The sequence below is a fragment of the Prionailurus viverrinus genome, chromosome A2 (genome assembly GCF_022837055.1).
Source record: "Prionailurus viverrinus isolate Anna chromosome A2, UM_Priviv_1.0, whole genome shotgun sequence".
NCBI classification, from domain to species: Eukaryota; Metazoa; Chordata; class Mammalia; order Carnivora; family Felidae; genus Prionailurus; species Prionailurus viverrinus.
Genome location: NC_062562.1, coordinates 13639146 through 13761041, shown reverse-complemented (window position 1 = coordinate 13761041; position 121896 = coordinate 13639146). Strand labels below are relative to the sequence as shown.

Below are 121896 nucleotides of genomic sequence, written 5' to 3'. Positions count from 1 at the left end.
CCAGGCACAGGGACGGAGCATGCTGACACCCACAGACAACGTAGGCAGGTGTCCACAGTGGCACCTGCCAGTCCTGCCTGTGCTCTTCCTCTGGGGCTGTCCTGTGGACTTGCTGACATGTGCCGGGCCCGAACTGGGACATTCCTGGCTGATGCCGGGCTGCTGAGCGGAGCAGCCGCAGGGAGAGTGCCCCTGGCATGGGGACAGGTGGGAGCAAGCGCAGAATGTTCCAGGATCATTCAGGGAGGAGGCTGGACAATATCCAGGTGGGAGATGTGACTGTGACTTGGGGACGGGCGGTGGAGATGGCCAGAAATGGGTGGAGTGACAGGCAGGATGTCTGAGGACCGGGGTGTGTGTGGAAGGACAACTAGTGACCCCCTACCCTGGCCACTCAGTGCTTGGGCCAGCTGCCCTTGCCATCCGCTGGCCTCTGTGAGGCCCACTCCCGTCCTCCCCCTCCTCCCGTGACCGCTTCCTGGGTGTGTCGGTCATCCACGTCCCAAGTGTGTCCTTCACCCCCGCAGAACTTCTCCACACCGTGTCCATTTGTGCTGACCAGTTTTGCTGACGGGAGCCCACCTGGCTTTACCTGAGAGGTTCCCCCCAAATCTAGGACTCCAGCAGCCATTCTTTGTTCATCGTTATCTGGCAATTTGGGGAAAATTCTCTGGGAAGTGGTTTATTCAACCAGGGCGTTGTGCTGCAGCCCCCAGATGAGCCTACTTCCCGTGAAACAGTGGCCATCTCGGGACCGGCTTGCTAGTCGCCTGTGATTCACTCCCAGCTGGTGGCCACGTGTCTGCTGGCGGGTAGTTTTGTCACCTGGTGGATTTGTGGCTGTGCTCTGGTTGGGTGGGCTCAGGTTGTGATTCCTGCAGAGAGGCTGGGAGGCTCAAGGTGGAAAAAAACGACGTCCAAGCCAACGATAGGGCAGGCAGAGTCCACCCCAAGTGACAAAGCCATTTATGGCTGGGTTGTTGGGGATGGAGCAGAGGGGGGCAGGCGTCAACAATGGGGGGGGTGGGGCCACCATGCTGCAGTGGGGAGTTCTTCCTGGCAGGGCTGTGTGGAGTCACTGACACACCTAGTGGCCCGTGGTCCTGCCTTGGGACCATGGCCCAAAAGAAAGCTCAGACATGCTCCTAGGAGCGAGCAGTTGAGACCACCTTGGTGTTACTGGGGGGCATAGTGATGAGACCAACACGAGGGCCTTGACACAGTGTGGGTGGCAGGCAGGCACCATCCCTGCATGTTAAGAACAAGACACGACCCAAGAAAATCAAAAACACATGTTGAAACAAAAATGTGTAGGGGACATCCACAACAGCAGCACTCCTCAAGAGCCACAAGGAAGAAGCAACCCAAACACCTATCGACGGACGGATGGATAAACAAACCGGTCCATCCATACAGTGGAATATTATTCAGCTTTAAGGAATGAAATTCTGGCTCATGCTACAATGTGGACGAACCTTGAAGATACGTTGGGTGGAAGAAGCCAGACACAAAAGGCCACGTGTATGATCCCATTTATATGAAATGTCCAGAACAGGCAAATCCAGAGACAGAAAGCAGATTAGTGGCTGCCAGGGGTTGGGGGAGGGGGAATGGGATTGAGAGTTAATGGGGACAGTATTTCCTTTTGAGGGGATAAAAACGTTCTTGAACTAGACAAGTGTTGGTTGTACAACACCGTGAATGTACTTAGTGCCATTGAATTGTACACATTAAATGGCTAATTTTATGTGACTTTCATGTCAAAAAAGAGAAGAAAAATTGAAAAACAAAGAACAATCCCAAACCCTGTGTTTTCTAAGAACACAGGAAATAGGACACTAGGTGAATAAGCAAGTGCGTCTGTGGTAAGAGCCAGGGAGGCACAGGCAGCGCTGTGGACCAAATGTTTGATGTCTATGGGGTCCCCTCTCCTCCAGGTGGGGCTGTTCTGGAGGAACATCATCGGTAGAAGAGAAGACTCAGGTTTCCACTAGGTCCTCCAGTCCAGGGGATGGGGCTTTGCATCCTCACACCTGTTGGTTAGCAGAACTCCCCGATGCCCACTCGTCTAGTGGCCCTGCTAGCCCGGCCAGAGGGTGAGAGCCCATCTCTGGAGTAGTGCACACAAGGGACAGATAACACGACAAAGACAAAGCAAGTGATGGCTCCTGCAAATTATTTTACTTTGAATATATAGGAAAAGAAATCCAAAAACGGGAAGCTATGTTCTATGGTTACGTCTTTTAAACAATGTTTTGTATTTACAAAAACTTTTTTCCTGATTAAAAGCACCAGCTGAAGTTACAGGCTGCTAAAACCAGAAGATATTACAAACCCATTAAAAGACATTATGCCAAACATACTTCTTAAAAACCCTTAACAGAACAGAGACAATGCAATCAACAAATGCGACCCACTGCACCAGGCAGCCCTTATCTGATTTCCTTGCCAGTGTTCCCAATAAGTGGGGTGGAGTTCTTACCCCAGGGAGAGGACCCTCGCTTCACCCATGGGTGACTGCAAAGACCCAGCAGTGGGGAGGCAGCAGCGTGTGTACCTGGAACCCAGCATCTCCTGGACCAGCCCCCAGACCCTGAGGACCACAGGAGGGAGTGGAAGGGGCACACAAGAGTCTGGCCAGCTTTCAGTAATTTACCTGCCAACAGGAATCTTTCTGCTGCTCCCTCCCTTGCACCGCTGTGCACGGAAAGGCTTGGGACTTTTCACTTATCTATTTTTTCTGAATACTTAGCTATGAGTGTGTAAGGTCTCCCTGGGTGATCACTTGCTGCCTGTCTTAAATTCTTATGATTGAGTGAAAAACTGAGAGGCACTCAATTCGGATTCACAAGAAAGTACTATGACAGCTTTATGTAACCAAAAGATGCTACAGCAAAGGGAAAGTTCAAAGCTTGCACGCGCATAAATGCAGGTACACGCAGTCTGGCTTCCATAAAGCTAGAGTGGAATATTAAACATGGAGTACTGAATTCTTAGCTGTAAACATAAAAACTTATCCTTAACTTTACATGAACATAGATAACAGGGTGGTCATTAAACATACTTTAACATCAGAACAGATGTTAAGTTTTGAGGTTCTTATTTCAACTGCTCTACATAAAAAAATGCCCTAGAAGCAAAGAAAGGCTTAAATAAATATGAAGAGACAAACATGTACAGTGTGATTGAAGAAGTAATGAGGGTCTGGAGAGGTCATACAGTGCGGGGTCCAGGCCAACAGGGGCAGCTCATGGTAAGAGGGGGCTCTGTCCCTTGGGTGGAGGGGAGGGCCTAGAGGGTACCCTTGAGGGGGGAGGAAGACAGGACAGGACAACTTGTGGCCACATGTCATACCCTCTTTTGTAGGCCTCATGGGCCCGGGAGGGTCAGCCAAAAAGGGGGCCCTGAGCAGCATGGGACAGTGCTAGGCTCTCCTGAGTGATCCAGGATGCCACAGAGATGGTGGGTCCTTATAGGACAAGTCCCGGCCAGCCCATGCCTCCAATCAGCAGTTCACTTTGCATGCCTGTCACTGGCTTCCCACGTGGGCAGCAAGGGCCTGATGCTGGCCTGGTAAGGGCAGTGGCCCAGCGCAGGGAGGTCTGCTGACAGCCCTGCTTGTGGCTAAGGCACACCCAGGCCTCAGGGCCTGAGCAGCTGACCTGAGTGATCCCAGTGTTCCTTCTGTCAGACACTGAGGCTTCGAGAAGCAGCCCTCACAGTGCAAGGGTAACAAGATGCGAACTAACAAGCCACCCTGACTAGCAAGACCACTCACCATTCCTCTGGGGAGACGCTTCGAGGCACCGCTTCCAGGCACCGGAAGCTGGAGGAGGTGGCTACCTCGACTGCCCCCAATGCCACCATCACCGCTGGGGTACCTCCTCGACTATCCAAGAGGAGCACAGAACTGAGCACGGTTGTCTGAGCCTGGCAGAGCCTCCTGGGGTCCAGCTCAGGAAGAGGTTTCAATGCTGTCCCAAGACCCAAGGCAGGCAGGTCACCTCATCCTCCCTCCTGAGAGCAGGGCGAGGGACCAGGGGAACCGCTGTCTGCTCGCCAGCTGAGCTCCAGGCGTCTGCGGACACCACAGAGCTGCCAGGAAGCAAGGCCCTTCATCCTTCGGGCACCCTGAGGTGGGCTAAGGAGGGTCCCCTCCCTTCTCCTCTGCTTCCTGCCCAGCAGCATGGATGCTGACGGGGGAAGGTAGCTGATGCACACATTAAGAGTCTCAGCCCCCAGCTCCAGCTCTGTGAATCACCACACACGCACACACACACACACACACACGCACACCCGTGTCTACAAGAATGTGCTCCTCCATGGCTGGACACTGAATCCAGTCAAGGTACAGATGTTTGGAAGCCGAGCTCCTGGGTCCCCCAGGGTTCCCGATCAGAGGCCCTGGCTGTCAGATGGGGGCGGAGAGGACACTGGACAGAAAGGCAAGCTGGGAAAAGTGTCATGGTGGGATGTGCATTTTTGTCCCTGACACATGCCATTACTTCTTCCCTCCAATTTTGGGGCAGAAACTGGCGTTTTGCCTCTGGGCTCTGGAAGTTGCTGTGAGCAGAGGAAACACTCCAGCCAGGCACGGAGGCCCAGGCGATGGAAGTCATGTGGCAATGCACCAGTGGTACCACCCACCCTGGCAACTGGCACCCCAGTCCCCTGCCCAGACACGTTCCCTTAAAGGCGTGACTCAGACGTGGAAGCAGAACTGGCAATTCAAGTCCACTTTAAAAGATGGCTCTGGAAAGTTGGCTCCAATATCCCACCTGCAAGCCTCAGCACTGGGGGTCTTGTTACACGGTGGGAATGGCTGGCCAGCCCTTCCTGGGAGGGCGGAATCAGCACCGCACACTCCATAGGGACTTGGAAGCTCTGGAGACAGTCAGGAAGGAAGCCTGGGGACACACACTCCAGCACACCTCCAAGGAAAGCTCAAGTGCCATCTGGAAGGAAGTAGGGGACACACTGGACCCCACAGAGTCCCCGAGAAGCTGGGTGGCTCCCTTCAGGAGCCTCACAGGAGGCTGGCCAGGCTCGTATTGGGTCCATTCTGAGCTTGGAACTGCACGGGAGGTGGGCCATCCGTCCACTGCAGAGAGGAGAGAACACACGGGCGAGGAGCAGGGGTGTAATGGGCTGCGTGTCTGCCCTGGACTGCTGCCCTCTTTGGGCTGGTCGCCCAGCCAGGGCCCTCTGTCCTCCACACGTGAGTCAGCGGAGCCCCTGGGAAGCACCCTACATCACCCACTTGGGTGACTGGTGCTGTCTTTCTGATCTGAGGGGGCTCCTGAGGTGAGGCTGAGTTAGGGATTATTGGGAGACGTGCAAGGAGATGGCAGCCAAGCGTGTACGTCCCTCCTCAGGGAACAAGCCCCCTGGGTGCTTCAGGCCGGGTAAGTAGGACCCGAGGAGCCAACCAGCACCCCCATCTTGCCTCCCCAAACCCAGTGCCTATACCGTGATGAGGTTGTGTTCAGGGAGACTGCAGGCCTCAATGTGGTCTTGGAGCAGCTGCTGCGAGAAGTTCTGATGCATCTGGGCTGCTTCATGGGCGTCTATGGCATTCCCACAGGCCTTGTTCAGGTCTAAGGGTGGGACACACACACAGGGTAGATTCATCTTGCCCTGTCACCACCCCCATGTCCTCCCTTTGGGTGTGGGTAGAGCCCTAAGGTCGAACCAGTAGGTTCCTATGTACCTGGCAGGTCACCTGCCCTGAGCCCTGTCTCGGGATCCGCAAGCCCACCTGCCAACAGTCTTCACACATGCCCTTCTGAGTTCCTGAGTCATGTTCTTGGAGGTGGGTGAGCAGTGTGGCCCACATGGACAGACACAAGGGCTGGTTGGGCAGTGAAAGCTCTTAGGGCTCCCTGTGGATATTGGGCCTCCCGGGGAGGGCGTGGCCAACCCTCAGGCACACAGGAACTCACTAGAGCAGGGAACCCAACACCCACTTCTGAGGCAGGAGGACTGAATAGGCCCACAGAGCCCACTGCAGACAGGAGCAGCTCGTCATCTGTCTCTTCCAGGGGGCCCTGGGTGAGTCTCTGGACTTTAATAGCACAATCTGTAAACAGGGGAGCAGCAGTAACAACGCTGATGGCTGCTGAGAGCCCACTGGGCACCCAGAGCACCCTGGCCAGTACTGTCTGACGGACGACTGACACAGCCATTCAGGGGGAAGGAAACCAAGAATGAGGGGTAGGGCTTACAGCCCGATTCTTCACCCAGACTCCAAGAAACGGCTTTATGGAGAGACTGAACCGATCCTGTGTTGAGCCCAGTGCCTGCTGCCCCCAAACAGGATCTCCTGTGGAGCCTGAGTATATGCTGGAATTGGGGCTGTGCCCTGTAGAGACCCAGTCTAAGCAGAAGCTAAACAGGGCTTACCCGGTATCTTCTAGGCTTGGGCTCTCCCCAGTGGCCCTGATCTCTGGGAAGGGCTGGCTGTTGTACTCACCTCTCAGCAGGGCTGATGACCACAGCTGCACGGACATGTCTGGGATCTTGCTAGCCAGCTGCATGGCAGGCACCACCATGTTGTTACTCTCCTGTTGATCAAGAGCAACCAGGGAAGGGAGTGGGGGCTGGGGCCAGCAGCAAGGACAGTCTAGGACCCACCCATCACCCCCAGCCCAGGCTGTTCCCTCTTCCTGCTGACTGGCAAGCAAGCTCCTACTCCTACTTCAGGGCCCATTTCAAGTGACCTCTGAAGTACTCTTCTTCTTCTTCTTCTTCTTTTTTTTTTTTTTTTTTTTTTTTTCAGAGAGAGAGAGAAAGGGAAGAAGGGCAGAGGGGCAATCTCAAGCAGGTGCCATGCTCAGCGCATAGTCCAAGGCAGGGCTCAATCCCACAACCCTGGGATCACGACCTGAGTCACAATCAAGAGTTGGACACTCAACTAACCAAGAATGAAGTACTCTTCAACACCTCAGGAAAAAATAAACTGCCCTCACTCTTCAACTCTGCATCTACTTCCTCACTGGGGCACTGTTGACTATGGACAAATCTACATGCTTTTGTCTTTCTCACTAGAACAAAAGGCACTGGCAGCAGTCAGCTCTGGACCCAGATCAGGAGCCAACTAGAAATGCACATTCAGAGGTCCCAGGGCATGGGAGGAGGAAGCAGTCTGCTCTGGTGGGAGTGATGAGGACCAAAAGGATAAAGGAGGAAGGGAGGTTTCTCTGCTACATACAAGTCCACTCTTGTGGGAGGCTACCTGACACGCGGGGCTGTGGGACACCAGGGTATGTTAACTCTCCAACTCTGACCGAGTGGCTGTACGACGCCACCCCCGCCCCCCTCAATGCCCAGCATGTGCTGAGAGTGGACAGGGGGCCATAAACACCCATACCTGACCCCAGGGTGACTGGTACCACTGCTCTGACCCCCCTCAGCCTAGGGACCACAAGCTCTGCTGGCCCGAATGCTGGATTCAAGGTGACATGGGAGAACTCCCTACCTAACAGCTGCTGACAGACAGTTGCCATATAGCCAAGAGACCTACAAATCATCAAAAGCAACTCCTGAAGCCTAGCTTCAGCACAGACACGATCGGGTGAGACACGCCTCCTTACAGACACAAAAGCCCAATGACTTCACACTGTCCCATGGTTGGTACCTCAAAGATGAAGTTCAGGTGGGTCTCAAAGCTTTTCAAAACTGAATGAAGTCCTTCTAAGACCTCAGAATGCACAACAGAAGACAAAAAAACTACTGTATTCCTTTAGGCCTGGGGTTGGGCCTCTGTTTGGAAGCTGCCAGAAGGAGAGTACCCGTTGGCTCTCCTGGGCAAGCTCCCCCATGTCAGCTTGTGGCCCCACAGAATCTGGTATGAAAATGTGTGATTCTGACAGGTACTCTGTGTGAAGCTGCTCATGAACTCATGATGCCTGTGGACACTCTAGGCTGGCAGGCCCAGGTAGAGTTGGCTGTGTCTGGGTGTGTCTCCTTCAGACCTGGAACCACTTGAAGCCAGGCTTGGGTCTAAGGGTCCTTGGGGGTCCCATGTCACTTCACATAGGCCCAGACACACAGGGAGCAGCGGAGGCTCCTAAAAAAGTTCTATAAGATGCCCCAGGATTGCCCCAAACATGAACCAGAGCTGCAGCTGAAAAGCTGCTTTGCTTACCCTGCCCCATTCAAGGTGGCTTCTGGAGACTTCTAGACAAATGAGAGCCAGTGAGGTCTGGTTCTAAGCCTGGGTCTGCAGTTTGGGACTGTGTGACCTTAATCTCCCCATCTGGAAAACGGGGTAATCACACACCGGGGTAATCACCACACTGAGACGTGAGGTGGGCAGCCCACACTCAGCAGTGCCTCATGTTGAACTTGTTCCTCACGTGGCCCCCAAACACACACCAAGCCACTGTTCTGTGTGCTCAGAGGCTGAGGAATAGGCGGACAGGGTATTCAAGATGGAGCAGAGTTGCACTCTGAAGGGAGAACCCAAAGCTTGTCCTCTTCCTTTGGAGGTGGTGACGTCCCCAGTGTTCAGGCCATGGCCACCAGGACCTGAGCTGCAGGGCCACAGCAAGTGCTTGTCATACGATTGTGGGGAGTGGGATGGGCCAAGGTTGTTAAAAATGCTCATTCTTAGGGAGCTCTAGGGTTTGATCAGAGGAACCCCTATGGGCCAAGACACATACCCTGTGTTAGCTAAAGTGAGGCTAACTAAACTACGAAGCAGATGCTGCTTCAAAATTCTTGTGGCCGTGAAGAAAACTCTCACCCAATGGTACAGAAAAAGACAAGATATCAAATTATGAAACAGCCTAAAAAACAAAACATATGCGTAGGCAGAGGCAGCTGGAAACAGCTAGAAGACAGAAGACATGCAATCACTTCCTTCTTTGCTTCTCAGACTTTCTATCACGAACAGGTCGCGTTAGATGACATGAACAAATACTATCTTAAAAAAACTAATCGCCTCATGAGGTCTACAGGTAAGAGGAAGTGACGATGTACACCCCAGATACTCCATCTGACTCAGACACTTAGAGTTGGCTGATCCCACTGGGGACCAGTCCCCAGGAGGCCATTCTAGGTAAGAATGAAAACATGGGGTGCCCTAGGCAAAACGGAGCCTAAGGTATCTGGCTGAGATGTCCACCCCCAGGTATTACCATAGAGAAGGGAAACGTGCCCTCAGCCCTGCCAGCTCTGGACAGCCCATAGGGCTCTGACTAACCACTGCCTCTGCTTAACCACTGCCTGCATATGGCACTGGGCACATCTGTCTCACAGACCCACCTTTCAGGGATCCAAAGCTCCCCCAGCCCTGCTTCCCATGGTGCCAAGGTGCCCCTTCCTTCACAGAGCCTCGTGGAGCAGTGGGGAGTGGGCGGGTTACTGAGATAAAATCATGGAGGAGCACAGGATGCAAAGTGCTGCTGGGTGGTAGTCCGTAAGCACCGTGCCGGCCCCCAGCCTCTTGGCCCAGCCCCGGACACTCACTCTGTGGTTCCCCAACACATAGAAGATGTGGCCCAGAAGCACCAGGGAGCAGGCTGTGAGCCGGTTCAGGTCCTCTGCGTTGGACATCTTCAGAGTTTCTCGAAGAAATCGCCTATGCAAAAACAGATGCTAAAGCCCCATGGGGATGCCTCATCGGTAGGAAAAGGCAGCAGCAGCCCCAAGGCCCTGAGCAGAGCCCACCTTTCTTAGGGACAGAGGGCCTTGGGCACATACTGTCAGGGAGCAACACAGAAGGGCGTGGGGCAACCGGTCCTCTCCCGGTACTCACTTGGCCTCATTGTAGCGTCCCTGGAAGAAGGAGAAGAGCCCTCGCACATAGAAAGCTGCTGCTCGGAGGCAGTGTGAGCTGATGGGAGAGAGCAGGTGACACTTCGGTGGGATTTTTGTGAGTGCAGCAGGTTTACGAAGGGGAGTGGGAAGAGGGTGGGGAGAGAGGTACAGATACACAGGGCAGTTGGGTCCCCCCCAGCACTGGCACCACTTCAAGAGCAGAGAAAATATAAGACAATATGTCAATGGGCACTCAGCACTGGGCCTTCCTACCTGACAGGGAAGCTATGGTCCGGATTGATCCTCTCCAACAAACTGTACAGCTGTGGTGGAAACGTCAGTTAGAATCATCTTGCATAAACATGAGAAAATTCAGCCTCAAACATCCACTAAATTGACTAGGGCTGCTTGCATCTTCCCAACCCAAACTTCACCCCAAATCCCATGCCTGAGTGAGGGGAGGGGTCAGGACCTACAAGGACAGATGAGGGCACCGTAGGAGACTGTACAGAGCTGTCTACTTCCTCACCCCCCTACCCGACAGGAATCATGGCCTCCAGTGTGAAGGACTGGGGTCCTCACACCCTCAACCTGCCCTGTGTCAGATGAAGGGGACGGGGGGGGGGGGGGCGGCGGGGGAGTCAGGGCAGCTGCTTAGTCTCAGCCTCTGTATGGTCAGAGGGGCCCTGCGTGGAGGAGCGAGGTGGTAATATCAGCCCACATGGGTCTTGTGGGTTGGGGGTAGGCTTTATCTGGAGATGCAGGGATCCTGGGAGGCTCTGATAGGCAGCCATGTGAATGACTTCTTAGGTCCTCTCTGGCTGCTGAGAGGACAAGGGTCAAAGTGGGCTGAAGCTGCTCCCAGTGTCCCCATAGCACCTCCAAGAGGCAGACACTGAGAGGTCAAAGACCCTCCATGGGTCACCAAGTGTGACCCATGGAGGCCACTCCTGGCCCTATGATGACCCTGCCCTTTGCTTCCTCACTGCTGGAGTGAGAAGTCTGGGCTTTCTCTGCTCCCTGCAGCCCAAAGCATCCAAACTAACCCAGAAGCTGGGAGGTCAGCTAAACTTTTTATAAACAAGAGATAAAATGAAAACCATGAAGGTAGAAAAGTAACTAAATCTGAGATACTCTGGAGGCAGGATGCCAGAGCTAGGAGGGGAGGCAGTGACCCTAGGGCTGAGGGGGGAATCCCAGGGCTAAGGGTTGCAGGGGGAACCTGGTGAGGGCACCTCTCCTGTGAGGACAAGCCCTGGGATCCTCTACCCCTCAGAGGCTGGGTCATTAGGATAACCTCGGAGCACAGTGCAGAGGACTGCCTGCCTGAGCTACTGCTCCTCGGAAGTAGGCCATGAGGCCTCACTGACATTCTAGAACAGACAGCTCAGGTAGAATAAACTGGTTTTCTTCTGTGGGGCTCAATAAAGTTTGGCTCATTAAAAAAAATTTTTTTAACATTTATTCATTTTTGAGAGACAGAGTATGTGTAGGGGAGGGGCAGAGAAGGAGACACAGAGTCCAAAGCAGGCTCCAGGCTCTGAGCTATCAGCACGGAGCCTGATGCGGGGCTCAAACCCACCAACTGTGAGATCATGACCTGAGCCGAAGTCAGACGCTCAACCAACTGAGCCACTCAGGGACCTCAAATTTGGCTCATTTTTAACACGGAGAAGTGTTATTTACCTAGGAAACATTCCTGTCCTAGACCTGGCCTGCCCCAGCCACACTTGCAACTCTGTGGGGGACACAAGTGTGATGCTTGCTGAAGAGTGAAAACGCTGCGGTTGCTGAGATCTGCTGGTGCCCAGGACAACCTCAACCCCACCACCCCCGGATAAGAGCTGAAAAGATACCAAACATGAAGCATGTCACCTACTACCTCTTGGTGTCTATTTCCTTCCCGTATATACACACTCGCCAGATTGGTCACGATGAAGGCCCACAGCTCCTGGTGGTTGGTGAGCTAGGACAGGACACATAGGCATTAGAGGGCCAGGCTGGGCAAAGCCACATCACACGAGGGCCACTCAGTGGCACAGGAGCCACCCAAGTGCTCCACAGCAACTAATCTAGAATCACTTTATTCCTTTCATTTTAGGCTTACCCCCCCTTGCCTGCCTCCTAAACCCCAGGAGCATATAGCTGTTAGTTCTTTTCACTATCAAACTGTCATCCACATTATAAGAAATTCAGGAAGCAAAGGAAAATCAGCCACCCCTGATCCTGCCCTGAGAACACACTGCACTTTAGTCCATTTTCTGCTTGTTTCTTAGGTCTGAGACCTGGACAACCCCTCCTTCCACACTACAGCCAGTGACCCCTGGGACTCCAGTGTGGGCTGACACAGCAGAAGCACTTGCTGGTCCTGGGGAGGACATGCCAGGAAGGTAGCTGAGACTGTCAGAGACCAGAGATGCTGCTGATGGCTGGTAGTAGATGACCGTTGATCCCAGCTCTTCTTGGGAAATAAAAATGGTCAAAAGAGGGATCAATCTGAGCGACCCGAGTGTTACCTAGATCCTGGTTCCCAGCGGGGCTGAGAAAGCACAGCTGTGCAAGAGGCTGAGGATGCCTGGGAAATGCAGATCCCACCTACAGGACCCCAGCATGTGCCAAGGAGGCCCAGAAGGTCTTCTGATATGAGCAAAGACGCTCTGGTTTGTTTGTTGTAGGACCACAGGAAGAGCACGTGTCTGGGGCCAGGGGGTTTGAGCGTGTATCCTGGCTGCACCACTTCCCACGTGGCCTGTAGGAGAGCCACGCGGACTCCCTGAGGCACAAACTATCAAAGCAGCAGCAGCCACTTGTGGGAAGTAAGATGGGGAGGGAGAGGTGGAGAGAACTTCATGGGGCCGTGGGATAACTGCAGGCAACACAGGGCGCTGTGTGGCGGTGTCTTGGTACCGCAGCACAAGCTGACCAGGGCCCAGAGGAGTGGGCATAGATGGAAAGGCCCAGGAGGCCTTGGGAGTGGACACCACATCTACTCTCACACTCTGGCATGCAGCCAGAGGCTCCTAAACATCGCTAAGACAAGCAGTGGGGGTGGCAGCATCCACAGCCACATGGAGCATCTCAGAGGAGCAGCAATGCCGCCAAGCCCAACCCCAGGAGCAAAGAGACTGGCACAAGGGACAGAGCAGAGCTCCCCATCTGACAGGGCGCACGCAGCACCCCCAGCAACTTTACCCGAGTCACACAGCCACCCCCACATCCCAACATCTCTGCTTGGGGCTTCCTCGGTCCCCTGGGAGGAAGGTGTTGCTAGCCTCCTTTTCCTGTGAGGACATAGAGGCCAAGGTGGGGATATGCTTATCTGGTCCTGGAATAAGGCAGGCAGACTGGGGCCTGGCACTGTGCTATCAACTCCCGGACCTGGGGGTTGGCAGGGGGCTGTCTCTGAAGGAGGACGTGGCACCAGCTGTTTCCCAGGGCACAGCGGGACCTGTCAGAGGCGAGAACATCGCCCCAGCGGAGCTTCCTTGTGACCTGCAGCACGACGTATCCTCTGCCCCCAGTGCAACCAGGCTGTTGTAGGGTGAGGGCAGACCCAGCTTTGTGTCCCGGGACTGCTGTTGGGGTGGCTCCAGGGATCCCCTGAACCCTGCCAAGTGACTCTGCATTTTCAGCTGTGACAGGAGCCAACACCAACCTGGCAGGATATCAGGAAGGCTGGGAATCAGGAGTGAAAGAGGCTGCACAGGCCACGGTACCAGTGGGCTCTGGGCTCTCCCTGGTGGTTGCCCTCCAGGTTAGTTGGGGAAGCCCCACCCAAGGCTAGCCAGAAGCCTCCTTGCCCACAGTTATCTCCTGTCATACTGTGCTGCCAGTGCCGGCCCTGATCCATCTGAGTAGCACAGATCCTGCCACGGAAAGCCCCGGCCCGTCACTGTCACGACCCGCATCAAGCTGCATGCTGTAGAGTGGCCCACTGGGCACAGTTTCATGCAGAGGATGTCCTCATCACCGACCACACCCGACTCCTCACTGAGAAGCACCGCCCGCCCCATGGAGTGAGGGCCGGCACCTTACCCGCAGGGCTGTGGTGAACTGGGCTTCTGCATTGTCCATGCAGTTGACAGAGACACAGTACAGGCCCTGGAAGAAGAAGGCATTGAGGCCCTGAAGCCACAGTTTCCCCAGGGCTGCACAACTAAACCCACAGGAGCCTGGTAAGTGACGACTGAGCCAGCTACATCTGAGCTTTATTCCAGCAAAGAGGCAGAAAGATGGCATGCTCAATTATTCCCTCCTCCCAGGACCTAGGTCAACTCAGACTTAAGATGCTGGTCAGAAAGAAGCCCACTGGAAATATTCTGGATGCTGTGTGGGGCGGCAGTCACGGGATCACCAACTGGAATGGGGCTGGGGGCAGGCAGCCTGGTGCACTCACCAGCAGCGTGTGCAGCTGTGCGGCGTGGTTGGAGAAGAGCCGGGGGGACTGCTGACACAGCTGGCAGACCTGGGAGATCTGTCGGGAAAGAGCATGCTCGACATCACATGGCCTGTAACACAGGACCTGGTGTCCCAGCAGCATTTGGGAGACCCTCGAAGCCGACAGGTGTGCCCACATCCTACCTTCTCTAATCTGGGCACAAAGTCCCAGCAAAGGTGTCTGTTGTGAGGGCCAAGTGCAGGCCCAACCTCCTCGAGAATGGTGACCCTTGTCCATCACCACCACCTCTTCCTCTTTCTGCCATGTGTCTCAGCCATATAGCACCCTTACCTACTCAGGGCACCTGCTTCCTCTCAGGAAGATGAGCATCAGAGATTATGGATCAGGGCAGGGGGAGTGTTAGGATCACCGTCAGGGGACCCCAAATTCTCAGACCCCGTGTTCCCTGGGCATGCCTGCTTTTAGAGAAAGGACTAGTGATTTCTCTTTCTCTTTTTAAAACATTTTCTTGTTTATTTCTGAGAGAGAGTGGGAGAGAGTAGGGGAGGGGCAGAGAGAGAGGGAGACACAGAATCTGGAGCAAGTTCCAGGCTCTGTGCTGTCAGCACAGAGCCCAACACAGGGCTCGAACTCACAAACTGCAAGATTGTGACCTGAGCCGAAGTCGGACCCTTAACTAACTGAGCCACAACCCAGGCGCCCCCCTCTCTAAGTAGGCTTCATGCCCAGCGCGGAGCCCAGTGTGAGGCTTGAACTCACATCCCTGAGCTGAGATCAAGAGTCTGACAGCTCAACCAGCTGAGCTACCCAGGTACCCAGAACCTTTGACTTCTGTATCATATTCTCTGATTAGTTGTGTCCATCAGGGTCATGAACTAACAAATTATAGTGAAACAAGCCTGGATATTCTGTTGACACACATTGGGCAAATTTACATTCTCCCATGTGACGACTTATGAGACGTGGCAAACTCCCAGTAATTTTCCCACCCGTGTGCGTGGCCTCTGGTGGCATTACCTCCTGCAGTGCAGTAGCCTTGTGTCCCGTGACAAGCCTGCACATGATGATGTGCTCGAGCAGGATCACTTGGAAGGAGGACAGGATAGGGCTGCAGTCAAGCACTGGGGGTGAGAAGTGAGGGTGAGCACTCAAGGTACAGCTAGAGAAGAGACCCCAGGAGACTGACACAGAGCCTCCTGGGGACTTCACACCCTCCACCTCGCACCACACTGGCCCTGTGGCAACCCAGGTCTGAGCCCATCTGCTCTGCTGGGCACCAGCTCAGCACCAGCTCTGTCACCTCACTTGGTGCCCACTGCACCCTAAGAGCAAGGGGGCTCATCTCCTTCTCCAGGTGGGGAGACAGGCTCAGAGCCAGGTTTTAGTGATCAGAGTGTTCTAAGAATAAGAAATCCTAAGAGACTGGTCTTCCATCCTCACTCTACTCTGACCTAGGGGAGTGCTCAAGAGCACTCTGGACACAATGGTTCTAGAAATGTTGTAGCCCAGGAGATTGAAAGTGTGCAAAAAGGCCTCAGGCAGCAGTGAGGGAACCCAGCAATTGGCTTCCTTGAGAGGCTGCCCTCATACTGGAACCAGACAGCACCCACAGCCCTTTGCCAACTCATCTGGAGGGAAAGAACTGCCATTTTTGTGGGTTTTGATTCTACAGTCTTGAAGGCTCCTCCCCCAGTGGCACTTATGAGGGCACAGGAAGCAAATGAACAGATTAATAGGGGTGCTGAGCCAGCCATGGACACATGCAGCTCTCAGATTCTACTAGTCACAGGACCCTGGGTCCCATGAGATGGATTAGTTGAGCATCCAGGCAGAACCCAAGACCTCTAGAGGGCCTGCTATTGGTCAGTGAGATTGAAGCTCCCATCCCAGTCTCACCAAGTATGATCCTCAGTCACAACACTGAGCACAGATAACAAAAGCAGCCGCCGACTCCTAACAGGCTCTGATGGGGACCCACTAACCCTCACACTCATCTTAAGCAGTGGGGGGATAGGACAGAGATAGTACAAGACCCCTCCTGGCCACAGAATAAGGATCAAGCCCAGGATTGGCCTGCTCTGCCCCTATCCCAGACTGCCCCCATCTTCCTACTGGGTTAACAAGACCCATGGGGCAGGGACTCATGGTGACTGCTCAGCACTGCTGTCATTCTGGATTCTTCAGGGCAGCATAAGAGGTGGCACTCGTGCCACCCACCAGGGGGCGCTATGGCTATGCAACCTGCCAATGGAACACAGCCCCACTGAGACTTACTCTTGAGCTTCTCCAGTTGCATGAGAGCTTTGTCTGTGTATTTCTGTGCCTTCTCCAGGTAGCCGGCCTGCATGGAGTGCATCACGGTCACCTGGCAACAAGACCAGACAGCAGCGGTCACTGTGACCCTCTCCTCACCGCCCCCCAGCCACCCTGGCCCCAGGCCTCTAGAGACTCACCAGGTAGACGAGCACACACATGTGCTCCTTGGGCAGCCAGTGGAAGAGGTCAGCAGGGTTGCTAGGCAGGATCTCATCGTCGTGCAGCGTGGAGATGGTCTGGATGCACTGCTGCAGCTGCTTCAGGCACGGCTTCACACTCTTCACCTGGAGCAGGCGAGTGGCACCACATGCCTGAGTGCCTGCCCGCTCCCACCAGGTGCCAGGCCCCTCAGGACGCAAGGCTCCCACAGTGGCGGCTAACCAGGTCTTGCCTGTCCAGCAACTTTTTAGCCCCCTCCTTCTAGGAGCCCCTGCTTTGCTCACTACTTGCAGGAAGCCCACCCCCAGATTGGTCAGCCAGCTCTCAGGGAGCATGGTAGGACCAGGTAGGTCATCTATGGGACTAAGGCTTGGCCACCACCTGGTGCTGGGCCCAATACCAAGTCCTGCGAGAAGTCTGTCCAAAGACCCTGTTCAAATCACGTTTCTTCTTTCCTGTAGTAACCCCAGGAGAGAAGGACAGGGCTGGGGCAGCTGGTTATCCCAGGGGGTGGGAAGTGGCTACCTGGGAGTCCTGCAGATGCCATGGTTTGTACAGACTGGCCTCTCTGCCCAGGGAAGCCCTGTCCCAAGGCCCCCACAGGCCATTTACACAGCCATCAACACCCCCTGAGTGTCTGCTCTGTGTTTCTATGTGTTGAGTGTGGTGCTCGGCTCAACAGGCACAGCTGGGTGCAAGAGGGAGAACAAAGGAAGCCCTTCACCAATGAGACACCTACTCGGCACTTTCTGGGGCCTTCACAGCCACTAGGCTCCACCTGCGGCCTCCCAGGACACCAGAGAGGTCCTGCCTGTGGTTGGTCACTAGGACAGGGTGGGGAAGATGGAGTAGCACCCCCAAAAGGCTGAGACGTTCACCCATGCACAGATGCAGCTGCTCCTCGACCACACGAGAATTACAGCTGATCCTGTCAGTCCCTACTTGAACGGCATAAAGCCGTCACCAGCTGGGGCAGGGGGTAGGGTGTGGACAGACACTGCTTGAGCACCCGCTGTGTGCCAGGCACCATGCCAGAATCCTCAGTTTATTCTCATGGATTCCCAAACTGCCCTTAGATGCCTTCGACTGTCCACGCACTGAGTGGACGTGTGCGCCACAAATACTCTTGCCATTATGCTGGGAACAGGAGACTCCCATTCTCGGAGTGCCCTCTGCTCACAGGGACAAAGCACTTGTGCCAGACCATGACAAGGTGTGGAGCAGAAGCTGAGCTCTCAATGACAGCCATGTTGTGTGGCTAGTGACAGGATGCAACCACAGAGGTGACATCTTGGCAGGAAGCCTACTCACAGCCTGCTCAATCCCCATCAGCCCTCACACGGGAGGCACTACGTACCTGCCCAGCATCCAAATAGTGGGTCACCTGGAGCACTAGGAAGAAGACACGCAGAGACTCCTTCTGGATGGGGTTCCCCTGCCAGTTCTCAACTATCTGTCCACAGAGGGTCAGCAGCGGGTGGACTTCCTGCAACTTGCGCTCCATCAGCAGCAGCTGGGGAGGGAGACGCAGGTGGTGGGAGCACCCCTTGGTGCACAGGGCTGCCCCCCTCCAGGGGACCACCAGCACCACAAAGAGGGCACAAAACAAACCCAGGTTGCCCCTTCCTTAGCACAAATCCCACAACCTGGAATCTGAGTTTCACTTCTGAACCCAGCAGGGGCGCCAGGGCCTCGGCCTTGCTGCAGCCCGCTGTACATGAGGGTCTGGGCCCCCAAGGGGGGCTGCACCATGGCAAGTGAGCAGGGCCTGGCTTCATGTCCTCCAACCAGCCCCACTCCACCCAGCCTTGACTTACCATCCCTTTGCTGAGCAGGAACAATGCCCTGGAAAAGAGAGGGTGAGTCAGTCTGTGGGGCCCTGGCATCTCCTGGGACGACTGTGACACCCCAATGTTCATGGGGACCTAATGTGCCACTTCTGGGGATAATTAAGTGGGTGACAGCAGTCCCTGGTGGTCTCCAGCCCCAGTGAGATGTGTTTTATTTACAACTGTTCTATTTTACTCTATTTGATCTTTCTTTACTATTTTTGCCTGGTTTAGATGTTCATGAGGCTCCAAAGCCCAGAAGGCAGGCATAAACAGGTGCTCAGAAAGTGTGGAGGAGCAGAGTATGGAATGGCAAGTCTGCCATAATTTCACCCTGGCTGACAGTGTAGACAGGGCTTCTGTGTCAGTGGATGGCACTGGGCAGGGGGCAAGCACACAGGCTCAGGTGCCTGAACTCAAATCCACGCCTCTACTTCCTCTTCTGAACCCTTCAGATTCTCCTGAGGGTTAAAGAGATAAACTCAGGAAGCCCCAGGCAAATCAGCAGCCTCACCACCCTGTCTCAACCCTCAGGGGGCAATGAGGCCAGGAGATTTCTATAGCCAACACTGAAACCTTTTTGTAACTTTCTAAATGTGTGTGTACCGCTATCATAAGCATAAAAATTATAAAATGAGCACGTTAAGAAATTTATTATTTTTGGGGCGCCTGTGTGGCTCAGTTGGTTAGGTGTCTGACCCTTGGTTTCGACTCAGGTCATGATCTCATGGCTTCGTGTGTTCGAGTCCCATGTTGGGCTCTGTGCTGGCAGCGTGGAACCTGCTTGGGATTCTCTCTCTCCCTCTCTCGCTGCCCCTCCCCACTCATGCTGTGTCTGTCTCTCTCTCTCAAGATAAATAAAAAATTTTTAAAAAATATTTATTATTTTTAAAGGTTTTATTTTTAAGTAATCTCTCTATCCAATGTGGGGCTCGAACTCACAACCCCAAGATCAAGAGTTGCATGCTCTTCTCACTGAGCTAATCAGGTACTCCAAGCTGTTAAAAAGTTGAGAACAGCCAAAATAACAGGGGAAGGAGCCGGGCCAGCCTGGCCTCAAACTCAGCTCCAAGGTGCCTCAGCATGCTAGTGTGGGGCAGGGGCTGCTGCTTTCAGGAATCCCTGTGGTCGTACAGGCCCCCAGGCCCCCAGTTTGTTCAATATCAAAGTCTCCTTCCTGACAGTCTTGGCAGAATCCCTGTGTGTTCCAACTGACACCCCATCAAGTAGGTGCCATTCCTCCCATTTTCTGGGTGAGGAGATTGAGGTGGGGAGGTCACAATCACATAGCACAACAGATGCCGATGCTCCAGGCCACCACACCATTCCTTGTTGTTACTTCATGGCAGGTAGACTGTACGGTCTACACCCAGGTCGCCCACCCAGGCCGCCTGTCCACAGTGGCACAGAAGCCTGTAAGAAGACACTCTAGAGAGAACATGTAGAGTGTTCAGCTGTCCCCATGCCCTGTAGGGCCTGTCACCATGAACCTAGTGATAGCTACAGCACAAGGGGGGCAGGGAAGGCCAGGAGTGTGGGGCCAGGGTATGTGACAGCCACCATCTCAAGGCAGGGTAGCCAAGAGTCCAAGACAGCCTAGGGGGAACTGAGTGGCTCCTCTCAGGCACTTTCAAGTCTAGAGCTCAAAGAATAGAGTTGGGAACAGTTGTTTCCCAACAATTCCATGGGGTAAGATCAGCCTTGTGAAACTTAACTTTCCAGAACCCCAATGCATACAACAGAATAAGAGCACTGTTGTCTGTGCCTGTCTACTGCAGAGGGCTCTTCTCTTCAACAGGAAAAGAGGCAGACAATTTGGACACCTTCATGGAGGGTACACAATGAAGCACCAGTGCCCTCTGACCCCTGATCCCAAGGCACCAGTCTCCAGACCTTGGTCTAAGCAGTTCTGTGGGTAACATGAACCTACGTCCCCTCTTTTACACGAACGTCCACTCATTCTGTCTCCTGTTGTACATCTAAAAGCTGGGACACTCGGGCTGCCCACAGGCACTGCCAAGCACATCACCTTCTGGGAGCACTGCTCTTGCATCTGTGCCAGAAAGGGGCCAGCCCAGCACATCATACGAACGCTTTTTATTTTAAGAGACACTACGTTCTTGCAAGCACTGAGAATGCGGGCTGCTCTCCCCTTGTCAGTAGCTTCTCCCCTCCAACTTCATAAATCGATGGGGCAAGAGATGTCTGGTGCTGCTTTAATCGCCACATTTTTTTACTATGCACCAAAGTGATCCCTCTTTCGAGCCAGAATGCCAATTCTCTTTGTTGTCCAGGACAAGATAGCCAGCTGTTTCCAAGGGGGAGAGGAGTATGGATAGAGGGTGCCTACCGTGTATACTCAGATCCCACAACTCGGGCATACTCAGCCCCCACGCCCAGGAGGTCGCAGGCTGACACCAGGTCCTTCTCAAGCGTGTGCAGTTGCTAAAAACGAGAGAGAGCAATGACGCTTACTTTATAGCACCTACTACCTGACCTCAGTGCTCTGTTGGTGACTTAAAACTGAACCTCCCCACACCCCAACAAAATTGTCTTAATGTCAGTTATGAGTAAATCAACCAAATTATCTCATCACATTAATTGTTTTGGGTACAGAACTCCACTTCACCTACAGTGTACCTCATTTAAGCTTAACGGCTCACAGAGCCAGCAGTTAATACTTATGGGCATAGACCCCTAAGACTTTGTGAATGTGTCTGTGTGCTTTGCAGATTGCCTTTGGGGGCAGTCACTAGGGAGGTGGCCAGAGGAGCCCCAAGCAAGGAGGGACTCCCTCAGGCATTAAGTGCCTATAGATGTTTCAAACAGAGAGGCTTTAACAGGTTCAAAGGAAGGTACACTTGCAGGGCCTTGGTCAAGAGCTTGGGTTCCTACATGCATGTGGTGCCCAATGACTCAGGTGACTCACAGTCCGGCTGTACAGGCAGGTGACAGGGCTGTGTCATGAAGGGTAGGTGAGAGCAGCCTGGTGGGCAGGGAGGTTCTGAGACAGGAGAGACTGGAATCCAGCCAATGAGGGGGAGGTATAGGCAGAGCCCACCACAAAAGAGGTGTCCCTCACAGTAGAGCCTACTGTCTTTCATCTTGATCCCCAGCCGGCAGGCCCCTCCACTGCAGCCAGGAAGGCCCAGCCTAGAAAGCCCCCCAACCAATTGAGTGTCTCAGAATACAGGGACGACCTATATCTGGGGAGATGAAGGGAGGACCTACACGGAGCCCAGGCTTGACTCAGGCATTCATTGCCCAATAGGTAAGTGGCAATCTCAGCTCAGTCCTTACAAAACACAGTGGGCTACTGGCAAGAAATGCTCCCCAAACAAATTTATTTTTATTTAAAAAACTTTAAAGTTTACTTATTTATTTTAATGTTTTTATTTATTTTTGAGACAGAGAGAGACAGAGCATGAACAGGGGAGGAACAGAGAGAGAGGGAGACACAGAATCTGAAGCAGGCTCCAGGCTCTGAGCTGTCAGCACAGAGCCCAACGCGGGGCTCGAACTCATGGAGTGTGAGATCATGACCTGAGCTGAAGTTGGATGCTTAACCGACTGAGCCACCCAGACGCCCCAAGTTTATTTATTTTTGAGAAAGACAGAGACAGTGTGAGTGGAGTAAGGACAGAGAGAGAGGGAGAGACAGAAGCCCAAGCAGGCTCCACGCCACCAGCACAGAGCCTAATGAGGGGCTCCAACTCATGAATCCGTGAGATTATGACCTGAGCCAAAACCAAGAGTCGGATGCCTAACCGACTGAGCCATCCAGGCGCCCCTCCCCATATTTAAATGAACACAGGCCAAATGAAGCACCAGGAGAGAGGGGAACATGAAGACAAGGCCCTGTGTCAGCCCCCAGGGGGATGGACACTCCCACCATCACCTTAGGTGCTGGCTGTTTGGGGGTGGGGGTACTGCCAAGGACGGAGGCTGGTTAGCAGGTAAAAGAAATGTCCCTGTGTCCCCACCCATGCAGTGCAGCAGCTTGAGGAGGGTCTGTGTGTCCTGGAGTTTGTTATTTGTACTTGGGGCACACCTGCCCCAAGGTCACAGCCCCTGCTGGGCCCCCATGCTTCTTGGCTGGGTCCATGGTACTCACAGCAAGTTGGAAGAGCAGGCGGCAGTGCCAGTATGGAGTCTGCTGTGAGATCTGGATCGCTTTCCGCAACAGTGGCTTTGCTGTGTCTACAGAATTCTGAAAGGAAACAGTCAAGTTTGGGAAGGAAAAAACAAGCCGGCAAGCAAGCTGGATTCCTTATGCAGCAGCTGTGGCGCCAGAAGGCCACTCCTGTTCACGCTCACCAAAGGATCTGTGGGTTGCCAATTTACTTTATTAAAAGAAGAAAAGATTTTATTGGACTCACTGGCTGGGAAGTTTTTGCATTCCTCTTAAAATAACTCCTCATTCAACTAACTTTAGTCCAAAATCCCGAACAGTCAAATTAGACGACAAATTACCATCTTTCCTGTTCTACAACCAGAGAGAGGGGCCAGGCATGTGAAGTATGTAGTCCCTGCTGCCCAGGGAGCCTCCCACGTGACTGCTCAAAGTGAGAAAAGGTGATTTTCAGCTATGCCTGAGATCACAACCAGGTTAAGAAGGCATATGGACTTGTTAGGAACTAATCACCTTAAACCTAGGAACAAGGCTGTTTTCCAACAGTCTTTGGTAAAAAGATTTTGCTGGCTTTTGTTAGCAGGTGACGACTCATGGATGCTCTGTGCCAGGGCACCGGAGGTAGAAAAGTAATGGGAAGTATTAAAAGCCAGCAGAGAGGCCACTCCTGAGAGCCACAGTTTGTCATTGTGCCTTTACTACAGGGAAAGTGACTTTGCTTTCAGAAACCTTGTTCTTACCTCTTGACAGTACAGCTCGGACAAAAGACTTGCTGCTTCAAACTTAACATCTTCAAACTGCTGGATCTAATAACATCCAGTTAAGGAAGGAGAGACACTGCAAAGTGGTCAGTTTACAAGGGCCACAACTTGGGGTTCTTATGTTACAGCGGCTGATGGGAGAGAAACATCCTTGCCTGTTCTGAAACCTCAAGTTCACGTTCTCCTCCAGCAGTCCCTAGTTTTGGTGCCACCTGGGTGCAGAGCTAGCTGAGAGGACATACAGAGGAGCATGGCACCCAGGCATGCCATGCTGGTCCATAAGGGTGGCCACATCGAAGAAGGGATTCTTTAGGTGGGGCAAAGCCTAAAACTCTGGGGTGCTTTATGGGGGGGGGGGGCGTTCAAGTTTGCAATACAATCTTTATTATTATTATTTTTTTCAAATGGAGCTTTCCTTAAAGGGAACAGTACCAACAGGAAAAGGATACTTGCTGCGATATCAACCACTGAAAAGAAAAAGAAAAAAGAATTAATTCTCAAACACTTGATGCCTGCTTACTGGCTCCACTTCAGGGTTTACACAGGTCGTCCTGTCACCAAAATCTCCAGGTGCTCAGTTAAGGGGGAAGGTGACCTGCTCGGCCTGAAAGGATGGGAAAATGAGCACCTGCTCCTCCTTCGGACAGCAGTTTTCTGTCCTGCCAGCCTCCAGAGTCAGATTTGGAGCCCCCTCCCACCAAAGCAGAGATGCTTCAGGAGTATAGACAGCCCCGCTGTACCACTCACTGCAGTACACTGACAGCTGGCAGACAGTGACACAAGAAATCAGTTACAACTGGAGAGTGGGTCTGCAGGTGTCAGTCCTTCCTGAAGCAGCGACACTTACAAGATGCTTATGGGGGCGCCTGGGTGGCTCAGTCAGTTAAGCGTCCAACTTCGGCTCAGGTCATGATCTCGCGGTCCGTGAGTTCAAGTCCCGTGTCAGGGTCTGTGCTGACAGCTCAGAGCCTGGAGCCTGTTTCGGATTCTGTGTCTCCCTCTCTCTCTGGCCCTCCCCTGTTGATGCTCTGTCTCTCTCAAAAATAAATAAATGTTAAAAAAAAAAAAAAAGATGCCATGGACATCTGAGTGCCTTGGTCAGTTGAGTGTCTGACTCTTGATGTTGGCTCAGGTCATTATGTAGTGGTCATGAGATTGATCCCTCTCCTTCACTCTCTGCCCCTCCTCTGCTTGTGCACACACACGTGCTCTCTCAAAACAAATGAATGGACATTAAAAAAAATCTTCCACTTTATTTTTTTTTTATTTTTTAATGTTTATTTATTTTTGAGAGAGGGAGAGACAGAGCATGAGTGGAGGAGGGGTAGAGAGAAAGAGGGAGGCACAGAATCTGAAGCAGGCTCCAGGCTCTGAGCTGTCAGCTCAGAGCCCGATGTGAGGCTCGAACCCATGAACCATGAGATCATGACCTGAGCCAAAGTCGGACGCTTAACCGACTGAGCCACCATGGTGCACCAAAAATCTTCCACTTTAAAAGATGCTTGGAAATGAGCAAAGCTAGCCTCAGAGTGGACACAGGAGAGCTCCAAGAAGGAGTGGTGTGGGCAAAATCCAGCCAGAGGATTGTGGGGACAGTTCTAAGACCTGACCTCACTGTTCTTCTCTGCTGGCACACACACCAGCACAGGGTTCAGATGACATGCTCCCACTTGGAGACTGCTGTGCCCTGCAGTTCCACGTTCCAACAGGAGGCACTGGTGAGGGTGTGCATGGGCCAGTCCACCACATGAACTACACCAACCACACTCTGTCAGACCACCTAGGACCCAAGCATGCAACTGACACTGTCCTTGCCGACCCACTCATCCTACATTCAGTCTTGGCAACTGCTGGCGGGAGGATCCAGCGCCGAACAGAAGACCTTGACTCACTATGCTCTGTGGGAGAACAGTGTGTGCGTGGATGACAGCCTGGGTTGGGCCTTGAGGGTGATGGTGTAGAAAGTGAGGGGGAGGTGTCCCCAGGCAAAGCGGGAGTGGGAGATGCCCCAGGCAGAGGAGAACCCATGAAAAAGACGGAAGGCAGGAAGGTGAGGCTGGAAGGCCCAATGGATCTCTGTACCATTAATGTGGCAGCCCTGCCTATGGATCAAAATGCCCCAATATCATTCCTGGAGCCTATCTCAGTCAGAGTCATAAAACAGAAGCACCTAATCAGATCTGGGTTTAAGAGCACCTAGAGACAGCAAAGAGAATGCGAAGGGAGGAAGAGGGGCCCAAGGGGCCGCTGGTCTTAGGAACAGAGATGCCTCTGGGCCTAGGGTGAATGGTGGTTAGGAAATTGCAGAGCAGGGAAAGACTTGGAACTGCCTCTGACACCAGCTGCCTGCAAAATATAGGTGGGCCAGAAGGAGGCACTGTGGGAGCAGGTGAAAGGAATGGAGACCAAAAAAAGCCCCAGCACTACTGACAGGGGTCCTTCCTGACACACATGCACGTACACACATGTAGAGCCCAGGCAAAATGCTTCCTGCAGCCAGCTTGCGTGTCCCCTCCCAAGGCCCCCCTGCAGCAGGGACAGAAGGGGCTCAGGGTTCCCATAGAGGCCAGGCCCATTTCAGTCAAACGGGTGACGTCAATGGAGCCAATAAATACAGAAGTCGGGGTGTGCTTTCTATAGAACCACTTCCTCCCCACGGGGAAGGTCAGCGTAGCAAGAGAGGCTCCTGAAGGCCACCAGTTAGTTGGAAGGAGAGGGCAAACCAGTGGAGGAACCTATCTGACTGGAGACATGGTTGGGCTGGGAGAGCTACAAGACTGGCCCTTGTCGGGGCAACTCAGTCACTTTCCCCGGACTGTCAGTCAAACAACTGTCAAGGAACAAATGGCTTCACTTTTGTGTCTTTGTAACACTTGACTAGATTCACAAACCAGAAATATGTAGACTTCAGAAAACATACCTCACAATTGAAGTACAGAGGATACCTTATCTAAGGCTCCTATTTTATACAAAGTTGCTACCCCGTCTATATTTTATGGCGTAATGCTAAAAAATAGCTTTATATCTCCTGCCTCATGACAGGAAAGAAGCCAAAGTCAGAGCCTCTCACTGCTGGGCAGCCTGCAGGTGCCGGACAGGGATATAAACTAACATATTAGAAATTCCTGAGGTCACCTTGGGGCTCTCAGGGTAAGTGAGGGGCACCACAGAATCAGTACAAGCTACGAGGGGTGGAAGAGCTTGAATGAGCATCTCTCTCTCATGCCTGAAGATTCCATCCAGGGCTGAGAGAGTGTCAAGGCTTCTTGTACCTCAAAATACAGATAAATTTTTTAAATCAGGTTTTTAAGCCACAAAAATGTACAGAAATAGTTATCGACTGCAACTCCTTTGGGATGGAAGCTCAGCACTTAGAAGCCAGCCTGCCTCTTTCTGCTGTGTGACCCTGACTAGGAGAAACCCCTTCAGCAATGTCACTGACAAGTTGGAAGTGGTCCCTACCTCATGGGTTTGCTGAGGATCCAATGAGACAGTGTCCCCAAGAAGACCACATGCAGAGCCTGGCATGTAGAAGGTGGCAACAATACCTCAGTGATTCCCAAGCAGGAAGAGGAAGAATCAGGGGTTGGAGGGGAGGCAGGGGGACGAGTTGGTGGAACCGTGAAGGGATGGTTCCTAGACAGATTTCACATCCTGAATTCAGAGGAGACAGAGAGTGAGAGTGAAGAAAATAGAAATGAAAACAGGAGGAAGCACAGACCACACTCTTCCATGAAAATGCTTAACGCCAAGCTCTGCAAATACACTTTCTGCACAAGGTTTTGCTCCCAGCGATGGGGCATGGAATTTGGCAGGACATGATGCTGAAGGATGAAAGATCTGCTCCAGCCATGCCTGCTGATGAAAGGCCCAGAACTAAGTCTTTTCGGGCCTTAGGGAAGCATTTAATCACTTGCTGAGAAGGTAAACCAGAGATTCTCAGGTTAAACCTGGAAGTGGGGGAGCCTGGGTGGTTGAGTCGGTTAAGTGTCTGACTCTTGGTTTTGGCTCAGGTCGTGATCTCATGGTTTGTAGGGTGGAGCCCTGTGTTGGGCTCTGTGCTGACAGCATGGAACCTGCTTGGTATTCTCTGTCTCTCTGTCTGCCTTTCCCCACTCGTGCTTGCTCTCTCTCTCTCTCTCTCACAAAATAAATTAAAAACAACAATGATAACAACAACAAAACAAACCTGGAAGTGGAATTAACAGGCATCTGGATGACACAGTTTGGAGCTACTTTCTAAGTCAGGTAAGTGAAACCACCACTGAAAAGCAGCTCCACTCCAAACTCAAAGAGTAAGCAAATATGGCATGGATGTGGGATACCACAGTCAAAACAAATCACTGTATAATGAATGACTACCTAGATTATAGAAAATAATGCACAATTCATTCCAGAGAAGCCGCATTTATTCCTCCATGGCATTCGAATCAGCAAAGTCTAAGGATGCTGCTGCATTTCTTGACCAAAGAATAAAGAGGAAATGTGATCAAAAGCTTAGTTAAGGGGGTATAGATCTACATCTAAGTACAGACACAAAGATTCTCCTGACTCCGCAGAGGATGTGCAAATGACTGAAATGGGACTGTTTGCTGGAACAACGGTGTAAAAATTAGGCCAGCGGAGACTGAAAATATACCCAAGAATAGGTGTTCAGCAAGAGGAAATCCCAGGTGAAAATGAAATGACAAGGAATACAGTATGAAAGAACCTGCAGAAGACAACTTCACACATTCTCTAGCCAAGAGATTTCTCAGGAAAGAGACATCTCTTATAATCATGAACTGGGACCAGGAGTCCCAGAGCAGCCCAAAATTCTGGTAACACACACACACATCACTGCCAAAACCATAATCTAAAAGGGGAGACTCTCAGGTGAAGTGTCCAGTCATGCACCATAAGAGCTACAGGAGTTGTTGAGCAGACCCAGGGAGTGAAGAAGCCAGCAGGGGCTCCAAGGGCCCATAGAGGCAGGAACCAATGAGAGACCAACAGCTGTGACCTTAAAGAAAGCTGCTGAGGGGCGCCTGGCAGGCTCATTTGGAAGAGCACGCAACTCTTGATCTTGGGGTTGTGAGTTCAAGTGCCACGCTGGGTGTAGAGATTACTTAAAAATAAAATCTTAAGGAAAAAAAAAGCAAGCAAGCTGCTGAGCAAAGGGAGAAACAGCCTCCATACCTTTGATAGAAACACTTAATGGAGGATTCTTCCAAAGTTGGTCAATTGATGAAGCCAATGGGGATGTTATAGGTTTTCTACACAGGTTACAAATGCAGTTGAGGCAGTTTAGATGCTGACAATAAGCAAACAGAGGATAAATAACCTAACTTTGTATTAAAAAAAAAAGTGATTACCAGGGAGATTGGGGATTTCTCAGAGAGAAAGCAAAAGATGTGAAAATAACAGGGAAGCTGAATGCGGTACTAAGTTTAGGTGGGATTGTCTCTCTCTCCCTCTCTCTGCTCCTCCCCTGCTCTCTCTCTCTCTCTCTCAAAACAAATAAATAAACACTTAAAAAAAAAAGTTTTACCTAAAGCACTCATAAGTTAGAGAAAACGTGTTCAGAAAATAACAGCAAGAGGAATGACCAAGGAGAAAATAGTCAAAAAATACTGCAGTCATTTATGTTAAGATAAAAAAAAAAAAAAGGTTTTGGGGCACTTGGCTGGCTCAGTCGGTGGAGCATGCAACTCTATATCTCAGGTTTGTGAGTTCAAGCCCCATGTTAGGGGTAGAATTTACTTTTAAAAAAAAAAAAAAAAAAAAAGCTTTTTGATACTCTGTGTTGGCTCCCTGAAAAGAAACTGGAACTTCTTTGGCCATTTGCTCTTCAGAACTAGAAACAAACCACTTCTAAAAGAAGAATATATTCCGATTTTTTTATTGAGTGAGTCTGGGTAAGAACGAGTAAAAGTTGATAGCACCCTGATTTGGGGGAAATCACAGGACCAATAAAGAGTGAAGATAAAGAAAGCATGCTTATGTTGCAGCACAATAGGAGATAACATACAATTGCAGAAAGAAAACAGCATGGAGAACAGCACTTTAACTGAAATCTGGACAAATTCCCAGCTGGGGATACACCCAACAGAAAGGAAGGGATTTCCAAGTATAATGTCAGTGTGAGCTACAGAGGCGACCTTGTGGCTCTGTGGAAAACCCCACAAGATTCAGGGTTCTGTCAAATCAAGGGAAGGTGCTTCACAAGCATAAGGGTTTAAATCATGGGTCCAAAAGCCCAGTGGCTACAAGGAAGTAATCCGAGGCATGGCTGCTTCCCCTGCACAGCACTGGGTGGGCAAAATGCGACCACATACACAGCAACTATGAACCACTGCGAGAAAAAGAGTGAATGACCCTTGAGCAAGGAAGGTGGCAGAATTTGTTGTTAATCCAGAGAAGAGACCTTCAGAACCTCAATTCACTGAAGGCACTGGGCCACCAGGCCTAAGCAGTCAGTCTCCAGCACCCCCACACCTAAGGAAGTCTGGGGCTTCATCTAATCTCAGCCTCATCACTGCCTAGGAGAGACCTTACACTAACCAGTCACAGGATCGAGCTGACATCCTGAGTTGTTCTCCAGGTTTGCTTTCCCCATCCCATTCAGGCCTTTGCTCAAATGTCACGCCTACAAATAGACTTTCCCACTACCTCTGCCAAAAAAAGCTCCCCATCAACTCCATCTCTTCACCCTGGACCATATTTTCCATGGTTCTTCTACCAGTGCCTAACCTTTTACTACATATTCAATGTTTGTCTTCTTTACTAAAACATAAGCTCACGTTGACAGGGACTATTTTAGTCATCCCTGATCCATAGCCCTTAGAATAGAGCTTGGCACCTGATGTGAGCTGAATATCTGCTGAATGAATAAAAGGGGGAAAAAAAAAAAAAACAAAAAACTAGGGGCGTCTGGGTGGCTCAGTCAGTTAGGAGTCCGACTCTTAGTTTCTGCTCAGGTCATGATCTCACAGTTTGTGGGTTCGAGCCCCACATCAGGCTCTGCACTGACAGTGTGGAGCTTGCTTGGGATTCCCTCTCTCCCCCTCTCTCTATGCCACACCCCTACTCGTGCTCTCTCTCAAAATAAACGCCAAAAAATAATAATAAAGGAAAAGAAAAAGAAAAAGAAACTTCATAGAAACAATAATGACTTATTGTCTTGGCACTGAAGTTGGTGACCTTGAGCCCAGGTTTGAGCCAGTTTTGTTAATAACTTGCTGTGTAGCTTTGGGCAAATCACTTCATCTCTCTGAACCCATACTGCCTCACTCCTAAAACAAGGGAGATGATCAAGGAAGGACTAAAGTCCCCTTCCAACTCTCTACAGTTTGCAAAGATCTGATACCTTCCCAAAGGCAATTCATTACTAGCCACAGGTGGGCCCGGATTTACCGCAGATCAGTAAGTTCTAAACATTTAATTTGATTCTTGGGGCGCCTGCATGGCTCAGTCGGTTAAGCATCCAACTGCTGATGTCAGTTCAGGTCTTGATCTCACGGTCTGAGATCGAGCTCTGCATTGTGCTCTGCACTGTCAACGCAGATTGGGATTCTTTCTCTTTCCTCTCTCTCTGCCCCTCCCCCACTCGTGCTCGCTCTCTTTCTCTCAAAATAAATAAATAAACTTAAAAAAAAATAAAGAGGCGCCTGGGTGGGTCAGTCAGTTAAGCTTCCAACTTTGGCTCAAGTCATGATCTCACGGTTCGTGGGTTCGAGCCCTGCGTTGGACTCTGTGCCGGGAGCCTGGAGCCTGCTTCGGAGTCTGTGTCTCCCCCTCTCTCTCTGCCCCTTCCCTGCTTGCCCTCCATCTCTCTCTCTCAAAAAAGGAAAAATAAACATTAAAAGAAATTAAAAATAAATAAATAAATAACTTAAGTTGATTCTTCTCAAGGAATCTCTAAGCAGAATAAAGCTGGGTAAGTGGCAAATGGAGGCCCGGTCTGACAGGAGCACAGTGTTCCCACGATAAGAAACAACGCCAAGGCCGGAAGAGGCACAATGAAGGCCACTGTCCCACATTCTTTGAAGCACCGAGATCCCACAAGTCAAGATGGGGGGATGGGGTCTTTCTTCTGAAGGGGACAGACTAAACAGATGGTGGGAGGAAGAGAAGTCACCATGGATACAGAAAAAGCAGAAGCTTAGACATCCCCCACCCCACTCCACCAAATGGTCCTGGAATGTAGGCCCCCCGAGTTCTGCCTCCTTACAGGATCTTAACCTCTTCTCTCTGAGCCTCTGCCTCCCATCTACGCCTCCTGCATCAGTGATAGGGGCTTAATACCCTCCAGATACTTCTATCAGAGTTCCGGGTCTAGGGAGAGGATGCCTTCTTAGGTTTCCTGAAGAGACCAAACTTCAGGCTCCCAAGGGATGCCTGAACTGTCTGAACTGTCACCTTGACCCTCCCCTATCCTGAGTCACTTCTGGAAGGAACGGTCATGATGATGCCCCCGGGGCTGAGCCCTGGAGAGCTGGAAGCTGCAGGACCCACTGGCAGATCTGGTGGCGTTCCCATGGGCGCCAACAAGATGATATCCTCCCGAAATCCTGAAGAATCTGGGGACCCTATTGCTCCTGATGAGACAACTCTCGAGTACCCTGAGCGGGGTCCTGGGGCCCTGCGTGTCACCAAAGACGTTAAGTAAGGTACAGAGAAAGGCCCTCGGGTGCCCTGAGAGGCTGGCGGCTTCGGGGTCCTGCTGCTCGTGCTGAAGTCGCGCCCCAGGTCCCCGAAGACGGGCCAGGAGGCCCCTGCCCGCCGGGGTCGCAGTCCGTCAGCCCAGGCCCCGAAAAGAGCCCGCGCCTCCTCCCTCGCGGCCGGGTCCGCGCTCACCGCCTTCTCCAGGTGGCTGCGCGCCTGCTCGCTGTTCTTGGTGTGGTGGTAGAGCACGGAACCGAGCTGCAAGTGCGTGCGGGCCTCGATGCGCTGAGGCGGCTTGAAGGGGAACACGGCCTGCAGGCAGTGCACACACAGGCGGATCTTGGGCGGGCTGGAAGTGCGGAAGTGCTCGGCGAAGCCCAGAAGCGCCAGGTACCACGACTCGGCCGCCTCCGCCTGCGCTGCCTGGGCCGCCGCCGCCTGAGCCGCCGCCGCTGCTTGAGCCGCCATTTCGGCCTCCACAACAACAAGCCGCCGCCACAGGGAGGCGGAAGCAGGAGCTCGGGGCGGGGCGGGGCTCTTCTCACGTCTCTCGCGAGAGCTGCCGCATAAAGCATTCTGGAACATGTAGTTTGTCTTTGGAGTGGCTGAGGCTCCGGGAAGGTGTGAGAAAAGGCGATGCCCTTTGGTCCGCGGGACTGAGACCAGAAATTGCCAATAGGCTGAGGTTTGCTTTCCTTGGGGAAAGGCTCCAGGTATCCACGGAGTGGCCGGGCTTGGTTGGCCGACACAGACTACATCTCCCGTCAGGCCATGCGCACTATAACTAGTCTTCTCAAGTGGAACCGGAGCATTGTGGGATTGGATGAGTCTCAAGATGGACAACCGGGATGTTGCAGGTAACAGCTCCCGCCTCCCCTCAAGCGTCCGCCTGGGTCCTCGGGGCTACGCGTCGCCGTTTCGTCGTCCCGTTGGGTTTACCCCGACCTATTAGCCCCTCGCCTCAGCCCCCAGGGCGTCCCGAAGCGGCGGCTTCTGCATCTTCCCGGTCTCTCGAGACCCCAGACCCAGTTGCTGCCCCCACCGCCTGGTTTGCTGAGGGCGCGGGTATTCCGTAAAGGTCGCCACTGGGGCAGTCCTGCGCTCTCTTTCCGAAATAATCGCCTCAGAGCTGCTCAGAGCTCTGCTCCCCGAAACAGCGGCAACCTGGGGCTGTCCTGCGCCCCTTTCTTCGAGGAGCCGCCGTCTGGCCTGTGTCCGCTTTCTGGAAAAGCTGCTTTTCCGAACTACTCTAGGACTCCTTGTACACACTTACCTGGGTCTTTCGAGCCCCCACTTGAACACAAGGCTTGCCTTTCCCTCTCTCCCAGACTAGCCGCGCCCCCCCCCCCCCCAACCTCCGACTGGGGTGCATCCACCCATTCAGCAAATACTGTGTGCCAGGCACAGTGCTAGGCGCTGGGGTTGCAGTGGTAACCAAAAAGGGCCCTGCCTTCCTGAAGATTACTTTCTACTGGGGCGTCAGACAGTGCACCAAGAGGAAATATTTACAGAGGTTATAATGACGTGAGAGAATGGAGGTGGAGGCTGCTGATACTAGGTAGTCAAGGAAGGTCTTTTAAGCAGAAACCATTTGAGATGAGAGGTTGCCAGCTATGGGAGTGCCTGGAGGGAAGCTTGTAGTTTTGAAGAATATCAAGAATGAAGTGGGGGGCACCTGGGTGGCTCAGTTGGTTGAGCGTCTGACTTCAGCTCAGGTCATGATCTCATGGTTCATGAGTTCAAGCCCCACATCGGGCTCTGCGCTGACAGTGCAGAGCCTGCTTGGGATTCTCTCTCTCTCTCCCTCTCTCCCTCTCTCCCTCTCCCCCCCCCCCCACCTGCTCTCTCTCTCTCTGTCTTTCTCTCAAAATAAAGTTAAAAAAAGAATGAAGTGGAAGTGAGGAGGGGAGTCATTTCTGAAAGTCAACTTTCAGAGTTTGGATTTTATTCTGAGTCCCATGGGACGCTTTTGAAGTGTCTTGTTCATTTCTACACTTAACACGGTCATCTGAAGACACCATTATCTTTTACTTGGAGCCAGTACACCTCCTTATTGGTCTCTTGCTGCCACCATGTACTCTCTCCAAGTAGTAGCCGTAATGACCTTAAAAATACTGTTTGTCAGCATAATACTCCCTTGTCACTTCCCAAAGCCCTTTAAGTAAAACCTGGACTCCTACATTGGCCTCCCACCCCCATTCCTGTAACAGTCCACTCTGGCCACACTGGGCCCTTGCCGGTCCTTGATTATACCAGGCTTCTTTTTGCCTTAGGCTTTTGCAACTTCTTATTCTGCCAAGATAGTTCCCCATGTGGCTTTTCAGGAGGCTGGCTCTATCTTTCTGGTTTTAGCTTAAGAGGTCTTCTTTGCTAACAGTTATTTTCTGGCTGCTCTAGCTGTATAGGATGCTCTTCTATTATTCTTCCCTCTTTTTTTTTTTTTTTTTTTGTTTCTATCAGAGAGCTCTTAGGATTTTGTGGGTACTTTTTCGTTGTAAGTCTATTGTCTTTTTACCCCAAGGTGAGATCCGCATGGGCAGAGACCCCTTCCCTAGTTGAGCAGAGCACCTGGTACATAACTCAGTAAACATTCATGGAGTAAATAAAGAAATGGACGCTTAAATGTCTGTTGATGCAGGCAGCAGCAACTGGGCCATTCCTGTAGCAGCTGCTGAACATGTTTGTGGAGCAATGATGATTTTTTTTTTTTATGTTTATTCATTTTTGAAAGACAGAGACAGAGCACAAGCAGGGGTGGGGCGGGGGGTGGGGGGGTGGGGACACAGAATCCGAAGCAGGCTCCAGGCTCCAAGCTGTCAACACAGAGCCCCATGCGGGGCTCGAACTCACGAACCGTGAGATCATGACCTGAGCCGAAGTCGGATGCTCAACCAACTGAACCACCCAAGTGCCCCCTGCAATGATGATTTCTGATATGCTTCTGTCTCCCCAGGGAAAGCTAACCGGTGGTTTGGGGTTGCACCTCCCAAGTCTGGAAAAATGAACATGAACATACTTCACCAGGAAGAGCTCATTGCTCAGAAGAAACGTGAAATTGAAGCCAAAATGGAGCAGAAAGCCAAGCAGAATCAGGTGGTCATCAGCCCTCAGCCCCCACATCCTGGCGAGTAAGTGCCCCTTGTGGCTGGATTGGGGTCTTAGAGGGTCACTGGCAGAAGTTTTTGTGTTCAAGATCAGTCAGGTTATACCTGGACCTGGCCACAGCCTGATGATGCAAGGAGTGACACAGATGCTCTTTCAGGAGGTTCAGGTGGCAAGAGAGAAATGAGGGGTATGTGGGAGCTCAGAGATGGCCTGCCTGTATTCACCAGTTATTTAGTGCTGAGCAGCTGTGGCCTTGGGGCCAGAGATGTAGCACAGAGCAAAGACCCAAACTCCATCTCTATCCTTATGGGACTCATGGTCTACTAATAAAAGGAGTGCCAGTTCTACCCCCAGAGCTGCCAGTGGCTAACATGAGGTAGTGTGTTCCCTGGTGCAGCGGCCACCGTAGGGGCCCAGAAGAGGCTCTTCTGTGTTCTCAGAGCCAGCCTGTTGAGGAAGTAGGGAAAGGCCTGTCTGGCAGAAGGCAGGAAGGGAAGAGAGCCCTTGTGTGTCAGGTGGCTAAGCTGTTGCACCAAAGGAATTGTTTCAGAGCCAAGCAGGGGGTAGATCAGGCAACGTTCCCTCCTGCCTTTCCTGAGAAATGTTGAGGGCTCCCAAGAGTTTTGAGCAGGGGTGATGTGATCAGGATGACAGGATCTAAGAATTTCAGTCTGGAGATCGATAATCAGAGAGGCAGGCCCCTTCCTCTGGGGTGTGAAGCATGGAACATATTAAACCCTCTCCAGAGCTAGCCCAGCTCCCCTCCCACCTTTTCTAAGCATTTGTGGCATCTCCTTGAGGGCAGAACTTAGACCTTATTGTTTCTTTTTTTAAGTTGATTTATTTATTTTGAGAGAGCATCTGTGTGCATGAGCAGGGAGGGGCAGAGAGGGAGAGAGAGAATCCCATGCAGGCTCCGCGCTGCCAGCACAGAGCCCAACATGGGGCTCCATCTCACAATCTGTGAGACCATGATCTGAGCCGAAACCAAGAGTTAGATGCTTAACCACCTGAGCCACCTATGCACCCCTAGACCATATTCTTATGGGAACCCAGAGCCTGGGGTCTCTGAGGAACTCATGAATGTGGAGACTAGATATGGAGTGATTTGTAAGTCAGTGGGCTTGTGGGCTCTTGCCCTAGAGTTATGGAAGGACTTGTACCAGGATGGGAAAGACCTGTAGGAATGCTTTCAAGAGATCCCAGAATCAGCTGGATCCTAACACCAGGATCAGACAGCTGAAGGGGAGCATCACGTGGGTGGGTGCATAATACAGGTAGCTTTGGAAATAAAGTTAATTTCTTTGTTGTAAAAGCATAGAACAACAAGTTTTAGAATTTCTCACTGAAGGGGTGCCTGGGTGGCTCAGTCGATTTAGCATCCAACTCTTGATTTCGGCTCAGATCGTGATCTCATGTTTTGTGAGTTTGAGCCCCGTGTCAGGCTCCACACTGACAGTGCGGAGCCTGCTTGGGATTTTCCCTCTCTCTCTGCCCCTCCCCTGCTTGCTGTCTATATTGCACTCTCTCTCAAAATAAATAAATAAACGTTTAAAAAACAATAGAATTTCTCACTGGAGAAATAAGAAATATTCAAGTTGCTTCAAGACATCTACTTTGCTATAGTCCCCTCCCATGTCTTTGCTTTGTTTCACAAAGTTGTGATCAATTTTATTTGCCACTTCCCCCTCACCTTTTTTTTTTTTTTTAATATTTTTTAACGTTTATTTATTTTTGAGACAGGGAGAGACAGAGCATGAACAGGGGAGGGTCAGAGAGAGGGAGACACAGAATATGAAGCAGGCTCCAGGCTCTGAGCTGTCAGCACAGAGCCCAACGCGGGGCTCGAACTCACAGACGGTGAGATCGTGACCTGAGCCGAAGTCGGACACTTAACCGACTGAGCCACCCAGGCGCACCCCCCCAACTTTTTAAAAGAAAAGCTTTTCCTTGCATTACAACTCTTTAGAACCATCGTAGTTTTTAAGGTTTATTCTTGAGATGTAATTAGTATGCCATAAAATTGATCTTTGAAATTGTACAATTTAGTGATTCTTTAGTATATTCACAGCATCATGCAGTCATCACTACTCTCTAGTTCTGGAACATTTGTATCACCCCAAAAGGAAATGCAGTGCCCCTTTGCAGTTACTCCTTATTTCCCCAGCTCTTAATTTACTGTCTTTGTGGATTAAGCTATTGTAGACATTTCATATAACATTTGGTGTTTTGTGTTGGCTTCTTTCATTGGACATAATGCTGTCAAGGTTCATCACTTTTTAGTATGCGTCAGGACGTCATTGCTTTTTATGGCCAAATAATATTCTGTTGTATGGATGGAACATGTTTTGTTTATCTGTTCTTTAAGAGCCAGCATTAAAAAAAATTTTTTAATGTTCATTTTTGAAAGACAGAGACAGCACGAGCAGGGGTGGGGCAGAGAGAGGGGGTACACAGAATCTGAAGCAGGCTTCAGGATCTGAGCTGTCAGCACAGAGCCCGATGCGGGGCTTGAGCCCACGAACCACAAGATCATGACCTGAGTCGAAGTTGGATGCTTAACCAACTGAGCCACCCAGGCACCCGTAAGAGCCAGCATTTTTAACGGCATAATATCCCTTACCATCTGTTAATAAGTGGGATTCATTTGCTGTCTTGCTGCTGCCCTGAGGTGTTTTCTTGTCTTTCTTTGTCCCCACTTTCTTTCCCTCCCTCTTGAGGGAGGTAACAGTATGAGCACAAGGGCTGCCAAAGGCTCTGCTTGTTTAATGCTAAAGCTAGTTATCTGCAGATCCTCCTTTGTGTTTAAAAAAAAAAAAAAAATTATGCAGGGTAGATATTCTGGAAAATAAAGGAGAGGAAAACAAGGCAAAACCAAAATCAGTCATAACCCTGCAACCCACAGACAGTGCTGGTTGCATTTTGATGGATTTTTCTAATAATTTTTAACTCAAATACTTATGTTTTTAAATTCAAATATTTTTTTATATAAATAGGGCCATACAATAGTTGTTTCATATCCTTCTTTTTTTGTTTTTCACTTAATGTGCTTTATTGCTTTGTTTCTGAAATTTTAGCTTTTCAGGGCTCCTTCATCTGCAGCCCTATGGAAGTCTTATAATGTATTTAACCAGTGCTTTTTGTGATGAGGGTGTTTCCATTTTTAGTTTGTTATAACATTTCTAGAAGAATAAAACTTAATTTTAAAGGAAAAAGGCTAGATCTATGGGCTCAATAAGCTTTTACCAATTATTGGATGGAGTAAGGTGGGACCTTGACAGCAGTATATACAAGGAATTTCTGAGATTTGGGCAAGATTGTATGTTACAGCAGAAAATGGAAGAATAGGATATATACTATGATTGTAGCCTTATTTCCTTCTATTTCAAAGAAAAATACCGAAGAGTTAGCAGTGGCTGTTCTGAGGGGAAAAACTTTCAGATTTTTCCCTTTGATTTCTATTTCTATATGTTCCTGATTGCTCCATAATAAACATCTATTGCTTTTATCAGGGAAAATGGATTTGAATTTAAATATTTTTTTTTTATTTAACTTTTTTTTTTTTTTTTTTTGAGACAGAGAGAGACAGCATGAACAGGGGAGGGTCAGAGAGAGGGAGACACAGAATCTGAAACAGGCTCCAGGCTCCGAGCTGTCAGCACAGAGCCCGACGCGGGGCTCGAACTCATGGACCGCGAGATCATGACCTGAGCCGAAGTCGGATGCTTAACTGACCGAGCCACCCAGGCGCCCCTTAAATATTTTTTTGAGGGAGGGAGAGAGAGAGAGAGAGGGAGGGGGAGAGGGAGGGGGAGAGGGAGAGGGAGGGAGAGAGACACGGAATCTGAAGCAGGCTCCAGGCTCTGAGCTGTCAGCACAGAGCCCGACGTGGGGCTCAAACTCACGGACTGTAAGATCATGACCCGAGCTGAAGTTGGAAGCTTAACCAACTGAGCCACCCACCCAGGCGCCCCAAGATTTGAATTAAACATTTGGGTCCCTGGGTTTGCTTTAGTGCTGACTTGTTGAAAATACATGTTTAAATATACTTTTTGCAAACAAAAAAGAGTGTAAAAATAATAAGAGTATAATATTCCCCTTTAGTTCTTCCACCAAGAGATTGCTTTGGGTGTTGTGCTGTGCACCTGTGATACCCACAGAAGCGCTGGCTGGCCCAGGCCCAGAACTGCAGTCACACATGGACGCAGACACACAGGCCCTGCCTTAGAAATCTCTGTTGTCTGGCAGGAGAGACAGACGTAGGAGCCAATAAGCAGCCCAGCTAATTAGTTGCCAAGTACGACAGGTGCTGTGCAGGAGGATCAGGTGCTTTTAAGCTGTTTTGTTGGAGATACCGTTTGAACCTGTAGGGTCAATATTGCAGGTAGAGATAACATCGATATAGGTAGTATTGCCTTGACCAGAATAAGAGTGTTCCATCTTACAATGAAGGCTGCTCTCAGTAGTTCCCAGACATTTTTGGGAGCAGGTTTTGGGTCCCATTAGGTGAGAATGCTGGGGGGAACGGGCGAGGCAGGCCCCTGCCTTTCCTCTTGTGGCTCACTTTCTTTGTCCTCTGTCTCGGGTCTAGAATTGCGAATGCACACAACTCTTCTGTTTCCAACAAGTTTGCTAATGATGGCAGCTTCCTGCAGCAGTTTCTGAAGTTGCAGAAGGCACAAACTAGCACAGGTGAGTGCGGTCTCCCCCAGCCTGTGTCTCCCCCTGTTGGGGCTCACTCTGCCAGCTCTTTCCCCTTGGAGGTCTCTGGGCGTCTCAGAAACAGCAGGTCCCACCTCAGACTTCTTCCTCTCATCCCGCATTCATTGAGGACTTTCATTCTCGTTCTTATAGTAAATGCCCAGGGGAGAGCATAGACCCAGCCTTCAAAGTGCTTGCCCCATAGGAGCAGAGACAAATAAGCCAGGTTTCAGTCGGTGGGGGTGGGGGACCCTGACTAAACATGGCCCAGGTGTTGGGGAATGTCATTGAAAAGATGTGCCTGTGAGCTGGATCCTGGCACTCCAGAGGCTTCTCAGTCTCTCCCCTATACTTGAAATGTGGGGCTTCCTTGTCTTCCCCGCTCCCAGAGGCTACTCTAAGCACATAGCCTTGAGATAGGATGTGGTATTTTTTTTTTTTTTTTTTTTTTAATTTTTTTTTTTTCAACGTTTATTTATTTTTGGGACAGAGAGAGACAGAGCATGAACGGGGGAGGGGCAGAGAGAGAGGGAGACACAGAATCCGAAACAGGCTCCAGGCTCTGAGCCATCAGCCCAGAGCCTGACGCGGGGCTCGAACTCACGGACCGTGAGATTGTGACCTGGCTGAAGTCGGATGCTTAACCGACTGTGCCACCCAGGCGCCCCTAGGATGTGGTATTGAGAACACCTGCATGGTATATGTGACTGAACCCATTTAAGGCCTTTTTTTTTTTTTTAATACAAACTTTCAAGATTTGGTGGGTGGGTGTGGGGATCCATTCATTTTGCTGCCACCTAAGACAAGCCTCATGTAAGTTTCTGTTGCTTATTACAGTTGTTACCCACCAACCTGGAGTGGCCTGCCTCTTTCTTTGGTCTTTCCTTGCCCTCTGAGTTCAAGGACCAATTTCAGATTATACCAGGGAAGCTCCCTGGAGGGTTATAAACCCAACACCAGGACTGTGGGGCCACAGTGTGGTTTAGAGCAGCAGCTCAGATGTGAGGGATGGGACCCTTATCCATTGGGGGAGGGGGGGAACCTGGCCCACAGGAGCTCCATGAGACACGTGAGGTATGAGTATCCCTTGCTGTAGGGAGCCCACCCATGTCTGTGGTTGTGCGATTTACTGATCAGCTTACTTTTAATGTAAGAACGTTTCTGACCAAACAAAACACCATCAATCTTTGTCAGGTTTTCTAGGAGACAGCTGAGAAAATTAACCTAAAGTCAAATTCACCCACAGAGAGGGAGGAAAGACTGTATCAGTCCTTCACCGCAGGCCCTCAGGCCAGGAGTTGTGTTTGAAAAGCCCTGAATAGGCTGTCATCAGCTTGCCACTGACAATGAGAGGGAGTGGTTATAAGCCAGGTGTGGGGATTCAGGTCTTATCCAGAAGAGCTGGCACATCCCTGGGCTTTGAGTGCAGGTGTTAGGGAGGCTTCTGCCAGAGCTGCTGCCTGCAGAGCCCAGCCTATCTTCTTCAGGCTGGGTGACCGTGACAAGTCGTTCCTCTCTGAGCCTTAGTGTCCTCTTATATAAAATGAAGATGGCATCCTCAATGAGCTCCCACCCCCTACCAGTTGCCATGCTGGAAGCCAAGGACCCAGCCCCATTTAATGCATTTGTGGCATACGTTTAGGTGGGAAGACAGGGAATTGTGTACCACAGACCTTGAGCATGAGTATCTTTCCTTCCATCCCAAGATGCCCCACCCAGCACGCCCAGTGCCCCCACTCGAGTACTCCCGCGCCCCGGCAAGAGGCCTCCTCTCATCAGCAGCCCACCAGGCCAGGTGAAGAACTACGTGCATGCCAAGCAGCTACCTGTGGCCAGCCGCCCAAGCGTCTTCCAGTCTCCTGATGAGGATGAGGAGGAAGACTACGAGCAGTGGCTAGAGATCAAAGGTGAGGTGCAGGGGCTGCCACCTTCCTTCCAGTACTGCTCCTCCAGCTCCGTGGGTGCGACCCACAGCCAGCGAAGAAAGTGTGGCTGGGGGTGGGGGGCCTCCAGGCTGAGCTGAGGGCCAGAGTGGGGCCCTCCATGGTTAGGGGGAATGAAGAAAGAACGTGGGAAGAAGTGAGAGGGAAGTGTGGAGGTGCTCTAGACTGTGGACTTTGTCTTGGGAGCCATAGGAACCATCCTCCGCTCATGTAGGCTGGTCTCCAACCAGGGCAGGGACATTCTCCGAGGAGCGCTTGCTTGTGTCTGTCCTTGTCCAACATGAGAGGAGGAGCTTCCATGGCTCCCTAGCCTGGGTGCACACTTTCTGAGCCCTCTTAGAACCAGAGGTGCCTCTTCCCATTGTGGATTATTGTGCTTACCAGTTTGGGCCAGAGGTACAGGCCCACGTGTTGGAGGGCATGCTCTCCTGCCCTGGGGAAGGATGATCATTTTTCTTGGAAAGCCAGTCCACGCCCTGTTGTGTAGGAGGGTGGAAGGTGGTGGCAGCAGAGCTCCTACTGTGTCTAACTCCATCTACATTCAGAATAAGGTCTCAGTGCCATCTGAGCCATGAGGATGCCTGCACCACCTCTGCCCCAGACTGGTTGGTGCAGTCATATCACCCTGACAGTGAGGACAGATTGAAGTAACTATATAGTTATGCTGTGATAGCCTTTAGACTTGTTACCCTGGATGAGGGTGCTGGCTTCTGGCCATGCATCTGAGTAGGTCAGTGGCCAACCTCGCACCGTAGAGTATCTCTCAGGATGGAGCCAGGGAGGGTGCTTTTCCTGAGGCATCCTAGCGGCTCTGAGAGTGCTCTGATGGGAAGTGCTGCTTCACAAGAGGCAGTGTCTCAAGGTCCTTGAGGCCTATTGTGGCCTGCTGTTGATGCGGCCCCAGAAAAGCACCTTTGCCTATAAATGGCAAGCAGGTCATCACCAGGCACTCAGGAAGAGGGTAAGGCTGGGGGAAAGGTGGGTACAGAATGTCCCTGTGACCTCTTAAGGATCCTCCTCAAGCCACAGGTCCCTGACCCCTATCCCTCAGTTTCTTGGCAGCTGAAGCAACAAAGGGAATAAGATTGGCTGCAGGTTCAGTGTCTAGCCCTCTTGCCAAGAGCAGGGAACATTGCTAGGCACTGGCAGTGAGAGATTTCTCCTGGGAGTTCTCATAAAAGGGACGTGAGCATAAATGGGCTGACAGATGCCTCATGAACAGGCCAGCAATGAGATACAAAAGCAAGTTCCACGTGGATCAAAGGCGGGGAGGCTAATACAAATATTAAGAAATATTTTTATAGCTCTGTTCACTGAAAAGGCCCTGAGGTAATGATTAAGCCTGTTGCAGTGAGCGCCTCTGGCACCCAGATGGTGGTCTGGAAACACACTTTCTCCCTCGTGGAAACCAGGACTTCTTGGAGAAATGGCTGGTTCTAGGTTTGGTCAGGAAGTGTATGAGATGATCCTGGAGCACCCTATCCCAGCAGATAGCGAGAAGGCCGTCAGAGACTCCTGGGGTCAGGCCCAAAGACCTCAGGAGCCAGCTTGAAGAGGCTCTACCAGCCAAGAGGGGACAGTTGAGCTTCTGCGATGACATTAATTGCAATGGATTGAAACCCACCTGATACATTTAAATCAATGGATTGAAACTCTTGATGTGTTTAAGTCAGAGTTTGTAACGATACTTTAAAAAGGAATTTGTCATCTTTGAATGGTGACAGGAAACAAATTTGTTAAACTGAACACTGGTCAATAAAAGAATTGAGCATTTCAGAAAAAAGGGGGAGACTGGCTATGTTTTCTGATGTCTCCCTCCCAGTTTGGGGATCTGCTTGGTCTCTGGGAGGCTCACACCCTTCTCTCCCACCCAGTGTCTTTCACAAAGATTGTTTAGACTGACACCCCCCTCATCACAGTGCTATGTGCTTGGACCCAGGACACCCGACAACCTCCCGCATTTCACCCTCTTCTCCCCCACCCCTCTGTCGTTGTGGTCCATAGAGAGAGTGTGCCTGTTGACTGTGAGGTGTGTGAGTTGAACCCCAGTACTGACAGCCTCCTTAAAGTTTCACCCCCAGAGGGAGCCGAGACTCGGAAAGTGATAGAGAAATTGGCCCGCTTTGTGGCAGAAGGAGGCCCCGAGTTAGAAAAAGTAGCTATGGAGAACTACAAGGATAACCCGGCGTTTTCGTAAGTATTTCTGGGAGGGGAAGGCCACCGCTACTTAATGTTCTTGTCACACAGTAATGTGTATTCTTGTAAAACCCTACTGGTTACTAAGGCTGGTCGGGGCCGGGTGCTTGCTCGCACGGGCCAGATGCTGTTCCGAGTTTCTGAGTGCTAACTCATGTCGGAGGTTGCAGGGGCTCCGGTGTGGTGCGGAGACTTAGTCTTGGGCCCCATCAAGGTGTCTCTGCTCACCAGCTTGCTTTGCACAACATTCTTCAGAAGCTACTTGGGTCACCCCATCCCCACTGCTCATCTTCCTCTCTGTTTTGCAAAACTTCTCTCCAGGTTTTTGCATGATAAGAATAGCAGGGAATTCCTCTACTACAGAAAGAAGGTGGCTGAGATAAGAAAGGAAGCGCAGAAGTTGCAGGCAGCCTTTCAGAAAGGTAAGTGGGTGGAGGATGTGGGAGGTTCTGGGGAGGTGTGTGGACAAAGCACACCCCATGTGGAATCGGGGTTCCTGGAGGCTTGCCGTACATGGGGTGGTGCCAATGGCCCAGTTCTGTGCCCTCTCAGGTGGCCAGGGCATTGCCTTCCCCACCAGTGGTCTGAGGTGGGAAAGAGTCTGAGGGCCAAGGGCAAGGTCATTATTATGTTTTGGAGCTCAGCTCTGTGTTTTTAAAGGGGGTAGGAGGGAGGAGTGCTTGCTTGTTGGTTCTTGGTCATTTAAGTATAAATGAGCTCCTGCCTGTCTGGCACGGAGGACCTAGAGATAAATGTAGTGCCTGACACTTGGGGAGGGAGGCAGTGAGCTCCTGGTGGAATGAGTATCGGGGAGGGGGAGATGCTAGCTGGTCTCCAGCTGTCAAGAAGTAAAAGCCCCGTCAGATTATGGTAAGTGGCAGGGGCATCGATGTTTAGGCCAAACACAGGCCACAGAGGTAGGTACGGTGTGTTTTTTTGTCACCTAAGGCCCTCTGCCCTGACCTCCCCAGGAAAGGAAGGCCAGGCCCACTCCCTTGTGAGACCTGGATGGGCAACCCCTGGGAGAAAGACTGAGGTGGGGCTCCCATATCCCCTCTGGCCTGGATCCAGACCTTCACTCACATTCTGTTCTGTGATCTGTGGGGCGGGAAGGGGCAGGGTGCGGGGTGGGATGTTGTAATATTAACTCTGGTATTTGGTCCCAGTGTAGTAATCTGATTCCCATTTGCCTGTTTTTCTTTGCATTGTTCCTAAAATAAACCCCTCTTGTTGCCCATGGGGTTCTTAGCAGAAATTAGGCTGTTGGGTGTGGTGAGTTGAGCTCAGTACTGACAGCCTGCTTAAAGTTTCACCCCCAGAGGATGAAGAGGCCAAGAACCTTGCAGAAAAGTTGGCCAGGTTCATAGCAGACGGGGGTCCAGAAGTGGAAACCATCGCTCTCCAGAACAACCGCGAGAACCAGGCATTCAGGTAAGGGGGGTACTAAATAGGGAGGTGACCCATCCATACACGTTGATCACAGCACCCCCTCCACCCCCCAACCCCCATGGGCTCAACGTGCCAGAGTCCCACGGTCAGAAGGTGGCAGGGTTGGGTCCAACTCTGACCCTTGAACCCAGCTCTGCCACCCCATGGTCAACTACTTGTCAGAGCTCAAATCATCTCTGAGGCAGGCGTGCAGGGCCTTTGGGGTCTTGTGTTTTCCACATGCCTTATAGAGAAAGTCTCTGGTGCTTGCCAGGCTCCCTTTGTTACAGAGATGGCAGCCCTAGGCTAAGAGTAAGCCAGGCTCTTGGGCAGAGAGCCAGGCTCTTTCCGTTTTTGACTTTGTACTTTTATGGGATCAGACGTTGACAGTGAAGGAATGTGAGGAAAGTGGGAATGTGGTGCCTTAGGCTGTGTGAAGCGGGAACCCTCAGCCTGTGTGCAGGCTCCACGGAAGGTGTGGGACAAGCAGCCTGACTTCCCTGCTGTCTCCAGCCACGCAGCCACATCCCATCCCCTCAGGCTGGGTCTGTGTGTACCTGTGCATTCTTTGGGTGGGTTCTGCACTTCCTCCTTTCTAGGGGAGGTTCCTTGGTGGCAGGTTGTTGGAGTGGGGGGGGTTGGGAAGTCACTGCTGCTAGGTAGGGACCAGCAGGGGCTTATGAGGTGGATGCTGAACTCAGTGTGGAGGTGTTGCACCCATGAGGATGTTCTTGGCCATAAATAACATAGGTTCCAACTCAGAAAGTGAAGAGATATGATGGCATGTGTAACAAAAAGTCCAGGAGCAACAGTCTGGGCTAGTTGATTTAGTGGCTGGGCACTCAGGACAAAGGGAAGCAGGAGTGAAGCAGCAGAGATGCAGGTACTCTGCCATAGCGGTTGGGAGTGCAGGTGAGTGTCTGTGTGCGGTGCAGGTGGGCCTTGGAGCCAAGCAGGGCTCACGTGTTCACTGAGCACCTTTGGAAGGTCCACATAGAGCGTGATGGGGTGAACTGTGCCTCCAAGGTCGCTGGCCACAGTTGTGGAGGGTGCTTAGACATGCCAGGCCAAAGCACACAGGCAGAGGAGGAACATCAGGAAGTGGGGCTGATAGAACCTTGCAGGCTAGTGGAGGGGAGGGCCATGGCTCAGTTACTCGGTGGACCAGAGCATGGAGAAGGCTGCTGGGGAGTTCAGGTATCCCTGCATGCTGTACCTGGGCCGTGGTACCCTGGTGGGGGCCGTGGGGTGTTTGGGTCTGGAGTTCAAGAGAGGGGTCTGCCTAACCTAAAGACCCCCCTGAGATCTCCTGACATTATTGTGATACCAGCTGTCACTCTGCAGCATTGACTTAATAGTCTACTTAAAAGTCTCTGTACCCTTTTTTGTTTTTTAAGCCTCATTTACCTAAGGAGGTTTATTTAAGAAAGATACTTAGTTTACCATCGCTCATCATAAGAGCTGACCGTGAGAATCTACAGCAGGCAAAGTGAGCACGGTTGTGGATTTCTGTCAAGGCTGCAAGCCCAAGCCCTCTCCTTGGTCAGAGGGGTCCAGGGCCCGGCAGCACTGGCCAGACCTTTCCTCTGGGGTCAGAGCTGACAGATGCCCTTAGCGCATGCAGCTCTGGTTCCTCTGTGCTTCATTGGTGTTTGCCCAACTCGTTGGGTTTTACTGTGGTGGAGGCCAGAGGGAAGAAGGGGGCAACCAGGGCAAGGGCAGAACCTAGAGTGCCCGGTGGGGAAGTAGCTGAAGGTGAGCAGTGTGATCTGTTTAATCTTCGCATGGAATCAAGTGTGAGGCATCTTCTTTCACCTCCAAATCTAACAGGAGCAGCTCATGTATTTGCCTCTCCTGGCCCTTCCCTGCCCTCCTGATTCCTCGTGTGGGCCAGGCACACACCAGCAAGCTCTGTGTTGTGGGAAACATATCTGTAACAACTGCTCATCTATAAAGAAGCTGGAAACACCCATTCCTTTGACCAGTCATGCCACTTCTGAGATGCTGCCCCAGAAATAATGTTAAGTACATTCTCATCCATAGTCTTAAAAAATGAGTAACACGTTAATGTCCAGCCTCAGTGGGCTAAATTCTTAATAACTGCATCTCCTCAGTGGAATCGCGGCCATCAGAAGGCACGTGGGTGAAGGTTGTAGCAGCGAGCACAGCATCCACCACAAGCCATGTGCCACTCTAACCTGTCACCCAGGTGAGCCACGTTGTTCTTTTCAAAGCCCTGTTACTGGCCTCTCCCAAGGGAGGAAATAGGCAAGGAGACCAGTGGGAGGATGTGCTTTCACCACCACTCCATGCCTTTTTAACAGGAAAGCCTTATGTGTCAAGTTAAAAAACCTTTTAAATCAGAATATAGAAAATAGAGGGGCGCCTGGGTGGCTAAGTCTGTTAAGCGTCCGACTTTGGCTCGGGTCATGATCTCACGGTTCGTAGGTTCGAGCCCTGCATTGGGGCTGACAGGTCAGAGCCTGGAGCTTGCTTGCTTCAGATTCTGTGTCTTTCTCTCTTTGCCCCTCCCCAACTCATGCTCTTTCTCACTCTCAAAAATAAATAAACATTAAAAAAAAAAAAAACATAGAGGGGGCGCCTGGGTGGCGCAGTCGGTTAAGCATCCGACTTCAGCCAGGTCACGATCTCGCGGTCCGGGAGTTCGAGCCCCGCGTCGGGCTCTGGGCTGATGGCTCGGAGCCTGGAGCCTGTTTCCGATTCTGTGTCTCCCTCTCTCTCTGCCCCTCCCCCGTTCATGCTCTGTCTCTCTCTGTCCCAAAAATAAATAAACGTTGAAAAAAAAAAATTAAAAAAAAAAAAAAAAAAAAAACATAGAAAGTAGAATCACGGCACCATTCAGATAAATCTACAGTGAGAAGAAAGACTGGAACGAAAGACACCAACATGTTGTTTGATTCACCCAGGGGCAGGTTCGCTCCTACCCAAGGGAATCTTTGCTATACAATCCCCTGCACTCTTGACTGGAGCCCAGGTCAAATGGCGGCTGTTAACTCTACCATCACCACAGACAGACCCACAGGGAGCTCTTGGATGCTGCCTCTGGGGGCAACTTGGAGGAGACTCAGTGCAAACCAGCAGCTGAGGCCAAGTTGGGGCCTGTGAGCCTAGAGAAAACCTACCCTGTCAGGAGCTTCCCACCTGCACCAGTAAGCAAATCCCACAGGTCAGCTTTTCTTAGAGGAACCAAATAGCTTTAAATCTATATCATAGCCTTTCTGGTGCCAAGCATCTTTTTGAAATCCAGCCAACTGTTCTTCTGAAAAAGTTTTTGCTTTTTTGTCTCTTAATTTTTTTTAAGATGTCATTGTTTTAGAGTATCTTTAGGTTCACAGCAAAATTGAAGGGAAGGCACGGAGATTTCTCATATGTTCCTGCACATGCACGGCTTCCCCTCTTATCAACATTTCCCGCCAGAGTTATCTATTTATTTATTTTTATTATTTTATTTATTTTGAGAGAGAAAGAGACCATGCGCGCTGGGAAGGGACTGAGAGAGAGGAAGAAAAATCCCAAGCAGGCTGTGTGCTTTTGGCACTGAGCCCGACACAGGGCTCGATCTCACAAACTTTGAGGCCATCTGAGCTGAAATCAAGAGTCGGACGTTCAACCGAGTAACCCAGGTGCCCCTGGAGTAGTACATTTATTACAATTGACAAACCTGTATTGATATCACCCAAAGTCCATAGTCTCCATTAGGGTTCACTCTTGGTGTTATACATTCTGTGAATTTAGACAAATGTACAATGACCTGTATCCGTCATTATGGTGTCATACAGAGTATTTTCATTGCCCTGATATCAGCCATGTTCTGCCTATTTATCCCCTCTTCCTCCTGGCAACCACTAATCTTTTTACTGACTCCATAGTTTGTCCTTTTCAAAATGTTATAATAATTGGAGTTGTATGTAGTCTTCTCAGATAGTCTTCCTTTACTTAGTAACATGCATTTAAGATTTAGTCCTCCGTGGTTTTGTATGGCTTGACAGTTCATTTCTTTTTACCACTGAGTAATATTCCACTGTCTGGATGTACCACAGTTTGTTTGTCCATTCAGCTACTGCAGGACATCTTGGTTGCTTCCAAGTTTTGGTAATTGTGAAGAACGCTGCTGTAAACATCTGTGTGCAGGTTTTTGGGTGGACATAAGTTTTCAACTCTTGGGTAAATACCAAGAAACGTGATTGCTAGAGTGTATGGTATGTTTGATTTTGTGGGAAACTGCCAAACTGTCTTCCAGAGTGGCTGTATCGTTTGCATTTTTCCCAGCAGTGAGTGAGAGTTCCTGTTGCTCCACATGCTTGCCAACATTTGATGTTCCCAGTGTTTTGGATTTGGGCCATTCTAATAATGTGTAGTGGTCTCTGAGTGTTTTTTAATTTGCATTTCCCTGATGACCTAGGATGCAGAACATCTTTTCATATGCTTATTTGCCCTCTGTATATGTCCTTTGGTGAAGTGTCTGTTAAAATTATTGGCCCGTTTTTTTTAACTGGGTTGTTTTCTTATTGGGTTTTTTTTCTTAATGTTTATTTTTGGGGCGCCTGGGTGGCTTAGTCGGTTGAGCGTCTGACTTTGGCTCAGGTCATGATCTCACGGTTCGTGGGTTCAAGCCCCGTGTCGGGCTCTGTGCTGACAGCTCGGAGCCTGGAGCCTGTTTCGGATTCTGTCTCCCTCCCTCTCTGCCCCTCTCCAGCTTGCGCTCTGTCTCTCAAAAATAAACATCTAAAAAAAAAAAAAATGTTTAGTTTTGAGAGAGAGCACAAGCAGGGGAGGGGCGAGAGAGAGGGAGACACAGAAAACGAAGCAGGCTCCAGGCTCTGAGCTTTCAGTGCAAAGCCCAATGCGGAACTTGAACTCACAAACTGAGATCATGATCTGAGCCAAAGTTGGATGCTTAACCAACTGAGGTACCCGAGCGCCCCAGTTTTCTTATTGTGAGTTGTAAGAGTTCTTTATATAATTTGTCTCATAGTCCTTTAACAGATGTGTCTTTTGCGAGTATTGTCTCCCAGTCAATGGTGTATCTTCTCTTGATAACTGTCTTTTGCAGAGCAGAAGTTTTAATGAAGTCCAGCTTATGAATTTCTTTCATGATTATGACTTTAGCATATTTAAAAAGTCATTGCCATCCTTGAGGTCATCTAGGTTTTTGCCTATATTATCTTCTAGGGGTTTTATAGCCTTACATCATAAGTCTATGATCCATTTTTAGTTAATTTTTGTGAAGGGTATGAGGTCTGTCTAGATGCATTTTATTTTGGGCTTTTTTTTTTTTTTTTTTTTTTTTTTTTTTGCATGTGGATGTCCAATTCCTCAGTATCATTTGTTGAAAAGAATGTCATTGCCTCATTGGACTGTCTTTGCTCCTTTGTCAAAGATCAGTTGACCATGTTTATATGGGTTTATTTCTGGGCCCTTCTTCATCTGTTCTGTTGATCTATTTGTCTGTTGTTTCACTGATACCACACTGCCTTGATATGACAGTAAGCCTTTAGGTCTGGTAGTGTCAGTTTTCCAACTTTGTTCTTGTTACAATATTGTGTTGGATATTCTGGGTCTTTTGTCTCCATCTAAGCTTTAGAATCAATTTGTCAATACCTACAAAATAACTTGTTGGGATTTGGACTCAGATTGTATCGAACCTATAAATCAAATTGGAAAGAACTAATATTTTGACGATACTGAGTCAAGGAATATGTCTCCACTTATTTAGTTCTTTGAATTCATTCATCAGAGTTTTCTAGTTTTCATCATATAGAATTTGTACATATTTTGTAGACTTACACTTAAGTACTTCATTTTTTTTGTGTACTAATGTAAGTGGTATTGTGCTTTTAATTTCAAATCCACTTGTTCATTGCTGGTGTATAGGAAAGCACCAGCTTTGTATATTAACCTTGTATCCTGCAGCCTTATTACAATTACTTATTCTTGGAGTTTTAAATTTTTTTTTTCTCTTAGAGGAAAAAAAAAATTTTTTTTAATGTTTATTTTTGAGAGAGAGTGTGTATGCACACACAAGCGGGAAAGGGGCAGAGAGAGAGGGAGAGACAGAATCCCAAGCGGGCTCCACTCTGTCATCACAGAACCCTATGTGGGGCTCAATCCCACAAATCGTGAGATCATGACCCGCACCAAAATCTGGAGTCGGATACCCAACCAACTGAGCCACTCAGGTGCCCAGAGAGAGAATCTTAAACAGGATCCGTGCTTAGCGCGGAGCCCAGTGGGACTCAATCCCATGACCCTGGGATCATGTCCTGAACCAAAATCAGGTGTCAGACGATTAACTGAGTGAGCCAGCCAGGCTGTCCAGTTCCAACAGTTTTTTAATCTATTTTTTCTACATAGATGATGTTACTTGAAAATCGTTTTATTTCTTCTTTCTCAGTTGGTATATCTGCTGTTCGCATTAGCTAAGACTTCTGGTACAGTGTTGAAAACATTGGGGTGGGATATTCTGGCCTTATTCCTAAGTGGGGAAACTTCTAGTTTCTCACTATTAAGTATGATGCTAGCTATAGGTTTTTTGTAGACACTCTTTATCAAATTGAGAAAGTTCTCTTATGTTTCTAGTTTACTGAGTGTTTTTATCACTAATGGGTGTTGGGTTTGGTCAAAGGCTTTTTCTGCAGCTATTGATATGATCATGTTAAGCCAGCTTTGCATGCCTGGAATAAATACCACTTGGTTGTGATGTATACTTTTTCAAAATTTTTCAAAAATTTTTAATTTGAGATACGGCTGACACATAATACCTAGTTTTAGGTGTCCAATATAGTCATTTGACAATTATATGCATTACAAAATGGTCACTGCGAGAGGTGTAGTTACCATGTGTTACCACACAAAGTTATTACACTGTTATTGACTATATTTCTTATGCTGTATTTTTCACCCCCCTTGACTTATAACTAGAAGTTTGTATCTCTTCATCATTTTCACCTATTTTGCCTGTCCCCCCATCCCCCTGTAATTCTTACACATTTGTAGATTCAGTCTGCTAATATTTGGTTGAGGATTTTTATATCTGTGTTCATTAGAGATATTGATCTGTAGTTTTCTTACAAAATCTTTGGTTTTGGTATTAGGGTAATTGGATAAGTTAAGTATTCTCTGTTTCTGTCCTGTGAAAGGGATTGTAGAGAATTGATATAATTTCTTCCTTAAATGTGTGGTATTTTCGTCAGTGAACTGCTCTAGGTCTGGTGCTTTCTGTTTTTGAAATGTTCTTACTCAATTTCTTTTCTTTTCTTTTCTTTTCTTTTCTTTTCTTTTCTTAAAAGATTTTATTTTTAATCCCTACGCCCAACGTGGGGCTTGAACTCACAACCCCTAGATCAAGAGTCTCATGCTCTACCAACTGAATAGCCAGGGGTGCTCCACTCAATCTCTTTAATAGAAGTAGATCTGTTCACATTGTGTATTTCTGGGGTGAAGAAGTATGAAGGAGTACAAAGGAGAGGCCACCATCTCCCCGTCCTTCTATGCCACCTTAGGTACCAGTGTTAGCACGGCTGGGATCCTTCTACCCCTTCCTGGCTCTCATGGAGACACATAGAAACAGTCTTTGGGGTTTCTTTCTGCTATCGTTCTTTTGTATGAAAAGAATTTACAGCATCCTCGAGCCTGCCCACTGCTTTAGAGCACAGTATTATGCTGCAACCAGAACCTCCAGGTTCATGAGTGCAGGTCTAGCCCCTCTTGTTGAGACCTGTGTAGCCCATGCTATACACAGATTTTGCTGTGTGGAACTGAGCTGTGACTCTTCCCTCTGTTGTGGGCCCCAGAATTGGGACTGTCAGCTCAAGACCTGCATAATTGAGAGATGCTGGGCAGGTGCAGAGGGAGCTGTAGTTTCTGCCTGCTTCACACTTGGGACTGGGGTTAGTGGCGGGGGTGGGAGGGGGGACCAAGGGGACCCTCGGCTTCCAGTGAGGTGGGGTGGGGGCTTTTGCCCTTCAGTTGGAGTGCAGTCCCTATCCATTCCGAGTTTTGTTTTGGCTCCATTTGCTATTGATGCCTCTCAAGGATACATCAGAGAGAAGCACAGATGTGCCAAGCTGTCAGGTTTGGGACGGATCTTGCCTTTCTAGCACCAGGTGTCTCTCCCAACTCAGGATTTCTCGAAGGCACCACTGTGCTCATCTAGAGCAGCAGGGGAGGAAGCCCTACAGAGCCTGGGGAAGGTCTGAGAGAACCCGCCCCTTTTTTTTGAAACGGGATCAATTATGTTGTGATGGGTGTCTGACAGCGCTGGCATAGGGACTTTGACCAGTGCTCATAGGAGTGGCATGGTGACAAGCTCTGAGTATGTCACACTGTTCCTCAAGCTTGGGCTCCCGGAGCCAGCAGCCACTAAAGCCTGGCAGTGCAGGAGGTCATGGTGGAGACCTCAATCCTCAAGCCATAACCCTGGCTAACCTGAGCATGTGTGCACAAGGCCCAAGCTGCTCCTGCCCAGAATCAGGCAGGGAGCTTGGGCCCAGCTGATGGTGTGCCCCCCACTCTCCTTTGCAGCTTTCTATACGAACCCAACAGCCAAGGGTACAAATACTACCGCCAGAAGCTGGAGGAGTTCCGGAAAGCTAAGGCTGGCCCCACAGGCACTCTCATGGCACCCGACCTCAGCCTGAAACGCAAATCCCCTCCTGAGACCCCATCAGGGTCCTTACCCCCAGCTGCTGCCTGCCCTGCCTCATCTGCCCCCTCGCCTGCAGTCACCCCAGCTCCAACCATCCCTGGGAAGCCGGCCACCACAGCCACTGTGAAAAAGAAGCGAAAGAGCCGGTGGGGGCCTGAAGAGGACAAAGTGGAACTCCCGCCCGCCGAGCTGGTACAGAGGGATGTAGACGCCTCTCCCTCACCTCTGTCAGGTGGGCTGACCCCCTTCCCCCTCCTCTGTCAGGATAGTCTGGCTTTTTTCACTGAGCAGAATGTTTCCAAGGTTCATCTGTGTTCTAGCATAGCATGTGTCAGAGTTTCATTGCTTCTTATGACTGAGTAATATTCCATTTTATGGCTGGACTGCACTTTATCCATTCATCGGTTGATGGACACATGGGTTTCCACCTTTTGGCAGCTGTGAATAGTGCTGCTGTGAACTTTGGTCTGCAAGTACCATTTGAATCCGTGATTTGATTCTCTTGGGTCCATACCTAGGAGTGGAATCACTGGACCATATCATAATTCTCTTTAACTCTTTGAAGGTCCACCAAACTATTTTCTGTAGCAAGTACGCCATTTTCTGTTCCTACCAACCCTGCACAGCCTTCCCATTTCTCCACATCTTTGCCTTTTTATAATAGCCGTCCTAGTAGGTATAAAGTAGAATCACGTTGTAGTTTTGAATCACATTTCCCTAATGTCTGATGGTGTTGATCATCTTTTCATGTACTAATTGGTCATTTGTATAGCTTGTTTGGAGAAACGTCTGTTTTAGTCCTTTGCCCACTTTTAAATTGGCATGTCTTTTTGTTCTTAAGTTGTACGGATTCTTTATATATTCTGCATATTAACCCCCTATTCAGATACATGGTTTGCAAATGCATCCTCTCATTCTGTGGATTGTCTTTTTATCCCTCGATAGTGTCCTTTGATGCACAGAAGTTTTAAATTTTGACAGAGTTCGGTTTATTTTTCCCTTTGTTGCCTGTGCTTTTGGTTTCATTTATGAAACCAAAGCTAAATTCAAGGTCACGAAGATTTGCCCCTATGTCCTGGGTTTTTTTATATTTTGGAACTCTGATTTACTTTGAGGTAATTTTTATATATGATATAAGCTAAGGATCCAACTTTATTCTTTTGCATGTGGAGATCCAGTGTTGCAGCACCATTTGTTGAAGAGGCTTTTCTTTCCCCATTGAATGGTCTTGACACCCTTGTCAAAACTCAATTGTCCAGAGATGTAAGGGTTTATTTCTGGGCTCTGTATTCTATTATACTGGTTTGTATGTCTATCCTTAGATCAGTACCAACTATTTTGATTATTGTAGCTTTGTAGTAAGTTTTGAAATTGAGAGTGTGAATCTTCCAACTTTGTTCTTTTTCAAGCTTTGGCTATTGAAGGTCTTGAATTTTCAGATGTGCTTTTCCATTTCGTAAAAACAGTTGGAATTTTGATAGAGCTTGTACTGAGTCTGTAGATTGCTTTGGACAGTATGGACACATTAACAGTATTTAAGTCTTTCTTACAACAAATACACCACCAACAACAACAACCAGTCTTCCAGTCTGTGCACACAAGATGTCTTTCCATTGACTTAGGTCTTTGTTAATCTTTCACCATGTTTTGTAGTTTTCATTGTATGTGTCTTATACCCCCTTAGTTAACTTTATTCCTAAGTGATTTATATTTTTAATGCCTTTTAACAATTGCTTTTAAAATTTTGTTTTAGGATTATTTGTTGCTAATGTATAGAAATACAACTGATTTTTTTTGCATGTTGACATTGGATCCTTCAGCTTTCCTGAATTCATTTATTAGCATTGACAATCTTTTCATGGATTTTTTAGGTTTTCCTGTGTATAATTATGATCATGTCATCTACAAATAGAGATCATTTTACTTCTTCCTTTCCAAGTGGGATCCCTCTTATTATTTCTTTTTCTTGCCTAATTGCTAGAACTTCTAGTTAGCACTTCTAGTACTATTTGAATAGAGGTGGGAATAATGGGCATCCGTACCTTGTTTTGATCTGAGGGGGAATGACTTTAGCCTTTCACTATTGAGTGTAATGTTAGCTATGTTTTCTGTTTTTTGTTTTTAAGTTTATTTATTTTGAGATAGAGAATGAGCTGGGCGAGGGGTAGAGAGAGAATTTCAAACAGGCTCCAAGCTGTCAGCACAGAGCCCGACACAGGGCTCAAACCCTTAAAACCGAGGTTATGACCTAAGCCAAAACCAAGAGTTGGACGCCCAACCACTGACCCACCCAGGTGACCCTAGCTATGTGTTTTTTATACGTGACCTTTATCATGTTGAGGAAGTTCCTTTCTGTTCCTAGATTATTTAATGTTTTTATCATGGAGGTGTGTTAGATTTTGTCACATGCTTTTTCTGCATCAATTGAAATGATTGGATGTTTTTTTTTTCCTTTAGTCTGCTAACGCGTGTTTCACTGGTTAATTTTTTTATATTGAACCATGCGATATTGTGGTTTATAGGAAATACCTATTTGACCATTCAGGTGACCAAAGTAATATTTCTTATATGTATTTGGCCTTTGTTCACAGTTCCTGGCTCACAGTTCTCCCAAAACTCTTGGAATTTCCTGAGTGATAAGAGCAATGGGAGCATCTTTTGTTGTATTATTTGGTCTCCGTCCTCAGGTCATGAAAATGCTTCAGGGCCATAAAGGTGAAATGGGTGTCTTGTTATTAATAAGCCCCTTTCTACCACAACTGGATTTTATGTTACTGAGGTGACTTTTGGAAAGCACCTAAGGATCAGGGCTGGTTGCCAGGGGAACCAACCATAAGTAAAAGGTTGGAACATTCAGTCCCACCACCCCCTGATATCCAGGGAGGGTAAAGGGGCTGGAGGTTGAATTGATCAGCGGCTAATGATTTCATCAATCATGCCTATGCAGTGAGGCCTCCATAAAAAACCCAAAAGACAGGGTTCAGAGAGCTTCCAGGTTGATGAACACATGGAGGTTCAGAGACAGTGGCATGCTCAGTGGCATAGAAGCTCTGGGCACTTGCCCCATACCTTGTTTTTTCCACCTGGCTTTCCTAACTTACATCCTTTTATGACATATAAGTAAAGCAATCATCTTGTATGTAAAGTGTTCTCTGAGTTCTATGAGCCACTCTAGCAAATTAATTGAATCCAGAGAGGGGATTGTGGGAACCTCTGATCTACAGCCAGTTAGAAGCATAGGTGATGACTTGGGCTTGCAGTTGGCATCTAAAGTTGATGTGGGAGGGAGGAGCAGTCTTGTAAGACTGACCCCTTAACCCATGACATCTGATGCTACCTCCTGGTAGATAGTGATAGAACTGAACTAAACTACAGGACACCCAGCAGGTGTCTGAGAATTGCTTGTTGGTGTGGGGAACCCTCTCCTCTCCCCCCACACTCCCGACCATACACACGGAATTGGTATCAGAACTATTTAAACCACCTTTGCACTTCTGTGATAAATCCCACTTGGTCATGGTGCATAATCCTTTTACCATGTGATCGTATTCAGTTTGCTGGTATTTTGTTGTGTCTGTCTGCATCTATATTCATAAGGAATATTGGTCTCTAGTTTTCTTGTGGTGTTTTTGTCTGCTTTTGGTATCAGGGTAATAGTAGTGTTTTGAAATGAGTTAGGAAATGTTCCCTTCAATTTTTTGGAAGAGTTTGAGAAGAATTAGCATGAGTTATTCTTTTAAATGTCTGGTAGAATTCACCAGTAACACCATCTGGTTCAGGGCTTTTCTTTGTTGGGAGGTATTGTGTGTGTGTGTGTGTGTGTGTGTGTGTGTGTGTGTGTGTGTGTGTGTTAGAGATTTATTTATTTTTGGGAGAGAGAGTGCAAGCAGGGAAGGGGCAGAGAGAGAGAGGGACAGAAGATCTGAAGCAGGCTCTGCACTGACAGCAGTGGGCCTGATGCAGGGCTTGAACTCATGAACCTCAAGATCATGACCTAAGCTGAAGTCGGATGCTCAACCAACTTAGCCACCCAGGCGCCCCGATGAGAAGTTATTGATTGCTGATTCAATCTCCTTGTTTTAAGTCTATTCAGATTTTCTATTTCTTCTTGAGCTAGTTTTGGTAATTTACGGGTTTCTAGGAATTGGTTCACTTCATCTAGGTTATCCAACTTGTTGGCTTCTAGGTGTTCATAGTATTCTTTTACAATCCCTTTTTATTTCTATAAAATCATTAGTAATATTCCCTCCCTCTTTGATTTCTGATTTTAGTGAGTTTTTTCTCTTTTTTCTTAGGTAATCTGTCTAAAGGTATGTCATTTTGTTCATCTTTTTAAAAAAAACAACTTTTGATTCTATGGATTTACTCTACCATATTTCTTCTATTTCTTTTCTTCTTCTTCTTCTTCTTCTTCTTCTTCTTCTTCTTCTTCTTCTTTATTTTTGAGAGAGCGAGCATGTGCATGCTCGCAAGCAGGAGAGGGGCAGAGAGAAAGGGGGAGAGAGGATCTGAAGGGGGCTCTGCACTGACAGCAGAGAGCACAATGCGGGGGTCGAACTCACAAACCTGGAGATGATGACCTGAGCCAGAGTTGGATGCTTACTGACTGAGCCACCCAGGTGCCCTATCTGTACCATATTTATACTTCCTATTTCCTATATCTTCATTCTAATCTTCATTTCCTTCCCTCTGCTAGCTCTGGAATTAGTTTGCTTTTCTTTTTCTAGTTCTTTAAGGTGGACAGTTAGGTTATTAATTGGAGATCTTTTAAGTTTATATATTTTTTGAGAGAGCAAGAGCACAGGCAGGGGAGGGGCAGAGAGAGAGAGAGAGAGAGAGAGAGAGACACACGCAAGGCTCGAACTCACAAATCATGAGATCATGACCTGAATGAAAGACAGACGGTTAACTGACTGAGCCACGCATGTGCCCCTCATCTCTTATTTTCTAATCTTTCTTTGTAACTTCCTCTTTGATCTATTGATTGTTTAAGAGGGCGTTGTTCAATTTCCACATATTTGTGAGTTTACCAGTTTTCCTTCTGTTAATGATTTCTAGCTTGATTCCATTGTGATCAGAAAAGATACTTTGTGATTTCAGTCTTTTAATTGAAACTCATTTTGTAATCTAAATGTAATCTTTCCTAGAGAACGTTTTATGTGCACACAAGAAGACTGTCTTCTGCCATTGCTGGATTGCACATTCTGTATACATCTGTTAGGCATCGCTGGTGTAGAGTTTAATCTTCTATAATCTTCTATATCCTTATTGATATGAAAAATGGGGTATTGACATCTCTAGTTACTATTGTTGAACTGTCCATTTCTCCCTTCAATTTTGTCAATTTTTGCTTCATATATCATGAGGCTCTTTTGTTAGGTAGGGTGTGGGGGATGTCTTTTTTTTTGAGAGAGTGTGCACACATGCAAGTGGGGGAGAGGGACAGAGAATCTTTTTTTTTTTTTTAATATTTATTTATTTTTGGGAGAGCGCAAGTGAGGGAGGAGCAGAGAGTGGGCTGACAGGCTGACAGCAGTGAGCCCAATGTGGGGCTCAAACCCACGAACCTCAAGATCATGACCTGACCCAAAGTCAGACACTCAACCAAGCCACCCAGTGCCGAGAGAGAGAGAAAGGGAGAGGGAGAGAGAATGAGAATGAATGAATGAATGAATGAATGAATGAATCTATCTTAAGCAGGCTCCACGCTCAGCGAGATCCTACATCCCTGGGATCATGACCTGAGCCAAAATCAAGAGTCAAATGCTCAGCAGACTGAGCCACCCAAGCGCCTCAAGTTCTATCTTCTTTCTGTTTTACATTTTTTATCAACATAGAACATCCTTCTTTTTCTCTTGTAACCTTTTTGGACCGGAAGTCTATTTTGTCTGATGCTAGTATGGCCACTCCAGCTCTCTCAGTTGCTATTTGTATGAAATACATTTTTCCATCCTTTCACTTTCAACTTATTTGTGACTTCATATCTAAGGCGAGTGCCTCGTACACAGCATGTAGATCAATCCTGCTATCTCCCTTAAGCTTTAAAGTACTTGGATTCATTCTTGTCATAGAAAGCTCAAGAAATGCATGATGATAAGCACCATAATTGCCACAGTTTTGCACAATCAACTGCAACATCTGCCTCCTTGACAGTTTCAGAGATGGCCAACATGTGGTCTTGTTTCTCATTTTCTACCACAAAGCGGCCAGTAGAGTGGGGAGTTTGTTGTCATCACATTCTGCAGGTGACAATCGGTGACTGAGAGAGGCTATCTTACGGCATCTGTCTCACTGCCCTCCACACAGCCTGCCCTGCACACAGAACCGTCTCAACCTCCCTCACCCCTGAACACACAGATACATAGAGGAGTCATATGTGCTCTGGTGCTGACACCTACGTTTATTTTATTTATAATGGACCAAGAGGGAAGACAGCTTACCCAAGTCACATGGCTAGCCTGTTGGCCTTTCCCATCCAGTTCTGGAGGTTGTCTGTTCAGTGCTTCCCTTGTCCAAGGAGAAAAGCTAGTGAAGATTCTAGTACTCAGTGTGGTTCCAGGTAGCATCTCTGCCTAGGGTCAGATTGCTGTCAAATGCCGAACTCAAGTGCCCCCCTATAACGAAGGGTGCTCTGCCGTGAGTCTTGTTCTGATGTGTGCATGCCACAGTTCTGAAACCATGTCCTTGAGGTCTGGCCCCAGCTCCCAGCTGGTGAGGAGGCCTCCCCTGTCGTCTAGTGCACAGGCTCCGAAGTCACATATCCAGGTTTAGGTCTCACTGGCCTGTGTCGTCCCTGGGAGGGTGTGAACAGCCCCCACCTGCTTGCTTGCTGGTAAAGTGACTGGAGGAGGGGGACTTTGGGTACATTCCAGGCACACAGCAGGCTGCTCAGACCTTGACTCCCTTGCCCTCTCCACAGGGCTCCCACACAGACCTTCCAGGAGGTATTGGGGAATAAACATGGGCTCAAGAAGCACTTGTGAGTGGTTCTTGCAGGTGAAGCCCCAGCCCTGGTGAGCTAGGAGAATCTGGCTCTTTGCACATACCAGAAGGGCCTCTGTATCCCCCTCTGCCCAGCTTCTCCTCCCCCAGGAAGCCACCGCCTGAGGGGTGGTTGTTTCCGCCACCCAGATGGGGCTGTCACAGCATCTTCATGTGGATTAGTGTTGCTGGCTCCAGCCAAGCTCCAAAGCTGATGCCAAATTAAATGTCAGTTGCTTTGAGGATGGTCGGCTGCTTCCCCAGAAGGAGCTAACAGAGCTATACACAGAGCTGAGTCTGATGCCAGACTCTAAACCCTCGTGTGTCTACACTGGGTGTCTGTTCCCTGCAGGGCTTATCTCTAAGAGTCAGTGTGTGAATGCACACACACACACGGGCACATGTTTATCTCTCCTCTCCTGTCTTTGCCTTTGCAAAGTCCCCCTCATGTCACCCATTAGATATGTGACCTTGAGGGAGGCCCTGGACCTCTAAGTTCTGATGTCATCATCTACACATAGGGATATAGAGCCTGCCTGGAGAGGTCATGTGAGGGTGACACTAGATGCACGTGACAGCACGGTGAGGCCCCTGGGATCATCACGTGACACAGGATACCAACTGTTGCGATGTGAAGGCCTTGTGCCATGTGCGCTAAGTGCCTCAGATGTCGTCAGCGCATGGACGCTGTACCACATGCAGGAGCAGGTCTGGACCTGTCCATCCGTTGTTGATCAGCCTGTGTCTTATTTCCAGTTCAGGACCTCAAGGGGCTTGGCTATGAGAAAGGGAAGCCTGTAGGTCTGGTGGGTGTCACAGAGCTGTCAGATGCCCAGAAGAAGCAGCTAAAGGAGCAACAGGAGGTAAGTCTGTGTGGCATAGAGCAGGCAGGCTCCAAAGGGGATAATGGAGTATTGTCCCCTCACCTCACAGGACAGTGGTCATGTTCTATTCTTTCTGAGCCTCCCTGTGTTGGGTGGATCCCACCATCAGTGGAGAGGTTCTTGGATAGGCACCCCCTTGTCAATGGCATTTCACCCCCCAAAGGCCCTTCCCAGCCTGCAATTGGACCCAGAGCTCAGTCCTCACACTGCCTGGGCAGCCCCTGAGGCTGATGCTCCACAACTACTCCCCGACATGCTCGTGGGCTGTTCCTGACTAGGTAGTCTCCATTTTAAGCTCTCTTTTCAGTGCCCTCCAACATCCAGTACAGGACAGGCCTGGCTAGCACTGGGCGCCCTGAACGATGTGACAAATGCTCAGTTGGTGTTGCCTGTGTTGGGATGAGGGCTGGCTTGGCAGGGAGCTCTATGGCCAGGGGCTTAGCCTCTGCTGCTTTCCTGGGGAACTACAGGCACACCCTTGGTTCTTAGGGACAACTCACCCTTGTCACCTCCTCCAGCCTGACGGCCCCGTCACATCCCCTTCAACCCTTCCGTGATCAGGGGCTTGCGGTGCCCTCATTTGGTCCACAGCAAGGGTGCCCAGGATGTGCTGGGTTCGGGCCAGATACCAGACTGGGTGAGGCAGAGAGGGCTCCTCCCTGCTGAAAACAGGGATCCAAGAAACCCAGGGCATGGCCTGGTACAGGACTTTGTCTTGAGTGCTTGCTCCAAGCCCTGCTCACGTGCCAGCCCAGGGAGGGCAGAAAGTGGGAAGGGTGAGGGGGCCTGACCTGCATAGGGAAGGCCAGGGGGTTGGCCTCCTGCACGTGTGGTACATTGCCTTGCTCACTGGCATGTGCTGCCCGCAGATGCAGCAGATGTATGACATGATCATGCAGCACAAGCGTGCGATGCAGGACATGCAGCTGTTGTGGGAGAAGGCACTGCAGCAGCACCAGCATGGCTACGACAGCGACGAGGAGGTAGACAGCGAGCTGGGCACCTGGGAACACCAGCTGCGGCGCATGGAGATGGACAAGACTCGGGGTGAGCCAAAGAACACATTGCAGGTGGGGCACGGTACCTAGCTGAGGCCTTGCCCTAAGGGTACTGCAGGCTCAGGAAGCCACACTCACCTGCCCGGGAAGGCACCTGGAGACACCACACTGGGGCCTTAAACCACCTGCCCAACCTATAAGACCTTGGGCAAGAGATTCAGCTTCTCTGCGCCTCAGGTTCCTCAGAGGAAAAAGAAATGGTTCTTTGTAAGTGTTCACTGCTGTCTGAACATGGCACTTAGCAGGGCTGCCTGGAGCAGCAGGGGTTTGGGTCAGGGTCTCAACCATCTGCCTCATTCCCCCATAGCCCCAGACTCCCCTCCCCACACAAGACTCATACCGTGCTGTGGGAGCACTCAGCCCACTCCCTGACTTCTTCCTTTTCTCCTCTCACCTTTCCCTCCTCTACGGGCAGAATGGGCTGAGCAGCTGACAAAGATGGGCCGTGGCAAGCACTTTATTGGAGACTTCCTGCCACCAGATGAGCTGGAGAAGTTCATGGAAACCTTCAAGGCCCTGAAGGTGAGCTGGGAGCATCCCTGGGCACCAGCCCCTGATGTAGGCCTGTCTAGCAGGCAGCCCTTCGAGTGTTCCAGCCCCTCCTGTTAGCATCACGAGGCAGGCGCCTGAGGCAGCCTCCAGGCCCCCCTCATTCACAGGAGGAGCTGGGCCCTCTTGCCTCAGGAGGCATCTGTTTATGATAGACACCGTCTGTGAAGGGAATTAGCAAATAACAGCTCAGCTGCCGCTTTAGAAACATTTCCCAGGGCTTCAGGGAAATTCAGCTTTCAGTGGAGCCAATTAAGTGCAGTTTACAGGCAAAACGTTTCTCAGGCAGAAGTCCCCAAGGACTGGGTTCTCCAGAACAAGAACTTCACATTCCTCCCATGCTGTTCTCATGCTCGTGAGGAGAGACAGCTGACGGGACACATCCCATGCCCTCTTTTGGGGGATTTTTGTAAAGCCGCTTTTGTACCGCATAACCTCATCAACAAGGCAGGCACCTTATTGACCACATGTTTTAGCATTCTGTGTAATGAATTGCCCTCAGAACATAGGGCTTTTTGTTGCTAATGAACCATTAATTTTTCCTGTGGTGGGTGAGGCCTGTGTGACCCATCACCTTGCCCTCTTTGACTTGGCCACCAGGCAGCTTGGTACAAAGTCTGGCCCTGGGGACCCTGAGAAAGAGCATCTTGGTCTGTTCTCAAGGAACCTGATCTGGTGCAGAGGAGGCAGATGGGCAGGTGGTCCCAGCAGCCAGTGAGGTTGTTGTGGGCAGTGCGGTGGGTGGAGGCTGTTCAAGCCAGGGCTGGGACCTGGGACAGTTGTAGCCCTGGTAGATGACAGCCAACTCCTTGCCCTGCAGGAGGGCCGAGAGCCTGACTACTCCGAGTACAAGGAGTTCAAACTGACGGTGGAGAACATTGGCTATCAGATGCTGATGAAAATGGGCTGGAAGGAGGGCGACGGGCTGGGCTCAGAGGGCCAGGGCATCAAGAACCCGGTCAACAAGTGAGTGTACGCTCCCCCTACCACCCTTCTGCTGGCACTGGCCTGGCCCCCTGCTTACTCTGCCCTGTCATTCCCCTGCAGAGGCACCACCACAGTAGATGGAGCCGGCTTTGGCATCGACCGGCCAGCAGAGCTCTCCAAGGAGGATGACGAGTATGAGGCCTTTCGCAAGAGGATGATGCTGGCCTACCGCTTCCGACCTAACCCCCTGGTGCGTGTGTCCCCAGCCTCCCACACGGCTTCTGGCTGGGCTCTCCAGAATCTCCACAGGGGGGTGGCAGTGCTGGTAACAGAGCTTCCCCTCCTTCCCCAGTCTAGCTAGGCAGTGTCTCACCAGCAACTCTACACCTTTCCACCTGCCCTCCCCTCTGAGCTCTGGTGAGCTCAGTAGTCCCTAGAAGGTTCTGGGCAGGAGGAACGGCTGTCTTTAGCATTCACCCCCTCCCCTTCTCCCCATTTTATCTTATTTGCCTCCCACAGAACAACCCCAGACGGCCTTACTACTGAGTATTCCAGAAAAACACACGAACGTATTTTCCAAACGACCGACCGTCCCTGGACTGTGGAATGTTCCGGCCTGCATTTCTGCCTGCCCTTCCCGTCGTCTCGAGTGTCGTGCCGTGTATTAAAAGTTCCAGCGCTTGCCCACCATGGCAGCCTGGTTTTGCCATCACCAGAAACCACTCCTGTTTCCTTAGCTGCAGGGCTGGGCTGGGCAGATGGACTGGGATCCTGCTGGGAAGGTTCCCTAGTGCTTGAAGAATCTGAGAAAACCACCTAGACCCTGTCTGCCTGTGGCCTCCCTCCCCCCACCCCATCATCCTGGGTTAGAGTTGAGGGGAGCATCCATGGACCTCCTGAGTGGGACTGGTGGCTGGCCAAACAAGAGCTGGCTGCACCTGGACCAGAGACATCAGGGGCATCCCAGTGTAGCACTGTGCTGCAGGAGGACGTTGGAAGGGGTCCCTAGACAGGGCCCAGACCTTAGAAGTGTGAGGCATGTCTACCCAGGGCACACCTATGCCAGTCACCTTGCCAGCAGGTGGCGCTGACGACGACTCCTCCCTGCAACAGTCACACACGGCAAGCCTAGCCTGTGATAGCTGCAGCCTAGGCTGCCCCAGCTGCCCTGGGTCCTGCCATTGGGGTAGACACTTAAGTCCCTGGGGCTCATGCCCCAGGAGGTGGCTTTATGGGCAGATGCAGCCTACATCTTCAGAGCCTGCACGTCCCATTTGTGCCGAGACCACCTGGGGCTCTTCCTCAGTTGCAGCTGCTGAGTGAGAAGCTTGGGTGGGGTCCCAGGAATCCGAGAGCCCTGCTTGAAGTATTATGGCTTGGAGATCTGAGGGGTCCCCACAACTCCCCCATATGCCCACACATGCCCCTAGTGGGTTCTGCTCAACACCTGTGGGCTCATGGGCTCTGAAAACTCTAGCTGGAGCTGGGCTTCTGGGCTAGCCTGCATTCTGTCATTCAGTAAACACAACACTGACTGAATGGATAGGATCTGCCCCCTGGCATGGCAGTGAACCTGAGACTGATAAATGCTGCGAAGAGGAGCTAGTTGCTGTCATGGAGGCAGCCTTGGGGAGTGTCTTAATGGGCAGGGGTGAGAGTGTCCAGGTACTGGGAGTCTCAACAGCAGAGCCCAGGCTGGAATGATGTATGCCACCCTGTCTCACCTCCATGGACACAGCCCAGAGCAGGGCAAAGGGGTGACATTCCCATGCATGGAGGCTGCCCAGGGGTCCCCGGGCTTGAGCACAAGAGTAGCTCTAGGGAGCCAGAGTTTCCATGGATAGGGACCCTAGGCATTAGTCCCAGGCACCTTGCCATCCAGGTAAAGGTCACCCCTTAATTGAATTCTCAGTGACTGGGAGGCTTGCCAGACTCAGCCCACGGACTTTACTCCCAGGCAAGTGGAGAGTTGGAAGAGATGGCCTCTGAATTCAGTGTGCTTGTGCAGGTGGCTCATTGCAGACACAGATGCAAGGCCAGGTTGCCGGACAGCTAGACCAGACACCCCTGGTCCTGCAGGGGATCAGCCCAGCAAGGACCCTGGGCAGAGAAGGTACCTGGAGGAGGGGACACTGGGATCTGCTTTAAGGGGTGAGGAAATGCTAGAGGGTCCATCTTACAGACAGAAAAGAGGCCTGGGCGTGTGTTGGTACTGCTAGAGTTGGGAAAAGCCCAGAAAGGAGACTGGAGCCTCAGGTCAACCCAGAGGAACCTGAACTTCATGGGCAATAGACAACTAGGGAGGGAGGCTGTCAGGTTGGTGGCAGGTTCAGAGATGGGCCCCAGCTGGCATAAGGCCAAGGGGCTGTGTAGAAAAAGGGTGAGTGTTAGAATATTCCCTAACCACAGACTGTGGGCTCCCCCAAGGGCAGTTATTGCTGTTTCCAAAGCCACAAGTACCACATGGGCAAGAGTCCAAAGCTGGTTGGAGGGAGTGACAAAGACAGCTGCCTAATTCTCTCTCCCACCGTACCACCCTCTCCCTGATCCTGAGCACCCCCCATCCACACCCTTTTACATTTTCCCCAGCCTCCTGTAGGCTGTTCAGAACCTCAGCTCTCCCCTCTTGTTCCTCCCACCACACACCGGCCCCAGGCCTGATCTATTCTCCTTGCCAGAAACACTGTTCCCAAACTCCTCACCAAACCGGAGCAATCCACACCCAATCTAAACACACCCTTTGGACTCCCTCCCTTTGACCCCACCCACTGTGCAGGGTCGCAGGCTCAGCTGCCCACAAGGTGCCCACGCTACATGGAACGCAGCACAGAGAGTCCTTCAAGAGACCCTCAACCCTTGATCTTGGCTGCCTGCCTTGAGATAGTCCCCAGATGCAGTCAAAGCTTCACACCCGGACACGTGCTTAAATGTGTGTGGCCACTGCGTGAACACTCAAGTCCAAGGGCTCTGAAGGGAACTCTGTGTCCAAGCGACTGAGGTTCCTCCATTAGCGCATATGGGCAATGCCCACTTGATCCTAGGGGGAGGAAGGTCTAGGGAATGTGGAATTAAAAAGACTTCTCTTCCGGGTCGAGGTTGGTACACCGGTGCCCTGGGCCAGAAAAGGCAGAAGTGCAGAAGGAGGACCGGAGAAAGAATTCTCTTAGAATGAAGTTGCTGGCCCAGGGCCCCAAGGTTGCAGACCCGTGCCTCAACAGCGGAAGAATCCGGAGACACGGTGTTCTACCTTTTTATAGAGAAACAGGCTGGGCGGCTGGGAAGGCCGCTGAGAAGAGCGCTGAGTCCCGCCAGGGTGAAGCGAGAGAGGGGCGGGGAGAGGGGCCGCCTCAAGGAGGAGGGGCCTCAGAGGCTCCCCGGGAGCTAGCGGAGCGGTCGAGGAACTGCGGCGGGACCAGGGCGCAGCGGAGGGGCGACCTTTGCGCAGGGCGGGGCCGGGACCGGCCGGGTCCCTGGCACCCCCCTCCCTCCGCCCGCCCAGACGCGCCACTGCAGAAGAGACGGGCGCCCAGGAGGCCGCGCCGAGGCCGCGCCGGGGTACAGGCGCCGCTGCTATGGACATCCCGCCGCTTGCCGGCAAGATCGCCGCTCTCTCGCTCGGCGCCCTCCCCTTGTCCTATGCGCTCAACTACGTCTCGGCGCTCTCGCAGTGCGTAAGGGGAGGGGCCAGGGCGGACTCGGGGGCGGGGGTGGGCGGCCAGGGCGGGTTGGTGGTAGCCGGGAGAGAGGATGCGCGACGGCTAGCCTGGCTCTCCCAACCCAGCGTCCCTGCGCAGCTCTGGCCTGCAGGAAGGGGGCTAGGGCAGAACTCCCCACACCCCCACCCAGTCGGAAGTCCTTTTTCTGCCGGGCAGGGGGCTGTGTGTTGGGGGTGGAGGGCGCTCCTGGGACGTTTAGGGCCTGGGGAGAAAGGTTGAGAAGCAGAGTCCCCCAAAGGGCAGGGTTTTGGAGGGTTTCCGGGGTTTTCCCAGGGCTGTGCCCAGCTCCAGACTCACCAAAGTCAGTCACAGTATTGCCCCAGATAAGGTCCTGATGACCTAGCTCTTGACACACACGCACACAGGGACGCGCGTTCTGTTCCACCACCCCTGCCAGATGGCCCCTCCATCGCCTATCTCAAACTTGGGACTTTTTTCGGTTAAGGTTTGGCCCACCCTGTCTTTAGTCTGTTTTCCCTACGTATTGTGACCTCCCCTGGCTCTTAACCCTAGACCCTAGCCCTGTGGATCCTGCCACTGTGTACCAGACATCTGCAAGCCCCTCAGCCAGGGGCTCAACTAGCTCAACTCAAGACATGGGATAGAGGGAGTCTTGACTATGGGGTTGGCTCCTTGGGTACAAATTCCTGGCTCTATCCCCCTGGAACTTGGGCGAGCTAGGTTGTTTCTGGGAGCCTCAGTTTCTTCAGTGTGTAATGAACATAATCCTAGACCTCATCCCATAGTTACAGTTAAGGATTACAAATTGTGTGGTCTTATCTGATTACTATAATTGTCATTGTTGGGGCCAGGATGGGGATTGTCAGGTGTCAGAGGGGTCCATGAGAAGGTAGGAGTCTGGAGAGAGTGTAGGGGAGAGTGTGGGACCCTGGATAGCCTTCCCACCCCCGACTCTGCCCACTTGTGGTGGGGGCTACCCAAAGATGGCTTCTGTTATCTACGCAACCTGCCTTATCAGATTGATGGGGACAGATCAGGGCAGGGGTAGGGTGGAGTTGATGGAAGTATTTGGACTTTAGCTGGGAGGAGTCTGGAGCTTCAGAGAGTGAGGTGTACTGGGCTGAGCACTTAGAGACCTGACAGGCTTGGGCACTGGGTCTGGCCACAGAGAGGCTTGGTGGGACTGAATGACTGACAGCAAATTGAGTTAAACACATATCAGCAAGTGACAGGATGAATTGTATAGTCAGAAAGAGTTGGGGCACCTCGCTGGCTCAGTCAGAAAAGCACATGACCCTTGATCTCAGGGTTGTGAGTTCGAGCCCCGTGTTGGGTGTAGAGATTACTTAACAATAAAATCCTAAACAAAGAATTGACTGATGCCCACCCTGTACTTGGCCTAAGTTTGGCAATGATCCTTTCTAAGAAGTCAAGGAGGGTTTCCTGGAGGAGGAGTCATGAAAGATAGGCTATGAAGGATGAGTAAGAGTTTGCCAAGTGGAAGAGACTTCTGGAAGGAGTTTCCCGGAGGGGGAAACAGTTGAGGCAACAGCCTAGTAATGGGAAAGGGCAGTTTCAGGGAATGAGCGATTCCTGGATGGACAGATACTTCAGCCTCAACATTTTGAGCTTCCTAGAGTCTGCTTTTGGCCTCACCAGGGCGAGGTGGGGCCTCAGCACTGGGCCTGGCCTCTCTGACTTGTTTTCCCTCTCCACAGCCCCCTGGGGGTGGCATTGATGAGTGCCCTGATCCTGGGTCTGCTTTTCATGGCTATCTACAACTTGTCTCCTGGTGATATCTACTATGACCCACTCTATGCTGGTGAGTCAGAGAGAACTGTGTGAGCAAGGGCCTCCTCCATCAGACTGGGGGTCCTTGAAGGGCTCCCATCAAACTGGAGAAGCTCACAGAGACTGGAGAACCCTCAGTGGTTGGGGAACCTTAGAGGGCCACCCCCTTCAGACCTGGGGCTCTTCAGAGAAGGACTGTATCTTCCCCCTCAGACTGGGAGCCCCTGAAAGACTTCCTCATCACTTTGGGATCCCCTGAGGGCAGAGACAGTGCCTTCTCAACCTGAGGACTTCCAAAGACAGGGACTGTGCCTACTCATGAGGCAGGGCTGTGGGTCATGTGACCGGTGGAGCGTGGTGACTGGGAGCAGTCTTGGACAAGGATCCTTGCCTGGAATCTGGGTCTCAGAAAAGCTGCCTCAGGCCTCTCCCACACCCAGGCTGTGCCCCGCCCACTCTTCCCACAGTGTTCACTATCTTCGCCTTCACCTCGGTGGTGGACCTCCTTATTGCTCTCCAGGAAGATGGCTACATGGTGGGCTTCATGGAGTTCATTACCAAGGAGGTACATAGCGGGCAGCTGGGGATGCCTCCTGCCCTGTCGCCCATCTGAGCCCTGACCTGCCCTTGCAGGGAGAGCCATACTTGCGCACTGCCCATGGAGTCTTCATCTGCTACTGGGATGGCACCGTTCACTACCTCCTCTACCTGGCCATGGCTGGTGCCATCCACAGAAGGTGCATGGGGTGGGTGGAGTGGCACCTGGACCATGAGAAGGAGGTCAAGTTCTCAGGTGGGGTCCCAAGCCTGAGTCGAGCCAGAAGTGTGCGTAGGGGAAATCAGGAGGCTTCTCTAGGGCTCCAGCCAGGAGTGGCCAGGGAATGTCACAGGTGTAAGCTATAGTCAGCTCTCTTCTCTTGTACTGCCCTGTGCCTAGGCAGCCACTTCTGTCCTTGGACAGACAGTCTGTTCATTCCTTCATTCATCTCCCTGTTGTCCCTTCTGTTCTGGACAAAACTGGGAGGGACCCAGAGTTGGGGAGCCCAGGGTGGACCCTGGGCTCTGGCTGGGGCTCGGAGACTTGGGAACAGGCATCTGTTGGTCACCCCTCTGTCCCTGACCCCAGGAAGAGATACCGGAACCTTGGACTGTACTGGCTGGGATCTTTCATCATGAGCATCCTGGTATTTCTTCCAGGAAACATCCTTGGTAAGGACTTGGCCTTGAGGGATCCTGTCTCCTCGGGCTGGGTCACTATCCTGCACCTAGAAGGTTCATTGGTAGAGGGGAGAGGCAGACCAGTATGTGGAGTGGCTGAACCAGAGGGATACCCAAGGTGTATCCAGAGGGAGCAAGTATAGAGGCTATACCCAGAAGGTAAATTGAGGCAAGCCAGGCTAAGGAGCATAGACATCATCTTATGAGCATTGGGGAGGCAGAGGTGTTAGAGCTTAAATAAAGATTGCATTTGTGTGGGGCGCGTGGGTGGCTTGCAGTCAGTTAAGCGTCTGGCTCTTGACTTCAGCTCAGGTCATGGTCTCACAGTTCGTGAGATTGAGCCCCACATCAGGCTCTGTACTGGCAGCACAGGAGACTGCTTGGGATTCTCTCTCTGTCTCTCTCTGTCTCTGCCCCTCCCCTGCTCTCTTTCTTTCTGTCTTTCTCAAAATAAATTTTAAAAAATGAAAAAAAAATTGCATTTGTGAATTACTAGTTCCATCTAGGGACTCTGGTGTGATTCACCTACAGGTCTGGCCAGGTCTGGGTGATCCTCACTGAGTGACACCCCCCCCTCTCCTACTATGACAGGGAAATACAGCTCAGAGATCAGACCTGCCTTCTTCCTGGCAATCCCCTATATGCTTGTCCCATGCTGGGCTGGCATGAGGGTCTTCAGCCAGTCCCGGGCACCAACCAGCTGTATCCCTCACATGGTAAGTGCCCTGCCCCCAGACAGTTCCCTGTGCCAGCATACCTCAGTGTCCCCCCATTAGAGTTCCTTGTGGTCAAAAATATGCCCTCTTTGGAAGGATCTCCTTGGCCATTAGGAAAGAAGGGATGAGCCTTTATTGAGTGCCTGTTGGATACCAGACTTCTCACACTGTCTCTCTCCCATGGGGCAGGTACAGGAGGAGCAAAGAAAGGGCCTCCTGCGACGCCCGGTTGACCTGGTCCTTGTCATATACCTCACCCTTGCTGGGTTCTTCACCCTCTTCCGGGGCCTGGTGAGTCTGCAGTGGCCAGCCTTTCTTCCACCTCCAGCCCCCTTTCCTGTCCCCTCCCCAACCATGTTCCTTTACCCAGTGCAAAGAGGCTACTGCTCTCCTGTCTCATCATCCAGGAAGGTTCTTCACCGAGTCTGATCTGAGTGTTCCATGACAAAGCCCCACTCCCTATAACCTTCCCAGCCGAAGTGAAAAGCCAAGGGTAGGGGAGGCCAGAGCAAGGGGTACGGGACCCGCCGGGGAGGGTGGAGAAAGCTTCTCGTGGGAAAAATGTTTCAGATAGGTTGTTGGTTTGCCTGTCTGCCCCAGGTGGTGCTTGACTGCCCCACAGATGCCTGCTTTATCTACATCTATCAGTATGAGCCATACCTACGGGACCCCGTGGCCTATCCGAAGGTGCAGGTGAGAGGGCAGATGGGAGGAGAAGGCCATATGGTCCTGTCATGGATAGAGGTCTACCAAATCCTCTTTGAGGCAGGCACCACAAACACAAGCCAGTTTATTGTCCTACCAGGGCGCCGGGGTGGCTTAGTCAGTTGAGTGTCTGACTCTTGGTTTCGGCTCAGATCATGCATGATCTCACAGTTCATGGGTTCGAGCCTCGTGTTGGGCTCTGTGCTGGCAGTGTGGAGCTTGCTTGGGATTCTCTCTCTGCCCTTTCCCCTCTCACGCTGTCTCTATCTCAAAATAAATAAATAAATATATATATATATATTTTTTTTTAAGTTAAAAAAATTCATTGTCCTACCAAAAATGTCTGTCTTCAAAAATGAAGACAGATATGGTCTTCAAGTATGGCTGGACCTAGGAGCTAAGGCAACTCTGTCCCTGGGCTCTGTTTTCTTTGCATGGACTCCACTCCCTGGTAGTCACTTTGTGGGATTGCAGAGTCAGCCTTGGGCAGCTCCAGGCCTCCATCCACCCTACTTAACCACCCCAGAAGAATCTGAGCTCTTATTTCCCCAGAGCTTAAGCACAAGTCTCAGGCAGGCCCTGATTGGCCCACATGCCCATCATCACTGAATAACATGTCCATTCTGTCGCTGGTCATTATGGCCAGGGGGCTGGAGTTTTGCAGTTGGCCAGGGTCACATGCCACTTCCGGAGTAATGTGGGTGGGCTCAGTGTGTGTATGTATGTGGCAGGGGGAATACCCAAGGGAAATAGAGAAAAGTGTACACAGGGTTGGGAGCACAGAGAGCCCCCGTCCTGCCTGGGTGGGATCTGAGGCTGGCCAGATCCTCCCTGGGGTCTCTACCTCGGGGGTCTCAAGAGACCTGGCTGGGGCAGCTGCTCATCCTCCTGGTCGTGTGCCCCTTAGATGCTGGTGTATATGTTCTATGTGCTGCCCTTCTATGGCCTGGCTGTCTATGCCCTCATTGTCCCTGGCTGTTCTTGGCTGCCTGACTGGGCCTTGGTGTTTGCTGGAGCTGTTGGCCAGGTGAGGTGGGGGGGAAGGGGGGAGGGGGAGGTGTGGGTGGATCAGTAGGGAAGAAAGTTTCTGCCTACCCATCAAATGCTCTTCTGCCCTCCCTGAACAGGCTCTGAGAGGTCTCACCCTCAGCTTGGTACCCTAAGATACACTCCATGGGGTCCCAACTCCATGGGGTCAGAACTAGAGAGAGGGAAGGATAGGGGCTGAGAGGGATTCCAGAGAGGGAAGATTTCCTAGAAGAGTGAGCGTAGGGGTTGGGCTTTGATGTATGGGTATGAGTTCTCTAGGCAGGGAAGGGCATTTCAAGAATGGGAAGAGCATAAAAACACACAGGCAGATAGTGGTTTAGTAGAGCCACAACATGGGTTAAAGGCAGAGGCAAGAGAATTTGACAGCTAGATGCTGCGGGCTTTCAACTCTGAGCTTGGGGGAGCCATGGAATATGTCTGAGCTGTGGAGGGCGCAGTCAGAGCTGGAGGGCTTGCTTTTGAGTTCCTGATGGAAAGTGATAAAGCCTAGGCCCAGGCCTGGGCAGGGGAAACCAGGAAGACATCTCTGGGGTAGAATGGACCAGATTTGTGTCGGGGACAGAAATGGGGTAGGGAATAGCAGGAGGAAGAGCCGGGCCCAGATCAGAGAGATGGGAAACAGGGCCCACTTAAAAGAGTGAAGATGGTTCTGGTTGGACAGCTGGGGAGAGGCTCACAGACAGATGGACAAGGACAGACAGTACATGCAGGGGCAGGAATATTTAGAGGCAGACAGATGGGCTGGAGAGGGGAAACAGGTCATCAGCCTGGGCTCCCTAGGGTGGGGTGTTGATGATACTAGGACTTATTCTCTCCAGGCCCCTGACATCCACCCTCCCTGTGTGGCCACTAGGCACAGTTCTCGCACATGGGTGCCTCCATGCACCTGCGCACGCCCTTCACCTACCGTGTGCCTGATGACGCCTGGGCCTGCTTCTTCGGGTGCAACCTGCTGTATGCGCTGGGCCCCCACCTGCTGGCCTTCCGCTGCCTTCAGTGGCCCGCCTTCTTCCTGCGCCCTCCCCCTGGCCCCCCGGCCCACCACAAGAAGCAGCACTGAGAGGGCTGGGGACTCCCCAGGACTCTGTTTACATGCCTAGCAAGCCCTGCTTGAGGAAGGGTGGGCTGGGTTGTTTAGAGGCAGAAAGTACATCTCCAGGTGCCTTTGGTCCTGGCCATGGTGGTTTCAGGCCAATGGACAGGATGGGAGGCCCAAGGGCCGAGTGTTCCCACAGAGAGGGCCACAGACATGCTCAGCTGTCATGGTACCCCAATCCCACAGGACACTTCTACTGCCTCCCAGAATTTACCCATCATACCATACCCCATGGACCCTTTAGTAAAAAACCTTTTGATGCCCAAATATTGCTGCTGCCTGAGTGTTTCAGGATTCAGAGGTCAGGGACCTGCTTTTCAGACCCCATGAGGGCCTACCCATCACTGCCAGCGTGGCCATCAGGAGCTGGAGAAGCCGGACAGCAGAAGTCTGCCTCTGGTTGGTATGCACAGCTCCATCTTCCAGATGGGGAAAACTGAGGCTCAGAGAGGTCAAACTCTGTCTGAGTTCGCAATCAGTAGAGAAGCATCTGAAACCTAAGTTCTGACAATAAATTATAATTACTAATAGGGTGGCACAGTTATTAAGCACCTACCGTATACCATTTCAAGGGCTAACCTCAAGTGGTACATGCTGGATCTTACCATATATTCCAGATGGGGAAACTGAGCCTGCAGGAGGTAAAGGTCCTGTTCGGAGGTCATGGCTCCTGGATGCAGCTGAGCTAAAGGACAGAGCCCTGGCCTAGCCCATCCAATCATGGACTCTATAACCCTGCCTCATTTGTATGGTTGGTTCATATTTTGGGGAAACTGAGGCTGAGGAGGCAGCCAAGGGTTTGAGGAAAAGGCTCACTTTATTCCAGGTTCAATGGTTCATTTTCATTCCTGGTTTGAACTTGGGTGAAGGGCCAGGTTCTGGGGGTGACTCAGGCCCAGAGTGGGTCGGGCTTGATCAGACTCCCCTGTTCCCTGCCCCTACCAACATTTCTTAGGCACCTATTGTGTTCCTAGCCATTGGATCTTCACCAAAGAACCACCCAGCACTCTGTTTCCCAGAGGTGGGAGGAAACTGAGGCTCAGAGACACCAAGCCTCTCTTCCAAGGTCCTACAGCAGGTGAGAGGCAGAGGCAGATTTGAACCTGTTGCTGCAAGTTCCCTCTGCAGAGTGTGTGACTGTCGTGTGGGACCCCCACTCCGCAGAGTGAGAACCTTTTGGTGCCCAGGACACTGCGATGGCCGCCAAGTGACAAATGGGAAAACTGAAGCCTGCAGGCCAAGCCCCTTTCGCAGGTTACTGGGCCCTCCCGGCTCACCTTGGGCATCCTGCATGGAAGACTCCATCAGGCCCCCCTCCTCCATTTTAGAGATAGTTAAACTGAGGCCCAGAGTTTCCTCTGCCTGCCCAAGACCAGCCAGCAGGATCGGCGACGTGGACCTGAACTCACTGTCCAGCGCGGTCCTTCCTCGGCTTGCGCCCCTGGTTTCCTCCCGGAGCGCGTGTCGCTGCGTCCCCTTTAAAGCTCCTCCCCGCTCCCGCGTCCGCCTCCCTCCTCCCCTTGCAGGCAGACGCCGGGATTGCGCCGCCTGAAGGGACTTGCCCAGTCCTTCCTGGGTGTTCGGGGAGCGCAGTCCCGGCGCGTAGGGGCCGCTCGGCGGGGGCCGCACGGGCAAGATGGTGAGTGGGGCCACGGGCGCGGGTCCCGGTAGGCCCCTCTCTGGGAATCTGTCTCGCTCTGTGTCTGAATCTACGCCCCTCAGTGTTTCTCCTCTCAGTCTCTGTCTCCCCGCTCCACCTCTCCCGTCCCCTCCGTCTCTCACCCTCTTGTATCTCTGTTCCTTGAACTCTGCCTCTTTTGTATCCCTCTCCTCTCCCTACTTTTCCCTCCCTCTTTTTGTCTTCCTCGTCCCTGGTCCCTTTTACTCTGAGTCCCTACCTCCGCGTCCCCCTTCTCTTTTCTCCCCTTGCTCCCTTTCCTCTCTCCCCTTCAGTCTCTGTCTCTCCATCTTTCCTTAGCTTCTGTGTCTCTTTCCCTCTCGCGGTCTCTCCTCTGCCTCTCCTTCTCTATCTCCATCTCCCCCCGCTTTTCTCTGTCTCGTGTTCTTGTCCTCGCCCTCTTAGCCTCTCCCTCTCTCGTCCTCTGCCCCTCGCACCCCCTCCCCCGCCGCCCCCACACCCCTGCCGCTTTGCTGCAGTCTCCTGGCGCACGGATAACCTTGCCGCTGCCGCTGCTCCAGCTCCTCCCCCCTCCCTCCCAATCCTGGCCTGGGCCGGCCAGAGAAGGGGGCGGAGCTCCGAGCCACCCGTGTTGGGGTGAAGGGGATCTGGCGGGTGGCCTGCGCTGGACTAAGGGCAGGTGAGCCCAGGGGCGTGCGCTTTGCGTGGGAGCTAGAGTGTCAGGTACCGGGAGAGTGCGCGGGTTAGGGGGTGGAGGCTGGGAGGGTCTGCCAGCCTTCTCCCCGGAAGATTCCTCTGGGACCCTGGCCGAGGTGGGGACCTGGGCATGTGAGAATTCCTCGCCGTGGGGAAGGAAGGTCGGGGGCTAATCCTCCGACAGGCAAAGTCCAGGAGGCTGGACTGAGTGCCGTATGCCCCCAGGTGTGTGCTCGGGCGGCCCTCGGTCCCGGCGCGCTCTGGGCCGCGGCCTGGGGAGTCCTGCTGCTTACGGCCCCCGCAGGGGCGCAGCGCGGCCGGAAGAAGGTCGTGCACGTGCTCGGTGAGTCTGGACAGCAGAAGCGGGTCTTGCCCCACGGGAGCCATGGCCAAATGTGATTGCCTGGGTGCAGGGAGGATGTAGGGGGTAGGGCATTGAGCTGTTCCTGATGGCGGGAATCCCCCCCCCCCCCCCCCCCCGCCCCTACCCCTCTGAGTTCCAGTTCCCTTCCCTGAACTCCTTTAACCTTCGGATCTCCTGACCTCCACCCAGGTCTTTTTCCCATAACACTTCCCTGGGATCCCCTTCCCCAGGTTCCCCACCCCGCTGCCTAGGACCACTTCTGAACTCTGCTTGACTCTCCCACAGAGGGTGAGTCGGGCTCCGTGGTGGTGCAGACGGCGCCTGGGCAGGTGGTCAGTCACAGGGGTGGCACCATTGTCTTGCCCTGCCGCTACCACTATGAGGCAGCCGCCCACGACCACGACGGCGTCCGCCTCAAGTGGACCAAGGTGGTGGACCCACTGGCGTTTGCCGATGTCTTCGTGGCGCTCGGCCCCCAGCACAGAGCATTTGGCAGCTACCGCGGGCGTGCGGAGCTGCAGGGTGATGGGCCTGGGGATGCCTCCTTGGTTCTCCGAAACGTTACGCTGCAGGATTATGGGCGCTATGAATGCGAGGTCACCAATGAGCTGGAAGATGACACTGGCATGGTCAAGCTGGATCTCGAAGGTAACCAGCCCATGGACAGGATGAACCATGTTTCTAAGGAAAGAGAGTGGGAGATAGTGCAAAGGATAGGAACCAAATCAAGTTGACCTAAAGGAATTTAGGGGTAGGGTAATCATTCTGATCTGGGGTGAATTAGCTCCCCAGACACATTGGCAATGTCTAGAAAGGGGCTGCTGATGGCAGCTAGTGGGTAGAGGCCAGGGATGCTCCAACACACCCTACAATGCACAGGACGGTCAACCCCCTTCCCTTCCCCCCGCCCCCCTTGCAAAGGATGATCCCATCTAAAGTGTCAATAGTAAGGACTTTGGGAAATCCTGGGGTAGGATCCAGGCACAGTTAGATCCAGGGAGATCCACTCACACCATGTCAGGAATCCCTTCCTCACCTGTTTCCCTGAGTGGGCTTTCCTCAGGCAGGTTTTCAGCTCAGCAATTAATTTCCTAACAGGGCTAGATAGAGTCCCAGAGTTGTCCCTCATTGGCCCAGCTTGAGTCATGTGTCCATCCATGAGCCAATTACCGTGGCTGAGAGATGGGATGTTCTGATTGGCTGACTGTGGAGTTGCGAGGTGGGCGGTCTATCTGAAGAATTCCCTCCCACCTGGTTCTGCTTCCTCAGTCTACCCAGGAAGATTCTAGGAGAAATTTCAGAGCCCTCACTTGCTGAACCTCCCAACAATAGCAAATAACAATAATAGCAGCAGCTCTCCTTTATTGGAAGCCCTATGTGCCATGAGCTTGAAGAGCTCTCTGGAATCTCTTGTTTAATTTTCCCCCAAACTCTGAGGGAGATCCTATTACCAGCAGATGGGCAGCTGACTCAGGTTAGAGCCTTGCCCAGGACACATGCAAATGAGCGATAGAGCCAGGACTCAAGCCTCCATCTGTCAGGGTCCAGGCCTTCTCTCTGACCCCTGTTTGTTCCTCCCTTCATCTGCTGAGAGATGCATCGGCACCTCCAAGGTCTGTCCCTCAAACACACACCACAGAATGCTGCTGAGCTGAGCTGACTGTGGGTTCAGTGAAGGACAAGTTAGAAGAACTGAAGGTGGAAGAGAAATCAGTGGAAACTGCCCTGGACAATGCTGGGGATCAAAGATGCTTTGCCAAGTGTCATACTTCCAGGGGCTCCCTGCAGGGGAGTCAGCACGGGACACAGATATCCCCAGCTTCATGGGCTCAGGGCTTGACCAGAGGGAAGCTCCCAGTGCCGAGAGAATGTCAGGAGCACTAATGACTGAAGGGAGGAGGGTGGCGGCAGCTGGGTTTTGAAGGACGAATAGGAGTTCAGCAGGTGGAAAAAAGTGGAAAGAACATAAGCAAAAGTCTCCAGCGGTGTAAAGGGGGTGGACGTGATTAAGTATCTTAAGAGGGAGGGTCAAGTGAACCCCAAACTTAAGGCAAAGGGAACCATTAGGAGTGTGGGCTTGGCAAGGGTGTCCTCAGGTCTGAGGCCAGAGTGGAGGGATGGAGTGGAAGGTCTAGGCTGAAGAGTCACGCAGCACCCCACAAGTCGGGTGGGTAGGAGAGTGTTGAGATTCCCAAGCTGAACCGTATGCGTCCTCCCAGGCGTTGTCTTCCCTTACCACCCCCGTGGAGGCCGTTACAAGCTGACCTTCATTGAGGCGCAGCGCGCCTGCGCTGAGCAGGACGGCATCCTGGCATCCGCAGAGCAGCTGCACGCGGCCTGGCGCGACGGCCTGGACTGGTGCAACGCAGGCTGGCTGCGCGACGGCTCGGTGCAGTACCCGGTGAGCCAGCCCCGGGAGCCCTGCGGCGGCCTGGGCGGAGCCGGGAGCTCCGGGACGGGCGGCGGTGCTGCCTCCGGGGGCGTGCGCAACTACGGCTACCGTCATAACGCCGAGGAACGCTACGACGCCTTCTGCTTTACATCCAACCTCCCGGGTGCGTAGGTCTGGCCCCTACGAAAGAAGCCCCGCCCTCAGGGGGGCCTCTCCCGCCCCTCCCTGTATCTTTCCCACCGTCTGTTTCCTCTCCTTCGCCCTTCCTATCCACACCGGCCCTCCTGGGTCCAGGCCAGGATATCCCACCCCTAGGACTACCCTGGCGCAGCAATCAAGCATCGCTTGGCATCAACATTGCCCTAACCAATGGGGTCCAGGAATGCAGGGGAAGGGGTGTTCCTGAATCCTGTGGCTGGGGTCCTGGGTTGCAGGCACGTAGGGGGTGGGGAGCATCCTGAAACCCTAGGAGGCCAGATCCCGGGAGTGGCCTTAACCACTCTCCCCCACTCCACCGCAGGACGTGTGTTCTTCCTGAAGCCGCTGCGGCCTGTACCCTTCTCGGGAGCAGCGCGCGCGTGCGCGGCGCGCGGCGCGGCCGTGGCCAAGGTGGGACAGCTGTTCGCCGCGTGGAAACTGCAGCTGCTGGACCGCTGCACCGCGGGCTGGCTGGCCGACGGGAGCGCGCGCTACCCCATCGTGAACCCGCGCGCGCGCTGCGGCGGCCGCCGGCCGGGCGTGCGCAGCCTGGGCTTCCCCGACGCCACGCGCCGCCTCTTTGGCGTCTACTGCTACCGTGCACCCGGAGCGCCAGACCCCGCACCAGGCGGCTGGGGTTGGGGCTGGGCCGGCGGTGGCGGCTGGGCCGGAGGCGCGCGCGACCCCGCCGCTTGGACCCCGCTGCGCGTCTAGATCCTGGGCTCAGATGGCTGGGGTGCTTGGCGGCTGGCCGAGTGCTCTGCGGTCTCGTGGAGACAGACCACGTGACTGGAGACTGGCCTCTCCCCCTGCGGTGCGTAGCAGGCTGACCAGGCCTCCTGTGGTCTTTGAACACCGGCTGCGCCCCCGAGGTCCCCATAGACTGGCCAATCCCGGGAGACTGACCAAGCCCCCACCTCTCCTGGATAGTGGATTTCCCCTCCTCCTTCGACTTTCTCCAGGAGATGGGGCATGCCCCCTGAAGACCCCTGGAGGCCAACAGACGCTGAGGTCTCCTGAAGACTGGCAATGCCTCCCCAGGTCACTTGGAAACAGACAGAATCACCCCCTCCCCCGCGGTCTCCTGGAGGCTGGACCCCCGGGATTATCTGGAGATTGGCCTCAGGCCCTCTGCATCTCCCTGGAGACTGAAGACTGATCCCTTAACCCTCCCCCTCAACATGTATAGAAAACAGAAACCTCAGAGTTCACCAGGTGATCACGCCCCCATGGTCACATGGAGACAGGGCTCCTGTCCTCTTCCCTATGGTCACCTGGTTATTAGGTATTCCCATTCTTCCCCCCTTCCACTGCGAGTCCTCGAAGTTTGCAGAATAACAGGCCACGTTCCCCGGTCACTGTGAACAGCCCCGCTCCTCGAGTTTCAGGGGAGACCAGCCTCGTCTGTCACCACGAAAACAGATTGACATGCCCCAGCCGGCTCGCATGACTGGCGGCCATGCCCCACCCCTCAGGTATGTCTTTGGAGGGAGCAAATCTGCTCCCACTTGATGGCCTCTTTCCTGGCTGTCACCAAAGAGACCATCCCCTGGGCCCAGGGATCCGTAGGATCCGTGTCACTAGCTGTGGAGAAAGCTGTCCCACTTCCCATGTTACCAAGGCGACCGGCCCGACTTCTACCTGTAACCTAGTCACATAGCCCTTCCCTCATCAGTCACACCCATGGAGATAGTGCCTCCCTCCTCCAGCTGTAACCATGGATACCACACGTTTCCCATCTCACCTCCGGGACACCAGAGAGCTACAACTCTGCTTCTTGAAGTCCCCATCCTTACCAACAGCCATGAAGACCACTCTCCCCTACCCCCAGAACTGTCCTGAGAGTGTCCCAACATTCAGTTCTCCAGTTTTCACCATGAGAACAGGCTGCCCTTTCCCCAGATGCACCCCAGCTCTTTGCCCCCCATCCAAGCTCCCTCTCCAAGCTGCTTGAACCCCACAATGGTTGCCATGGAAGCCAAACTCTGGTGTTTGAGGTGACAGAACACCTGTCCCCCTAGGCTTTCCCATGTCAGCAGGGCCCCACCCCATCAAACTGTCACCACAGAGACCGGCAACGTCGTCTCCATGACAACCAACCTCCCAGCTCTCAGGAACTTCTTACCATGGGTGGGAACTGCACCCCTCGGGATTTAATGTCTGCTCCTTAACCAGAGAGGCCCAGCCCCAGGCAGCATCTCCAGATATGGCTGGGCTTCTGGAGCTGCTGGACACTCCTCCGTTTGCACGCTAACTATATCCCAGACAACAGTTGTGCACGAGACACCCTTGCAACCCCCAGAGGTCTGGCAGCCCCAGCCCTTTATGCTGTGCAAGCACTGGGCTCCCCACTTCTGAGACCCTGAAGGGCTCTCCCCTCTGAGACCCAGAGGGCTCTCCCCTCTGAGACCACATCTCCATTCTCACTGAGTTCTCTCCTCTAACTGCCCCCTGCCCCACGTTTCACTCCTTAGAGATCCAGGAGAGACAGAATGTTTTTTACACTTCAAAATCCACAGGGAGCTACAGGCTCTAAAGGACAATTTGTGCTAAGTGGTCAGAACCCAGCCAAACTCCCCCCAGCGTTGAGAGCCAGCTCGGGAGAGATGGCCCACGAACAAAGCCACCCCAGCTGTGGGAGCCCCCAGATCCAAGGTCTTCCATGGAATAGCACTGAGGCCCCTCCTGGAGCCCCCGACCCCCTTATTGTCACATCCATCTTGAGGAAACCCATCCGTGAGTTCTGGAATCAGGTGGGTTGGGTTCAAATCCTGCCGCTGCGACCAAGTGACAACCCCCCTGAGCCTGTTTCCTCCTCTGTACCAGAGCTGTTCTGAGGTCCCAGTGAGTGCAAAGCATACAGCAGGGGCTCAATAAAAAAAAAAGTTGTTTTGTTTTGTTTTTTGGATGAATGAGAAAATGAGGCAGCCGATGGGTAATTACTTCATAAATGTACTTGGGTGGACAAAACGTTTCCCAGCTGGGGGTGTGTGATGGTGATTTCCTTGAGAAGCATCACCCTCATTCCTCAGGACCACCTCTACTCTTCAATTTTCCCCACCTCTCCACTCCCCCATTCTGCCTTCACTCTCTTCCTTGCATCATCCCCCGTGTGTCTGGCCCTTCACAGCCCTGTCCCGACTGGGTCGTTGACAAATCCAGTGGTTCCTCTCAGTCCCCCAGGCACCCAAGTGTGCAAAACTGGATGGAGAGTTCTTGTATCGGGAAGGCAGAGAGGTTGCAAATTTTCCCTGGTGCGGAGGTGGAGTAGGGGTGGGATCGTGGCCTGAGAAACATTGACAGTTTCTGGGATACGGACAGAGGGAAAAGAGAACAAAGTGTAAAAACGATTAGGCTGTAGAAGTGAGATGGTCGGTGTAACTGCTCATCCTTCAATACCAGATGTGACAGCCCTCCAAGAGACTCAAGCCACTCATCTGAAGGCACCGTCCAGCCCCTTCGTGAGACAGCCTTGGGCTCCAGCTGGCCTTAGCTTCCTTGAATGGGGGAATGGTGAGAGGCGTATTTCCAGGGACGAGTGCATGGGATTTCTTTCATCCCGCCTTTTCCCTGCGGTTCCTTTCTCCCTTCCGCGGTTCCAGTTCCCTATTTTGCTTTGAATATGTAATTTTCTAACCCCCACTCCTACAATGAGAGTCTAAGGGGCTGACACCGCCCACTCCCAGTTCAGCCAATGAGTGCGGTGGCACACCTCCCCGGGAAACCCTGATTGGTGCAGGGATGGTTCGGGAGGTAGGCTGACGGTTGAGACTGAGTCCTGGGATTTTAAGAAACCAATTCGACCAGGGGGACCTTCCTCCTACTGGAGTTGCTGCATCTCCCACCTAAGGGAGAGCTAAGGGTTGGTAAACTGGATAGAACCCTTTCTGACGCCAGATATTCAGAAAAACCACTCCTTCCCATCGTACAGCCCTCCGTTCACTTCCCAGAGAACTCCAAAGTTTTTATGTGCCCTTCCGGAGATGTTTTATGTTCATTCAAACAAATATGCATATGCATTCCCCCCCCCCCCCATTTTTACACAAATGGCATTTACACAGCATTCACACTGTTCTATCATTTCTATCTAGTTCCAAGACATTTTTATCATCCCCAAAGAAAACCCCATAGTCATGAAACAAACACTCCCCATTCCTCCCTTCCCTACCCCCCTGCCCTGGCAACTGTTTAACTTTCCATCTCCAGAGACTTGCCTATTTTTGTAATTGATTTTTTAAAAAAATGTTAAGTACTCTCTACACCCAATCTGGGGCTCAAACTCCTAACTCCAAGATCAAGAGTTTCACACTCTACCAAATGAGCCAGCCAGGCGCCCCTAGATTTGCCTGTTCTTGATGTTTCATACAAACAGAGTCATATAATATATGTCCTTTTGTGTCCAGCTTCCTTCAGTCAGCATAATATTTTTGAGTCTCCTTCATGTTGAGTGTGAATCAAGACCTTGTTCCTTTTGATGGCTGACTAATATTCTATGGTATGTGTATGCCACATTTTGTTTATTCGTTCATGAGTTAATGGACATTTGGGTTTTTCCACCTTTTGGCAATTGTGAACAATGCTGCTATGAACATTCTGGTGGCGTGGATACTTTTAAAGCCATTCTTCTTTTACTTAATAATATATATTTGAGATAGTTTCCATCACCGTATAAAGATCCCCCACCCCCATATCCTTTTGAAAGTTGGCAGGTTATTCATTGTTTGGATGCACCGTCATTTTAAAAAAATTTTTTTTCAACGTGTATTTATTTTTGGGACAGAGAGAGACAGAGCATGAACGGGGGAGGGGCAGAGAGAGAGGGAGACACAGAATCGGAAACAGGCTCCAGGCTCCGAGCCGTCAGCCCAGAGCCCGACGCGGGGCTCGAACTCCCGGACCGCGAGATCGTGACCTGGCTGAAGTCAGACGCTTAACCGACTGCGCCACCCAGGCGCCCCTGCACCGCCATTTTTGTAGCCCACTTCCTAATGGCAGACATTTAGAGTCCCCTATTTTGCTGTGAGTAAGTGCCCACATCATCTCACACAAGTATAACCAGAGGAGGATAGAGGATATCAAGAGCTGTCGAATCAAGGAGTCACATTTGCCACTTCGATGGTGGTCTCCACCTTCTCTTAGGGGTGGGGCCAGTTTATACCCCACCAGTAATAGATGTACTCGCCTCTTTCCACACATCCTAATCAGCATTGTGTGTTATCCCTATTTACCATAGTGAACCTGATAAATAAGAAACGGTGTCTCATGGTGCTTGTCACCGGCTGTTCTCTTATTATGTGTGAAACCGAACAAACATTCTCCACTTTGACGTTAGGTGCAGGTGGTTGACGAAGTCATAAATCGTTCTCAGGTTGGGTATGTTGTCATCATCGATCAGTGCAACCCTCCTCTCCTGTTAGATTTATTTGATTCTCTTTTTAAATGTGCTCTTCTTGGGGCGCCTGGGTGGGTCAGGCGGTTATGCGTCTGACTTCAACTAAGGTCATGATCTCATGGCTTGTGAGTTCAAGCCCCACGTCGGGCTCTGTGCTGACAGCTCAAAGCCTGGAGCCTGCTTCGGATTCTGTCTCCCTCTCTGCCCCTTCCCCACTTGCTCTCTCTTTCTCTCTCAAAAATAAATAAACATTGAGCAAAATTTTTAAAAATGCTCTTCTTTGTTCATCCTGATGTTCCTGCAAAATGTGTATTATTTTGTTGAATATATGTTGTAGTTTAAGAGCATCTGTATTTCCTTTTCTGTGAACATGTTATTCATATCCTTTGCCTATTTGGCTATTGGATTATTAGTCTTTTTTTCCTATTGAATCGTAGGAGCTCTTTATATATTAAGACAAGTCTTTTATCTTTGATTTGAAAATTTGTTTCCAAGTTGGCATTTCCCTTTTGACCTCGTTTATGTTTTCTGTTTTGCTTTTTTTTTTTTTTTTTTTTGTTTTTGTCAGTATTGCTTTTAGAATGAAGCCTAAACTCCTCACTACAGCCCATATGGCCCTGAGTAGTCCATCCCCTGTGTCTCTGACCTCATTTCCTCCTACGATCAACCTCTATCACTCTGCTCCAGCCACTATGGATTCCTTGCTGTTTCTCAAATAGCCCATGTCCCTTCTGGAAGAGGATATTTGCCTCTTTCTTCTGCCTGAAAGTGTCTTCCTTTCTTTCCACTCCTCATCTAGTTAACACTACTCCTCCGTTAGATCCCATCCACCTCCTCTTGGAAGCCTTTCTTGACCACCTCCCGGGGGCATGTCTGTCTTGTTCACCATTATCTCCCCAGCACCCAGCACAGTACCTGGCTTATAATACCTGCTCAGCAAGTAGTTGCTGAATAAATTAATGAAGAGAGGTCTCAGGAGGCGACAGGCAGGTGGAACTGTTAAAAAATTTTATTAAAATGTCCAAGAAGTACATTAATATCCACAGTGTCAGATACCACAGACCCACAGAACACTGCAGCTCACAGCAAAACCAGCAGAACCCGAAGCTGTTCACGCGCGCACACACTCACACGCATGCCACGCACGCGGCACACGCAAACACACGCACATCCCAAAGGGAAAGACTAAAAGACAAACCACCCACTTTAGAAAAGACCATAGCCCCCTCCCACCAGGCAGCTGGGTGGAGGCCGAGCAAGGGACTAAGGGGGCCAAGGGCAGGGAGCATAAACCAAGCCCCCCCCCTAAAAAAAAGTTGCACCCCCAAGCACCACCCCCAAAGGAAAATTATTTTATGACATGAATTATTGAAGATGTGTTATTATATTTTTAAAAGCAAAAAAAATTATCAAAGCAAGAAGGCAAATGTACATCCCTGGGCTTTCTCTATAACTATAAGGTGGAGCAGGAGATAATGTCTATAGCGGGGAAGACTGAAGACCATGGTCAAGGATAAGGGTCTAGTTTGCACTTCTCAATCTTTTCCTAAATCTGCCTGTGCATATGAGAGAGTATAATTATGCTTCAGTCCATTCCCCCAAAGTAAAAGCGATGTTTGGAATCAGACAGATGAAGGACCAAATCCTTTCTCCTGTCTTGGCTGTGGATTCAAACCAGTGCCTTTCTCTTCTCTGAGCCTCAGTCTTGTTATGTGTAAAATAGGGAAATAATAGTTCCAAAATCACTGGGCTGTTGAGAAGATTCAAGGAGATAGTGTGGGAGTCCTTAGCACAGTATAGACTCCATAGTTGTCGGCTATGATTATTCCTTCCCAGGAGGAATATAGGCTCAATCAACACATTTCTTTCTCTACTGAACCCTTGGACCATCTACTTTCTTATTTTTCTTTCTTGCAGAGGGCCATTCCCCACTGTAATTTTTAACACAGATCCACAGACTTTTCCCAGAGGAGAGGAGTTCAGAGGGGACAAAACATGAAGGATACCATGGGGGTTTTCCCTGCCAGAGATCAAGGAGCTGAATCCTGGCCTCTGGCTTGGAGAACTATTTTACAGGTTGCCAATTGGGGGAACAGATTTAGTCAGTTCTTTCCCACTTAAAAGATTTTTAAAAAGCAATGAGAGAAAAATGTGTGTGTCTCTATGTGTGTGTGTGTCTCTATGTATGTGTGTGTGTGTGTGTGTGTGTTTCAGTTTTTAACACTGTGCATTTCTCTACAACATGACCGCAGGAAGATGTTACTACTTCAAGTTTTAAGCATTTCTAGTCCACCAGGCAATGAATGAAGACAGGGATGGGGCAGGAGTGGGGGCAGGACCCAGGGCAGGGGCACTACCAATGTCTCTGGAGGGACGGGGATGGGCACTGAGCTAGAAAACTTGGCACCTCCTTGATCCAGGAAGGAGGTTCTTTGTCTCCCTGAGAGATGGAGGGGGAAGAAATCTGGGCTCATCAAGCCCTAAACATCCTCTCATCTGTTTGTGTGAGAGAGATTCACCACACGTACAGAACCACCAAATCTCAGCACTGGACTAGACCTGGGAGGGTAAGCAATACACCTTCCTTCTATTCCCGTATATTGCTCTGACTATTCTGACCCCTAACTCTGAGGGCACAGAAGGAGGCTATTCTACAAACATTCCTAAAATTCAGTACATAGGAGTTCCATACTCCATTTATCCACCAAGACCGGAGAAGGAACTTGCGCTGAAGTCCAGGGTGAAGGAAGACAGCTGTCAAGTTCAAGCAGTGTGCTTCCATGGAGTTTTCTATCCCCAAAGCCAATGACCTTAACTAAAAGCTTCAGCCTGCATTTAGTAAACCTGCACATCTGACAGTTTACTGAGCCTGATCTTCTGGTGTGAAAAGGAATTCCTTAGTGTGAACCCAAACATACACTCTTGCACCTTCATCAAAGCCTTATTTCAACAACTGGTAATCAGCCTTGCCAACAAAAGACTTAACCAATGCAAAGAATGATCTTTGCTGATTGTGCTTCCCTTCACTGGGAGACGGTCCCAGAGTTCAGCCTGACTAGAACTGACTTTTCAGATACATGGCTATGCCTGCCAAGAGGACCTTGTGTACGTAAGAAAGAGGAGAGAGGAGCTTTTTACAAAGGATTGTGGAGGCGGGGGGGGGGGGGGGGTGTGGTTTGGGGCTCAGGGACTTCCAGACCCTCTTGTTTTTCTCTGGGCTCTGTCTCCCCAGGTGAAGGCTCCGGGGAAGGTGTGGGAAAGGGGTTGTGCTTCCTTTTGCCTGGTTCTTCAGCAGAAATTCCCTTCTTCCTTCTCCCAGTCCTCTGCTGGGTGTTTCTTGTGTTTTCTGCGCTCCTTGTGCGACTTATGGTGGTGATGCTGGTGGTGGTGCTGGTGGTGGTGATGGTGTCGCCGCATCCGATGGGACCGTCTGGCTGCAGGGAAGTGAGGGAGGGCAAGGAAGTGGCAAAAGGTGGTGAGAGGCGGGTGGCCTGATACGGCGGGCCTCTTCACGGGAAGGAGAAACGAAGGAAACACCAGGCAGGCTGGTAAGTTCTCATTTATCTGCAAGGCTGCATTATCAGGCATTCAGCCAGATGAAAGTGTGTAGCAACATGACGGGGGTTTTTTTGTTGGTTTGTTTGTTTTTTGCTTCTAAAATTTTTGTTAATGTTCGTTTATTTTTGAGAGAGAGAGAGACAGAGCGCAAGTGGGGGAGGGGCGCAGAGAGAGAGAGAGAGAGAGAGGGAGACACAGAATCCGAAACAGGCTCCCGGCTCTGAGCTGTCAGCACAGAGGCTGACGTGGGGCTCGAACTCATGAACTGTGGATCATGACCTGAGCTGAAGTCGGATGCTTAACTGGCTGAGCCACCCAGGCGCCCCAGGAATATGACATTTTAACTGGAGACCACAAATAACTGGAAACCTGCGTTGGGGTGTCTGGGGACAGCCACTTACGTTTGGTGCAGACGATTTGGGGCTGGTCCCACTTGCCATTGCTCCGGCATCGGATGACGGCCACATGGTGCTGGGTAAATCCTTCATCACATTGGTATCGTACAGTGGCATGAACATTATACTTGGCCTTGCGAGCACCAATGGGTGAGGCATTCTGTACTGCTGGAGGGGGACCACACAGCACTGGAGACAGAGAAACCACTGGTAAGGGAAGTGACCATCAAGTCTGGGGCTGAACTGGTTTCTTCTCTTGGGAATAATTATACCCATCAGCAGGTCCTGCTCTTTACTCAATTGAAGTGACAGTGTCTGTCTCCTCTACCTAACCCAGGAGATCCTTAGGGGCAGGAACCTCCTGGACACATCCCATCCTCCTTAATCCTTACCCATGATAGCAATGAAGGTGGGAGATAAGAATAATATGAGTAAAGGAAAGGAAGAAAGGGCATGAAAACTGTCACGGACACATAAGTGAGAATAAGCAAAAGTATAAGAGAAAGGTGGACACGAGCACGCATATAAGTGTTCCCTTAATATGTAAAGAGCTCTCACAAATCAATAAGACCAACAAACCTATAGAACGTTATGCAAAGGAGGTGAACTTGCAGGTCACAGGAAAATAAATACATCCAAATAGCTTATGAACCTATGAACAGTCGGTTATTCTCATCCTTAAGGGCACGCAAACTCCCCTAACAAGTAGATCTTATTTTTTCACCGCCCAGATGAACAAAGAACAAAAGATTTGAGAACACACAGAGTTGGCAAAGGTCGGGGAAAAAATGGGCACTCTCACACAGCACTGTAGTGAAAATTGGGCACGGCTGACTTACATTTACACATTTAAAGAGAACAAGGGCCCCGTGAAAGGCAGAGGCAAGTGGTGGGGAGGGTAGCGGCATACCTGTTCCCTTCTTACAGACATAGGGGAGGTTGTAGTTACAGGGAACGTCGTTCCAGCGCCCGCTCTCATGTGCAACCATCACCACACAGTCCTCCCCACCCGCGAAGAAATTGTCAGGCTGGTTCTCCCGCCAGTTCTCATATTGCTGCAGGAATAGGGAGCAGAGAGGCTCAGACTCTGTCACTGCTTACTGCAGGACTCCCCTGGCCAGCCTACTCAAACTTGAAGGACTCAGTGTTTCTATCTCTACAACGGGCACCGTTCTGCCGGATGGTGGCCTCCACTGCACCCGGAGTCACCCCTCCTCTGGCTGCAAGGCTGCAGTGCCCTCTTCCTTGGCCCTCCGACCTGCTTCCTTTCTCCCTGACAGTCTAATTTTCCACCTAGGTCACTCTGAGATAAATAGTTGAGCAAAGGTCCAGGAGGGATTCCCGGAGAAATACAAGCGGATAGCTGAAGACTCAAGGGTAGAAATGATGCAGGAAGGGAACAGAATTCCAAGCAGAGGGAACAGCTAGCACAAAGGCCCAGAGGCAGGGCGGTGCTTATCCTGTTTGAGGAATAGAACAGAGGCCAGTGGGGCTGGAGCTGCTGGACCGAGTTGGGGTATGGTGAGTGTGGGTGGGCAAGGGCCAGTTCTTGCGGTAGAGGAGGTGGATTTTTTTTATTTATTTATTTTAAAGCAGGCTCCAATGCAGGGCCTGAACTCACAACCCCGAGATCAAGACCTGAGCTGAGATCAAGAGCCAGATACTTAACCAACTGAGCCACCCAGGCGGCCCGAGGAGGTGGACGCTTTGAAACTGTGGTAAAATACATATAACGTAGAACTGACCATTTTAACCATTTTTAAGTGTCCGGTTCATTGGCATTAATAAGATCCACAATGTTGTGCAATTGTCACCACTGTCTAATCCCAGCACCTTTTTGTCCCTTCAAACAGAAACTCTCTCCCTATTGGCGATCGCGCCCCATTCTGCCCTGCCCCCAGCCCCTGGCAACCACTGATCCACGTTCTGTCCCTGCGAGTTTGCCTATTTTAGATACTTCACGTAAGCGAAATCATACACTCTGTGGCCTTCTGGCCTTTTCCACCGAGCAGGTTTTCAAATTTCATCCGCATGGTAGCACATATCAGCTTTTTACCTGAATAGCAATCATCGTCTGGATGGACCACATTTTGTTCATGCATTTATCTTTTGATGGTCATTTGTGTTGTTTCCACCTTTTGGCTACTGTGACGAGTACTGTTGTGGACACGAGTGGACAAATATCTGAGTGAAAGACCTTCTTTCTTCTTTTGGGTATCTACCCGGGGGGGCGAAGTTTCTGGGTCATGTGGCAATTCTGCGTTTGACTTTAACTTTTTGTGGGCCCGCCAGACTGTGTTTCACCGCAGGAAGAGGTGAATTTTTATCCTGAGAACAACAGAGAGCCTGAGAGGACTTGAAGCAGGGAGAATCCTGATCTATGATTTTGAAAAGGTCCCCATGTATAGGTTTTCCTTTTCGGGTGGACACATTCTGTAACCAGATGGAGGCGATGGCCGCACAACATTGTGAAAATACTAAATGCCACTGAATTATATGCTTCAAAATTATTAATTTGGGGGCACCTGGCTGGCTTAGTCGGAAGAGCATGCGACTCCTGATCTCCGGGCCATGAGTTCGAGCCCCACGCTGGGTGTAGAGATTAGTTAAATAAAAAATGTTTCAAAGGGGGCACCTGGGTGGCTCAGTCGGTTAAGTGCCTGACTCTTGCTTTCGGCTCAGGTCATGATCTCATCGTTCGGTTCCCGAGATCGATCCCCATGCGTCAGGCTCCTTGCTGACAGCACGGAGCCTGTTTGGGATTCTCTCTCTCTCCCTCTCTCTCTGCTCTTCCCCCAATCGTGTGCTCTCTCAAAATAAATAAACATTTTTTTTTTTAAAAAAAAGAAAACTTTAAAATGGTTAATTCTATGTTATATGAATTTCACCACAATTTTTTAAAAAGTCCGCCTGGCTGCCAGGTGGAGGGGCTAGAGGGTAGGTAGCAAGCGTGTGTTTTGGAAGGTGGGGCTTGGGGGGCTGCTGCAGGGGTCCCGGTGAGTGATAAGGGAGGCTGGTCAGGCAGGGGGCTGTAGGGAAATGGGGAGATCTTAAAGTCCATGGCTGGAGGACCCGGCAGCGAGCAAGAGGAGACCTCAGGCCCTAGTCCTACGTTTATAACTTCAGTCACTGGGTGGGCCGGGTGTTTACAGGGCTGGGAAGTCAAGGGTGACCTGGAACTTCGCTGAAGCTCCTTTCCCAATCTCAGAGCCACGAGGAACTTTCATGGTTGATTTGCACAAGAGGGTAACGTCAGGCCAGAGCACAGAGCCCACGCGGCTTACACACATCCCATGGTTCTAGGGAGACCCAAGCCTGGCTCCTGCCACTCACCAGCCCCGTGTTGTCCGTCCACTGGAAATCCCTCTCCACGATCCTGTCATTCAGGCCGATCCAAGTGTTTTCACGCCCAAAGCCTGCGAGGTGGGGCATCCTGAGGGCTGGGTGCCCACCCCTCCCCCAGCCTAGGCTGTGGGCCGGAGGAGGGGTGGAAGGTATGGGAGGGGAGGACCCAGCCCCTCCCCCAGCCTCTGTGTGGGCTGAAGGCGGTGTCCCCCCCCCCTTCCCAAGCCGATGAGGGTGGGAGGGGCATGAAAAGGGCTGGAATTGGGCTCCAGTCTTGCCACGATTAGTGGCTTAAACAAATAGCCACAGGAAGGAATAAACAGAGACTCATCAGGTTTTGCAGAAATTAGAGTAAGGGATAGGAGAGCCAGCAGGCCGGGCTGGACCAGGCAGGCGGGTGAGACCTAGTGAGGGAGTCAGTCACTGAGTGTCCTCAAGGATGAGCATGGGTTTGATTACATTTGAGGGGAAAAAAACAAAAATGAAGGAACCAGGGAATTAACAAATGAAAGAATTAACAGGGGATGGGATGGGGGGAAATGTGAATCATTGGATGGATGAACAAATGGCAGAGGGATAATGAATAAATCAATAAATGCCAGCTTTAATTGATGCAACACTCTTTTTCGAGATTTATGCAGAGCTCCTTCCTCATTTCATCCCCCACGTCACAGACGCTTCTTCATTGCCCTCTTTCCCCTGGCTCTGTTTTACTTGTCATCAGTGCACTTAGGACCAGCTAAATTATAGTATAGACTTATTTAATTAGATATTCACTTGTTTGCCTATAGCCCTTACAAGAATGTCAATCCCTGCAGACAGGACAATATGCGTCTCACTCACTGCTGTGTCCCAATGCCCGGAACGGTGCCTGGCACATAGCAGAAACTCAGTAAATATTTGGTGAGTGAATGAATGAAGTGAAGTATGAAATAACAAGTGAATAAATGGACATATGAATTCAAGTGGTCAGGGCTAGCATTAATAAACACAGCTTCAGAAAGGTAGTGTCTTCAGGACCCTAGGGGATGCCCTGGCAAAGGGACTGCAAGGGCCACCCCGCCCACTCCAGAGTCCCTACTGTTAATGAAGCTGTGTTCCTCGGGTGAGTGGACGCTGGTCAGGTGGCCCGCTCGGCGGCGGCAGTCCCTCTCGGCGTCCTCCCACGCCCGTCGATGGGCAAAGTAGCGGTAGCAGTGGCCCTGGAACTTGTGCCAGCCGTGGTCACAGCCCTCTGTGTCTGGGAGGTGGGATGGGAGCGTGAGGGAGACTGGCCTTGTGTCAAGGCCTGCCCTGCTGGTCATGAGCACAGCCAGCGCACCAGAGAGTAGGCCAAAACCAAGGTCACTGTGGGGCCAGATCACCCCTCTTCCTCCCCCCATCCTCCTGAGGCTCTGTCCCCCCACCCTTTTTACCTTCCCCCCCCCCATATTCACTTCTTTCTCCGTCGCAGGAAGATATTCAACTGAAGATCATTACACCCATCCCTCTCATCCCAACTCTGACGTCGCCTCTGATCTGGCCACACCCTGTGTGGACCTGGGAACTCAGGAGATGGTCTCAGGAAGCCCTAAAATTTCTCTCCCGGCAAAAGGCTCAAGTAGACATTTCTCCGCAAAAGATATACAGATGGCCAATAAACACATGAAAAGATGCTCAATATGGTTAGTCATTAGGAAACGCGAATCAGAACCATGATGGGACACTATTTCGCACCCCCTGGGATGGATAGAATTAAAAAAAAAAAAGGGGCATCTGGGTGGCTCAGTCGGTTGAGCCTCCGACTTCGGCTCAGGTCATGATCTCACGGTCTATGAGTTCGAGCCCCGCGTCGGGCTCTGTGCTGACAGCTCAGAGCCTGGAGCCTGCTTTGGATTCTGTGTCTCCCTCTCTCTCTGCCCCTCCCCCGTTCATGCTCTGTCTCTCTCTGTCTCAAAAATAAATAAACATTTAAAACAAAAATTTTTTTAAAAAAGGAAAATAACAAACGTTGGCAAGGATGTGGAGAAATTGGAACACTTGTACATCGCTGGCAGGGATGTAAAATGGTGCAGCCACTGTGGAAAACAGCCTTGTAGTTCCTCAAAATGTTAAACACAGAATTGCCATACGATCCCGCCACTGTACTACTGAATGTACACCAAAAAGGATGGGGGGAGAAAAAAGGAAAGCGTTGTCCAAACAAAAACTTACACGCGAATGTTCATAGTGGCACTACTCATATTAACCACAAGGGGGAGACAACCCAAATATCCACCAAGCGATGACCGGATAAAGAAAATGTGATATCTCCTTACAACGGAATATTATTCAGCCAGAAAAAAAGAATGAAGCAATGATACACACTATAATGTAGATGAATCTGGAAACCATCATGCTGAGTGAAAGAAAGCAGACACAAAATGACACATAGTGCATGACCTCATTTATATGAAACATCCAGAACCAGCAAATCCATTGAGACAGAAAGTAGATTAGTGGTTACCAGGGGCTGAGGGAGATGGAATGGGGAGTGACTGCTAATGGATATAGGATTCCTTTTTGGGGTGATGAAAATGTCTTGGAAATAGCTAGAGGTGGTGGTTGCACAATATTGTGAATGCACGGAATGCCACTGAGTTGTACATTCTAAAAAGGTTAATTCTATGTTACGTGAATTTTATCCCCAAACAACAATTTGTCATCTGTTCAACTCACGGCCACAGAAACAGAGATGGAGACCTGAAGCATATGTGAGAAACATGTGGCCCAGCAACCAGCCCCCTCTTGGTACTGTTTCTGGGGTCTCGGTAGAGACTCACCTTTCTCGCAGAGGCTACCCCCGTAGCTGGGGAGGCAAAGGCAGACGAATGTGTTGACCTCATCAATGCAGGTGCCTCCGTTCTCACAAGGGCTGGAGACACAGTCATCAATATCTGGAGGGGTGGGACTGAGTTAGAGGTCAGCCTCCCCTTGGCTCCCAGTCCCCACAAGGAACCAGGCAGAAGATGAGGTCATGGTCCTACCATCCATCCTGGACCTGAGTGAAGCAACGGTGGTCTGCACAGATGGCCCAATGACTCTGGAGGCCAAGGGGGTGGAACCTCAAACAATTAGCATGAATTAGCATTAATGAGAGCAGATGCCACTGGGCCAGCTGAGAGCCAGAGTGTGTGGAATGTTCCACTGGCCTTCAGAAGAGTGAAGGTTATACTCTGGCAAACAGAGTCCTAGAATGTTGAAGATGGAGGGTCCTACCAGAATGTGGAACTTAGGGAAACTGAGTTCCATAACATTTGCAAGGACTTGCACAGAGGCACAAAGCTGTTTGTAGGTAGAGCTAGAAATCAGTTGAACTAGATCTCAGTTGAGTTCTCATTCAACCAATTTCTGTGTAGATTGTGCCTGAGTGACTTGGGCAAGTCACTTCCCATCTCTGGGACTCATTTTCGTTTTTGCAAAATGGTGATAATAATAGCACCTCCTCAAGAGTGGTTGTCGGTGGAGGGTCCATGGAAGAGCTCACGAAATTACATTGCTTATATTTATTGTTATAATTCTATAATTAGTATGGTTGTGAAATGAAATAATGTGCAGAGCTCAAGATTTATGTCATTTATATTTATTGTTAAAATTTCCTAATTTGTCATATTCCCTGTGTTGGGCTTTGGGGCTAGGAAGAACCCCCTTGGATCAGGGAGGAATCTGAGCCTTATCATTTGTCTTTTCCTCTCATCTCTGCCTCGTAGTGATGGGTGGCAGGACACCTGAGCCATGGTACCCAGGACAGGAGCTCAGCTGTTTGGTGCTGGTTCACCTAACTGGAACTGAGTTACTGGATCCAAAGAAAGGGGGAGGAGAAGGGAGCATCTGAAGCCGGCATTTTATCCCTCAGTCCTCATGGGGATGGCTGCTGAGGTAGATCCCAGGGTTCTGATCCAAACAAGTCTAGGTTCAGATCCTGAGTCTGGGGCACTCACCAATCTCACAGTTCTCCCCGGCGAAGCCCTGGTCACAGCTACAGCCGTACATGGTGCCGTTGGCTTTACAGGTGCCCCCATGCAGGCAAGGGTTGTTCTCGCAGGGATCCAAGGGGGCTGCAGGATGGACAGGCAGTGTAGAGAGGAGGCAGGCCACCATGTCGTCTGCCTTCCTGGCATCCAGACCTAAGACTCCCCCAAACCGTCTCTGTGGAGTCCCCTCTATAACTTCCCAATAGGCAGTTGCGGTTGTCAGTTTCCTCTTGCATTCTCCTCTAATGAGGAGCTTATTCCTTTCAGGAACTGCCCCAGAGCATCTGCGGGCCACTCTGCTTATGGAAACAGACTGTAGTGGAACTGGCTTCCTAAAGCTTCTTTTGGGAAGTCTCCCAGAACATGGATTTAAGTGCTTCCCTGACTTGTCCCTCTCTTCTGGACATGGCCTGATGGCCATTGCACTTCTCACAACTTGGAGCACAGAGGTGGAGGTCAGGTCCCAAGTAGGGTATGAACAGCACTAGCAAGAGTGAGAACTATCACCTCCTTCATTCTGGTGGCTCAGTCTTTTTTGATGCAGTGGTTGGAGAGGTGCTGGATTATTGTAGTTATAATCACAGGCTCTGGAATCAGAGAGGTTAGTTCGATCCCTGACTCTGCCACTCATTAAGGACCCTGGACAAATTACTTCTCTGAATTTCAGTTGCCTCATCCACAAAATAGAAATCAAAACACTTCATCCCTCTCCCGGTCCTGACCATAATGCCATGTCCAGCTCTGTCTATATCAGCTTGAGGCATCTTCAGAGGTCTCAGCATTGCTCTGTATGGATTTGGCACTCAGGGAGCATTGAGGAGTATGTGTCCTTGTCCCCCTCCCCCACCATTTCCCCCCTCAGCTGGGCTTCCCTGGAAGCAGTTGAGTCTCCCCTCCCCATCTCAGAGGCCCCGATGCCTTGGTGGGTGGTCTCCACCCTGGAGCCTGGGAGGCACAGAGCGAGAATTCTCATCCTATCCCAGCCAACCCCCATCCCTTATCAGGGCAGCGTCCAATCCTCCACTGCATAGACACCAGAACCAAGGCCCAGAGAAGAGCAGGGCCTGGCTCGAAGCCACACAGCAGAACAGTACAAGAACCAAGACTGGCCTCCCAGGCTCTGTTCTGGAAGCCCAGTTTAAGGTCCCCCTCTCCAACTCCTATAACCTAGAATTTGTTTCTGAATTTGTTTCTTGGCCCAAGGCCTCACAAGCTATTAAGACGGGAATAAGCAGTTGCCTCCTCCCTGGTCTGATCTCTGCCGTCTGATCTCTGTTCTCCCTGTAGTCGCCAGAGGTAGCCTATGCAAACCTGAGTTAAATCATGTCCCTCCTCTGCCTAGGTCCCTCCATGGCTCCCCCAATACCCTCAGAGGAAAAGCCAAAGTCCTCACTGCAGCCCATGGGACCCTGTGTGATTTTTTTCCCAACATCTCCCTGCCCTACCTCCTCCTCTCTTCCCCTGGCTCATTCTGTTCCAGCCATACTGGGGTTGCTGTTCTACCACATGCCAGGCAGAGGTCTGCCTCAGGACCTTTGTACAGGCTATTCCCTCTGCCTGGAATGCTCTTCCACTAGATCTCCGCATGGCTCCTCCTTCCCCCTTTTCAGCCTTGCTCAAATTTCATCTGGTTAGAGAGGCCTTTCTGACCCCCCTTCTAAAACTAGAAAACACCCATGGGCATCCCCCACCCTTCGGTTTACTTTTCTCTTTTGCCCATATCACTTTCTAACTTCCAATGTAATTTGCTTATTTACTAAGATCATCATTATTTGTCAGCACCTTCCCCCAGAGCAGTGATGTTCCACACGGCAGCCATATATAGCTATTCAAGTTTAAATTCAAATGGAATAAAAGTAAAAATGCAGTTTCTCAGTCACGCTAACCACATTTCAAGGGCTCAGTAACCACACATGGCCGGTTGCTCCCATATTAGACAGCATAGCTCCAGAACATTTCCATCACTGGGAAAGTTCTAGAATGTTGCCCTAGAATGTCAGCTTCCACAGGACAAGGGACCTGGTCTCAAAATGGGGCCTGAAACACAGCGGGCACTCAATAATTGCTCATTAACTGAATGAAGTGAAGATAGCTGCTGGCCCTTCTGTAGAGGTTGGAGCCTGTCCCGGGGGTGGTGGGCCCAGAGGGGCCTGGGGCTGGTGTATCTGTCCCTGCTATCACCCCTGCACGTGTGTGCACACGCCTGGGGCTGCTGGGTGCTGGGACGCGTGAGCCCCGCCAGGTGCCCTGAGCTGCTGACACCTACCCACGGGCTGGCGGTGACTCAGTCGCTCACTGGTGCTGCATTTATTTTTGGCTTCATTAGCATTTCTGCTACAAGCAGGCGGGTGGGTAGGCGCCTGGGTCTCCCCCAGCGTTGGCTGCCTCCCTCCACCCAGGCTGCCGCTGGCTTCAGTCTAGAGCCAAGAAAAGCAGCAAAGTCCAAGACAAATCCAGCTGTAGTCTTAGGGGCTCCACCCAAAGCACTTTCCTTAGCACCCCTATATATGGTTGTCCTCCCACCTCTCTGTTCACCCCTTTCTAGCTCCTCTGGCTTGGAGCTTCCTTCCCTCTGCCCATCCCGCCCACCAGTCTCTTCTCTGCTCCTTCCCCGGGTGAGCTCACCCCCTCCTCAAGACCTCAGGCGTTTGTTTGTTATACCAATGAAATATGCATTGTATGACCTAGTGTTTGAGACAGACTGTTATCAGATGGCCTGGATTCAAATCTTATCATTTACACTCCTCGGGCTGCAAGGTTCCGCACAAGTCATCTGACTTCCCTGTGCCTCAGTCTCTCCATCTGTAAAGTGAGGATCTTACTAGAACTTGTTTCACAAGGACATCATAAGGATTCACCAAGTTGGTTGCAGTAAAGTGCTCAGAACAAGCCAAGCATGCAGTCTTTAGTGACGCTTGCGCCCCTGCCCAGGGTCTGCTTGCCTCCTGGGCATCTAAGAAAAAAGGCTGTAGTCCTGGAGACGCCCGGAGGTGACAGGGTGGGCCAGAGGTGACAGGGTAGGCGACGAAACCCTGCATCTGCTATTTGCATTGCCACTACACCTTGCCTTCAAAAAAAGGAGCAAGTGTAAAACCAATTGTGTTAATAAGAGTGTTTTGCAACTCAGAATAAGTGTTTTTTAATTAGCTGCTGCTGCTTTTTTTTTTTTAAAGCTCAATTGACCAAAAAAAAAAAAAAAAAAAAAAAGCCAAAATTTGCAGGCTGAGCTAGTGGGCAGACCTAGCCCCAGGGAAACAGGGCATTTGGCTTTCTCTGGACTCTACTAGGCACAGAATAGTTAAGGCTTCCACAGACTTGGGCTCTGATTGAAGTCTGGCCACTGGCCACTGACTAGGAGGCAGTCATACCTCCCTAAGCCTTATTTTGCTTTCTATAAAACGGGGGTGATGTCCACCCCTCCTGCCCCTTCCCAGCACCCACTTTCCCTGTGGCTCGAGGCCCCCCTGACGATCCACCATCACTGAATCCCAGTTGCAATTCCCACTTGAACAGAAAGCCCTCTTTGTCACGCTTCCTCCCTCCAGCCCCGTGTCGGGGTGCCTGTGTCCAGCTCTGTCTTCCCAGACTGAGGCTTCACTGAAGGCCAGACCCCAGTATTGCACAGCACCGTCTGGCTCAGAGTGGACATGAACATGATTTATCCCCCAGATCAAACTCCACCCAACGCCTCGTTATTCCCCCCTCGCTGTGCCTCAAAACTAAGGTGTAACTTCACCTCCTGGCCTTGGCCCAGGCTGGTGTTCCAGCCCAGGTTCCTGGTCTCTTCCAGGAACACCCTTTCCGCAATTCAACTCTGCCTAGTGAGCTGCCATCTCCAGCATCATCCCCTGCTAGAAACCTTCCCAGGCCCCCCAAAACAATCTTTCCTCCCAGATCTGGGCGCCCCAGCCCCAGTCCCCAAGCCCTGACAACAGCGGGCTGGATGAGGTCACAAGCTTTGAACTCACCCTCCTCTGTACTTCCATTTGCTGGGGTCCCTGGCAGGGTCGGCTCTTCTCCACTCGCTGCCTCCTCCCAGAAGCCCTCCACACCTGGGCTCCCTGAAAGGACCTCCAGCTCAAACTCCTCTGGGCCCAGGGAGGCCGGCAGTGGGGTGCTGGGAGAGTCACCCGGCACTGTAGGCTCTCCTGAGGAAACTGAGACAGGCTTGTCCGTGCTGGCTGCCGTTGGTGTCCAAGGAGGTAAAACAGGCTCCCCTGGGGGGCTGCTGTCCTGTGAAGGGGCCAAGGCTCCCAGTATTCCCTGGGTCACCATCTGGCCCTCCGGCTCTGGATGGGGTTGGGAGCTCGAGGAGGCCACTGTGGACATGGCCACGACTCCAGCCTTGTCCCCTTGGTCCACGGACATGAGGGACATCACTACGCTTGAATCCACGGCCACTCGAGGGCTCAGGGTGGGGCTTTCAGCTCCCTCAACCACATGGGATCCAGGTGCCCAAATCCCACCAGCATCACTGGGGGCCAGTGTGGCCGTGGAATCTGTGGGCCCCACCACGGCTTCTCCATTTATAGTGGCCCAAGGCTCCAAACTTGGGGTGACCCCAGGAATCAAGAGGACTCTAGGAACACCCGAGGGTGCAGATGGGGGGTGGGAGTCCGGCCCTTCACTGTGCAGTGAGGGCCACGTGCCCTGTGCCTTGTCCGTGGTGGCCTGAGCACCAAAAGTGGGGCTTTCTACTGTGCCGAAGACCCCAGACTCAGACCCCGAGGTGTCTCTCACTCCCGTGGGCTCGGTGGCAGTCTCAGTGGCGGCGAGATCTTCCGCCACATTCCTGTCCACAGCAGCTTGTGGACTGGATCTGGGGCGCTCAGCTTTGCTGGGCCCAGTAGGGCTGGTCCCCCCAATTTCTCCCAAGTCGGCCCTGGGAGAGTTAGGACTGGCTTGTGTGTCTGTGGCTGTCTGCAAAGGAGCTATTGCACTTCCTGCTCTGTGGCCGCTGACTGTCGGGGGTGTGGCCTCTCTACCCTGTCCTGTGGGGCCTGAGGAGAGGGGCAAGGAATGCATTTCTGGATAGATAGGGTCCTGGGGGACAGCCTCAGTGTCTGAGGCAGGGGAGGGTGGTGCAGAAGCCACGGCTTCACTATGCCCCTTGACCCTGTTGGCCTGCGTGGGGAGGGGCGTCGGGTTTGGATGAAGCCACAGTTTGGGGGCACGAAGCATGGCCATGACAGGAAAGTCTGGGGAAGTGACCATGGGGGATACCTCCCAGGGGGCACTGCTGGGACCCTCTGAGGGGTTGGGTTCTAGGGCAGTGACCTCTGAGGGAGACCCGGACAGTTCAGGAGCGGCTGGCCTCACACTGGGGCCCTTGGCTTCCTCTAGTTCCAGGCCAGCAACGCTGCTGGGGCCTGGGACGCTGGGTGGGGCCACGGTCGGGGGCCACAGCCAGGGCTCTGGGGGGCTCCTGCCACCAGGGGAACCTGCAACAATATCAACAAGAGTGATTCTAATGATCTCTCAGCAGTTCCTTCTGTGGAGTCCCGTTGGCTCCCAGGCCCAAGGAGAAGGGGGTTTCTGAGGCTTGGTGAGGCCCGAGGACCCAGCTGGGGTTTGGAACCTCTTCCCCTGTCCTCCTCAGACCCCCAGGCAGGTCCCACCTCTCCCTTGGACCCCACTCACCAGCTCCAGGCACATCCACTTCATTGGTCAGCACAGCCCAAGGGCTTTGGCTCCGGCTATCCCCTGAAGCATCTGGGGCTCCTGTGGCCAGCAGAGGCTCCACGTGATTCCCAGCAGCCTCTGGGGTCAGGGCCTGGGTGCTGGCCTCAAGCCCCACCTCCAGGCCTCGGTGGGGTTCCTGCTGCTGGAAGTGGCGCCCATTCAACCCTTTAAAGCGTCCCCTCCTCCTGGGCACGGGGCCAGTTGGAGTCGCCTCTGTGTGAGCGCCCACTGCAGTGCTGGGGCTGCTAGGGCTGGGGGCCACTGTGCTCGGCCACACCTCTTCAGCCTCCCGGGGGGGCCTTGAGGCTAGCACGAAGCCTCCAGGAGCAGGGCTGCGGGTCGCCTGAGACTCCTGCTTCTCTGCCAAGATCAGAGGCTCTTCTTCCCCACTGGATACTAGAGGCTCCTGGAAGTCAGGGGTGACCATCTCCTCCCCAGTGCTGGGTTCCACTTCTTGGGCTGGAGGCCCTTCTGCCGACAGAATCTCCCCCTCATCCCCAGATGAGGGGGTCTCTGGGTCTCCATGTGGTGGTGTAGGATGATGAGCTGTAGGAGAAAGCCGAAAAGATTGTGTTAGGAAGGTTGGCCAGGAAGTTCTGCCTGAAGTCTACCCCCATTCTAGCATGCTGCAGCGTGAACCGTCTGTGTCTCTCTGTTTCTCTGTCCCCCTCTGTCTCTAAAATCTCTGCGTGGTTTCTGGGACCCCCTAAACCCAGAGAGAGGAAGGTGTGAAGTTAACACTCCTACTGTGCAGGCTGGGGCCCACTGTCAAGGTCAGTCAACTGGTCATGGGGAGGGGTCAAGAGACAGCTAGGTTCCTGGGTAAAGCTCAGGCAGTGGCCAATTCTCATGGGGGTAGGTCAGACCTGGGCCATAGCTTCTCCCCCAGGGGGAGGAAGCTCCTAATAAGCGTGGCCTTCCTACAAAGGGATTTTTTTTCCCTCTTACACATTAGTCTTAGGTCCTTGGAGTCAGGTTCCCAGCTTCTGCAACTTTGGTCCCACTCCAAGGACTAGGGTCATCCCTAGTCCCTGGAGGTGTGGCCTTGCCTTGGGGCCGTGGCTAATGGAACAGCACTTCCTCCTCCGGGGATGCTTATGCACAAGGCTCCAGCTAAAATATGCTCCACTCAGAAGCGTGTCTTTCAGGGACCTTAAGAGATACAGCTCACTCTCAACGGAACTTCCCCGCCAGAGTTTGGCCTTTTCGGGCCCGATCCTACCCCCAGGGCGGGGCTCCTAGGGAAAGGGGCGTGGGCCTCACCGAGGGCATGGCTTATCTCAGAGCGTATTTCCAAGGGTGTCTCTCCTCTGTCTGGGCTCCGCCTCCACTAGAAAGGAAAATTCCCAGGGGCGTGGCCTTGACCTGGATGTATAGCTTTGGGGCGTGGCTGCCAGGGGACGCACCTTCCAGGGGCTTGACCTTACACGCACCTCGGAAGCAGTAGGCATCGAAGCGCGCTCCGGGCGCCGGGAAGCCAGTGCGGTTGGCGAAACGGTAGACCGTGCGCACGCCGGGGGTTGGGCCGCCGCAGCGCCGGCGCGGCGTCTGGATCGGGTAGCGCACGCTGCCGTCGGCTAGCCAGCCCGGGTCGCACTGGTCCAGGCCCTCGTGCCAGGCCAAGTGCAGCTGTCCCACCGAGGCTAGCGCGGCGCCCTGGCGGCGGCACTGGGCACGCGCGCCGGCCAGGGTCAGGCGGCGGGCCGGGCCCACATAGAAGACCTCGCCTGCGGGAAGGCGCGAGCGAAGGTCAAGCGGGCCTGGGGAATTCTCCCCTGAAGCCCAGGAAGGGGGTCCCACTCTGAACTCCAGCCTGGCCGGGTTTGGGTGGTGGCTAAACAAGGCGGCGACAGCCGCCGCCGCTGTGCACACCCCCCGCCCGCATAGTTGTCTTTACCTCTCAGGCAGTGCTAGGAAGAAGAGGGCCTTAGCTTCTTTTTACAAATGAGGTAACAGGCCTTTGAGTGTGTTGGGCTCCAGAGAAAGGGAGGATCTTGGCGCGGGGAGGGGGCTCAGAGAGTAAGAGAAGGGTAGGAATAGGGAGAGGGGCCAGGGAGGGGGAGAGTCTCAGAGAAGAGACAGGGCCTCAGAGAGAGGGAAGGGGCACAGAGGAGAGGGGCTCAGGGAGAGAAGGAAAGCTCAGAGAAGGGCGAGCCCAGATATTGGCTGCAGGTTTATAGAGGGATGAGATTTAGGAGAGCTAGGCAAGGACTTAGGGAGGGATGGGGGCTGGGGAGGGTAATAGGTACTCAGGGAAGTGAGGGTGGGGGGTCCTGCCAGCCCCAGACTTACCCCCCAGCTCACGGGCAAAGCAATACACATCGTAGAGTTCCCGTGGGTCGCGCCTCCCATAGCTCCTCACCCCTGGAAGGCTGCTACGGTCGCCATAGCAACCAGGACGGGACTGGGTGATAGGATACCTGACAAGACAAGGAGGGGGGTCCCTCTCAAATATGTGCGCCTGGGGCCCCCAACGACCATCTTTCCCCAGGGGCTAGGTCTCCATGTCCCAACCCTGTGTACCCCCTCACCGAACAGTGCGGTCAGAGAGCCACCCGGCGTCACAGTTGTCAAAGCCATCTTCAAAGGCAGCCTGCAGGTGCCGTGGGGCTGCAATGGTGGCTGAGCTGAGACGGCAGGCCTCCTGGGCCTCTGCGAAGGTCAGTGCATAGCGATCCTGGGCTGCCCGGTAGTGGAACACAACACCTGTTGGGGAACATCCAGGATAGGGGGCTGACTTATGCTGCAATCTTCAAGAACTGACCTCCTTCTGGCAGAATGCCCCTTCTCCCAGTTTGATAATAATAAGCCTGCTCCCCTATGCTGCCCTGTACCATGCCAGACTGATATGACCCCATTTTTAAATAAGGAAATTGGTAACGATGGCCATAAAGGGCTAAAATGTGTCTAATGTTTACCATGTAGAAAGCATTTATAAGCAAGATCTCAATGAAATCTTACAACAACACTGTGATTATCCCCATTTCCAGAGGAGAAAACTAACGCTCAGAGACGCTGAGGCACATGTTCCGTTCCACACAGCCAGTATGAGGCACAGCCAAAATTCATAACCAGGATGATCTGACTCCAAAGATAGCACTCTTCATGCCTAGGGTTAGACCTTGGCGGTGACAGGAGGCATGGAGAAGAGGGAGATTCTTCCTTTTAAAAATAAAGTACATGCTGGGGTGCCTGACTGTCTCAGCAGGGTAAGCATATGACTCTTGATCTTGGGATCGTGAGTTCAAGCCCCACGTTGGGTGTGGAGATTACTTAAAAATAAAATCTTAAAAACAAAAACAAAAACAAAGGATTTAAGTACATGTATTGATAGGGAAAGCACAGGTGGCAATGGGAGATCAAGTCGTTCTTGCCCAGCCTGGGAATGGAGTCACAGAAGACTTCCTAGAGGAGGTGACTTGTAAGCCAGGATGGGAAGCATAAATAATGGGCTCGCTGTGACTCAAATTCTGATTTAGGATGGAAGAAATGGCTGAGCAAGACAAAGGAATGAAACATTCGATTCCATTTTATCAAACTCCGAGCTCCTGGAAGACAGTGGCTGCATCTCAGTTATGAATATGTTCCCAGCACCAGACTAGCATGTGGTAGGTAGGTGCTCAATACACGTTCAGTTGAATGAATGAATTGAACAATCCCAGAAGTAGATTTTACTTCCTTCATCACTTATCGGTTTTCTTCAAGGTGTATCAGTTTTGAGCAGCGAGGCCGTGTAAAAGGGACAGTTGGCTGACCCCATAAAATATGCAGTGAGACACTGTTGGGTGGGAGAACACTGTGCTCCAGGACAGGTGGTTCAGGGATTTGCCCATGGCCAGCATAGGTCAAGGTAAATCGACTTCCCAGCAAGAACCCACAGGATGTTTTACACACAACAATCCATTCATTTGTCAATTGAGTCATTTGTCAATTACCTATGGAGCGTCTACTGTGCCACCCCTGTGCTAGCAGGACTTTGCTTTAATAATTAAAAAACTTTTTGTTTTGTTTTGTTTTGTCCACCTTGATCAGTTAGGAAAAGAGAAACACTGGCTATTTCAACAGAAAGAATTTAATACAGGAGTTGGTTAAACAGGTATTTGAGGACTGTTACTTACTTAATATATATTTTCAGTTGGCTATGAAAAGAAAACCTCACTCTTATTTTATTTAAAAAAACATCATTTTATTGTAAAAGGAAATTTGTATTCCTATTTTATTTTTTTTAAGTTTATTTATTTTGAGAGAGCGAGCATGCGAAGGGAAGGGGCAGAGACAGAGGGGGACAGAGGATCCGAAGTAGGCTCCACGTGGACAGCAGAGATCCCATGTGGGGCTTGAACTCACGAACCATGAGATCATGACCTGAGCCAAAGTTGGATACACAACTGACTGAGCCACCCAGGTGCCCTTGTATTCCTATTTTTAAACAGAAAGTCAATATCCTTTGTCTTATGTGAAAGTAGGTAACCATGAAAGGGACTTATAATAAGGTTAGGAGGGGCGCCTGGAAGCTCAGTACGTTAGGCATCCGACTCTTGATTTCGGCTCAGGTCATGATCCCGAAGTTTGTGGATTGGAGCCCCACATTGGGCTCTATGCTGACAGTGTGGAGCCTGTTTGGGATTCTCTCTCTTTCCCTCTCTCTCTGTCCCCCCCCCCCCTCACTTGCATTCTCTCTCTCTCTCTCTCTCTCTCAAAATAAACTTTAAAAAAAAGCTTATGAAATCCTATAAAATACTGTGGTCCACAATAGATGGAGCCAGAAGCTGCCTTGTCTTAGCTAAAAGAGAGAGAAGTATTAAAGAAAGGGTAGCACTGGAGGAGACTTTCTTTGGGACTTTACTTTGTCAGAAGAATTGAAAGGGAATCATTGTTCAGGGAGTGATTTCTAAGGTGACATTCTGTGGGTGAGCTTCAGGCTCAGCACCTCCCCTCCCAGCCTTGTCCTCTCCCCTGTCCTCAACTGACCTGTCACCTCCAGGGGCACGAGGTCCTGCTCATCCTCTATGCCCCTCACCACCTGGCAGCGGTAGAGCCCAGAGTCGCTGGCTCTCAGTGGTCCCAGTAGTAGCGTCGCGTTGGCCCGGTGCCGGGGGTAGGCAGGCAGTGAAACACGTCCCTGCCAGCCCTTGGCCACTCGAACCACATTGTCCTTGGCCACCAGAATAGGCAAGTCCTGCCGCTGGCCTGATGCAGTCCGCACCTTGGTCCACTTGATCCGAGGGGCTTCTCGGCCTGCATCTGGCCATGGTCGCAGGGTGAAGAGACAGGGCAGGGCCACTAACTCTGCCAGCGCAGCCCGAACCAACCCCGACCCCACCTTCTGCATGTGGAGCCCCTTGTTGGCGGCAGCAGAGGCAGCAGCAGTGGCATCCTGTGTGCCTGGGGTGGAGAAGGTGGAAAGAGGACCTGACTCAAAGACAAAGACCAGCAGAGACTGCTATTTCTCTCACTTTACTGATAAGGAGACTGAAGCCAGAGAGGTTAGGTTGCCTACAATATCACAATGCAGTGAACAGATCTGTGATGTGCACCCCAATCTGTGAGCAAAAGTGGAGTCACATGCCTTCATAGCGGTGCATCCACTCAAAATCCAGACCCCGGCTGCCAGGGATTTGACTCTGTCACTGACTCACTGTGTGGTCATGGGAAAGTCACTTAACCCCAAAGTCCAGTAAGAAGCAGCCATTAGAAGGAAAATGTGTTTGAGGAGTACCTTCTTGATAACAGGGGCACTTTTATACATAGCGATCAGCTCATTTGATTTTCATAACCATAGGCAGAAGTAGCCATGTCTCACTGTCTTTTTGGAGGGTTGAGGAAACTGAGTCTCAGAGACATCGTTGTACTTGCCTAACCACAGAGCAAATCAGGGGGCATTTCCAGTGCCTGGGCTTTTAACCATCACTGGGGAGATGCCAGGGAGAGTTATACATACCTTATTTCTATTGCCCCGCCCATGACAGGCATCACTAATCAATCTCTGCACTGTTTTCATTTTTTCTCTCTCTTCGGCTCAGCTCAGCAAAACAGTGAGAGGCAGGAACCTCCAGCCTCTGCTGGCAATGACTAAAAATAACCTCTCAGGTGTCTTGTTCACTTTTGACTATTCAAAGACCTTTTTCATCTATTCTCATTTTATTCTCCAGACCAAGCCAGGGAACCAGCAGGAGAAAGCTCTAGAGTTAAAAAGCTGCCCCATCTTGTCAGTCCCCCAGAACCCAACCTCTCCCACCCCACAAGCTAACTCACTCTGTTCCCCAGCCACAAACAGCAGCATCTGGAGCATCAGGAGGCCCAAGGCCCAGACAGACGTGGCCCCCATCCTGGACCTGGAAAAAGATGGAGACAGAGGGAGAATGGGGGTGAGTACAACCCACCCAGTTAGTGTGGAAGGACCAAGTCTCCCCATTCTACAGACCTAGAAACAGACTGAGAGAGGCTAACATGTCACTCAAGGTCACACAGTCAGCAAGCAAGGGTTAACCCAGGATCCAAACCCAGGACCGACTGACTTCAGAATCCCAGCAGTGAAGTTTCACAGTCAGAAGTAAGGGTGTTAAAGAGAATCAGACCTGGTATTGTCTATCTGCCTGTTCCTTGCTGTGTGACCTTCAACAAGTAGATTAGCTTCTCTGTGCCTCAGTTTCTTTGTAGGTTAGCTAGGGATAACATCAGGTAGTTGGAAGGAATAGATGGGTAAATACAGTCAATATGTACAAAATGCCTAGAACTGCCTGGCATGAAAGAATAGATTTGAGCTGTTTTTTAAAAAATGTATTTATTTAATCTCTATGCCCAACGTGGGACTCGAACTCACAACCCTAAGATCAAGGGCCACATGCTCTTCTGATTGAGCCAGCCGGGTGCCCCTGAGCTGTTGTTATTACTATTATTGACCTTAACACAGCCAAGATCAAAATCCCATCTTTCATGTTGGCCTCACCCATAAGACTAGGATTCCAGGAGGGCAGTAGCCAGTCCCAGTCAGCCTGAGGTCCCCAGTCCTTGCAGTAGGCTGGCCTCCAAACCAGCCTTTAATCTGGGTTTGCTGACTGACACGATTCTCAGCTTCCATTCCAGGATTTGGTTGTCGCCAAGATTCTATTCTTGGTTTCCGGGATTTTTGAGAAGCTGCCAAGTCCCAGCTGGAGGAAGGGGCCTCACCCCTGCCCACCCCACCCTCCTCCTGACTTCATACCACCTGGCAAAGATGCCTCCTAGGTCCACAGAGAAACTCCAGTTGTGGGTCCGGCCTTCTATAGGGGTTGTGGCCCTCAGACATAAAATGGACAATTACTGAGTGCCAACTGTAAGTAAGGCCCAATCCAGGCACCGGGACACAGCAGTGCCCTCCCAGGCCTCACGTTCTTCCAGAGACCAGAAACTCTGGGGAGACAGTCCCTCCCCAAAGCCTCACAGCCCCTCTGTACCACTCCCCTCACTGGGGTTCAGGAGGTGGGGACAGATGGCAAGTTAGGGCATCCTCTAAAAATCTAACTCTTGCAGCCTCCCCCAATAAAAGAATAGCCCTGAGGAGGGGAGTGTAGATAACATCCAGCATGGGGGCTGTGGAGGAAAGCTGGTCACATTCCCAGTGCTCTTTCCCTGCTCCCAGAGTCCCTACTGGGAGGCCAGCCGGGGCCCTATCCGTGGTGCTGAACTCTAGGGAGGCAAAGCAATGACAGGCCCACTTGGTCTCCTTGTCTTCCTCTGGCAGCGGCACCACAGCTTCACCCAGGACCCAGAGAGGGCTAGCAGTTTGCCTAGGGCTGCACAGCGGATCAGAGGCCAGACCTCGGGATGGTGCCCCCAACTACCAACCTGTAAACCTTAGCAACTTCTGCCTCCATTCCCGGCTGTCCTCATTTCTCCCCCTTGGAATCCTGAACAAGTGCAGGATCCTCTGATGGCTGTACAAGGCCTGACGAGGAGGACCTTAGGAGGGGGTGAGTTCACAGAATTCACACACACACACACACACACACACACACACTTTGTATGGTTAAAAGGACAGACTACATTCAGGGGCACCTGGCTGGCTCAGTTGGAGGAGCATGTGACTCTTGATCTCAGGGTCATGAGGTCAAACCCCAAATTTATTTAAAATTGAAAAAAAGCTCTGCCTCTTTCTATACATTGTATGACCCTAGACAGGTTGCTTCATTCTCTGGGCTTCACTTTCCCCACCTGTAAAATGGATCATCCAACATGTACCTCATAGTGTTACGGTGAGGATGGGATGAGCAAAGACTTGTGGGGTGCTAGAAATGTTAAATTAAAAAATCAGCTTTTTGTATACAAAGCCTCATGTACACATGCAAATGTACAGAGGTGATCCAACACAGCGACGGTTTCAGGTGCACCCTCCCACGCACACACATACCCTCCCAGAGGCACTCTGTTCCCTCCGCTTGCACCCTCACACACCCACACCCCTTCTCTTAAAATACTTCCTCCCTAGAGCAGCCAGAGGTGAGCATTTACACAGCTGTCTGGGGCTTGTCCCCTCGTGAATAATGCATAAGCATCATGCATATGCAACAGGGGCCTGTGGGGCATTGGAGGAGGGGCGGTGCTGCAGGAGGGTGTGTGTGTGTGTGTGTGTGTGTGTGTGTGTGTCCCTGTCCCTCCCCCTGACCCACCTCCTGTCTCAGTGGGCACTGAATGTGGGTGTGTTGGCCAGCAGGCATTTTTGTGTGCCTGGGTGTGTGTGTCGGGGTGCTGTGTCCAGGCAAGGATCTGAAGTTGTGCCCTGTGATGTGTGGATGTGTGCATCGGTGTGCAGCAGCTCTGTGCGCTGCGTGGAGCATAGGGGACCCACTGTGGTCTCTGGATGTGTGGGTCCAAGTGCCCCTCCGCAGGGGCCGTAAGCACATGTGTCTGTTTCTGGCCTCGGAGTCAGGGCATATTTGTGTGTATGGGCATGATCGTGGAACTCCTCAGAGGAGAACTGAAGCCAGGCTCAGTAAACCATCTCGGGATGCCCTTTGGGGACCTGAACCCCAACATCTCTCCTATTAGCACCCCAACTCTGCACAAAGACCATATCTCCCATGCTTAGGGTCCACACTGCCAATCACATGGAGAGGAGCCCCTTGCTGTACACGCAGCCACACAACCCCAGACTCAGAGCCTGGGAGACACGCGCGCACACACAGATTCACAGTGACATTAACAAAGAGAGACAATATGGGCACTTACAAGGCAGGCAGCATGTCTTCTGCACAAAGACACACACCCACAGTCTGAGCCTCCCCATATAAACCCCTCGATGAGGCCATACCGTCAGACACAGTTTCTCACAGACACTCACACATGGTGATGCCAGCCCCTGGCACAGACCAGGCTGGATAAATGTGGCCTTGGTGACTGGTGGGCACACATCATTTTGCCACCTGGTGATGTGGCCCCTGCCACAAGTTTCCTGACAAAGACACAACCTCAGTCGCATTAGACTCACAGAGGACCCCAGACTCCCCATGGACACACAACCTCTCTCAGCATGGGGTAGACACACACACACACACACACACACACTCACACACACACACACACACAAAGCCCCTGCCTCCGGCGGGGGGGTGGGGGGGAGGCACCTTCCATTTGGGAATGTCCACAAGCCAGCGAGGCTGCTGGGTTCTGAGGTCCCATGATCTGCCCACCCCTCCCTCCTTGCCCTTCCCCCACGTCCCCCGCTGGGGCCCAGCGCCAACCCTCTCCTTGTCCTGGCTGTCTCCCATTAATGCTGCTGAGAGGAACAAAGCCCCGTGCACAGAAATGGGGGTCGGTCGTTCCTGCCCAGGCTGGGCCCGGGATCCCAGCCCCCTACTTCCCGGTGCCTGTGCCCCCAAACCAAGCCAGGACTTTCACAAGCATCCATATGGGCAGATGGAACTGAAGGGGTGAGGCAAGAGTCTGTGTCCCTCTGTGAGGACACAGTCAGATATGGAGGTGCTGGGAGCGGCCCCCCTCTTTGGACTGGGTGCCCCTCATGGGTCCTAGGGATTCTAACTGGGGTTTTAGGGACTCACACCCAGCATTCACCTGGGAGACCCAGTGTGCTCCCTGGGAGAAGAGACACCACCCCAACTCCAAGTCCAAGGGAAGAACAAGGACCACCTTGGGATGGAGCCCCCCCACCCCACCCCAGAACCTCCTCCCTGAATCAGGATGTGGTGACAGGACCTGGGCCAAAAGAAGAGGGAGACTGTAGGGCGCCCCTTCCCCACTGCTGTTCACACTCAGGGAAGACCCCCCTTCCATCGGACTCAGGCTAACCTGGAGGGCCCCCTTCCCCGCTGCAGTCCAGCCTGGATTCCTCCATTCATCTGCAAATTGGGAATCCCCACTTAAAATCCTGGGGTGCCTCAGCTCAGATACCGGGATGCCCAGTTATGGATCCCCCCCCCCATATAGCATCTGGATGTCCCCCTCTTCTCTCTAAACTCGGTGTGTCTTCCCTTAGCCTTGGTTCCCAGTGCCCCCTCCCCAATTCTGAGACCCACCCCCAGCCCGGCCCCCTCCCCACCTTGGAATCGTCTCCGCATTCTCCGGACAACCCAAGGATTGACCCCCAAATCCGAGTCCCCCTGACATTCCCAAGCGCCCTCCAGTTTGCGTTCTCTTCCTAACCTGGGTCTCCCCTCCCCCTCTCAGCCCCCCTCCCTGTTCTGGGGGCTTCTCTCTGATCCCAGGCCCCCTCCCCAATCTCGTGCTCGTCTCTAATTCCGCGGATCTCTCCCCCAACGCGGCCCCCTCCCCACGACGGACCCCCCACCTGACTCCTAGCTCGGACGCATCCCGGGGCGGTCGCCCGGCACAAAGGACGCTCCGGCTTGTCTTGTTCGCGCCGGGTCCAGCCCCTGCGCCCTGCGCTCCGCTCGCCCCAGAGCCGCCTCAGCGCTTATAAAGGGGCCGCGGGGCTGCTCTGCGCATGCGCCCCTGCCTGCTGGAGGCCTCCGGCTGCGCGAGGGAGGGGGCTCTCCCTACCTAAAACCCCCCTCCCCACTTCTTCCACCTCTCACCCCAGCCAGGGGAAGACTACGTCTGATTTCCCGCGCGTTCGCCCATTTTCCCCAAGAGTCACATTAAATGTTCCCAGACGCCCCGCGGGGGGCCTGTCCCACCTTACAGACGTGGAAACTGAGCCTCGGGGAGACGAAATCGCTCCCAGAGTCACGCATAGGGGACGGGCAGAGCTGGGATTCCAACCCTGGGCTGCCTGCCTTTCTAGGGCTCACACTTGAGGCAGTTTGGGCTACAGTTGCTGTTTTAGTCCGTGTAGAGAAAGGAGGCTGAGGCTCAGAGAGGAAAGGAAGACCGCTGGGTCACACAGCTGGTAAGAACTCCCAGCGTTGGAGCCCAGATGTGTCGCACCCTGGAGCCGTTTCCACCAGCTGCAGCCTGCAGCCAGAACATAGCATTCTCTTCATTCATTCCTCGATCCAGTCAGCATTTGTGGAGCACTGACTGTGGAGTCCTGCTGTCACGGGAATATTTTTGCTTTGGGCAGGGGGCACGTGTGTGTCTTTGCAGGGAGACCGCAACCTTAAAAAGTCTGGAGCCACACAATGGAATATTATTCAGCCATGAAAAGGAATGGGGTACTAACACCCCCTAAACATGGGTGAACCTCAAAAACATTACGCTGATTGAAAGAAGCCAGACACAAAAGGCGACAGGACGGTTCAATTTATGTGACATGTTTCGAACGGACAAATCCAGAGGCAGAAAGTAGATGGGTATTTATCACGGATTGGGAGAAGGGGAATAGGGACTGCAGGTGGGTACTGGGTTTCCTTTGGGGATGATGAAAATGTTCTAGAACTAGACAGTGGTGAGGGTTGCAGAGTAATGTTAATATAATTAATGCCCCTGGATTGTACACTTTAGAATGGTAAATTTTGTGTTCTGTGTGCTTTACCGCAATGAAAGCTGGAAATAATGGAAATGGGTGGGGACAAAAGCTTAAAGAGATCAGCCCTTCCCCCACCTTCCTTCCCAGGGTTTTTGTCTCCCAGCTTAGGATGGGATGCACTGGGCAGTGATGGCTCTAGGGGCCAAAGTGACACACTGGGGTGGGGGAGGGGGTACCTGGTGGTTCAGTCAGTTAAGCATCTCACTCTTGATTTCGGCTCAGGTCATCATCTCATGGTTTGTGGGATCCAGCCCCACACTGGGCCCATCAATAAATAAACTTAAAAAAAAGTGATACACTGGGGAGCTATGCTTACTGTTCAGTCCTCATCACAGAGGAAAGCTGGAGGTCAGGGATCACATTGACATGAGTGTCCACAGTTGACAGGCTGGGTGAGGGGGCGATTGTGGTAGCATTGGTTAGGGTGGGGGAGCTGGGGGTCCGGGGTCGCATTGTGTCATGTGTAAGGGATCCAGGCAGCTTCGTTCCCACACGTTCAGGGCTCAAACCTTCCACTCCTAACAGAGTGACTCTGGACCAGCCATTTTGTCTTTCTGTGCCTCAGTTTCCCTGTCTAAAAAAGGAGGATAATTAAGACTCCCCATCTTACAGGGTTGCTGGGAGAATGAAACAGGAAGTAAACACATAAGCTGCTATCATGCTGCTGCCCATTTTCCAGCTGGAGAAACTGAGGCTCAGAGGCACAGGACCACCTGCCTGAGGTTGTACAGTATAGGTACTGGTCAAGTGGGAGTCTAGGTTCATGGCCTCAGAGCCAAGCTGACCCCCACTCCTGACTGCCCCCACCTCTCTCCACCCCCTCCTCTCCACCCCTAGGTCCCCCTGGCCAGCGCCAGGGCTGAGCTTAGAGGGGCTGGCCTGGGGCCCAGGGCGGTGGGGGAGGCAGACTGTTGCTGGGGGCTTGAATGAGGCAACCTTGCCTGGGAATCTGCTGGGCTCAAAGAGCTATTTATAGGCCTGCACTGGGATTGGGTGAGCCACCCCCCGCCAGCCCTGAGTGCCTTCTCTGTGCCCCCCACACTGGGGCCCAGGCCGGGGGCTGAGAAGCAAGTTGGGGGATGGAGCAAGGGAGGGGGCTAGTGGGCCAGAGCAGGAGCAGGGAGGCTGGACCCACCAGGAGAGCTGGATCTCAAGGGTGGACAGTGTCCCTCCAAAGCGCCTCTTAACATACGCAAGGTGACACACGGCCGTGACACATGCAACCGCATTCACGTGTGTCACACGATGACCCCAACAAACCACTAACCCACAGTCACATCCCAGGCCCACAGTGAGCGCACAGGTGGTTTATATACAACCACATGAGACAAGGCCACACGTAAGTCACACAGACCACATACGACCTCACGTGGCTGCACACACGTCATGCCTCTTGCACAACCAAACTCGCAGCTGTGATTCAAACCGCACCTCTAGTCCCTTCATGGTCGAATACATGCCCTGCAGTACCCTAGCCTTTCTGGCAGTCACAAACAAGCCCACATGTGCCCCACATTGTTCACACTCAACCATGTTTACAGCTGTGGGCACATCTACAGGCAGCTAGCACCCAACTATGATCGCTAGGCACACGGGCACCAACACGGAGACATATAGTCCTCCTGGGTCCAACCTCACAACACAGCCACTCATGCTCACCATTCATCACTCCCCCTGTAGTGGCCCTGGGGGGGGGGGTCCCCTGATGAGATCACCTCCAGGATGCCTGGCCACCGCCACCACCCCTGCTTCTACTGTTACCTCCACTTGCCCAGGCTCCCAGGTTTGCACCGTCCCAGGACTGACAAGTCCAGCTGGCATCCATCTCCTCTGAGGTGGGCCCTGTTGAACCCAGGCAGACCCTGGCAGAAAAATCAGGCCTGGACCTGCCCCACTGGGGGCTGCGAGTCACGGAACTGTCACATCCACCCCCACATACTCTCCAGGCTGGAGCCTTGAGGCAATCATTACACTGATCCCCCAGAGGGAACCAAGGCTTGAAGCTATCTGAAGACCTTTCCCTGCCCTGCTCCAGCATAACAAACACAGGAGAAATGGGATCTGGGTTTTGCCATGGATGGGGCTGCATCCCCAGGGAGGGTCCCTGCTGACCCATACTTGCTGTGTGACTTCAGCAAATACCTGACTCTCTCTGAGCCTCTATTGCCTCTTTTGACAAATGCAAAACTCAGCCCGTGGAGAGAACGCCAGAGTCAGATTGGGATTTGAATCCTTCTCCCCCTGGATGAACTTAGCCAAATGATTTTGCTTTTCTGTGCCTCAGTTTCCCTCAGTGAACAAGGGTTGCAGCTCCTGGCTCTTCCAGAGCTTCCTCTGCTCCATCCTCTGGGTGAGGTGGGGGGGGGGGGGAGGGAGTGCCTGGTCTTTCCTCACTCAGGCAAATGAATGGACCACTTTTGGCTGCCCTGCTGGGAGCTTAGAGCTGCTAATTCCCTGGAGAAACAGGAGGCTCTTTCATGCCCAGGCGCCAGTGGGGTGAGGAGGCGGGAAGAGGGTATTGAGCTGGCCTCATACCAGTGGGCAAGGTGGCTCCATGCCAAGACCAGGAGTGGCGCTGGTGGTGGGGGGGGGGGGTGGCTAAGGCCATGAATATCCTCCCTGGGGGACATTGGGTATATATATCCTCAGCTATAAAATGGAAGTGACATGGACCAGCACAGCAAGTTCAACAAACCAGTGGATGAACAACCAGCAAAATGTGGTTTCAAGTCAAACACAAGGTGGGCTCTCAACAAAGGTCAGCCACTGTTGTTATGTGTCCGCCCAAAGAGCCCACCAAATTCTCCAGCAGTCTTATAAACAGAATTCCCTCCATTTCACAGATGAAGGAATTGAGGCCCAGAAAGGTCAACGTGCTTGTCCAAGATCATATGGCCAGTAAGTGAGTGACCCAGCCAGGATTTAAACTGGATCTGGACCCTCCAGGGTCCATGCTTTTCCCACCTTCCTCTGGGGGTAAAGAGGTCTTTTCTGCCATCCGCAGTCCTGGCCCCAGCACTGAGACCAGCAGAGCCAGGTCTAGATGGCACCAGGCCATGACTGAATGCAGGAAGTCCTGGCAGGCAGGGGCTGATGGGGCAGCCCTTCCGGTGGTGTCCCAGTTTCCCAGCCAGCCCACCCCCACCCCCTTACTGGAGTGGGCTTGGGAAGATGCTAGCAGGATGCCAGGAGAACCATTCCCCTAGCCCTTGAAGAAAGGGGCTGGATTCTAGACCATTCAGCTAAAGCCAGGAACCTGCAGCCTTCTGCCAGTAGCTGTTTGTCTCAGAACCCTCCATTCATGCAGATGGGATGGTGTCTTGCCCTTTCTCAAACACCTTCAGGCTCAGCAGGGTTTTGCTCCACATATTTTATTCAGATTCATGGTCTTTCACCCAACCAGGCCTTTACTTATGCTGTTTTCCCTGCCGGACAAATCTCCCCCCATTTTTCTTACCCTGATGAATTCCTGCCCACCCACTAAGGTACAGACACAAGATCCCCTATCCCAGGAAGCCCTTCCTCCAGGTAGAGCCTCTGGTCTCCCAGCCCTATGTCTGGCTCAGCCCTGACTGCATGGATCTGTGTGTGTGTGTGTGTGTGTGTGTGTGTGTGTGTGTGTGTAGCTCTGTCTTACCAAAATTGAGGGCTCCTCAGGTATGGAGGAGGCTTCTCGCTGAGGCTTCTCACAGTCCCCAGCACCACCCAGCACAGGGCTGGGCAGCAGGGAGTGAATTCTTGTTTAGTGAATCAGTGAACCAAATCTTTAGCCTTTGTGCAATCTGGTTTGGCCAACCCCCTTCTTCCCCCCAGTTCATCCTTCAAAACCCACTTCCCACGCCCCCTCCTCCATGAAGCCTGTCCCAGGCAGCATTTACTAGGAAGAAAGATTTGGAGGCTAAGCCTCTTGTGTTGCAGCTGGGGTACACGAGGCTGACGAAGACTCGCTCATCGTGGCCTCTTTCTCAACTCTTCCTTTGGTCCCTGGGAGGCAATGAAGCGCTCGGCAGCATTAGCAGTTACGGAATGAGTTTTGGCTGACTTCCCCAGGTAGGGAGATATCGTTATAGGAAGTCTCTCAGACTTCCTATACCCTATACCCTGCTCTATACCCTCAGGCACCAGAAGACGGCGCCCCGCACACAACTTGGCAAACAATTCTTTCAGGTGCCTCCCTTTTTCCTCCAGCTCCAAAAGAAAACTCAGCACTGGATGAAGGCCCTTTAAGAGGCGGGCACGGAGGGGCGGGGTTCAAATTGCCGCCTGCCCTGAGAGCACGGGAGGGGCAGGGCTGAGTCACAGTGCGCTTGCGCGGTGTCCTCGTGGTTCCGGGTCCTGCTCTGGTTCTCGGCGCTGTTCGCAGAGACTGAAGCTCGGAGTCCGAGCGACCCCCGGAAACCCACGGGAAACCTGTTTCCCTTACTTGAACCTGCTGTGAGAATCTAGCCGCGGGTCACTGCAGTTTCTTTGAAACCTTTGTAGACTCTGAGGCGTGGTCAAGGTCGAACGGCTGTGGCTGCGTTGGCGTCGGAATACGCACACCGGCTACACCGGCTGAGCCCTGCGAGGCTTTGTGGAGCCGAGATGACCCACTCTTTGGTTTGTCCAGAGACAGTGAGCAGGTGAGACCCTGGGGACGGGCAGTGGCGGGCGTGGCCCTTGAGCCTGGGGTTAACCGAGCTGGGGGTGCCGGGGTTAGCTGGAAGCGAGGAGGGGGCGGGCCCACCGGTGGGCGGGACCTCGGCGCTGGGTTTAGCCAGTCTTTTCGCTCTTATTCTGGTGCCTCCAGAGTGAGTTCAGTGCTTAATCGCAACACTCGGCAGTTTGGAAAGAAGCATCTGTTCGATCAGAATGAGGAAACGTGCTGGAACTCGGACCAGGTGAGGCACCTCTCCCTGGACCCTCCACCCATCCCTGTGAATCAGATTCAGGAGTCCGGGGTGCCTTGAGAACTAGGGAGCACTCCAGCTGGGCACAGTAGAGTTGGTCACGGAGGGAACGTGTGCCAACTGCCCCTCACACCACCTCTCCCCCCATCGACTGTGGGAATAAGACACATAGCAGGCTCTGTCTGAGCCTGGACAGATTGTGAGCCTCAGTTTCCCCGTCTGTCTCCAGGGCCCCTCCCAGTGGGTGATACTAGAGTTCCCTCAGCGCATCCGTGTCTCCCAGCTGCAGATCCAGTTCCAGGGGGGTTTCTCCAGTCGCCGGGGTCACCTGGAAGGTACTGGAGGGCTCTGGAAGGTGGGGGTTTGGAGAGGGCACCCCAGCCTCACAACCTGCCCCTTTCTCTGTTGCAGGTTCCCAGGGGAATGAGGCTCTTAGCAAGATTGTGGACTTCTACCCTGAGGACAACAACTCACTTCAGATATCCTTCCTGGGCCTCTGGGGAGGGGCGGGGGTGGCGGTCTGTGCCTCTGAAAACCGTGGGCCCTGGTATGTGACCTTGAGCAAGTGGGCTCTGGACCTCCATTGTTCCATCTGTAAAATGAGCTGGTGGTAACCGGTTCTGTGTGAGAGCCTCAGAAGGGCTCACAGTGTGGCCCGTCACCCAGCACACTGGTGGTGTCTAAGCTGGGGCTGCCAGATGGGCAATGATGAACTACCTATTTCCCTTGACTGCCTATGCTCACACCTTCCCTGTGCCAGTTGCCGAGGCGGACCGGCTGAAGGTGACATTTGAGGACGCCGCTGACTTTTTTGGCCGAATTGTCATCTACCACCTGCGCGTGCTGGGGGAGAGGGCGTGAGGCCACTGGGTACTAACTAACTCCTCCAGGAAGCCCTTGGGGAAGCACAGTGAAGTCCTTGAGGTTATGCACAGAAGGTTTATTGGTTCCTCTTGGGAAGGATCCCCTCCCACTGTCTGTCCAGGAGCTGCCTTTGAAGCCAGTTCTGGGTTCCCCCAGCTCTGCGTCAACTGTTTTGTTCCCTGAGTATCTGAGTCCCCAGCAGGCAGCCTTCACTCAGGATCTGCGGGCACCAGGTTGCTCTGGAAGAGTTTGAGGATGTGGTTCTCGATCACCTGTTGCACTGGAAACAGGAAAGGGAAAAGGTGGGCCATGAATCGAATGCAGGCTGCAGAGACAGAGGCCATTTGTACACCTCTTTTGGGGGATGAGCCGGGGTGTCCCAGCATGAGAACTGCACCCGCCTCTCAGGGAACGAACGGGGATCTCCAAGTCCTGGGACACAAACGGAGGACCTAATTCATATGCGGGGAAATCCACACCCTTCCCAGAGTGCAGCTGAGAAGACGGAGGCCCCCACGCCAGGAAACTCAATTTCCCCTAAGTCTGTAAAAATGCATTTTTGGAGGCTTTTTAGAGTAAAAAAAAGAAAAAAAAAATCTTTACCAAACAAAATTCTCGACTGGTGACTTTTATGAAAGGATAAGAGGGGCTGTGAGGAATGACTTCTGTCCCAAATGGAATAAAACTTGAAGGAAGGAGGAGAAATCTCCCAGGCTCTCAATCTCTCCATGACCCCAAGGGGTCAGTTCTATTAGGATCTCCCCATTTTGTGGATGGGGAAGCTGAAGGGGGAAGTGGGGAACAAACTGGGGTCAGCCGATGGTCCCTACTCACACCCACCTCCTGCCATGGAGAGGGCTGGCTTCAGTGACCCTCTGTGGCCCGGCCCCTCCTTCTTGGCATCCTTATCCTGGAAGGCCTCTGCAAGGATCCCATCCTCCAGCCTGGTTCCTCCAGCCTGAATCCCATCCTCCCTCCTTTTGGGCCTCCCAGTGCCTGTGTATATCTCATCCTGAACCCAGTCACTGACACACGTCAGCCTCCCGCACATGCCCAGATGAGTACACAGTGGCACTACGTGTTTGCTAATGTGAACACTCTCAACGCTAGCATGTGACATCTGAGAGGGATGTCCTGTGTACCCCTCTGTGGTCACCTGCTTATGGCACACTGTCACTGCCCTATGTGTCTCAGGCTGACCTTTCCGATATCCCAGGGCCACGGCAAGGTCCATTGGGGTATAGCCGGAGTCAGCCTCAGTGGTGAGATCGGCTCCTCGGGCTGCAGAGCAAAGCAGGTGTTACTGGAGAGGCAGCGGGGCTGGGAGCCCAGAATGGGGCATGGAGACTTGGGAGATCCAGTGATCCCTCATGGTATAGCCACAGGTCTGCTGGTTGCCCTTACAGGCTTGGATGAGAACCCGAGCTCTCTGAAGAATGTGGCCAATAGAATCCCCACCTCCAGGGTCCCTGAGGCATGAAGGGTGTGGGTGTTCAACCCGGTGAGCCAGACCCCTGTACTATCCTACCATCTCCTGTCCCCAGATCAATCCTCTGGGAAACTCAGGTAGTGACCATTCATCCCAAGAGCTGTTCGAGCAGAGTTTGGACCCCTCCCTGGCCCTCAGGGTTCCTGTGGGGCCAGCTGGGGCTCTGAGGCCCCCAGGGCCAGCTGCTACTCCCACTTACCCAACAAGGCTTCTACGCACTTCACGTGGTTCCCACGCACGGCGTACAGCAGTGGCGTCCCTCCATTCTGTCAAAGGCAGGGGCAAGGGCGACCGACATTCTGTCTTTTCCAAATTCTCACAACACCCCCAGCCCTCCAATTTAATGTGGTTCTTCCTCCTGCTCAACACCTGGCCTCGTTC

General features: G+C 51.7%; 7 protein-coding genes across 11 annotated transcripts in view; 4 read left to right on the top strand and 3 right to left on the bottom strand.

Moving 5' to 3' along the window:
* Positions 1-2159: 2159 nt before the first annotated feature.
* On the bottom strand, positions 2160-32519 carry MAU2 (MAU2 sister chromatid cohesion factor). 2 transcript variants are annotated; one of them, XM_047833043.1, is made up of 19 exons: positions 32197-32519; positions 23808-23825; positions 23338-23403; positions 22580-22675; positions 20816-20910; positions 18454-18481; positions 17994-18149; positions 16615-16761; positions 16436-16526; positions 15179-15282; positions 14159-14236; positions 13798-13863; positions 11645-11728; positions 10036-10085; positions 9761-9838; positions 9472-9583; positions 6473-6563; positions 5470-5597; positions 2160-5101 (listed from the first exon to the last, which is right to left on the bottom strand). In XM_047833043.1, exons 1-19 carry the CDS (start codon positions 32470-32472, stop codon positions 5027-5029), a joined length of 1839 nt encoding a protein of 612 aa, XP_047688999.1. In that variant the 5' UTR covers positions 32473-32519; the 3' UTR covers positions 2160-5026. The 2 variants fall into 2 exon arrangements, with proteins under 2 accessions (XP_047688999.1, XP_047688989.1); XM_047833033.1 differs by having other exon boundaries at positions 11642-11728; positions 32197-32518.
* A 109-nt stretch (positions 32520-32628) lies between these two features.
* Positions 32629-65163, top strand: SUGP1 (SURP and G-patch domain containing 1). 2 transcript variants are annotated; one of them, XM_047833026.1, is made up of 14 exons: positions 32629-32861; positions 34958-35132; positions 39701-39801; positions 41517-41717; positions 43835-43946; positions 44271-44371; positions 45257-45380; positions 53922-54277; positions 61783-61889; positions 62780-62957; positions 63384-63490; positions 64338-64483; positions 64565-64694; positions 64964-65163. In XM_047833026.1, the coding sequence occupies exons 1-14, from the start codon at positions 32828-32830 to the stop codon at positions 64988-64990; spliced, it is 1899 nt and encodes a 632-aa protein (XP_047688982.1). In that variant the 5' UTR covers positions 32629-32827; the 3' UTR covers positions 64991-65163. The 2 variants fall into 2 exon arrangements, with proteins under 2 accessions (XP_047688982.1, XP_047688973.1); XM_047833017.1 differs by having other exon boundaries at positions 32630-32861; positions 43823-43946.
* A 2661-nt stretch (positions 65164-67824) lies between these two features.
* On the top strand, positions 67825-74700 carry TM6SF2 (transmembrane 6 superfamily member 2). Of its 2 annotated transcripts, none has more exons than XM_047850772.1 (10): positions 67825-68111; positions 69840-69943; positions 70380-70477; positions 70546-70649; positions 71039-71121; positions 71722-71846; positions 72036-72137; positions 72447-72539; positions 73459-73578; positions 74455-74700. In XM_047850772.1, exons 1-10 carry the CDS (start codon positions 68017-68019, stop codon positions 74659-74661), a joined length of 1131 nt encoding a protein of 376 aa, XP_047706728.1. In that variant the 5' UTR covers positions 67825-68016; the 3' UTR covers positions 74662-74700. The 2 variants fall into 2 exon arrangements, with proteins under 2 accessions (XP_047706728.1, XP_047706727.1); XM_047850771.1 differs by having other exon boundaries at positions 67847-68111; positions 70380-70447.
* A 1579-nt stretch (positions 74701-76279) lies between these two features.
* Positions 76280-82335, top strand: HAPLN4 (hyaluronan and proteoglycan link protein 4). The gene is made up of 5 exons (XM_047850770.1): positions 76280-76336; positions 77258-77375; positions 77682-78044; positions 79616-79951; positions 80309-82335. Exons 1-5 carry the CDS (start codon positions 76334-76336, stop codon positions 80698-80700), a joined length of 1212 nt encoding a protein of 403 aa, XP_047706726.1. The 5' UTR covers positions 76280-76333; the 3' UTR covers positions 80701-82335.
* Positions 82336-88567: 6232 nt separating this feature from the next.
* NCAN (neurocan) lies at positions 88568-108685 on the bottom strand. The gene is made up of 15 exons (XM_047849299.1): positions 108606-108685; positions 107322-107735; positions 104882-105056; positions 104643-104770; positions 103784-104077; positions 102309-102896; positions 101627-102109; positions 100637-101569; positions 96636-96752; positions 95478-95591; positions 93758-93916; positions 92665-92747; positions 90242-90386; positions 89338-89520; positions 88568-88812 (listed from the first exon to the last, which is right to left on the bottom strand). The coding sequence occupies exons 1-15, from the start codon at positions 108676-108678 to the stop codon at positions 88667-88669; spliced, it is 4035 nt and encodes a 1344-aa protein (XP_047705255.1). The 5' UTR covers positions 108679-108685; the 3' UTR covers positions 88568-88666.
* Positions 108686-118590: 9905 nt separating this feature from the next.
* NR2C2AP (nuclear receptor 2C2 associated protein) lies at positions 118591-120096 on the top strand. The gene is made up of 5 exons (XM_047844947.1): positions 118591-118895; positions 119063-119153; positions 119392-119497; positions 119574-119641; positions 119907-120096. Exons 1-5 carry the CDS (start codon positions 118858-118860, stop codon positions 120021-120023), a joined length of 420 nt encoding a protein of 139 aa, XP_047700903.1. The 5' UTR covers positions 118591-118857; the 3' UTR covers positions 120024-120096.
* RFXANK (regulatory factor X associated ankyrin containing protein) overlaps positions 120088-121896 on the bottom strand; it is a 6700-nt gene continuing 4891 nt past the window's right edge. For both annotated transcript variants that reach the window (XM_047844813.1, XM_047844804.1), the window contains 3 exons: positions 121715-121781; positions 121227-121307; positions 120088-120306 (listed from right to left, as the gene is read on the bottom strand). In XM_047844813.1, coding sequence (XP_047700769.1) covers positions 120236-120306; positions 121227-121307; positions 121715-121781 — 219 coding nt within the window. In that variant the 3' untranslated portion in view covers positions 120088-120235. The remainder of the gene's footprint in view (positions 120307-121226; positions 121308-121714; positions 121782-121896) is intronic.

Bases quoted from the DNA above. Each gene is read 5' to 3' on its own strand.
- MAU2 (XM_047833033.1), bottom strand. From the start codon at position 32,472: ATGGCGGCTCAAGCAGCGGCGGCGGCTCAGGCGGCGGCGGCCCAGGCA. The intron at 16,762-17,993 runs GTACGTAGTGCC...CGCCTGCTCCAG, and splicing joins ACTATTTGGATGCTGGGCAG to GTGAAGAGTGTGAAGCCGTG. The intron at 15,283-16,435 runs GTAAGTCTCAGT...TCTCACCCCCAG, and splicing joins GCAACTGGAGAAGCTCAAGA to TGCTTGACTGCAGCCCTATC.
- SUGP1 (XM_047833017.1), top strand. From the start codon at position 32,828: ATGAGTCTCAAGATGGACAACCGGGATGTTGCAG. The intron at 32,862-34,957 runs GTAACAGCTCCC...CTGTCTCCCCAG, and splicing joins GGACAACCGGGATGTTGCAG to GGAAAGCTAACCGGTGGTTT. The intron at 62,958-63,383 runs GTGAGCCAAAGA...CTCTACGGGCAG, and splicing joins GGAGATGGACAAGACTCGGG to AATGGGCTGAGCAGCTGACA.
- TM6SF2 (XM_047850772.1), top strand. From the start codon at position 68,017: ATGGACATCCCGCCGCTTGCCGGCAAGATCGCCGCTCTCTCGCTCGGC. The intron at 68,112-69,839 runs GTGCGTAAGGGG...CCCTCTCCACAG, and splicing joins TACGTCTCGGCGCTCTCGCA to CCCCCTGGGGGTGGCATTGA. The intron at 72,540-73,458 runs GTGAGAGGGCAG...TGTGCCCCTTAG, and splicing joins TGGCCTATCCGAAGGTGCAG to ATGCTGGTGTATATGTTCTA.
- HAPLN4 (XM_047850770.1), top strand. The intron at 77,376-77,681 runs GTGAGTCTGGAC...ACTCTCCCACAG, and splicing joins GAAGGTCGTGCACGTGCTCG to AGGGTGAGTCGGGCTCCGTG. The intron at 79,952-80,308 runs GTGCGTAGGTCT...ACTCCACCGCAG, and splicing joins CTTTACATCCAACCTCCCGG to GACGTGTGTTCTTCCTGAAG.
- NCAN (XM_047849299.1), bottom strand. From the start codon at position 108,678: ATGGGGGCCACGTCTGTCTGGGCCTTGGGCCTCCTGATGCTCCAGATG. The intron at 107,736-108,605 runs GTGAGTTAGCTT...TCTCCACCCCAG, and splicing joins GTTTGTGGCTGGGGAACAGA to GCACACAGGATGCCACTGCT. The intron at 105,057-107,321 runs GTCAGTTGAGGA...GTTCCCCAACAG, and splicing joins CGTGCCCCTGGAGGTGACAG to GTGTTGTGTTCCACTACCGG.
- NR2C2AP (XM_047844947.1), top strand. From the start codon at position 118,858: ATGACCCACTCTTTGGTTTGTCCAGAGACAGTGAGCAG. The intron at 119,154-119,391 runs GTGAGGCACCTC...GTCTGTCTCCAG, and splicing joins CGTGCTGGAACTCGGACCAG to GGCCCCTCCCAGTGGGTGAT. The intron at 119,498-119,573 runs GTACTGGAGGGC...TCTCTGTTGCAG, and splicing joins TCGCCGGGGTCACCTGGAAG to GTTCCCAGGGGAATGAGGCT.